Source organism: Myxocyprinus asiaticus, chromosome 14 (assembly GCF_019703515.2).
Source record: "Myxocyprinus asiaticus isolate MX2 ecotype Aquarium Trade chromosome 14, UBuf_Myxa_2, whole genome shotgun sequence".
NCBI lineage: Eukaryota > Metazoa > Chordata > Actinopteri > Cypriniformes > Catostomidae > Myxocyprinus > Myxocyprinus asiaticus.
This window is the reverse complement of record NC_059357.1, coordinates 20,222,077-20,362,221: the sequence shown is the minus strand read 5'-3', so window position 1 is coordinate 20,362,221 and position 140,145 is coordinate 20,222,077. Positions and strand designations below refer to the sequence as shown.

Genomic DNA, 140,145 nt, shown 5'->3' with positions numbered 1-140,145 from the left:
ACCCTCAGTTGAATCTGTGGGTGAAGAGGAAGACATAAGAATGATGTTGTTTTACAGTTAGTAATGTGGCTGTAGGGGGAGGAGGGCCGTGTCGAGGCACAGACGTGCGCGGAGTTGGGAGGATTTTTACCGGTGTGGGAGCAATTGGAACTGGAGGGAGGTCAGTTGGTGCGTAAGCCCCCGCTTAATACCGATGCAGCATCTAAAATTCAGGTGGTCCTTCCGAAATCTATGGTTACGTATGTTCTAAAAATTGTACATAATTCTTCAACAGGTGGCCATTTGGGTATCCAAAAATGCAGGTGAAGAATGGCCTGGTTGGTTTGGGGACATGAAAAAGTGGTTCAGGGAGTGCACATCTCGAAAATCCCTGAGTTAAGTCTTCGCGCCCGCTACAGCCCTCCATAGTTTCTCGCCCATTTGAGCATGTTGCGGTAGATATTCTGGTACCCCTCCCTTTAACCATAGGGAAAATAAGTATACTTTGGTAGTAGGGGACTATTTTTCAAAATGGACAGAGGCATTCCCTCTTCCAAACCAAGAAGCAGCATCTGTGGCTAGGGTTCTTGTGCAGGAATGGATATGTAGGTTTCAGGTCCCACGTAATATCAATTTGGATCAGGGCCGTAATTTTGAATCAATGCTATTTAAAGAGTTGTGTAGCTTACTCCAGATGCATAAAAGGAGAACTACACCGTATCATCCCCAATCTAATAGGCTGGTGAGCGTTTTAATCGCACCTTGCTTTCAATGCTTTCCTTGTTCGTGGATAAGAATCAACAGAATTGGGATACGCTCCTGCCATATGTAATGATGGCGTATAGTACTATACATGCTTCGACAGGGTTTTCCCCGTATAAGGTTTAGTTTGGGCAAGAAATAATTCTGCCTGTCGATGTTGTTTTGGGAGTGGGTGACGGGGAACATTTCACTTAAGTTAGTGATTATATAACAAAAGTAGCTGAGAGTCTGTCAACCATCAGGGAGGCAGTTAAAGTGCATCAGATTAGAGTGTCGGGAGGGCAGAAATAGTGCTTTGATTTAAATGTTTGCCATCAGTTTTATACCGAGGGGGAGTTGGTGTAGTTGAAAAGTACAGCGCGCAAGCGTGGGGTGTGCCCGAAATTACAAAGGCACTTAATTGGCTCATTTGTTGTCCTAGAGCAAATAACTGATATGTTGTATCAGAGAGCTCCTCAGGGGACAGGGTTTGAGTGAGTAGTGCATTTCAACCTTCTTAAGCCTTATGTTTCTAATTCATTTGTAGGAAATGCCTGGATTGCAGAGGGGTAGCAGGAGCTGGTCGTTTGCAATGGCGGCATCTGTGGTTTCTGCATCTGGCTGCTCCGCCCGCTGAATTTGTTGACACTGTTATGCCCCCTGCGCTGGACACTGCCCTGCCCTCTGCTTCTGTGCTGGATACTGCCTCGCCCTGTGCGCCCGTGTTGGACACTGCTGTGGGCCCTGTTTCTGCACCGAATACTACCATGCCCTCTGCATCTGTACTGGATACTGCTGTGGCCCCTGTCTCTGTGTTGGATACTGCCCTGCCTCTTTCTTCTGTGTTGCCGACGTGTGTGGCCGTATTCTGCTAATGAGAATGTTGGCGTGCACAGGTGCGGCTTGTTTTGGTGAACTAACTAAAGAGTTTGCTGGTAATGGATAGGGGCTCTCGTGTGAGGTTGATGTGGGGAAAAAAATCAACAAGTGTTTTACCCCCGCTCTCCCCCTTTACTGCTTGAATTGTGTGAAATCAAGCCATGTCACTTAAAAGGTATAACATTAATTGAAAAAAAAAATAATTCAGGTTGTGTAAGCGAACAGCAGTATCACTTTATCAAGCTATATCAATAGAAACAGTTTAGTAAAGTTTTATCAAATTCCAATGGTTGTGGATGATCCAGGTACAGTATATGGGGTGTGTTCACAAATATGGCAGAGAGAGCGGTCATAGATTAAAGTAGGGGTAGGCAATTATTTTGGTACAAGGGCCCCATCGGGCTTTAGGTAGCGCATGGGGGGGCTATATTGTACTCCTTTTGAGATACAATGTTCCACATTGATTTTGGTTATTGTATCTTTTAAGTCCAGAAATACTTGTGTACACAATTTTCTGAAGTATATGTCACTAATGGGATTATTCTGCAATTGCCTAAGTATTGTAATTCTCTACAAAGGTATATAACTTTCTACCAGGCATTAAAAAATTAAGAAAGGCTGAGCATAATTATAAATTATTTATTTACCATCTCTACTTCCCTGGTAATTTATTATTCAATTTAACACACTCTACATTAGGGGTCTGTTTTAATTTAAAAACTAAAAATTATAGAATTTTTATGTTTGTCGCAAAGCGGGCCAGATTACTTATTTTCCTCTCAAAACATTACCCGTTTACACACTGAAAGTGTCATGATGCAGGTGTCATCAATGGTTTGGCTTTCCATTCAGCACACAACTGAATAAAACAGGCTGCATGACTATGATAAATTATTATTTGGAGTTAGATTATCATACAGGTGCGAGGGATAAAAAAATACATATTTGTCTCTCGCTTTTGCTCACGTGTCAACAATGCTGAGATCTATGTTTGGATTTTATTAAAGTTCATCACTGAGAAGGTTTGCTCGCAAACTTAGTAGCACCAAACAGCACAAGCAGCCTCAAGAATGGACACGGAGCGGCTGTATCACGCTTTTCCTCAAGCAGAATATTGCACTAGAAATCGCTAAGTTTGTTCAAAGGGGAAAGCGAGAACTAGAAAGAGAACACACCCATGCATGGTTGTCAGATTGCACAAAATAAGTATAACATTAGGCGGAAAATCTTGGGGGTGGGGGGGGGGGGTTGAATCTCTTATCTGGCAACCCGGAGCATGTTAAATAAGTAAGTTGCCCATGTCTGGAGTAAAGTCATATGAAATAGATGAATAACTGGAAGGTCAGGCAGCACAGCATTCGGTTCAGGTAGGATCTAGCGGCTGCTGCAGCCCGGAGGTCCGGTGTCATTCTCCAGCTGCTCGGTACCTCACGCCAGTGGAGCTCGAGAATGGCAGCCGCATGCTTTCAGTCAGTGCCACGGATCGGTTCTGTTGATGGCATCGCGGTTACTGGCTCCCTTCATGGACACGTACCACTGTGCATGTTCGTTTGTGGAGAACCGCGCTTGGCATTTAACTGCAGCAGTGACAAGTGACGATTAACTTCTGATACGCTTCGTGTCCGGTTCTTTTTGGTTGGGCTTCAAAAAAGACTGTAAACCTCTTTCAATAGCCGTCCAATGACAGACCATCTTACATCTCCTTCGAGTGGGATGTGGGAGAGGGGGTGTGTCTTAAAATTGAGTAGAAAGTTAATTGGTTGCTTCCATGTGTCAACTGTCCAATGGCATTTTTATACTCGATTGTCAAATAAAGAAAAGCCAAAGTAAAATGAAAAAGAAAAGCCATTGGCAAATAGATGAAGAAAAGCAACCGGCAAATGCTTTTTTAAAATGCAATTTAAAAGGACTAATTAATGTGCAATTTTATTGTTACATTTAATTGCATTTTAAAGCTACACTACGTAACTTTTGGCCCTCTAGCGGTTAAAAAATAAAACTGCATGCGTCTTGCGGAAGAACATTATTTTGTTTGTGGTCTGGCTCTGCTCCTCTGCGCGGATGAATGTGGTACGAGGCACCAGTGTACACAATAATACAGGACATCTTATCAGAGAGAATGAACAAATAAATAACGAAAGAAAGGAAAAGATGGATATCTGAAAACATGTCATCTGAGCAGGTAAGTGCCATATCTTATGCTGTCATTTTGATTTATTAGAAACATTGATGTTTTGAAATAAATGACGTTACAAAAGTTAGGCAATGTTTGTTAACATTAGACATAATGATTGCTAGTCTGATAAGGTCAAACGTTGTAAAGTTTTTATAACTGCAGGATATTCTGGCCAAATAGACCACGGTACTAACTAATTTATAGATTGTCATTGTTACCAACCAGTGGTCAACATCATTTCAAGACTCACATGTCCTTGGCAAGCCTAGGACTAAAGGATTTATTTATATAAATTATTGCCATTATAAAGAAAATATATGTGCTAGCAAGTGAAAAGTTCTGCACTGATTACAGTATAATTATTGTATTTCACTACACACACACACAGACGTGTGTGTGATTACACAATTATACATAAACCATATCAATAAAATATCTTACCTTTTGAGTCGCTTTTAAATATTTTAAGATCTCAGAGTTGTCGACCACCTCTGAAAAGCCAAGCCGATTTTGATTCAGGTTTTATTACGGACTCTGTTGCTTTCACTTTTTGCTTGTATACTCTGCTCTATTTTGGGTTTCTTTGTTTTTACAAAGTGATTCCCTGGAGGTTTGCCGTTTTAAATGATCCATGGTCAATTTTTCTCATTCATTGTGACAACAAACTTTCAGCTTCAGCTGCTCTCACACACGTTACAGTAGCCAGTTTTATTTTCTTTGTGTATGGGTATGACGTCAACACGTATGGGCGAATGATGTATGTATGCAATTTCCCGCTAAATCCATCCTGACAGCTCTACAATATTTATAATATATAATATCATTATTATAGGTTTATCAAAGTGTATTTGGGTAAAGACATGGTTTGGAAGATGGATTTTTGTTGCACTCTCTCATTAATTACATTTTGTTATTTTTTAACATGTAATTTATTAATGCACAATTTTATTGTTAATATAATTACATTTTTAAACATTAAATAAACACATTCAAATGTGTCTGTTTATTTGTCCATTTATAAATTGGTTTATTCACATTTTTATTTTCAAATTAATTTATTGATCATTTATTTCTTCATTCTTCACTAAACTGCACTCCATGGCTTCCATACTGAAGAGCTTAGATAGTCATCTGGCCACAGTTAGACAAATTGTCTATAAATGGAGACAACTTAGTACTGTGGATACTCTCCCTAAAAGTGACCGTCCAGCCAAGATGACTTAAAGGTCACAGCAGAATGCTCAATGAGGTAAAAAAGAACCCTAGAATGACAGCTGAAGACTTGAAGGAATCACTGGAACTGGTTATCATCTCTATTCATGAGTCTGCTATACAGAATACATTAAACAGGCATGATGTCCATGGCAGGGCACCACAAAGGAAGCCGCTACTTTTCGACAAAAACATTGCTGCATGCCTTAAGTTTGCCAAAGACCATCTTGACACTCCACAGTGCAACTGGGAAAATGTTTTGTGGACTGATGAAACTAAGGTTGAATTGTTTGGGGAGACCACACGTCACTACATGTGGCATAAAAAAAGGGCACCGCATGAAATCATCATCCCAATGGTGAAGTTAGAGTGAGGGAGCATCATCAAGGGAAAAATTAATTCCCAAACTTATCAAGATATTCTAAAGGACAATGTCAGTGTGGCACAAGTTGGGTGATGCAGCAGGACAGTGACCCTAAACAATGGTGAAGAGGCCTTTCCAATAAACAAAAATTCCTTCTGAATGTTGTGCAGGTACAATCCACAGCTACCGGAAACACTAGGTTGAGCTTATTGCTGCCAAAGGAGGATCGACCAGTTATTAAATCCAAGGGTTCACTTACTTTTTCCACAGCACTGTTCGCTGATATTCCGTCTTGTACTAATGTCTTGTTTCATGACATTGAGATAGGTAGCTCTCCCCTTCGGGAAAGCAGTTGTAATGCATCTCGGAAGCAGGTTGGTCAAGTGTGTTGGGCCTCATGTATACAGATAGAAGACAAAGGCAGGCCTAACACAGTCGTAAAACCTAACTCAGCCCCCCACATAAGTCGTAAATCTTACTGATAAAAACCGCGCCAAAATCAAACAAAGGGAGTCCAAAACAGACTACAAATCCCATGAAGCCTTGCTCACTAAAGGATCGAACTCTCGTCTCCTATTGGATGAGGCACACAACAGAACGTCCCTCAACCATGACATCATCAGGAGTAGAAATACCTCTGAAATGCTTCCGGGATTTGCTTCCAGCAACTTTGCTCGCCGTGTATACACGCAGCTCATCGCCGCTCTCAGGTGCAGTTTCGTGGCACAAGGAAGTAACATCCGACTTGAAACTGTGGCCATACAATCTCCATCTCGCTGGACGAGTTGAGATTACTCTGTGTTCAGCCGGAACCGAAGGAGACCGCCGAGCAATCCGCATCTTCATCCGTTTGCCTGCAGAAGTGAAGAGATTAAAGATTTCTCTTCCATCTTCAATCAAGTCGACGTTTCTGATTTCTCCGCCAGCCCGCCAAGAATCAGCAGCCGTACCGCCCGCCGACAGAGCGAGGAAACGGCCTCCCGTCATCACCCAAGCCTCGAGGAACCAAGTCTGAGTTAAAGGACGGATGAACACACATTCCACCTGCATCCTCATGCGATTCAAGTAAGAGGTTTACGTCTGGGCAGAGATAGAATATTATAGTGTGTTATTCTTGTGTACCAAGGTTTTTCTTGTACAGTTTACGGACCACCATATCCGCTCATTATTAATACTCAGGGTATTTAATTATCACAAATTTGATTTGCTGTATTGCGGTCCAACCTCATTGGACTGTTGTGCATTTCCGCCATCGCGGGTGAGACCGGCAAACTGAGTTTATCCATTAAAGAATCAAAGAACGCGGGACTGTTTACGAGCCGTCCATTGCGTCTCTGAGTTATAAACTAACAGCTGCTTTCTCTCCCACGATCGCGAAATCGGCTTTGGGGCCGTCACTTAATTCTCTCTCTCTCTCTCTCTCTCTCATACTAACCACGCACGCGACCCCTCACAAACATTCTGGCACATATTTTTGGCTCATAGATAGCTTTGTGATAAAGCTCAGCTTTGTCCCTAAGCTATCGTACAAGCGGATACACGCGGTAACTGGTAGACGCCATTGACTGGTTTCTCTCCGCCCACATTCGCGGCCATATTCCCTGGCCGGAAGTCTCGCGTTGACATACTCTCCACGAGAGTCACGTCCGCCATTTTGTGCGCGTACCTCCTTACACACACACACACACACACACCCTCATGTATTATAGGATTATTTTGATTTCCATATCTAATCATATCATTGTTTAGTTTGTAGTTGTAATTCAGAAGTTTATTGACTACATTGTATTAATTATTAATTGATATTACTGCATAAATAAACTTTGTTTATATTACAAAGAGAAATGTTTTGGTTTGTTTTGCATACACCTGTGTCATGCTGATGGGATGTCAGTGCTCGGATTCAAGCCTTCATTCATTGTTTTTTTCCCCGAAAATCTATATTTTTTGGATGTCGATTTTCCTAAGAAAACAATCTAATATTGAGACTGTTATACTATCTGGTTATTAGTCCCTGATTCCAGGGTGGTGCCCCGTCAAAATTAATCCTTATTAATATTCTATTGATTTTTGATAATTGATAAGTATCTTTGATGATTGTTGAATTTGAATGATCAATAAGCCAGTGTTAATTTTAATTAATGTTTCATCGATGTTAATGATTGGTAATTATCTTTGATAATTGTTGATTTAAAGGATTAAAAAAGCTAACATTGATTCTCATCAATGTTCTATTGATTTTAATAATTAATAATTATCTTGATAATTATTAATTATTGCTAATAACCAAACCCGCTCCTAAACGTAGTGCACTACATTTACTGGAGCCCCATATGAGGTTTTAATGTGTTAGATTCAATTAATTAATTTAAATATGAATTAGTATCTAAAGAAATAATTATTAATTATTTCTGATAGTAACACTGATCTAAACAACCAGTAAAGCCCTACAAGTGCATCCTGTACAGGAGAAAGTGTCCACTATTTTGAGTTTTCCTGTCCCTTGTACCAAACGTGAGTTATGCCGGTTTTTAAGTATGGTTGGGTATTACCGTGGCTTTTGTAAACAATTTTCCGCCATTGTTTTGCCACAAATCAACCTCCTTAGTGCAAATACTAAATTCGTGTGTACCCGATTGTGCTGCTGCGTTTAGCGCAGCGAAAGATCTCCTCTGTAGAGCTCCTGTTTTGGTAACCCCAAATTTTGCCAAACCATTTAAGTTGGAGGTGGATGCATGTTCAACTGGTGTAGGAGCTGTTTGATTACAGCAGGATGAATTCGGCATTGATCATCCTGTTTCCTATTTTTCCAAGAAATATCTGCCCAGTCAAACGAATTACAGAATGATCAAAAAAGAGGCTTTGGATTTAGTACTGGCTTTAAAACAATTAGAAGTTTACCTCGGCTGTAGTTCCTTCGCAATCATGGTGTTTACGATCATAACCATTTGGTGTTTTTATCCAGGTTTGTTCATTCAAATCAGCGTTTAATGCACTGGTCTCTTGTTTTGCAAGAGTGCGTCCTGGACATCGAATACAAAAAATGATTGGACAGTATTGTTGTGGATGCGTTGTCTCGCATCCCCTAAACTCTCATTTGGGGCTTGCCTTTTAAGGATGGGGGTGTTACATTCTCGAACTTATAGGTCCCTCTACTAATTATGATTTTTTTTTTTTTTTTTTTTACTTGTATTATTGTTATTGACCCTCTTCTCCCCTCTAGTATTTGTTTGGTTCTTTTCCTCCTGTTTACAGATTGTCATATATGGTGATGTGCAAGCATGTGCCTGTAATTAGGAGGTAATTCGGAAATAGTGTGGCGGGACTGCCTGCAGATAAAAGAGCTCTGGGTGGTTTATTCGGAGAGTGCACAAGAGAGTGGAAACGAGAGTGAAAACCTTGATCTGGCACAGACTCCTGCCATCCCTCTCCATTCGTTTTGAATTGTTTTATTGTGTTTACTTCATTTTACCTTTGCCTTACTTTTTTGCCTAACCCTTAATCATACCCCTAACATCTTAAATAAAAATAATTCGAATTGGCAAACTGATACATTTGTCCCTGTCTGCGATTCTGAGCCAGTTGTAACAAGGTACTGCTGTCCATTATGCTGAGAGGGATGGCATGGATCTTGGGGCAGAGAGATCAGTGAATGACCATCTCATCTTCCTAAGATGTGCAAATTCAAAATATTAAAATATTGATTTGGGCTGCACCACCTCAGAGGTTGACCTTCTTGACTGTGTCCAACAATTAAAATCATACATGACATAATCTATTAACTTGACATCCAATTCACTGTATTAAGAATATTGTCATTTTAATTACCAAAAATGTAATAATTAGCTGTGTCCTACATTTTTTGTGCAACTATTACTGCATGATTTCCCCCCTTAAACAAAAAATGAACATTCCTTAAAACTGACACCTAAGAAGTAACATCATTTCAACTATTTCTACAGCATTGTGGGAAGACTATTAAATAATCTCATGACCAGGGCTTGACATTAACACCTGCCAAATGTGGCTAGAAATTGGCAGTGGTGGGTAACGCCATCACCTGTCACAAGCCACTTTGCTGGGTGTCATGAAACACAAGAGATCCAAATGCAGAGGAACAGTTCACAAAGTTTATTAGTAACAAGGATTAAGTATGGGGTGAAATAAACACTGGAATGGACCCGGCACCGACCGCAGCATGAAGATGAGTGAATTCGTGGAGATGTATGCGTCATGTTTGTGGAGATGCATGTAGTGTGAGAGGCACCCAAGCAGTCCGTCCAGAGGCAGGCAATGAGAAAGGAGATAGAGAGCCAGAATATCCAAAAGTCACTCTTCCTAGAGCTGGCCACCTGGCCAAACTGAGCAATCGGGAGAGAAGGGCCTTGGTAAGAGAGGTGACTAAGAACCCGATGGTCACTCTGGTTGAGCTCCAGAGATCATGTGTGGAGATGGGAGAAACTTGCAGAAGGACAACCATCACTGCAACACTCCACTGATCTGGGCTTTATGGCAGAGTGGCCAGACGGAAGCCTCTCCTCAGTGCAAGACACAAAATAAAGCACCTAAAGGACTCTCAGACTGTGAGAAACAAGATTCTCTGGTCTGATGAAATGAAGATTGAACTGTTTGGCCTCAATTCCAAGCATCATGTCTTGAGGAAACCAGGCACCGCTCATCACCTGCACAATACCATCTCAATGGTGAAGCATGGTGGTGGTAGCATCATGCTGTGGGGGTGTTTTTCAACAGCAGGGACTGGGAGACTGGTCAGGGTTGAAGGAAAGCTGAACGCAGTAAAATACAGAGATATCCTTAATAAAAACCTGTTCCAGAGCACTCAGGACCTCAGACTGGGCCAGAGGTTCACCTTCCAACAGGGCAATGACCCCAAGCACACAGCCAAGACAACGCAAGAGTGGCTTAGGAAAAACTCTGTGAATGTACTTGAGTGGCCCAGTCAGAGCCCAGACTTGAACCCAATCGAACATCTCTGGAGAGACCTGAAAACGGCTGTCCACCAATGGTCCCCATCCAACCTGACAGAGCTTGAAAGGATCTGCAGAGAATAATGGCAGAAAATCCCCAAATCCAGGTGTGCAAAGCTTGTTGCATCATACCCAAAAAGACTTGAGGCTGTAATCGCAGCCAAAGGTGCTTCAACTAAGAACTGAGTTAAGGGTCTGAATACTTATGTCCATGTGATATTTCAGTTTTTTCTATTTAATAAATTTGCAAAGTTATCAAAAATCTGTTTTTTGCTTTTACATTATGGGGTATGGAGTGTAGATTGATGTGGAAAAAAATAATTTAAAGCATTTTAGCATAAGCTTGCAACACAAAAAGTGAAAAAAACTAAGGGGTCTGAATACTTTCTGAATGCACTGTAGCTTCAGAAGACATTAATTAATCCACTAGAGTCGTATGGGTTAATTATGATGGCTATAAGTGCATTTTATGGACCTACAGAGCTGACATATTTTTTTAAAAATCTGTTTGATTTCTGCTGAAAAACAACAGTCATACACATCTGGGATGGCATGAGGGTGAGTAAATGATGAAAGAATTTTCATTTTTGGGTGAACTACTCCTTTAACGTGTATTACATGAATACAAAGTCAAGATTATAAGAGGAAATGTACATTTAAATGTAAATTCAAAAAATTGTAAACCTTATTAACCTTAACCGAATTAAAACACCTAAGATTTCAAACTAAATGCAAAACAAGCACAGACAACAAAACTTGTACACAGTTATTTAATGAATACAGAAAACTATGATTCTTTGCACTTCAGGTAATTTCATAATGTAAGTTATAAACTTTCGACTACTGTATAAAGACAACTCATTCAGCACTATATTGTAGCCAAGTACACCTTTATATTTAAAAGCTCTTTTGGCAGAATACATCTTTGAGTTTATCCAACAATATTTACTTTCCAACTGAACATGAATTATGCTCACTTTGATGACAATGCCTTTTTCTATGATATGACAGAAGTGTTCCTGAGGTAAAACTCAATCCACATGCAGGACAGCTATAGGGCTTTTCTCCAGTATGAAGTCTTTCATGTGTTTTAAGTGTTCCTCTGCGGGTGAAACTCTTTCCACACCGTGGGCACTTGTACGGCTTTTCTTCACTGTGGATTCTTTGGTGTTCTTTCAAGGCACGAGCAGTAGTAAAAGCCTTTCCACACTCAGAGCACACATGAGTTTTCACAGTCACATGTAATTTCTGGTGGCTTTGCAAAGAATCAAGCCGTGCAAAAATCTTTCCACAATCAGAACAGACATAAGACTTCTCATTTGTATGAATTTTCTGATGTCTCCTCAGATGGAACGGTGAAGTAAATGTTTTACCACACTGCTCACAGGTAAATTCCCTTACTCCAGAGTGAATGTGACGCAGATGTTTGTGAAGATTGCTTGACTGTGTGAAACTCTTCTCACACTGATGGCATGTAAAAGGCCTTTCTTGAGTGTGAATTCTCATGTGCTTTTTGACATGGCTCCTTTTTGTGAAACTCTTTCCGCACTGAGGGCAGGTGAAAGGTTTCTCTCCAAAGTGAATTCTCATGTGCTCTTTAACATTGCTCTTATTTGAGAAACTTTTTCCACACCCATGGCATGTAAAAGGCCTTTCTTTAGTGTGAATTCTCATGTGACTTTTAAAATTGCTCTTATATCTAAAACTCTTTCCACACTGAGGGCAGGTGAAAGGTCTCTCTCCAGTGTGAACTCTCATGTGATTATCAAGGGGTTCTCTACGTCTGAAACTCTTTCCACACTGAGGGCAGGTGAAAGGTCTCTCTTCAGTGTGAATTATCATGTGATCATTTAAATGTCCTTTACGTTTGAAACTTTTTCCACACTGAGGGCAGACAAAAGTTTTTTGGGTTGTTTTTTGAGTGCTGCTTTGTAATAAATTATCTTCAGTTTGTGAGTAACTCAAGGGGTTTTCTTCAGTTTTGACATTATGAACTTCCTGATACTGAAGAATCTCCTGAACATCATTCAGTGCTTCCTCTTTCACTTCCACCAGGCCTAAAATTAAAATATTAAAACATAATTCAAGAGGGACAAATGAAAATAATAGAGAAAAAACTGAAGGTCAATTTAATAGCAGACAGCAAAAACAGTCAAACATCTATTTTATTATGCTCTTTAATATGTGGTAGATTATTTTTATTAGTTCTTCATGCTCTTAACTAGTAGATAACTGAATTTTGAAGTAATTTTCTTTTCTTTTCGGGGTAAATCTATGTTATTTTATAGGTACTGATTCCTTTCAGGTACTGATATGTAGTGTTGGGTTGTAAGGTATTGTGGGGAGGGCATGGTTGAGTGGTAGGGATTGAGTGGAAGCGGTAAGGATTCATCCTTTGGTGACAATTAGCTCTAACAGCTGTTTCTTGTTGCAGTAATCCGGGAAAAGCGATAAGAGGAGCCCACGCCAGAGCCCAGGGAGAGAGAGAGTGATGCAAAGGAGTGCGCGCATTAGAGTATTGACCCCGACTTTGAGTGTTATTGTGTGAATAAAGAATTTAAAAGATACCTGAACCACGCTTCCTCATTCCCCATACCGACCAGTCCTGTTACAACCCGCGAAGATAATACGCCATCATGGAGTCCTCACCGCTGGCCAAAGTCATCAAGTCCCTCACCAGCATGCACCAGGCACAACACCATGCCCTTCTTGAGCTGCGTTGAGACCAAGACCAGTGTTTCCAGGCGATTCTCTGGGCTCAAGCAGAGGACCGGCAGGCGCTCCATACACCAGGAACCAGGCTCAGCCGCAACCCCAGACCCAACACCTTCCATGCCCCCACTCACCCCGATGAAAATGGGCCCGCACAATGAACCAGAGGCGTTGTTCGAGTGAACGGCGGAGCTGTGGAAATGGCCGAAATCACAGTGGGCCACCCGCCTCCTGCCGCTGTTGTCCGTGGAAGCCCAGCTCATTGCCCAACACCTGCCTGCCGCAAACCTCCTGGTGTATGAGGACTTAAAAAAGCCATCATGCAACAGGTCGGCCGCAGCTCCGAGCAACAACAACAGCAATCCTGCTCGCTGATGCCCGTTTTTTCTTGCCCAACAGCTCCGTGATGCCTGCTGGAAGTGCCTGCTGGCAGAGGAGTATGATGCCAAGGAAGTCAACGATCTGGTGGTGCTGGAGCAGTTCGTCCTTCATCTGCCGACCGGAACAGCAGAATGGGTCCAGTGCCACTGCCCGGCTTCACTAGAAGAGGCCATCCAGCTGGCTAATGAATATATGGCAGCGTACTTGGGGGCAGAGCAGCCCTCATTTTCTCTCTCACCTCACTCTCTCTTCACTCTCCCTCTCTCCCTCTCTCGCTCCCTTTCAACCCCCCCCCCGTATCTGGTCCCTGCCCCGCCCCACCCTGTTTCCTCAGAAATGGGGGACATTCCCAGGGGTTTGTCCAGCCGGTGGTTTCCCCCTTCTCTTCTCACTCTCTCCCCGCCCCCCCAGGTTGGTGAATCCGCTGTCGTGGGCATAGCATCTGGGCCGGCTTGCTGGAGTTGCAGGGAGCCGGGGCACTTCCAGGACCAATGCCCAGTGATGGAACTGGGAGTATTGGTCCGGGTCCCCGACACCCCACGGGCTGCCCTTGATCGAGCTGGAATGTACCGCATAACTGTGAGTATCAGGAGAAGTACATATCAAGCCTTGGTGGATACAGGTTGCAATCAAACCACTATCCACCAATGTTTGGTTCAAGCGAGGCTTTGGGCACGGTGCAGAGGGTGAAGGTGAGGAGTGTTCACAGGGATATTCAAAGTTACCCTATAGTGACCATCACTATTCAAGTTCGGCGACAAAATCATAGTATCTAGACTGTGATTAATTCCCACCACACTCATCCATTCATTTTGGGAATGAATTGGCCAGCATTAACTTCTTTATTAAGGGGCATGTGTGTGGATGTGTCCTGCGACAAAGTGTATCGGAGTGTGGTGTGTGACTCGCTGGCTGGGGATGCGGAGCCAGGGTCCTCTACATCAGCTCCACATCACGATGATGTAAGGGAGGGGGAAGACTCAGCTTCCCCAGCAGTCGCGAGACGAGACCATTAGGTATGCTCTTGATCAAGTGAAAGTGATTGATGAACAGTGTCTCCGGCCAGATGTTGCACTCATATATCCGTATTTTTCAATTGTTAAAGATAGGTTGTATCGAGTGACGCAGGACGCTCAGACAAAAGAAGATACAACCCAGTTGTTGATACCGAAGAGCCATCAGGAAATGCTATTCCAGACGGCTCATCATAATCCAATAGTGGGACACTAAACCGTCTAATGGCCCATTTCTATTGGCCGGGCATTCACCGGGATGTTCGCAGGTGGTGTGCGGCATGCCGTGAATGTTAGTTGGTGAATCCACCGGCCACCCCAAAAGCGCCATTGCGCCCTCTGACATTAATGAAGGTCCCCTTGAGAGAATTGGCATGGACCTCGTCGGGCCATTAGAAGGGACGGCACGCGGACATCGCTTTGTGTTAGTTCTGGTGGACTATGCAACACGATATCCGGAAGCAGTGCCTCTGCGCAACATCTCAGCATGTAGTGTTGTGGAGGCACTCTTCAGAATTATCTCCTGAGTGCTGATTCCGAAGGAAATCCTCACTGATCAAGGCACTACTTTTGTCACGTACACTACGTGAAGTGTATGAATTGTTGGGTATTAAATCGATTCGCACCAGTGTTTATCACCCACAAACAGATGGGTTGGTGGAACAATTTAATAAAACCCTGAAAAATATCATTCATAAGTTCATGCATGAGGATGCTAGAAATTGGATGAAGTGGCTCAAACCTCTGTTATTCACAGTCCGAGAGGTCCCCCAAGTCTCCACAGGGTTTTCCCCATTCGAGCTACTGTATTGGCGTTGGCCGCATGGTGTGCTCAACGTCATGCTGGAAGCTTGGGAGGAGGGACCGTCAAACAGTAAAAAAGAAATTCAGTACATTCTTGATCTTAGAGCAAAACTCCACACTTTGGGTCAACTAACACAGGAGAATTTGCTCCAAGCTCAAGAATGCCAAAGCCAAAGAATGTATGATAGGGGAGCTTGGCTATGGGAATTTGCACTGGGAGTTTAAGTGCTTGTATTACTCCAAACCTCGAGCTCCAAATTACTCGCCAAGTGGAAAGGGCCCTTTGAGGTCACACGACGAGTGGGAGTTCTCAATTATGAGGTAAAACGAACATATAGAGGTGACGCATGTCAAATATACCATCTCAACCTCCTGAAATTATGGAAATTATGTGACATTGGCGACGGTGGTTCTGGAGAGGGCGGAGCTCATGCCGGAGGTGAACTTAAAAGCCAATCATGTCACCCCGGTCTCTTGTGGAGATCACCTCTCACTGTCTCAACTCACAGACATTGCTAAATTGCAGAAAGAATTTGCAGATGTGTTCTCGCCTCGACCTGGTCATACAAACCTCATCCAGCACCACATCGAGACTACGCCCAGGGTAGTGGTACGTACTCGTCCCTTCTGACTTCCCGACCACTAGAAAAAAGTGGTATGAGAACAATTGGATGCAATGCTTGAGATGAGAGTAATAGAATAATATCACAGTGACTAGTCCCGCCCTATAGTGCTGGTTCCTAAGAGCGACAGGTCTGTCCGGTTCTGTGTGGATTATCAAAAGGTAAACGCAGTGTCTAAATTTGATGCATATCCAATGCCTCGTATAGATGAACTGCTCGATCAGTTAGGCACAGCACGTTTTTATTCGACACTGGATTTGACAAAGGGCTATTGGCATATCCCCTTAACCCAAATATTCTGTGAGAAAACGGCCTTCTCCACACTGTTTGGCTAACACCATTTCGTGATGCTTCCATTCAGTTTGTTTAGGGCTCTGGCTACATTCCAAAGTCTCATGGACCTAGTCCTCAGACCGCACGTTGCATATGCCGCATACGCAGATACCTGCAACATCTGAGGACTGTCCTGAGGTCATTGAGGCAAGCGGGCTCACGGCAAACCCAAAGAAGTGCGTGATTGGGCAAGTGGAAGAACGGTATCTGGGCTTCCACTTGGGCCACAGGCAGGTGCGGCCTCAAATTGATAAAACAGCATTGCCTGCAGCCTCCCCGAGACCTACGACCAAAAAGGTGGTAAGACAGTTCCTGGGGCTGGTTGGCTACTATCACAGGTTTGTACCTAATTATTTGGCTGTCACAAGCTCGCTGACTGATCTCACTAAAAAGGCAGCACCAGATCCGGTCCAGTGGATGGAGCAGTGTCAACAGGCATTTATGCAGGTGAAAGCTGTACTTTGTGGCGAGGCGCTTTTACATACACCTGACTTCTCTCTACCTTTCAGTTTACAGATTGAATGCTCTCGCAGGTGGTGGAGGGGGAGGAATGGCCAGTGCTGTACATTAGTCAGAAGCTCTCTTTGAGAGAGACTAAGTACAGCACCGTGGAGAAGGAATGCTTGGCCATCAAGTGGGCCATCCTCACTCTCCGTTACTACCTGTTGGGGCGGGCCTTCGCCCTCTGTTCAGATCACGCCCAACTCCAGTTGCTCCACCGAATGAAGGATACAGGTGGATCTCCTGTTGGTATCTGACGTTACAGCCTTTTAAGTTCGAGGTGGTCCACAGGCCAGGGGTGCAGATGGCTGTTTTGGATTTCCTCTTGAGAAATGGGGGGAGTGGTGGCTCCTTGGCCTGAGTCAAGCAGTGGGGGTGTGGTTGTGTCCATCCAGGGAGAGGGGAAGCGGTAAGGATTCATCCCTGGGTGAAAATTAGGTCTAACAGCTGTTTCTTGTTACAGTAATCCAGGAAGAGCGATAAGAAGAGCCCACGCCAGAGCCCAGGGAGAGAGAGTGATGCACAGGAGTGTGACGCATTAGAGTATTGACCCTGACTTTGAGTGTTATTGTGTGAATAAAGAGTTTAAAGATACTTGAACCACGCTTCCTCATTCCCCATACCAACCAGTCCTGTTGCACGTATTATATGTTATCTGGATTACGTAATCAGATTACAAAAATCAAGTACTTGATTTTACTTTTTATAGATTACAAGATGACATTAACAAGGCAGCGGCAGTAAATTCATAATTTATTGATCAATTTCATATCAATATAATCATATTCTTATACCGAAGCATAATAGTCTCACAGATTAACATTTTGAGCATGTGCTCCTTTTATGTTGCAACAGTAAGATACGCACCACAGGGAATAGGTGTTGGACTATTACTAAGTAGTAAGGGTTAAAAATAAGTATGTCAGAGTTTTGAGCTGTTAGCTTTGACCTAGCAATGTAATTGCTGTTAATTTCTGGTTCATTACTGTTTGTTCATGTAATGTATTATGCACTTAAAATGAACTAGATGTTTTTTAAAATATGTATTTAAGCGATATCACACGAGCAAGAGTGATCACTGCTGTGATTCGGCCGCAGGCCGAGTGCTGATTGTTAGTGTGATATTGCTTATATACAACATTTCAATGAAAGTACATTTTAAAAAATAAGGAAAAACTAAGTACGGTCATAAAAAACACATTTGTGCATGGAACTACTTTCTTACACGACGGATCAGAATCTGCCTTTGCTAGTTCAAACCAAATGATGCGTCCAAGCCTTTGTTAGTAATTCAAAAATGTCACTTTAGAACTAGTATCACAGCTTGGGCTGTTTCTAACAAGTTATTGGAGAAACAAGGATGTGTGTGTGTGAGTGTGAGAGAGAGAGAGAGAGATGGAGCATGTGCTATCACCTGTTGCCACTCCCAAGCAGAGATGCTGTCAGCTTTCTGAAGATCAGTTTTCTCAGTGGAAAAATAGCCATTCAAGCAGGGGTATTCCTCCCTAATTGGCGGTGCGCAAGAGTCTTTTACTATAGAAACCGCAATCTCCTCCAACATTTTGAACAGTACATCCTCTCCAAGAAACTCTGCTAAGATGCAAGCACCTTGAGTTTATGTAATTAATCAGTCTGTTGTGTCTCTCAGCTGTGATGAGCCTTAATGCTGAAGTTGTTAGTTTAAAGCTGTTTAAAGCTATTTCCTAGCTTTAGTAGTGTAGTAGCAATACGAGCGATCACGTAGTGCTGCTGAATAGAACACTGAGTGACACTGACTCACTTCACGTCACCTAAATGGCTTATAATACAAACAAAAATAGTCTTTTGCCTCCACCTGCTGGCTAAAATATTTAATGTCACAAAATTAAATGTAAAGAGACAGATGGCTCTTAACACATCTGCACTGCCCTTACACTTTAGTTTAGAACAACACGAACACATGCGGAGTGATACACACAGTGAAACGTCTCTCATCCAACCAGATTTGAGGACCGGAACTAACTGTTGTGTGTATATATATAAAAGTCAGAAGTTTACATACACCTTAGCCAAATACATTTAAACTCAGTTTTTCACAATTCCTGACATACTCGTAGAAAACATTCCCTCTCTTAGGTCAGTTAGGATCACTACTTTAAGAATGTGAAATGTCAGAATAATAGTAGAGAGAATTATTTATTTCAGCTTTTATTTCTTTCATCACATTCCCAGTGGGTCGGAAGTTTAGGTCAGGGCTTTGTGATGGCCACTCCAATACCTTGAATTTGTTGTCCTTATGCCATTTTGCCACAACTTTGGAGGTATGCTTGGGGTCATTGTCCATTTGGAAGACCCATTTGCGACCGAGCTTTAACTTCCTGGCTGATGTATTGAGATGTTGCTTCAATATATCCACATAATTTTCCTTCCTCATGATGCCATCTATTTTGTGAAGTGCACCAGTCCCTCCTGCAGCAAAGCATCCCCACAACCTGATGCTGCCACCCCCATGCTTCATAGTTGGGATGGTGTTTTTCGGCTTGCAAGCCTCACCCTTTTTCCTCTACACATAACAATGGTCATTATGGCCAAACAGTTCAAATTTTGTTTCATTAGACCAGAGGGCATTTCTCCAACAAGTAAGATCTTTGTCCCTATGTGCACTTGCAAACTGTAGTCTAGCTTTTTTTGGCAGTTCTGGAGCAGTGGCTTCTTCCTTGCTGAGCAGCCTTTTAGGTTATGTCGATATAGGACGTGTTTTACTGTGGATATAGATACTTGTCTACCTGTTTCCTCCAGCATCTTCACAAGGTCCTTTGCTGTTGTTCTGGGATTGATTTGCACTTTTCACACCAAACTACGTTCATCTCTAGGAAACAGAATGCATCTCCTTCCTGAGAGGTATGATGGCTGCGTAGTCCCATGGTGTTTATACTTGCGTACTATTGTTTGTACAGATGAACGTGGTACTTTCAGGCATTTGGAAATTGCTCCCAAGGATGAACCAGACTTGTGGAGGTCCAGACTTGAACCAGACTTGGCTGATTTCTCGTGATTTTCCCATGATGTCAAGCAAAGAGGCACTGAGTTTGATGGTAGGCCTTAAAATGCATCCACAGGTACACCTCCAAATCAGTACACCTCCTTTCAGAAGCTAATTGGCTAATTGTCTAAAGGCTTGACATCATTTTCTGGAATTTTCCATACTGCTAAAGGCACATTTAACTTAGTGTATTTAAACTTCTGACCCTACTGGAATTATGATATAGTCCATTAAAAGTGAAACAATTTGTCTGTAAAGAATTGTTGGAAAAATTACTCGTGTCATGCACAAAGTAGATGTCCTAAACAACTTTAACAACAATTTTAAATCTGTGAAGTGGTTAAAAAATTAGTTTTAATGACTTCAACCTAAGTGTATGTAAACTTCTGACTTCAACTAATATATATATATATATATATATATATATATATATATATATATATATATATATATATTATTTCTTACTAACTCACCAGTGGTGTGCAGCTCACATATTTAACTTAATTGCTTCAAAGGATCTAGTGGATGCCATCTCTAAGGGTCCTGCCCACAAGGTACACAATAGTTAAACTGCAAAATGTGCAACAATATGGATAAAAGCCCATCGCTCTGCTGTTGCTGCTGATGCAATGAGTCCACTGCATAAAACTTGACAAAACCTGACAATTGTTCCTTGTGTGACTCGGTGGAACTCTGCTATTTTAAAATTCTGCTCTTTTAGAATATTCTTGCTGTTCAAAAGTTAATATCTTGCACCTCAGCTTTGGAATAGGCGATGGACTATCAGTAAGCAGTAAGGGTTAAAAGTGTTTCAGTTGTTTTTAGATGAAAGCTTTGACCAAGGCAACCTCATTGAATTTATGGTCATTTATTTTCATTCATTTATGATCATTTTATGTTGCTTTTATGGTCATTAATGTTCAAAATGATGCTATTGTTTTATGCACTTAAAATGATATTGACATCTTATTGTTTTGAATTATAAACTTTGGCCATGCACTGTCATTACTGTACATGTGTTTAATGCACTTCTTAAAAATGTCATAAGGAGTTCTTTTTGTGAGGCTCTTTTTGTTAGTAATAAAGAATGGAATACATTTTCTTTATCTTTGTACTTTGTTAAAATAATTATCCTATTCAAATGCATGACACAATAAAATAGAATTAGTTTGAAAGTAATCCAAAAATAATCGGATTAGATTACCCAAAATGTGTAATCTGAGATTACGTTAATGATTGCATTTTTGTAACGTAATTTGTAATCAGTATCTGATTACTATTCACAAGTAATCTGCCCAGCACTGCTGATATCTCAATGTTCAATTTAAGTCATTAAAAAGGAAGCAAGAATGGAGACCAACCTCTTTGTTCTTCATTTTTCATTGTGAATGTCTCTGCATCACTCCTGTCCACACTCTCCTCTTTAACAAACATCTTTACAGCAGTCAGTTGTTATACATCGAGTTATTTCTGCTTGTCTGAAAACGTTTCAGTGTTACGTTTAGGATTATGTAAACATTACCGCAATGCACTCAGATAAAAACAGTGTCATTCTTCTGGTGAGGTTTAGTGGCATTAAATACGCTCATAGTGAATTAACGCCACCATTTGGACTGGAGGGATTGGACAACCTGACGTGAATCAACATCGACTCAACGTCACACGATATGTGGCTCTTTTTTTTTTTCTTTCTTTTTTTTTTTTTTGGCCAGGGTATTATCAAATAATAATAATAAAGAAAACATGAAAAAATGCAAGCGTACAGAAGTAAATTAAACATACATTAGTAAAGAAAAAAGAAAGGTCTTAAGAGCCTTAAGTGAAATGTTTTGGATTTCTTTTTCAAAAACAATGAATAAGGGCTTTTGATTACTGAATTTATTTCTGTAAATGTGACATTTGGCAAAGAGCGATAAAAGGTTAATTATAAAATACTCATTCTTTTTTTTTTTTTTTTTTTTTGTTTTTTGTTTTTTTTTGCTCATGCTATAAAAACCAAACAAATGTAAACTACTAAATTGTAATCCATGTTCTTGATGTTAATGAGGCAACAGTTGATCTATGTGTATTTTAACCAATCAGATGACATAATGAGATGTCTTTAAATGTAGGTACAATGTGCTTTGGGCAATGTGTATCTCTGGAGCATGTCTGTGCTGGTGTTTTATTAATGTTATTAAGGTCCAGCTGTCCATTATACTGAGAGGAATAGCATAGATCTTGGGGCAGAGAGATCAATGACTGACCATCTTCCACCAGAGGTGCAAATTCAATGTCTTTTCAATGCTTTTTAAAAATTAAAAATATTGATTTGGCCTGCACACTCTCAGAGATGACCTTCTTGACTGTGTCCAACAATTAAAATCATACAACATGACATAATCTATTTACTTGATGTCCAATTAATTGCAAGAACAACAATTGTTTAATTTTAATGACCAAAACACAATTATTAGTGGTCTCTACAATTCGCGTGCATCCCTATAACTCCATGGTTTTACACTTATAAACCCCCCCAAACTAGTAAATAATCTCCTAACACACAAAATGAAATATCTGCACCTTTAGAATCAAACCTCTGATTGTGTTGTCAAATAAATGGGCTTGGTTTGATCACCAAGAATCAGTGTGCTTTGATGCATTGGCCATATACACCTTACTGTATAAAATGTGAAAGTAGAATACACTTCGATGGAAGACTTTTTTGGATATTGCAAATTCCTGCATCTGTCATCAGAGATGACACAATAAAAATGAACATGAAAACTACAGCATGATATGTATTCCTCTCAGCTCTCCACTCTGATAATTGAGGTCAACAAAATCCTCATATACAGACCTTATGTGTTTGGCTGGTGATTGGTTCTCGTAGCAACATATAAGACTTCTCTGAAAGAATCAGTTACACATTGAGAGGGTAGTATAAAATTCAAGAAGAGCTCACATCATTGTCTCTACAGGCCCTGATCACACTTCAGCCTGCGCTTCAGATATTTATTTACGTTTGGTAATTTCATCAATTTAGAATTTGCTCTTTCTATTGATGGCACCACAGATTTCAAATGTACTACAATATGGGCAAACCAGACGTCTGTGCACTGCAAAAGTGATGCTGCATTGAGATTAACATCTGCTTATGTCTGTATAAAATAAAATAAATTTCTACTGCCAAAGGCAGTGATATGATTTCTGGATTCTTCAGTTTTTATTTCACTGATTGCATTTTGAACTAGTGTGTCATTTTGGAAGTGATTTGCTACTCTTCTCTGATAGGCGGGGTTGTAGATTACTAAGTACTTTTTAAAGCAAGTCCACTTGGCTCCCATCTTTGAAATGCTCCAGGGCAGCTACAGTTTTTTCTATGAATACAAGTGGCATTAAAGTACAGCTCCCATCCACTTGAACTGGGAAAGACTGAAATCTCCAAAACGGTTGGTCAAGATAACAATCAAAGAACATATTTTAAATCAGCAGTAAAATCTGATAACACTTAAAAAAAAAAAAGACATACACATTTCAGTTTCATAACAAAATTCCATCAAATATAATTGCATAATCTTTAATAATAATAATAAAAATAACAAATATTTTACGTTGTATTAATTTTGTTAAAGATTACGTAACTTAATTTGATGGGATGTTGTTATGAAATTGAAATGTGTAAATCTTAAAAACAGCACAAATATTTTTGACTGTACAATTGTATCATAAATTGTTCTTCTTTACCTCAGATAATGCAAAAAAATAAATAAAAAATAAAATAAAAAAAACACACTACTGTCCTGGCTGGTCTATCTAAAGCGCATGCACATTCTCGAGTTGATTGACAGGCGATGTCTGTACCTAAAAGGTGATTAGCTCTTTTATCTCTAAGGTGGGACTTCCAGTTCTACATCAGCCATATTGGGTGTTTCAACTTCTGCCATTCAATACAAGTGCTCCATCTCGGCCTAAATAGTCTCTGATCAGACTCAAAGGAATAGTTCACCCAAAAAAGAAAATTCTCTCATCATTTACTCACCCTCATGCCATCCCAGATGTGTCTGACTTTCTTTCTTACACAAAACACAAACTAAGATTTTTAGGAGAATATTTCAGCTCTGTAGGGTCCATACAATATAAGTGAATGTTGACCAGAACTCTCAAGGTCCAAAAAGCAGAAACTGCTCTTTTGGCAGAAAATACATCATCGGAGTTATCCAACACAGATACAGAGTTTAATTTCACCTCAGGCTGCGCGTGCTTCTTTCCTCTCTCACTCGCGGCGCGCGCAGGAAAATGTCCTCTCACTAGACAAGCAAACTCAGCAAAGTAGTTATGAAATCACTTCGGTGGTGGTGCGGGAATAGGCTTTCCAAATGTTTGAAAGTCCCTAAGGATGTTTTCACATTTGAGTCTTCTTTACATCTGTGCATGCTTGGATGATATTTTTCCACTGAGTGGGCTTTTTCAAGCGCAGGATAGCCGCCTCAGGTGAGTCAAGTCCCGTCTTTCACCAGACCATATCGACGTGTTCATTTTACTCATCAAAACATTTATGCTTTTGAGTAAGTAGCCTAGAAAATAACTGTTTTAGAGTAGGTATGCAATTTTTTTAATCTGCTGATTAAGAAGGCTATTTTCAATGAGGTGCCAACTGCTTAACGAGTTAAACTATCTTTTATTCTGGGTGCACATCATGTTTAGAGTACATTATTACAGGCTACATCACAGGCCTATTTTTTTCTGTCCTATAGCTACTTTTTTTTTTTTTTTTACACATCATAACTGCTATTGGTTAACGTTCTTTACCGAACAGCTGTCATATTAGATCAATGGCTAATGCACGACTGCACGTCGTGAAATACGCGCAACTTTTCAGCGCATTTTTTTCTCTCTCATAGATTTGACTTAGACTACCTGTTAATTGTTTTCAACAATGTCCTGACTGTTTTCATATGTTAATTAACTTTTACTTTGTGATTTCCGTTTAGAACAGGCTTTTAGGGTTGTTCCATTGATCCTGCACTATTCATTCAATTGTTTTCAATAAATAAACCTGTATTCGCTAAAGGTGAATGCGTGTCATGTTCTATATTTAATATACAGTGATCATAATTCAAGGCGAGGACATCGCAGATAAATGACCCTTTTCAGTGGAATTTAGCTTCGGATTTGGAATAGATTAAATATTTTAAATGGGTCGCATACATTTTTTTTTTTTTACTGTTTTCTGAAGGTTTGTTTCTCTTTAGACTAGTCGACTAGTCGGTTACAAAACATCCGTTTAAACGACAAATTAGTCGTAGCGCACATCCCTAGTAAATGGCATTATTTATTGTACTGAATTAGAGCTGGTGAACTACCCGTGAGCTACCTTCTGAATGCTGACCCCATTGACATTGATGACTGAAAGAAAGAAAGAAAGAAAGAAAGAAAGAAAGAAAGAAAGAAAGAAAGAAAGTTGTATGGATGACTATTCACTTAACTTAAAAAAAAAAAAAAAAAAAAAAAAAATCTAATTCCTGATTTAACTACAACTTCATATTAGGAATAACTTACATTTCTTTGAGAATTGGTTTAGAATTAATATTCTTATTGTTGACCAGTTATGTTCCCTTTCAGAATTTTCCCAAAATCTTCCCACTCCAATAAAGTTCAAAATTGTCGTAAATGCTATTTCTATTGGTATTAAAACTCAGAAATTCAATATACACATATTGTCCATTTGTTTTTTTTTATTTTTGGAAAAGTTTTCATTTATAATTGTACATTTCTAGGCAAAAATCCACTCCTCCCACACTATTAGGTTGATTTTAATTCTTATGATACATCTTAATGTGCATTAAGACTGCATTAATAACAAAAAAACAAACAAAAAACAAACAAAAAAAAAAAACTAAATGTCAACAAATATTGTTGATATATAACCACTTATAACTGTTTCCCTCTGGCTGTTGTATTGTATTTTATTGTATTTTTTGGTACATTATGCAACTGCTGTAAGTATTCAGATTGTTCTTGGCATTAATAAAAAAAAATACAAAAAAATAGATTTAGTAGGAACAACTGATTTGCCCAACATTAGGTAAGTAACATTACAGTATCTGATGTTATCAGACAACTATCTAGCTGGCTATATCAAACATAGATAAAATATTTCTAATATCTAACTCTTTACAATTTACAAGAACATTGTTCCATTACTGTGTAAGTGTATTTATATACATTTTAACATATTTGATTGAATAACGTTGATTATTTTCCCCAAAATAATGTCAACGTTCAAACCATAGCTTAAACTTATCAGGTTACATTGTAAACTGTTCATAATTAAGCGTAGAAGTCAGACATAAGGTCTCAATTTCACTGAACAGTGGATACTACTGGCCAGAACAGCTGACTCTCATTTATGTGCTGAACTGAATGAACGCAAGCGATAATCTACCATCACAATGCCCCTGCCCCAGTATGAAGTCTTTCATGTGTTTTAAGTGTTCCTCTGCGGGTGAAACTCTTTCCACACCGTGAGCACTTGTACGGCTTTTCTTCACTGTGGATTCTTTGGTGTTCTTTCAAGTATCGAGCAGTAGTAAAAGCCTTTCCACACTCAGAGCACACATGAGTTTTCATGGTCACATGTAATCTTTGGTGTCTTTGCAAAGAATCAAGCCACGCAAAACTCTTTCCACAATCAGAACAGACATAAGACTTCCCATGTGTATGAATTTTCTGATGTCTCCCCAGATTGAACGGTGAAGTAAATGTTTTACCACACTGCTCACAGGTAAATTCCCTTACTCCAGAGTGAATGTGACGTAGATGTTTGTAAAGACTGCTTGACTGTGTAAAACTCTTCTCACACTGATGGCATGTAAAGGGCCTTTCTTGTGTGTGAATTCTTATGTGCACTTCAACATTGCTCTTATTTGAGAAACTCTTTCCACACTCATGGCATGTAAAAGGCCTTTCTTTAGTGTGAATTCTCATGTGCACTTTAACATTGCTCTTATTTGAGAAACTCTTTCCACACTGAGGGCAGGTGAAAGGTCTCTCTCCAGTGTGAACTCTCATGTGATTATCAAGGAGTTCTCTACGGCTGAAACTCTTTCCACACTTATGGCATGTAAAAGGCCTTTCTTTAGTGTGAATTCTAATGTGACTTTTTAAATTGCACTTATATCTAAAACTCTTTCCACACTGAGGGCAGACAAAAGTTTTTTGGGTTGTTTTTTGAGTGCTGCTTTGTGATAAGTTATCTTCAGTTTGTGAGTAACTCAAGGGGTTTTCTTCAGTTTTGATATTAAGAACTTCCTGATACTGAAGAATCTCCTGAACATCATTCAGTTCTTCATCTTTCACTTCCATCAGACCTAAAATTAAAATATTAAAACATAATTCAAGAGAGACAAATGAAGCCCAATTTAATAGCAGACAGCAAAAACAAAGTATCTATTTTATTATGCTCTTTAATGTGTGATAGATGATTATTTCTATTATTCCTTCATGCTCTTAACTAGTACATAAAGGAAATTACTTCAAAATTCAGTTTCTTTTCGGGGTCTATCTACGCTAATTTATAAGTACTGATTCCTTTCATATCTTACGAAGGCGTTTTAGTGCCATGTAAAAAAAATAACAAATCAAAGATTTCGAAAATAAAGTCAAAATTACTAGATTAAAGTCATATTATTTTGAGAATAAAGCCAAAATTATGAGAATACAGTCATATCACTAAGAGATTAAAGTCTTAATATTTCGAGAATAAAGCCAAAATGACCAGAAACAGCGCGTCATTATCACAACGATAGAATGCCAAGCTAGCAGCTTCATCAATGCAAGAAATTGATGTAGATGATTTAGTTAAATTATACTTTAGTTTAGGATTTAGCAACAAAGAAAAAATATGTCATCTTTTGGCACATCAGCACGAAGTTATTATTGGGATCTGGACACTGCAGCGGTTATGAATTGAATTTATTCAAGAGAAAGAACCAGACAGAGGTTCGTGCAGTCCCGCTCAGCGTGGGTGATACTTGGGCTGGGTTCCCAGAAGAGGAGGAGGAGGAAGAGGGAGAATGAATCACTCATTGCACACTCTCACCCTCCTATGTTAACCATATTTTAATTATTTATTTTGGCCTATTTAAGTTTTAATCTGCAGGGTCACATTACTAACATATGTCTTCCAAGCAAATCTGTTCAATAAGAACATATCTTTCTGTTGATTTATGCTTATCAAAGGAGGCCAATAAAACGTGATCCATCTTTAGATCTAATTTACACCTATCACGTGGTGTGCACAAACTGCAGAGACTGCCTATTGATTTCAACACTTTTTTTATCCTCTGAAACGGTGTACAATGGATTCCAATGATCAAAATATATTAATATAATTTATTAAATGTCCCTTTGTATCTGATCAACTGTGCAAGATGCGAGAACAACACGTGTGTAATTTATGGACTTAAGAGCGGATCATAGCTCTAATTAATTTACAAGCATTTTTACTGCTACTTAGATAACGATGCTTTTGGGAAACGTGCTGTAGTAAGTACAATTTAAGTGCTACTAATGTTCAACTTAGAGCTTCTGGGAACCCAGCCCAAGTATCACCCACGCTGAGCGGGACTGCACGAACCTCTGTCTGGTTCTTTCTCCTGAATAAATTCAATTCATAACCGCTGCAGTGTCCAGATCCCAATAATAACTTCGTGCTAAAAGATGACATATTTTTTCTTTGTTGCTAAATCCTAAACTAAAGTATAATTTATCTAAATCATCTACATCAATTTCTTGCATTGATGAAGCTGCTAGCTTGGCATTCTATCGTTGTGATAATGACGCGCTGTTTCTGGTCATTTTGGCTTTATTCTCGAAATATTAAGACTTTAATCTCTTAGTGATATGACTGTATTCTCATAATTTTGGCTTTATTCTCAAAATATTACTACTTAAATCTCATAATGCTATGACTTTATTCTTGTAATTTTGGCTTTATTCTCACAATATCACGACTTTAATCTCTTAGTTATATGACTTTATTCTCATAATTTTGGCTTTATTCTCAAAATAATATGACTTTAATCTCGTAATTTTTACATTATTCTCAAAATATTACGACTTTAATCTCATAATGCTACGACTTTATTATCGTAATTTTGACTTTATTCTCGAAATCTTAGAATTCATTTATTTTCCTCATGGCACTAAAACGCCGACGTAATATCTCAATGTTCAACTTAAGTCATTAAAAAAGAAGCAAGAATGGAGACCAACCTCTTTGTTCTTCATTTTTCATTGTGAATGTCTCTGCATCACTCCTGTCCACACTCTCCTCTTTAACAAACATCTTTACAGCAGTCAGTTGTTATACATCGAGTTATTTCTGCTTGTCTGAAAACGTTTCAGTGTTACGTTTAGGATTATGTAAACATTACCGCAATGCACTCAAATAAAAACAGTCTCCTTCTTCTGGTGAGGTTTAGTGGCATTAAATACGCTCATAGTGAATTAGCGCCACCAAATTTACTGGCGGTATTTGACAACCTGATGTAAATGGGTTTTTTTTTGTTGTTGTTGTTGTTGTTGTTTTAAGCGTCCAATTTTAATCTAAAGTGGAAAGTGGTGATTTTTTGCAATATTTTCGTCTTTTAGGTTTAAAATCAACATCGAGTCAACGTCACACGTTATGTGGCGTTTTTTTGTTTGTTAGTTTTTTTGTTTTTGCCATGGTATTATCAAATAATAATAATAAAAATAAAAATAAAAAACATGAAAAAATGCAAGTGTACAGAAGTAAATTAAATGTACATTAGTAAAGAAAAAGAAAAAAGAAAGAAAGGTTTTAAGAGCCTTAGTGTTCTTCGAAAGTTAAATGTTTTGGATTTCTTTTTCAAAAACAATGAATAAGGGCTTTTGATTACTGAATTTATTTCTATAAATGTCACATTTGGCAAAGAGCAATAAAAGGTTAATTATAAAATACTCATTCTTTTTTTTTTGTTTTTTTGCTCATGCTATAAAAACCAAACAAATGTAAACTACTAAATTGTAATCCATGTTCTTGATGTTAATGAGGCAACAGTTGATCTATGTGTATTTTAACCAATCAGATGACATAATGAGATGTCTTTAAATGTAGGTACAATGTGCTTTGGGCAATGTGTATCTCTGGAGCATGTCTGTGCTGGTGTTTTATTAATGTTATTAAGGTCCAGCTGTCCATTATACTGAGAGGAATAGCATTGATCTTGGGGCAGAGAGATCAATGACTGACCATCTTCCACCAGAGGTGCAAATTCAATGTCTTTTCAATGCTTTTTGAAAACTAAAAATATTGATTTGGCCTGCACACTCTCAGAGGTGTTGACCTTCTTGACAGTGTCCAACTATTAAAATCATACATGACATAATCTATTAACTTGACATCCAATTAATTTTATTAAGAAGTCATTCAATACAGTCATATTAATGACCAAAAGCGTAATAATTAGCTGTGTCCTACATTTTTTGAGCAACAATTATTGCATGATTTTCCCCCTAATACAAAAAAATTAACCTAAATGAAAATTACACCTAAGAAGTAATGTGATTTCAACTATTTCTACAGCATTGTGGCAGATGCGAAGCCATGGGTGGGCCCTGGTGGGCATGGGCCTGCCCACTTGGAAGCCTTGCCCACCCGATCAGTTGTTGTAGATTTCCATACACTTGTATGAAATAATTAAATGTAATTATAATATTAATAATAATAAAACAAAATCTCATCACATTACTATGTTATTTTTTTAAATAAAAATAATGGTTAAAAGTAAGTTTTATATAATAATTAAATGTCAATTTCTGGGACAGTTTCTTATGTTTCCTTTTACTATAGGTGCTATTATACAGATTATAAAACATGCAGTCCTCTTCAATGTATTACTGCCTGTACTCGCTTTTGGCACCCCTCTGTGGACAGTACACCCAGAAAACAACATTTGGCTGCTTTGGCCACTGGGAGCAGTGTTTCAAAATTTTGTTTAGCACACACCGATTTTATCTTAAAAAAAAAAAAAAGTCAACCTTTTGTTTCCGAATTCATTCTGATCAGTCTGCGCATGCTGGATTCAACCAGGCTTCCCTCAATATTGTGGCTCAGATCACAGAACTTATGCAAACCATTAGAAATTTTACACAGATTGTTCTACATTACAGTGCTTTGAAGAATGTCATACATCTCAAACAGCTTGAAAGCCTCAACATTAAACTGCACTGATGAAAAAAAGGGGAAACAACACTGTGGCTATATCAGCATAAATGACAAGAATTTTCAATGTACACATCATCACTCTTACTAAAATTGTTTTAGGTTTTTACTGTAGAAATACCAACTGATATTATGACAGAAATGTTACATTTTCATATTAAGCCTATTAGGGCAAATCTATTTGATACTGAAAGTTAGTTGAAATGTCTAAATGTGTTTAGGCTATTAATTAGATTATCTACATTGACCTATCCACAGTAATGAGGAGCCACCAATGGTCTTACATGTGATATGGCCTTATTATTGCACACTGTTAAACAATTAAGAACATTAGTAAACTTTCATAAGGGCAAGTTCTGTACAATTTTGAATAAAGGGGTTTAAAGTCTGGACTTTTATGAATTATGGAAAAATGATTACGTTTTCCTCATATTCTACTCTTGTTCTGAATGGCCAGGTTTGCTTTCAAATATTTCAAGTGATGACTTAAATCATTAGGGCTGTATCCTGCTAAAATCATAACATTCTCGTTCAAATAAAATGTCTAAACAAATGCATGCAGTTAAAGTCTCCAGTTACCTTTATCACTTTTTGTGGGGTGGGGGATTTTGGCTAATGAAAATAATGAGTCGGTCTTGTCGGTCACCTCTGGAATGCTCCCGGGCAGCTACAGTATTTTCTATGGATACAAGCGGCATTAAAGTACAGCTCCCATCTATTTAAATGGGGAAAGACCAAAATCTCCAAAATGGTTGGTCAAGACAATGATCAAAGAAAATATTTCAAATCAGCAGTAAAATCTGACAACACTCACAAAAATAAATGTAAGATTAACACATTTCAATTTCATAACATTATTTAAAAACTGAAACAAAAAAAATTATTAAAATTAGAGAATTGTGAATTAGAAATGCAAATTTAATTAGATCTTTAATAACATAACTAAACATTTTTATGGTTTATTTAGTTTTAGATTACAAAATTCATTTTGTTATGAACCGAGATGTGTAAATCTTACCAACAGGCTAAAATACTTTGAGGGTACAATGGTATCATACATTGTGCTTCTTTTCCTCAGATAGCACTAAAAATGCTATTTTCCCAGCTGGTCTAGCTAAAGCGCATGCAGGACTTCAGTTTCTATATCCAGCATATTGGGTGTTTCAAATTTCTCCCATTAATTTTAATACAAGTGCTCTGTCTCTGACTAATTAGTCTCTGGTTAGATGCAACTTAAAGTGTGTATTACATGAATACAGAGTCAAGATTATGAGAAGAAATGTACAGTACATTTAAGTATAATTTTTTTTTTTTAAATGGTAAACTTAAAAAAATGGTTTCCTAACAGAACTGACACTTTCTGAATACAAAATAAAACTCTTAGATTTCAAACTAAATGCAAAACAAGCACAGACAACAAAACAAGTTGTACACAGTTATTTAATGAATACAGAAAAAGATTTGTCTCTTTGCCATTCAGGTAATTGCATAACGTAAGGTTTAAACTTTCTACTGCTATTTACATATAAAGACAACTCATTAACCACTACAGGTATTGTAGCAAAAAATGACCCTTTAGATGTAACTCCTTTTTTGGCAGAAAATACATCTTCGGGGTAATCCGACACTTTATTTTCCAGCTGAACATTAATTATGCTCACCTTGATGACAATGTCTTTTTCTATGATACGACAGAAGTGTTGCTGAGGTAAAACTCAATCCACATGCAGGACAGCTGTAGGGCTTTTCTCCAGTATGAAGTCTTTCATGTGTGTTCAGGTTTCCTCTCTGGGTGAAACTCTTTCCACACCGTGAGCACTTGTATGGTTTTTCTCCAGTATGGATTCTCAGGTGATATGTAAAATTGCTCTTATCTTTGAAACTCTTTTCACACTGAGGGCAGGTGAAAGGTTTTTCTCCTGTGTGAATTCTCATGTGACTTTTAAAATTGCTCTTATCTTTGAAACTCCTTCCACACTGAGGGCAGATAAAAGGTCTCTCTTCAGTGTGAATTGTCATGTGATTGTCAAGAAGTTCTTTACAACTGAAACTCTTTCCACGCCGAGGGCAGGTGAAATGCCTCTGTTCACTGTGAGTTTTCATGTGATTTTTAACATGGCTCTTTGCTTTGAAACTCTTTCCACACAAAGGGCAGGTGAAAGGTTTCTCTCCAGTGTGAATTCTCATGTGACCTTCAAAATTGCTCTTATATCTAAAAGTCTTTCCACACTGAGGGCAAGTGAAAGGTTTCTCTCCTGTGTGAATTCTCATGTGACTATCAAGGAGTTCTCTACGACTGAAACTCTTTCCACACTGAAGGCAGGTGAAAGGTCTCTGTTCACTGTGAGTTTTAATATGATTTTTAACATGGCCCTTTTCTTTGAAACTCTTTCCACACTGAGGGCAGGTGAAAGGTCTCTCTCCAGTGTGAACTCTCATGTGATTATCAAGGGGTTCTCTACGACTGAAAGTCTTTCCGCACTGAAGGCAGGTGAAAGGTCTCTCGCCAGTGTGAATTTTCATGTGATTTGTACAATTGCGCTTATCTTTGAAACTCTTTCCACATTGAGGGCAAATGAAAGGTGTCTCTCCAGTGTGAACTCTCATGTGATCATTTAAGTGCCCTTTACGTTTGAAACTTTTTCCACACTGAGGGCAGACAAACGATTTTTGGGTTGTTTTTTGAGTGCCTGCTTTGTGATAAATTATCTTCAGTTTGTGAGTAACTCAAGGGGGTTTCTTCAGTTTTGACATTATGAACTTCCTGATACTGAAGAATCTCCTGAACATCATTCAGTTCTTCATCTTTCACTTCCATCAGGGCTAAAATCAAAACATTAAATAGAATTTAACAGGGAAAATTGAAAAATATAAAAGAAAAAACTGAGCCCCAATTTAACAGCTGAAAGTACAAACGTCAAATATTTATTTTATTATGATCTTTAATATGTGATAGATTTTTCTGGCATGCTCTTATTAATCTAGTTGATAACTCCATTTTTAAGTAATTTCCTTTTCTTTTTAGGGGTCTCACTACGTTATTTTATAAATCCTAATTCATTTCACATCTTAATGTACAGCGTCAGTCATTAAAAAAGAAGCATGAATGGAGACCAACCTCTTTGTTCTTCAATTTTCATTGTGAATGTCTCTGCATCACTCCTGTCCACACTCTCCTCTTTAACAAACATCTTTACAGCAGTCAGTTGTTACACATCGAGTTATTTCTGCTTGTTTGGAAACGTTCCTTCGTCACGTTTAGGATCATGTAAACATTACAAAGACTTGCCTTCTTCTGGCGAGGTTTAGTCGCTGGTTTAATACGCTTATGGTGTATCAGCGCCAACAACTGACTGTGAGTTTTGAGACAAAATTTCAGGACTCACAGTCACATTTTCGATAAGTGGTTTCATTAACTCACGTAGACGAAGAAATGAGCTGATCCACTTATGGCGCTCTGCATGTATAGTTCTTCTTTTGTTTTTTGGCGAGTTGCATTCAACGTGGATATCGCCACCTACTGTGCTGTTGTACAATCATGGTTTATTTAGGATCATTTTCTTTCTATTATCCCTCTCTTCTCTTCTTCCTCTATTTCTCGACAGAAAAAAAGCAGGTATCGGCTGGCGCTGGGTCAGCTCCTCCAGCATCCACACAGAACCCCTCAAGATCCAGAGTGGAGCTGAGCATGATTACTATATTTTAAATGTGTACATTCATACATTTAATCCTGTACTATATATGTATTGTATAAGAATCATGTATCCTACTTAATCTCTATTAAACTCCCATCCCAATAAATACTCCAAATCCTTATCCTTTCTAACCTTTCAATTTAAATGTAGTATTAATTCCTTTCTCTCCTCAACATACCTTCTACAACCATATATTATGTGTTCTACTAGTTCTTTCTCGCCACAATACTCACATTGACCATTATCATGTACTCCGTACACTACAATAATCAGACATGGTCAGATTGTCTCCCCATTTTTAGTGTGCTCAGCAGTCTAACGTCAGTGTCATTTGAGATAGCCAATCAAATCGATGAAGGCGGGACTCAAGTGTCAGAACCTCGCAGATTATTCCAGCGCCATGCATCAGCAAGCAGTTCAGGTTAAGAGTGTTAGTGTTATGTAAATTAATATTTACCCACTGTTTTATGACTGAAATGTATCGTCTGCCAGTAATTTCCAAGGGTGCAAACTATTCACCATTTGGCGAATTTTTCTGTTTTGAATTGACAATATCATGTACAGTACATGATTGTGTGATTGTGTAAACATTAATGGAGTAGTATTCAGCATATCAGGCTTAAAGGAATAGTTCACCCAAAAATGAAAATTCATTTCAGAATTGCATACTACCATACTACTCTTACTACTACCTGACCCAGTTCACTGGACCTAACAGGGCCACACTGCGGGCAGATGAACGCTTTTACCACCATGAATTAATCTGTGTTCTTTAAGTTGTTCTTTACGTTTGAATCTCTTTCCACACTGAGGGCAGATTAAGGGCTTTTCTTCATTGTGAGTTACTAAGTGAGCAGTAAGGTGTCCTTTATGTGTAAAACTATTTCCACACTGAGAGCAGATGAAATGCTTTTGGTCTTCTGTTCTTTTAGTGCTTGGTGATACATTCTTTTCAGTCTGTGAGCAACTCAATTTTTTTCATCAGTTATGATATTGTGAGCTTTCTGATACTGATGTTTCTCCTGCACATTCAATTCTTCTCTTTCTTCTTTCAATTCCATCAGGCCTGAAATTAAAACACTAAATCAACAACAGGACAAATGGAAAGTAAAAAGAAATAAAACGGACCCCAGTTTAATGGCAGAAAGCAACAGATGTCAAACATTTATATTTATGTGATCTTTGATGTGTTACAAAATTAATTGTACAATGTATGTCACCAAATCCTAGATTCCATTGATCATTTAGATGCATTTTGAAAACATGTTTTCCTTATCTGTCTTTATTTGTTTGTCTTACTTTGTTATTTCACAGCTTCGATTATTTTGTTACAACATCCACCGAATCTGGTGAGCTGTCTAAAGCCTTTATTATTATCTTAATGTACCACAATGAATCAATAACAGACAAAAAAAAAAAAAAACTCTTTGTTCCTCAATTTTCATCCTGGATGATTCTGAATCACTCATTGTAAGGAACTTCACAGCAGAAGGTAAGGAGAACACAGGGAAGTGGGTGGTCATCTCCACACTCTTCTCTTTAACAAACATCTTTACAGCAGTATCTCACAGCATTCAGTTGTTTTGAGATCGTCATGTTTAAATGTGTTTTTGTTCATGTTTTGTGTTCATGTCTTTGCGTTCATGAAAGTTTAGTTGCCATGTTTCCTGTTCGTGTCATGTGATATCCTGTTTCCCTCCATGTTCATGTGTCTTGTTCTCATTGGTTTATTATCTTGTTAACTCATTATCAGCCTTGTCGTGTCATTGGTTCATGTTTTAGTATCTTGTTATCATGTTCATTAGTTTAGTCTCGTCATTGGTTGTCTATGTCATGTGGTTACCTATGTCCATGTATTAAAGCCCTCATGTTTGCCATTGTCTTCTGTCAAGTATTGTTTTGGTGTAATAAAGTCAAGTCAAGTCAAGTCAAGTCTTCACATGTTTGGATACCAGCACTTTGTAAATAAAACTGCACTTGGGTTCTCACATCATCATTGTCTTCGTCCTGCTCCTGTGTCCTGCCTTGCCTGACCGTTACAGAATACTTGACCCACAAAATGAACCCAGCAGTTCAGCTATTGTGTTTACGCCAGGGAAACCATTCCATAGAGGAATATGTGGAAGACATCTGCGCTCTGGCCAGCGAGGTGGATTTTAACGAGATCGCTCTGGAATGAGCCTGTCTACTCCATGATGCCTGGCAGTCGGATAACTTTCAATCTGGCTCAATTCATCAATTTTGCCCTGCAACTGAGTGGTTCATCTTTCACTGTAGGAGTGGCTGATGAGGAACTATGCACTCCTACAGTGGCTGCCATGTCAGAGCCATTCTCCGTCATGGCCGCCAAGCCAGAGTTCCCCGTCATGGCCGCCAAGCCAGCCATGTTCAATATGCCAGTTCTTGAAGCCTCGTCAGTCCCAGGGTCAGCGCCTGAAGCCTCATCCGCCTCGCCTGCCACATCATGCCATCCCTACCTCGTCATGCCATGTTGCCACATCTGCCACATCATGCCATGTTACCATGCCTGCCATGCCTAGTCAAGAGGCCCTGCCTTGCCATGTTGCCACGTCAACTACGTCATGCCATGTAGCCACGTCTGCCTCATCATGGCATGCTGTCCCACCTGCCATGCCAAGCCATGCCACTATGCCTGCCATGCCTAGTCAAGCAGCCCCGCCTTACCATGTCGCCACGTCTGCCCCGCCTTGTCAAGTTGGCAAACCTATCCTGTCTGGTTCAGTTTATGTCCGTCTCTTGCGAACACCGGTGTGGCTCGCGTTGCATGCCCGGGCCGCGAGCGTCTTGTGTTTCATGTCTAGAGCACGGTGTCTGGATCCTGACTTCCCTGTCTGGTTAAGTTTCGGTCTGTGTCGGGATCTGGACACTCATGCTCCATGTTCTGTGTCTGTGCCCTATCATGCCGAGTTGCCATGACCTCTGAGCCTGCCACGGCTCCATCCCCTGAGTCTCCCATGGCTCCGCCTTCTGATTCTCCCACAGCTGTGCTCAAGGCGGTCCGGAAGCGGAAGAGAAGGGCTCCTACTCCCCAGTTGCTGCCAGTGCTTACGACCACGGAGGCCATTTCCCTGTCACTGCTTGAGTCCACGACCACAGAGGTCGCTCCCTTGTCCCCTCCTGTATTCACAGCAACAAAGGCTGTTCCCTTGTTTCAGCCAATCCCTGAGACTTCTATGGCTCTGGCCCCTGAGCCTCACACTCCTGAACCCTGTCCAGTGGTCGCAGCCCAGAACTCTGTCTCCTCTACCCCGTGGTGGCCTCCCAGGCTTCCTGTCCCTGTGGTCACCCCTCAAACCACCAGACCCTGCTCCCTTCCTGGAGCTGCCATCCAAACCGCCAAACCCTGCTCTCTTCCTTGAGCCATTTCTCTGGCCACTGGCTCTGCCCTGGTCTCCTGCTCCCATCCCTGTCTCGCCAGGCCATGCTCCATGCCCTGTCTCGCCAGGCAATGCCTCAAGGAATGTGTTTTGTGTTCATGTCTTTTATTTTGAAAGGTTAGTTGCCATGTTTCCGGTTCCTGTCATGTGATATCCTGTTTCCCTCCATGTTCATGTGTCTTGTTCTCATTGGCTTATTGTCTTTAACTCGTTATCAGTTTAGTCATGTCATTGATTCATGTTTTAGTATCTTATGTTCATTAGATTAGTCTCGTCATTGGTTGTCTGTCATGTGGTCACCAATGTCCATGTATTTAAGCCCTCATGTTTGCCATTGTCTTTTGTCAAGTATTGTTTTGGTGTAACGTTGTCAAGTCATTTTTGTTTTGGATTCACGTGTTTGGATACCTGCACTATGTAAATAAAACTGCACTTGGGTTCTCACATCATCATCTTCATCCTGCTCCTGTGTCCTGCCTTGCCCGAACGTTACAGAGATTTTTCCTGTTTGTTCGGAAACTTTTCTTTGTCAGGTCAGGATGGTGAGAATAAAGGTCTCCCCTTCGTCTTCTTCTAGTGATGTCTAATGATGGTTGGCAAACCAATTTATGGTTACCGCCACCAAGTGGACTGGAGTTTGAAGCTGTTATATATGACCGTTTCGAAATAATTATAATGTAGCCTACTGTACACTTTTGCATTTTCTTCTGTTACTATGACGTATCAAACCAGAACCAGTTTGCTCTTTAATACTGAGTTCACCTTAATTTTCCTGTGCCATATTTCCTGCCTTCCATTTTATCTCTGCCTTTCTTAAAGGAATAGTTTACCCCAAAAGGATAAATCTCTATTTATTCACCCTTATGCCGTTTTAAACTGTCTTTCATCGGCGGAGCACAATGAAAGTGAGGTGTTTTTGTCCACACAATGTCACGTCACGAGTCAAAAAATAATGGTTTATTTAATACAAAAATAAATCACAAAATCCAACATAAAACTCCCACAAGGGTGAAAAAACAAACATAAACAAACCCGTAGGGGAAAACAGATATCCAGGCTGGGGGAGAGGAAAATGGGGAACAGGACCGACTGGACCGAACAGGGATGGTATGGTAATCCAAAACCAACAGGGAACAACAAACAAGACGACTGACAACACAAAACCGACTGGATCACACAAGACGAACTGGCACTGGACAGCACACATGAGGAGACTAAAATAGGGAGAGAAATCAACAGGTTAACAAGACAGGGCAGGTGTGACTAATAAACCAATAATGGGCAAACAAGGAGTCGGGGTATGACGTAAGACAGAGAGACACGCGGCGATACAAAACAAAGCCACGTGCTCTCACAAGACAACAAAACACCCGAATGGCATGAGCACACATTGTCAAGACAATAAGGCAATATACGCTCATGCCAACTGACAAACAAGACGAGAGAATGAGTAGCAACGCCAAACAAAGCGATGCTACGCATTCTTACACTAAACAAAACCTGAGCGTACGTCACGAGGCAAACGTCACGTGATGCACACATCAGGCAACAAAAACAAGACAGAACACCTGTGTGAGAGTTCGGCCACACACAAATCCGAAATCTCAGCCAGAAGTGACTGAACCTCAGCACAACATGAAGACAGCTCTCGACCCGGGCGCGCAGAGCAAAGCGAGTGCAATGCGCGTCCACGGTCATGAGAGACAGACACAGAACATGGAGCATGAGTGTCCAGATCCCGACACAGACCGAAACTGAACCAGACAGGGAAGTCAGGATCCAGACACCATGCTCCATGAACCTGACCTGACCTGATTCAATTGAAACCGTGCGCTCACACAAAGACAGACATGGGACGATGATGCCTCAGTTCTGACAAAAACCCAGACTGACAGAGTGACAGGACCGTGACACACAATGCAAGGCAATGGGATCCAACACTTTCAAGCTCCAAAAAGACATAAAGGCAGCATAAAGGTATTCCATAAGACTCCAGTGGTTTAATCCATGTCTTCTGAAGCAACATGATCAGTTTTGGGTGAGAAACAGAAAATAATTTAACTCCTTTTTCACTATAAATCATGCCATTTGCATTCTCCTTGGTGATCATGATTTGAAGCTCAATTACATCTTAATTTGTGTTCCGCAGAAGAAAGAAAGTCATACGAGTTTGAGACAGCATAAGCGTGAGTAAACAATGGGAATTATAATTTTTGGATGAACCATTCCTTTAAATGGACTTGTATATAATTATTTAGGTACTTTAGGGCCTTCTTAGCCATTTTGTCAGCTATTTAATTGCCCTTCATTCCTACATGGTCTGCTGCTCAAAGAAAAACAGGATTAGAACAAGATCAGAAAAATAGCTTATATAATATCTTGATTTGAAGACTGTCCACTTAAATTATCATGGAAAACTAAATTATGACTCTTGATTAATGTTATCTTTTATTCCTTTAAAAGAGTGATTATCAACGTTTTTATGTGGACATCAAATGGTGAGCCAACACAGCACCAACACTGTACAACAGTAAACACTGAAATGTAGTAATTGTATGGAGATGAGGGTTATGTCAAGCAACCTGTCCATGTTGACACCTGCCTTATTTGGCTGGCTTCTACCAAGTAACAGATGAATTTGCTAAAATACTGTAGAGTTTGATCAGCTACATGGCTTTTGATGTCAACAATAAAAGATCTGGGAAGCATTTTACCATCCCTTTCAAAAGATTTTCTTTTGGAGAGGTCAATGTATTTAGATCATGAAAAGCCACAGTTCCAATACAGAAATCCACTGACCTGCATACAAGGTTATTAAGTGTCCCATCTGTTGTTTAGGTCAATGGATGTTGTCTTAAAGGCAGTACAATTTATTGTAAAGTGCGTGGTAACTGATATCAACTTTGACAACCCAAAATTAGTGAATAATTGAATCTCTTTGTTTAAGAACTTTTGGTCTATTAAAATGCCCTGTGTCATAATACATATAAATTCCATTATTCAGAAGATCCTTTTACATTTGTAGTGTCTGTGGCTTGTATGAGCTGGGAAGACTGCTTCAGAATTGCACAGCTATGCACAGCCCTCAAATTGTCTCATTTTGTCTGTTTTGTATTTCACAGTGAGCTCTCTGCTGCTTATGCCTGGTCTCAACCAGAAAAGCATCATCACCAAATATGCTAGCAAGCCAAAGAGAGAGAGAGAGAGAGAGAGAGAGAGAGAGATCAACAAGCTTCACAAACAGAAGAACAAAAATGAGTAACAATAAAAAGTAAAGTGCTGGAGAGAAAAGTTGGCAGAATTAGAGAGTTAAACATGATGATCTCCCCCACTTATCAACAACCAACTTAAAGCTCTTGTAGAAACTGATGGCTGAAAATTAATATACAGAAACCAGCTTAAATGTATGCAGACTTGAGGTATCACTAGAGGTTCACGCATATTTATTTGCTTATTCGATTTCAGTTCAAATTATATATTTATTTGCTCTCACTAAAACCATGATTGGCAAAATATTTTTTTAACACTGATATATTAATTTCAGCTGTAACCATGTATTTGCATGTCATTGTACATTTAAAATACTGTAAAACTGAAGAGAAACTAGTTTGTGTAATTTAAACTTAACCCTCCTGTTATCTTTGGGGTCAAACTGACCACACAGCAACTTTGACATCTCTTAAAAGTATGCTCAACTTTTTAGAAAAACTTGAATCTTTCTGACTTTTCCTAAATTTATTAGAAGAACACATAAATATGTACTTCACATGTTTCAGAGTTTTCAAAATCTCTGTACACATTTTGACCACATTGATGATGTTTGGGGTCATTTTGACCCCAACCAATTTCATGGTAGGCAACCTGGAAAAATGTACAGCTTTATTTTACCATTTCTTGCTGACTCTCTTCTATGATATTGCCAACTTATTACAAAAGTATCCCATACCTTTATGCACTAACATGAGCTTTTTTCTATTAGAAAGCTTTTATGAGCTTTTGGTCACCTTTCAGTGTTTCACGCCTCTGAAAACCTCTTTTTGACTAATTGTGAATGCTTTACTGTATATCAACTGCTTTCCCTAAAATAATGGAAGAAAAATAGTATTTGTAAAAACAACATAATAATATGTTTATAAACACATTTCTCTATTTTTCTTGCAACCATGAATGAAAAGGCATCACTTTTAGATGCAATAAACATAATTTAACAAATTGTCTGTACATTGTAAACTTTGTGCAAGAGACTATTCTGAATTTGTGTTTGGCATGGAACACACTATCAATAGTGCCACCGAAAAAGGTATTCACATTTGAATTGATACAATGATCTCTGATGGGGGATGACGCCTGGCAGTAAATCGACAGAAAGGGGTTGCTGGAATATTTGGGAGCAACATGTTGACTTCCCGTATGATCATGTTAATTGGAAAGGGAGAGGTTTTCAATTGTTTTTATCAGTAAATAAATTCAGTGAATGTAAAATAAGCTCATTTGAAAATGTAACTCGGATTTATAGTTTATTATTATTATTATTATTATTATTATTATTATTATAGCTTTTTATTATAGTTTTTCCTAATGTGAAGGAAGAAGACTGGTTATGTAAAAATAACATAATCATGTGTTTACAAACACTATAGATCTACACTAATAAAAACTAATTTTACAACCATAATTCAAAGGGCATTGCTTTCAGATGCATTAAACATACATTTACAAATGTCCTGTACATTATGTGCACAGTAGCACAGAGGGGGACTGAACATTGGGTATCAATGATCACTGATTTATTGCTGAATGTTTCTTTTTGAGGATCTGGGGGTTTTTGCAAAAAAATATGTAAAACCTGTTTGCTTTGACTGGGGTCAAATTGACCCCAAACATAATTGTGACGAGGAGCAGGGTTTGGCCGGGCCGTAAGGATGGACGTATGGCACTGAGTTACCCCAATCAGACAGGAGAGGGATAAAGAGGAGCCGGAGATGCCAGTAAGAGAGAGAGAGAGAGAGAGAGAGAGAGAGAGAGAGAGAGAGAGAGAAAGATAGAGAGAGTTGCACACAGTTCGCAAACGTGTGCATTCTGCGTTGGGCTGGGAAAGTCAACAATGTGTGCGTCACACGAAGCTGTGTGTGTGTGTCTGCCGGCGCGTGTGTGCTAGATAGCACTTTGTATGTTGTGTCTGAGTGAACTGTTTGTAATTAAAAGTCTTCCATGAACTGTCCACCCGCCTCCCGCTTCCTCCTTGGTAGGGGAGACAGAGATCTTACACAATAATAAATGTCATAATTTTCCAAAATATACAGTGAATTAATTTGCCCTTTCTTACAAAAAGAAAAATATATAACTTAATGCCACAAACTGAGCCTTCAAAAGGCACAAAATATTGTTTGTTAACAAAATTTTGATTTTGCTGGTATAAAATTTTTTTCCCCATGCAAACAAGACGTAATTATAAATATAAAATAAACATATAAATATCAAATGCCATGTTTTATCCTAATACTTTGTATAAAAGATTGGTCAGAAGGGATACAGTCAGTAGGTATGACATAAAAGCAAATAACATTCTGAATTTGAATAGTTAATCTTATTTTAAAATGCTTTGGGTCATTTTGACCCCAAACATTAAAGTTGTCACCCAAATTTAAATGCAACAGGAGGGTTAAGTTGTCTCAGCTCATTAAATAGCTCAGATTTTGCTGGTAATTTAACAATGTACAAAAGCACACAATGGTCTACACATTTGTGGCCTTGTTTATAAGACTCAAAAGAGATTGGGATTCAATAAACAACATTAAAACGAATGTAGCCTACTCAAGACCACATGCCCAAATTACTGTTTTTTTTTATTTTTTTTATGCAAAATGCATAATAAGATGTTACAAAATGTGTGCTGTTTTTTTAAGGTAGATTAAAGAGCTGACACAGCTCACCCCACTATGCCCTACCCTGATTTTCTAAACTAATATGTTGCCATTCCCTACATTTATTTTGACAAGCAAGTACTGAAGGTTCTGAATTTCCTACTTCCATTTCCATAAAATGACAGATCATTCACAACTAATAGTACTGTAGCAAATTGACCTTTTAGATATAATTGCTCTTTTGGTAGAAACTACATCTTTGTGGTTATCCTACACCATTTACTTTTCACTTTTCATCTAGTCTTTCCACAATGTGAGCACTTGTAAGCTTTTTCTCTAGTGTGGATTATTTTGTGTTGTGTCAAGGAGCTGGTTGTTGTAAAGGCATTCCCACACTCAATGCACACATAAGTGTTCACACCCGTATGTCTTTTCTGGTGCACTTTAAAATGTAAACGCCATAAAAATCTCTTTCCACAAATAGAACACTAGTAAGGCCTCTCATTTGTATGAACTTTCTTGTGATGCTCCAGAGTGAGCACTGAGCTGATGAACTCTGAGACTGGCTGCCAGTGTGAAAGTCTTTCCACACGCATAACAAGTTAAAGGTTTCTCTCCAGTGTGAATGCTCATGTGTTCACAAAGGAGTTCTTTGTGAATGAAACTCTATCCACACTGATTGCAGGTGAAAAAGCCTTCTCCAGTGTGAATTCTTAAATGATTATTAAGGGTTACTTTACAGATGAAACTTTTTCCTCACACAAGGCATGTAAAAAGGTCCTTTGTGTGAATTCTTTTGTGATTTTTAAGGCTTTCTTTTTGGGTTTCTTTCCACACTGAAGGCACGTGAAAGGCTCACGCTTGTGTGAATAATTATGTGATCATCAAGGTGTTTCTAATGTGTGAATCACCTTTCACACTGAGGGCAGATGAAGGGCTTTTCTTTGCTGTGAATTACAAAGTCAACATTAAAGTTACTTTTGCATCTGAATCTCTTTCTACACTGAGGGCAGGTGAAAGGCTTTTCTCTGGTATGATTTTTTAGATGATCATTAAGGTGACCTTTATATCCAAAGGTCTTTCCACATTAAGGGCAGGTGAAATACTTCTCACTATTGTGACTTATTATGTGACACTTAAAGTGTCCCTCAAGTTTGAAACTCTTTCCACACTATGGCATTTATAAAGGCCCTTTCAAGTGTGACTCATTATGCGTCTCTTTAAGTGACCTTTATGACTGAAACTCTTTCCACACTGAGGGAAGGTTAAAGGCCTCGTTCCAGTGTGAATTCTTAAGTGAGCATTAAGGTGTCCTTTATATCCAAAGCTCTTTCCACAATGAGAGCAGGTGAAAGGCTTTTTGACTCCTGTTCTTTCAGTGCTTTTTTGTGATAAATTATTGTTGGTCTGTGTGTATCTTAAGGGGGTTTCTTCAGTTTGGATACTATGAGCTTTCTTTTTTTTCTTTCCTTTTTCTCCCCAATTTGAAATGCCCAATTCCCAGTGTGCACTAAGTCCTCGCGGTGGCGTAGTGATTTGCCTCAATCCGGGTGGCAGAGGACGAATCTCAGTTGCCTCTGTGCCTCTGTGTCTGAGACCGTCAATCCGCAAATCTTATCATGTGGCTTGTTGAGCGCGTTACTGCGAAGACATAGCGCGTGTGGAGGCTTCACGCTATTCTCCGTGGCATCCACGCACAACTCACCATGTGCCCCACTGAGAGCGAGACCACATTATAATGACCACAAGGAGGTTACCCCATGTGACTCTACCCTTCCTAGCAACCGGGCCAATTTGGTTGCTTAGGAGACCTGGCTGGAGTCACTCAGCGCGCCCTGGATTCGAACTTGCGACTCCAGGGGTGATAGTCATAGTCTTTACTCGCTGAGCTACCCAGGCCCCGATATTATGAGCTTTCTGATACTGAGGTTTCTCCTTCACTTCATTTAGATCTTCCTCTTTCACTTCCATCAGGCCTAAAATGAATATTTTAAATAAGATGAAATATAATACATTAGAACCCCAATTTAATGTCAGAAAACAACAGAGATCAAACATTTAATGTATTGATTGTGAGACAGAAAAATTAATGTAGTGCTCATTAATGTCATCACATCTAGTATTTAAATACTATACAATATTATAACCGCATCTGGAGGGGTGCAGATTCGTTACCTTATTATACCACATTAGTCTTTAAAGAAGAAGCAAGAATACTCACCAACCTCTTTGTTCCTAATCTTTGTTCCTCATTTTTCATTTTGAATGGATCTGGATTACTCATGTTCACACTCTGCTCTTCAATAAACAATTGTATTCTACAGAATTCAGTTGTTAATCCCAATTCGTCCAAATCCCTGTCACTACACTGCCATAGAATGAGTCGTCGTCATCTTCTTCAGTTGGCAAACCATCTTTTGGTGAATTACCGCCACCATAAAATGAGCTGAAGTGTGTAGCAGCTATTTAGAGTAAAGCAGAGGGTCGTGTCTAGAAGGTAACCATCCGGATGCCGAACGTCTCGCAAGAGTCGCATGCAATGTTCACACACTGTTTATTGTGTTTATTTGGAGTCCCACAGAAACCCTACACCTACCCCTACCCCTAAACCTAACCCTATTCTTAACCCTACCCCTAAATTTAGCCCTAATCCTAACCTTAGTAACAGCAAATTACAGCAAAGTCAGTTTCTAGACACAGCCGGAGAAGCAACGCGAAAGAACAGTACGAATGCGGAATTGCATACTACCATACTACCCTTACTATTTCGACTGGTTAAAGATGCACTCAGTAAAGTTTTTGTTTTTGTTTTTGTCATATTACAGTGACACCTAACGGAGTTGATGCAGCATCATTCAAAATCAATGCCATTGTAAAAATTCACTATTCGCAGTCAGCCATGATTAATTTAATCTATGAGTGAACGTGTCCAATAACAGGATGGTTACTGAGATTAAGCAAGCAGTAGTACTGATATGACTGGAGTCTTCATCTCATCTAAGTTGTCATGATTTTATGCATATGTTTCAAAATTACAATTAATTTCTTTAGGTACTATGCGATTCTGAATTGAGCATTTTTAACCCCAAACTGGCTGAAATTACGTTTTCTGAGAATCCAAATCGAAAGCTTTGTTTAATGCTTTAAAGGTGCTATATGTAATATTTTTACTGTACTAAATCATAAAATGACCATAATATGTCATTAGAGAATTAGGAAACATGTTATGTTGAAATACTGGCTTCTCCGATAACAATGCTACAGCCAGTATATTCAACTTTGAAGTTTCCATTCCGGGTGGGAATTTCTGTTTATGTTTTGGCCTGTGTGATCCCGCCCACTGCCCCCTCACCAAAAGTATTTTGACTCAGCCGGGTTGCCAGAATTGAACAAGTTTGCAGGCAAACAACGCTGCGTGCTGCAGCCATGGAAGCCAGCAAACGAACTGGATCAGAGATAACAGATTCCACCCAACCTAAAAAGTCTCGCCACAAGGATAAATGCCGGAGATGCCTTTGGAAGATGGAGACAGCTTAAAGCCCAGAAATCCTTTAAAACGGATGCTGAGTTGGCTAATTTGCGTGTCAACATTCTGGCAACCCGCATGAGCTTCGAGTCCGGGGCGGGGCAGACAACTCTCCAATATTTTGAATTTGGACTGTAGTGCCCATTTCAAACACTTGTTGTCAATCTTACATATAGCACCTTTAAAGGAATAGTTCACCCAAAAATGAAAATTTGCTGATAATTTACTCACCCTCAGGCCATCCAAGATGTATCTGAGTTTCTTTCTTCATCAAAACAGAATTTAAGATTTTTAGGATTTCATTTCAGGCCTCCTCCTTTAAACAATGCAAATGAATGTACTTAATTTTTTGATGGTCCAAAATGCATATTCAGGGTGCATAAAAATTGTCCACAAGTCTCCAGTCGACAAATAAAGTTCTTCTGAACGCAAACGATTGATTATTTTTAGAAACAAAACAATACTTATATACTTTTTAACTACAAATGTTCACTTCTGTACGTCTCTGTGACGCGCGCTCATGAGAGGGATGATGTAAGCTCGTTGGTAAGGTCACGCGTCACGTGGAGGAGGAGGCAGGAAGCGCGTCATTGTTTACAAGAGAAACTTGCACAGACCACCAAAACAGTCCAAAACTATTTCAAATCAATATAAAATAAAAATAAAAAACATTTCCAAATAATAATAAAAAATAAAAACCATTACTGCAGTAAATAACATCCTTTATTTCGGGGCAATGCCGTTGCGTTATCTACTTGTGTTTTTTCTTTAGCAGAAATATATAGGCTATATGACTGTCAGGAATTCAAGCCACACAAGTTGTAGTTAGTGAAACCAAGTGCGAGAGCGTTTACTGAGATTCACAGGATTTACACATTGAGATCAATGGTCCAGGTGATATCACACAGAAGAGAAGTTTCACAAACTTATTTATGCAGGCAGAGATGAGCGAGTGAACTGAGTGCAGGTGCGGTGAATTAGAAATCGAGTGATGAGGAATGGAGCGCTGAGGGAGGTGCAGAGCCCAAGGGAGGCATGACAACAACAAAGTTTTCACACATACATGAGTTTGCTGGAAAAACAGCATGGGCACAGCCGATGAATTCAGATATTGACCCTTTGTTTCTTTCAATGGTCTGAAATCCTCAGGGGTAAAATGTTCACTGTACACCCTCCAATATTTGAGAGAATGTAGGGGTGTACTGATATCCAGGTTCAGTGCGATAAGCCAGAGCTTCAATTGCTCATGATCATGTATAAGCAATCAATGAAAAATGTATATTTTCCCGGCGTGCATTTTCTTTGGGGTTTCTGAAGGTTGAAGCATCCAGGATACAAATGCCAAATGACCATTTTGAACAATACACTTTTACAAATACAAATCTATAGCAAAGACAATTCAACTTTTGTACAGCGCTCCTTTTGTAAACAATGACACGCTTCCTGCCTCCTCCTCCACGTGACGCGTGACCTTACCAACGAGCTTACATCATCCCTCTCATGAGCGAGTGTCACAGAGATGTACGGAAACGAACATTTGTAGTTAAAAAGTATATAAGTATTGTTTTGTTTCTAAAAATAATCAATCGTTTGGGTTCAGAAGAACTTTATTTATCGACTGGAGTCATGTGGATTATTTTAATGGAGTACATTCACTTGCATTGTTTCAAGGAGGAGGCCTGAAATGAAATCCTAAAAATCTTAAATTCTGTTTTAATGAAGAAAGAAACTCAGATACATCTTGGATGGCCTGAGGGTGAGTAAATTATCAGCAAATTTTCATTTTTGGGTGAACTATTACTTTAACACTTTCCAATATCAAATGTAAGAGAAAAACAAAGATCGGCTGAACTGACGTGAAATATCCGCTAGATGGCAGACATTGTGAACAATATGCTATAAAATCACACGAGAAGAAGAACAGCACCAGTAAATACAAGCAGTGTTTCTGTTGTCGTATGCAAATTGAGTGGTTGAACTGCATAGAAAAGTAACATTTTCATTTTGTTTCAACAATGCCTGTTTGTTCAGCTTATAACTGCAAGAAACGATCTGATGGGGCGTATAAAGAGGCATACAAAAGGGGCGAGTTTTCCTTTCATACGTAAGTTTTAGATGCATTCTCAATTCCTGCTTGTTATATGTGTTGTGAATCACACTTTCAGTAAGCAAGGGTATATACAAATATACAGTTATATAATACGTTTGTAAAATATTTTACAGCAGAAGATGAATGAAAGCAAATTGAAAGTATCGCTAATGGCAAATTTTAACAACATACATCAACTTTGACGTCAAAAAGTAAACCAGTGTTAAACAGATAGCTAGTTGCATTGTTGAGGGGCTGGGACCTAAATCCTTTCCCACACATGTAACATCTGAAATAAAAGCCCCTATAAATATAATTCAGTTTGAGGAAATAGAAAGGTGAACAAAATAGCTAAACGCAGAGCACCCAGCAGAGTAAGGAAAGAGGACTTGACAGCAATTCTTGAAATGTCCAGTAGGTGGCACAGGTAGGACTGTCAATCTTTTATCTGCCCAGTAAGGGTTCAGAGAAAAATCGGCAGCTGGAGGTCCACATAGACATATGTCTATGGAGGTCCCTGCCAAAATAACCAGAAGCCAATCACTCGCATGTTTGAGGGGAAGAAGTTTCTTCCTCCTCCATAATAAAAGCACTAATGTTATATTTGCTGAATAGCGGAAGCAAACGGTAAACTGAGCGTGTTTTAAAATAAAACCAAGCTTTTGGATGTCGTCTTTTGGTTTACTTCACTTCCTTTTATGAAATCATTGGGGATTGTCATATGACTGGCATAACAGCTTTAACCTCTTAAACTCTGGTGCATTTTTGGGATGCCGCCTGCAATTTTTCACACTCAAATATAAAAGCTCACCATTCACACATACTGTGGACTAATTGCAAAAAAAATTGGTCTAATTTTTAAGAGAACCGCCAAATAAAAAAAAGACTCCAATTATTCATAAATGTTATTGTATGCGTTTATAATCTTATGATGATAAGAATATTTTTTGGAAGAATTTTTTTTAATTTTTTTTATTTTAATTTTTTTTTTGTCCTAAATTTGTAACAACAAATGTAATTCTGGTCCTGTTCATTCAATCTCACTTTGAAAAATCTTATTTTATTCCATTTGGTGGCAGAAAGCATTAGAATTTTTTTTCTCTCTATCATATTCCATGTACAGATCTGAAATGTAGGTTGCGCTCTAACGCGTGTTAGCCCTGAAATATGTGCTCGTCCATAGACATTCAGTCTAATTTTCAGTTCAAGCACCACCCTTGTTGTTTCATTGAATATCTTAGCCTATGAGTGGACTAAAAGCTCATTCTAGAAGTCATTTGAAAGCTGAGATCCTCCCCTTTGCGATGATATAAAATGTTTTATCATCAGTAGTCAAAAACATATTTTCTGATGATTTGTTCTGGACAACTAAGATATAACATTAGATTATTCAGCCAAGCAAGCTCACAGACATGTAAACAATGGCAATTTTTTTTTTTTTAGAGAACTTCCTAAGGTAAAAGCAGATATAAAGTTTTTAGGTATTTGAAGCTTACTGCAGCAGTTATCGGAGCCTAAATGAGACGTTTATATTTGATGACTTACAGAAATCATATTTGACTTTGTGATTCTTTTGAAAATCTTTCGAACTGTGGTATTAGGGCAACACAGTTTACTGTAAAGTCTCATTCCTGAGAGTGAGAGTTTTCATTTGATATAAAGTTCAGATTCTAAGCTTTCCAATGATACCTCATATGCCTGACCTATGTATACAGAGACATTAACATTTTAAGCGTAAACTTTTTTCGCAATATAGCACCCTCCATAGAGTTTAAGGGGTTAATTGAGGGCTATAGTTTAACGCCACCGATTCAAAATGCAGTTATGGAATGTGTTGACAACATTTCTAAATGTATTTTGAATGATTTTTTTTTTCTTTGTTTTTTAGCCCATCACCTTGTTGACAGTTCTTAGCTACCCGCTATTAAACTTATAAATTCATTGTTTCATTGCATATGTGTCATTAATTAAGCAGATCTTGGTTGAGTTAAATGTCATCATGCATGCCATTAACAGCTTAGTTTTGGTGAATAATGTGATTACCCAAATTTGTTTTTAAGTTGCTGTAGTGTACTGTTTCAATCTTAATTGTGGTGTAATTTAAGGTTAGATGAAACTACAGAAACACAGTGAAGATGCTTTCTGGATGCATAGTTAATGATGTTGTCAAATAATATATGCGGATGCCACTCATTTGTGTAGTTTTCAATACAACTAAAATGCACAAATATGTTCTTCTGTTTTCAATTTCTGGTCTCCAGTGTTTTCACTCGTATAGGATTATATTCTTAGCGGGTAATGTAATGTTTAAGGTATTACATTTGTAAAAATTGTCAATTTTTGTATTTTTTTTTTTATATAGACAGTGCCTCACCTGAGTGTGTAGATGACATTAAGCGATGGTCAGAGATAAGTAACGTTGATATAATTAATTATTGTTATGAGTTGTTATGACAGCCAACAATGGCACAAGTTGAAACTGGAATTCATTTTTACACCATGTAACATTTAAATGGTTGTTGTTCTTCTCTGAATCACTCGTTTTGGCAGTTTTTACTTGCCGCCTCAAGAACAGAAATACAAAACAGGCAACTAGAATCATCATGGCGACGCCCAGTGGTTGATCAGGAAAACTGTGGATACTAGAATAAAAATTAACATTAAACACACCAATAATTTACCAGACCTCCCTACAAAGCCAAATGATAGACTAATACTTAAGTATTTACACTGGATTATAAAACAGTCTTCATTTTTCCTGAATCTGAGCATAGTTGAGCCAACACCGTCTTTTGACAACACAGATATAGACCCGTTGTTTTGTTATTTTGGTTATAACTTAAAATTGACAAAATAGTACTGCTTTTGCCTTTTGGAGGCAGTAAAATTAAGCATAAGTATACAGTGAACTAAACCTAAATCAAAAACAGTTATCAAAAACAATTTAATGACATTTGTCTTTCATCACCATTGCATGTCTTTCTCGTGCCATAACATATTAATATAGGGCATAAATGCTTCTATGTCGTTTATAGCATACAAAATAGGAATAGCCTACTATACCTGTTTTCTAAATGACTGATGACAGCATTATGTTGTCCATAGACATTTATTGAACCTTATAATATTTTACTGCTAAATGCGAACATTTCAATTTCAGTTTCATATTGTGTAGCGCAGTTGTAATTTCAAATTATGCCATTCAGAATACAAGACTTGTAATAATAATGACAATGCACAACAATATTAAGTCAAATCTTTATACATACGATAGGATAAATTATTATTATTTCTTTTTTTTATTATTATTAAACGAACTTGACCGCTAACACACAATCGTCTGTTTACCTTTGTCATTTGTTTCTCTTTGAGTTTAGTTATTGGCTGCTATCTCTGTTTGGATGCTAATGATTGGCAGCTGCCAGCAGCAGGTTCCTCCTACTCTTCCGACAGACATTGGAAGGCACTTCCTGCTGTCAGCTGCCGTTTTTTTCGCTGAACCCCCTCTCCATGAAATTCCGTGTGAAGAACGAGCTTCTGGGAAAACAAAATATGCTCTCTGATATCTATTGGTTTCTAATTTGATGTGTAAATTTGCTGAAAAAAGTTTAATAATTGCTGTGTGTTTAAACAATGCGTGCTTGTTCCACTTATAAGTGCAAGAAACGCTCAGATAGAGAGTATAAAGAGGCATACAACAGGGGTGAGTTTTCTTTTCACAAGTAAGTTTAATATTTGTTCTCAGTTCATGGTTGTTGTTGATAATTAAGCCTCAGAAAATCCTAAAAAAATAAACGTATATCAAATTATATATATACCAACTTTTTGTAACATTTTGTAGCTGCTTTCCAGCATTGCTACAGTGTGTCAAACATGCATTGACATGCTTGTGTTTTGTCTATACATGTGCAATACATAAAGATTTCCATTAGCTGATGGCTTGAGAGTGAGAGAGTGGCTCCGTCGGATGAGATGGCAGAACTGGTGGCCAACTGGAAACTCGGTCCTGTGCTCAGATCATTTTGAGAAGGACTGCTTTGAACAAATGGGAAGTCACAAGCGGTTGCGGAAGAACGCCGTCCCAACTATCTTTAATTTTCCTAAACATCTCCAGTCAAAGGCAAGTACTTGTGCTTTTGTATTATAAAGCAGGCCAGTGTTTCATTGCAAATAATTGGGTATATTATATAGTTTTGATTGTCGCATATGGAGTGTATGTATTTTTTGTTTTGCTGGTTCATAATGCTTGAACACCTAAAATGTATATCATATTTATGTGTTTAAGTACTATGAACCAGTACTATGTATTTTCTATTTTGCCATGTTGTTTTATTGACACTTATTTTCCCGTATGTCCACATCTAGGGACCTGCTGTCAAGAGACGATCTTTGGTACGTATTAGAGTTTTGTTTTTTTATATATCCCCTTTTCTCCCAATTTGGAATGCCCAATTCCCACTACTCAGTAGGTCCTCGTGGTGGCACGGTTACTCACCTCAATCCGGGTAGTGGAGGACAACTTACTACGTGCCCCATTGAGAGCGAGAACCACTAATCGCGACCATGAGGCGGTTACCCCATATGACTCTACCCTCCCTAGCAACCAGGCCATTTTGGTTGTTTAGGAGACCTGGCTGGAGTCACTCAGCACACCCTGGATTCGAACTCGCGACTCCTGGGGTGGTAGTCAGCGTCAATACTCGCTGAGCTACCTAGGCCCCCCAGTATTGGAGGTTTTTGAAGAATCACCCCATCAGGGTGGAATTATAGTTGACCAGTAGTGTCAGGAAAGATAAATGTGTATAAAAGCACTTTAGGAAATGTATTTCATAATTTATATTTACTTTAATACTAATATTTGTTTTTTTATTTTGTCTGTTTCAGAATCGTAAGCCAATAGAAGTCCCTATCAAACCAAAGCCAACACCAGTGCCAAAGCCAGCTTTACCACGGTAGTGTGCGTTTATTAGCCTTGCTTTACTTTTTTTTTTTTTTTTTTTGCTTTACAAAATTCCTGCGTCTAGTCATTTTATAGAGCTAATTACATCTCTCGTTCATTGGTTTGGCAGTCTTGAAGGGAACTTTGTTCGTGTGACTCTGGATTCTGATGGTTCCAGCCGTGGCCCCTTTCATGCTGGCAGCTTTCATGATGATTACTGCAAACCGCAGGTTCATAATTAATTTTTGTTTTAAGACTTTTGATTGTAGAGCATCTTAATCACTTGTACACCTTTTTTTTTTCCACAGAGCATTCACTGGATGAAGCTGGCGGAGGGCGATGATGAGGATGATGACACCAGTGTAGACCTTAATAGTCTTTCAGTAAGATACTTGAGCTAAAACTGTCTAAAAAAAGCCTGACCAATTTTTAAAGTCTCCTGAATGGTGTTTAGCACTGTTTGTAATTTTTACAGGATCCTGGAAATGATGTCACCAGTGATGATGCACCCGTTGAAAATTCCAGTGCTCAGTTTATCAGGGTATACTATTTACATGTTTTTATGCATATCCTGTGATACTGTAATTATATATTTTGTTAAGACTTCAAACTAGTCATAGTTATAGTAAAGTTTCATTCTTCCTTTCTGGATGTAAAAGAAGCCATTTGAAATGTGGTGTTTCACTTTTAACCATTTGCCTCCTTTTAACTCATCGTGTCCACTTTACAGGTGACTAAGAGATGGCAGTGGCTGAGTATAGATGTTACAGGGCCATTTCAAGAAAGCAAAGGCCCCTATAGCCACGTAGTGGTCATCTGTGACTATTACACCAAATGGATTGAAATCTTTCCATCAGAAAAGCCTAATTCTGATTCCATTGCCCTGCTCATGTGTGATGCCATTTCCCGGTATGGTTTTCCTTTAGGATTTCTCACACCGTGGGGTGCCAGAGGGATTCAGGTCAGAACAGTAAGTGCTGCATTATGCTTATTAGGATTATATATCAGATCAATTAGTGCAGGTTTATAATAATGACAAAAGATTTACTTTGTAATGTTTATGTGCTGAACATTTTCTTGTCTTAAAACAGTTTTAGGTTTAAGTTTTATGTATGATCTTTTCTCCTTTTGCTCTCTCATGTTGTCAGGTTAACAGAGCGCTCAGTAATATTCTGAAGATTAAAGACATTTCCCTGGTCTCTCGGCATCACCAGGCTTCACAGATTGAGCCTCACACACAATACCACATTTTCAAGTATGTATGTTTAAATCACAGTGCTAGAGAAGACCAGTTCTTCTATTTAAAATCACTCGAGCAGAGTAAAAACAATCAGCCCCCAAAGCATGAACTTCTATTAAAAGCATTTTTGCTTGTCTGCTCTTACAGCATGGTGGAAAATCTAGTCAAGAAGTATCCAGAAAGTTGGCATTCTCATTTACCTGTAAGTGTGCTGCGCTTCAACTGCAGTGTGCACCAAGAGACCAAACACAGACCTCTGTCCCTCCATCACTGTGAGGGAATAAAACCTTCTTCAACACCCAGAGATCAGCCGGTATGTATTGAAAAGGAAATACTGAAAGAAATAAAAAAATACAATGAAACTGTAATAACAACTAATAAAATTTTGGAGAAGCACTAAAGCTGTGCTCACTGACGGCCCACATCCAGTTGTTTTGCATGTTAGATTTAAATCAGATGCCAGCTTTGTGCACTGTTGTTTGTCATCTGTGTTGTGCAAATGCCTTTATCATACCAATATAGATAAGCCAAAAATGGTCAGATATTTTAATAATCCTACACCCTAGTATTTCAGAAGGTTTCTTTGATGGTTAGGATTATATCATGCATCAGAAACAGAATTGCTCTGTTATTAAAGGAATAGTTCACCCAAAAATGAAAATGCTCTCATCATTCACTCACCCCCATGCCATCCCAGATTTGTATGACTGTCTTTCTTCAGCAGAACACAAATGAAGATTTTTAGAAGAATATTTCAGCTCTGTAGGTCCTTAAAATGCAAGTGAATGGGTGCCAGATTTTTGAAGCACCAAAAAGAATGTATATCCATCATAAAGTAATCCATATGACTGCAGTGGATTAAATAATGTCTTCTGAAGTGAAATGCTAGGTGTAAGAAATTGATCAATATTTAAAACAATTTTTTTACTAAAAATGTTCGCTTCCAGCCAGCTGGTGACATAAGCACGTAAACCTCCTCTGCATAGATGTTCATACCTATATACCTTATTAGCATCTGTTTCTATGGACTGCGATACTGTTTCCACACACAAACAGTTTATGCAGTGGTCTGAGCTTGGAGCTCATCTGAGGCATCTCCTCCATTCACTTCCGTTCAAAATGATTCAAACAGCTCTCCTTGTTGAACGTTCCAAGATGGCACCGCAGTTGACGTTTTCAAACCAGCCGAATGAGGTATCTGTGTATGAATATCTATGCTCCTCTGTTGTAAACAACACTTGTGCTTCCGTATTTTTCTGAATTTCACACATCAGTTCTCGCTTGAACTTGACAATGTGCTTTGGTCATGCGAGAGGCTGCGTGACCGCTATCCTTGTGAATTTTTTGTAAAAAAAAAAAGTTTTAAATATTAATCTATTCCTTACACACACCTAGCATTTCGCTTTAGGTTCAGAAGACATTAATTTATCCACTGGAGTTGTACAGATTACTTTTATGATGGCTATACGTTCTTTTTGGAGCTTCAAAAAATCTCTTATGTTCTGATGAAGAAAGAGAGTCATACACATCTGGGATGGCGTGATGGTGAGTAAATGATTTTCGTTTTTGGGTGAATTGTCCCTTTAATAACTTTGTGTAGATATGAACAAATGAAGTAGTTAGTAAAGTGTAGTTTATTGATTCTAAATATAAATGTTCATAATAATTTTCCTCTAACTCCGTAATCTGAGCTTTTGAGTTGTCTGTTTTAATTATTTAATCTATATTATTTTATTGTTTTTTGTCCAATCAAGCTCAGTGAAGATGACCTCGCAAAGTACACTTTCAAAATCGAGAAACCAAACCCTTTAAAAGGAATTCAGGCACTAAAAAGATTATTCCGTGAGTATGATCAATTCATATACAAATCTCAATCAATTTACCTATCTGTCTACTTTTCTTCAAGTGTTGTCATTATCAAACAAGTTAGATTCACTTTTGTTAATACAGGAGAATCGGCGGACTGCATTGTTGTATCGTAAAGCTGAAAAACTGGTAATTGTTTTTCCACCTCTTTGTTTCCATCTTATTTACTTACTTTAACATTTTGTAAATGAGAACATGATACTACTAAATATGCAAATAACTTCCTTGTTTCAATTCTAGTGTGCCGGAGGACTGTAACTGGTGCTTTCTTTAAACTAAAGGGACAAATGAGGAACAAGCTCAGTACAGAACACAAACTCAAAATGATGGACAACAGTGACCAGTTAAAGTCCATAGAGACCTAAACTGAGGTGTTATATGTGATTTTCATATTGAAATGTTATGGAGCATGGTGATATAAAATTTGCCTATTAATGGCTTACTTGGATACCATTAAAGGTATTGAAGTGTAATGTCAAATATAAATGTAAAATAAACCCAACTGCTGGAAGGGAGGAGGAAAAGACATGGTTTCCTGAACATCTGTAGTGTTTGTACACTGATTCAGACAGGTTAAAGGGATAGTTCACCCAAAATAAAAATTATTTCATCACTTACTCACCCTTATGTTGTTCCAAACATGCATGACTTCTTTCTTACATGGAAAATAAAAGGAGATCAGCTTCAGTCACTGTTCACTTTCATTGCACCTTTTTTTTTTTTTTTTTTTTTTCCCTCTCCATACAGTGAAAATGAATGGTAACCGAACATCCTAACGTTCTGCCTGACATCTTCCTTTGTGTCCCACGGAAGAAGAAAAAAGTCATACAGGTTTGGAACAACATAAATGGCAGAATTTTCATTTTCAAGGCAGCTGAATATGATTCCAAAAGAATTGAATTTTTTTTTTAATGGGAATAACTTACAACAATGTTGTCAAAATGAACTGATGATCCTGTTTCTGATGATGATCTCTCAAATTCTCCTGTAGTTGCAAGCAATCCTGAAGGATATTGTGGGGGTCTGGAATGGTCTGTGTGTGATTACATATAGCAAAGATCCCAGTCAAGTTTTTCAAATAAATCTTAACATTAAGCTTTTATATTGAGTTCAGTTCTCATTGCCCACAGACAGTACTCTAAATGTTTCAAACAAGGTCTTTTTTTTAGAATAAAATGTTTATACTTCTTCTTTTTGACTCAGAATAGAGCTGTTCAGGTTGTAATCCAAACACCCGGAAGAAAATTCGCCATGGATTCCCTCTGGATTTTCCTATGGGTTTTTATAATGGCAATTTTGTATTTACAATTAAAGGTCTAAGTAGTAAACATTACTTGAGGATATCAGGATATTTTGCTCTACATTATAAATTGCATATTTTCATACCTCAGACTTGAATTAAGCCGTATTGAATTGCATACTTTTTTTTTTTTTTTTAAACACACGGTGGCTTTAAAATTCACGTTTGAGATATGAAAGTGTTTATGTTGTAGAACAAAACGTCCAGGTATCTATCTAAATGTTTAACACAGACCTACTCAAGTTGAAAACCCCCATTATAAAAAGCCATAGGAAAATCCAGAAGGAACCTATGGCGAATTAGCCTTCCGGGTTCACCTACAAATTGACGTCACTGCTCCACAGTTTTCCTGAGCAACTACTGGATGGTGCCATGATGATTCTAATTGCCTGTTTTCTGTTTCTGGTATCGAGATGGCAATGTAAAACTAACCGAAACGGGCGATATAGATGGAGAAAAACAACAACAAGTGTAATTTGGAGTAAAAATGAATTGCTCAACTTGTGCAGTTGTTGGCTGTCAAAACAACTCAAAGTAGTTAATGATATCTACAAAACTAACCTCGGACCATTGTTTCATGTCATCCACATACTAATGTGAGGCAATGTAAAAAAAAAAAAAAAACAAACAAACAAAAAAAAAATATTAATAAAACGGTCATCTCGAATTTGAAGTATGGGCACCATAGAGCCATTTTTATTTATTTATTTATTTTTTTGACAATTTCTACAAATGTAATACACAGAATATACGCCGATGTGGTTGAAAACACTGGAGACCAGATATTGAAAACAGGCGAACCGTGGAACGCTTCCACATTCAAGAAAATGGTGGATGCTTCACGTCTTCGTCTGTTCTATATTCATGTGTATTCTTTCAGCAGTGCAGTCAGTGATACCATACAAAAAAAAAAAAAAAAAAAAAAAATTAAGCTGAAGTATGTAATTTTGACACTAGTGCCACCTGCCAAGGAATGGAATTGCAAAAATAAACAGCGTTTACGAATACACGCTTTGTCTTCAGGTGCCGGTTGCACCAGCTATACGTACGTTAAAACTTAGCCTAGTTGTGGCGTAAATGGGCACAAAGTTACAATTTACGCACTACTAAATATTTGAGCGTTGCACCATTAAATTTAGGTAGAACGTAACCCTACGTATAAACTAAATATTTACGGAAGACTCCGACCAGGAGTAACGGTTGGAATAAAAAAGCAGACTCATTTAATGACAGCAATGAGCTCATGTTTTGCGTGACAGGCATCAATCATTTCAACACACACTACCGTTCAAAAGTTTGGGGTCACTTGCCTGAAAAGTTTCTCGTGATCTTAAAAACCTTTTGATCTCAAGGCGTATGCTTAAATGTTTGAAATTAGTTTTGTAGACAAAAATATAATTGTGCCAACATATTAATTTATTTAATTACAAAACTAAAATTTTATTTTACTTTCTTTCTTTTTTTTCTTTTTTTTTTTTTAATTGATGACTTGGACCGAATAATTAAGAAAAGCAGCCACTATGTGCCCAACATAGATGGAAACTCCTTCAATACTGTTTAAAAAGTAGTTGGTTGAGAAACTGCCAAGAGTACATTTCTGCAAAATCTAGGCAAAGTATGGCCACTTTGAAGATGCTAAAATATAACACAGTTTTGATTTATTTTGGATTTTTTTAGTCACAACATAATTCTCATATTTCCATTTCTATTATTCCATAGTTGTGATGACTTTACTATTATTCTAAAATGTGAAGAAAAAAATAAATAAAGAATGAGTAAGTGACCCTAAACTTTTGAACGGTAGTGTACATTATGATGGTGACATTTACACTCGTTTACATTTACGAGAGAGAAAACATTATATATATATAAACTTACTGCTTCAGCATGAAACCGATCTAATGGTGCACTTTCCTGTGTACTCCACCCGGTGTCAAGATTCAACATACGATATATATAAAATATTAAAATGAATAAATGTCTATTTTTACAGCCTGTTGTATAAGTAATTATTTATTGTCCCTTATTCGTTTTAGGTAGTTATTGAATATTGTTATTTACATAGGCTAAAAATGCCATTAATGAAATCTTGGTTTATTACGTATCATTTTTCAATGGAGATATAATTTATTACAGCTGACAGTTACATGAACAAACAAGGTTTGAACATCAACCATAATAAGATCAAACTGAAATGCACAGCTTTTTAATACTTCTTTGTACAAATCTGAAGTCTGCTTATTGGATAAATACAGGTAAACGTCATGTTATGTGACTACGCATTACTTTACGGATAGCTTACGACCTACTAGTTAAGTCTTGCCTTAAGAACAGGTGGTGCAACCACCAATTTAAGCACTGAATTAGTTACAAACTAACTAGTAGTTACTAAGCCCTTAGTGTGAACTTTACATCCCAACTTAAGTGGGACCTTACACACAGCTGGTGCAACCATACCCAGTTTTAAAAACAGTCATATAGTCCCGCCCCCAACTCACGCCATTGGTTGAGTAACGTTGTTGGGGCGAGTCTAGGCAGGTTTCGAAAAACGAACACAGGAATTTTTCTAGCGCCACAGAAATACAGTGATACCATAATTTTTTTTTTAGAGAACATTAGCCAAGTAATGGCTTACTTGTAGTTGTCTCTGTATATTAAGCTGGGGTAGAAGAAAGTTACACACATCAGCTTTAAGTACACGTCTGAAAGCAGCAAGTTATGAACTCTGCGGGGCCAGTAGGGGGCGAACACCGGCATAGTGAAGAGTTCCGGCTGCTCCCGCAAAGACATCTGGGCTTTTGGAGGACTCGCTTGAGCGCTTTGATTTCTGCAGTGCAGCGTGGGATACTGGAAGGAGTCAGCGCAACAGACCGAGAGAAATGGTGAGTTGGGAAGGAAAGGAATCCTATTTATAGTTTATTTGTTCTATTTCTAGTTTGTAATTTCAACAGTGAGTGGATCTTAACCAAACCAGCTCATGGTTGAAGTAGCTATCGAGTGTAAATGCAGGCGTTACACAAAGCTCTTTGTTTCGCAATATTTTTAGCAGCCTGGCTAACATTCCCTGCTAAATCCGTCCAACTTACTGTTACTAATTAGATTGACAGCGCTCCACGGCAGACCTGGTTAGCCAAAATAGGAAGAACCGTTTTACAGTTGTGTTGTTTATGTTTGGGCTACTCTTCTCCTGAAGCCGAAATGGGACTATAAATCGCGGTGTTGTTTTCATGACAGCTCTATGATGTAGGAGCGGGCTGGTCTTGTCATTGATAATTTTGTGCTGTACCTTTCAAATGGACGTCCAGTGAATTAATCTAACGCGTAATAAATGTAATGTATATAAATGCATATGCAGAGCCTCAGTTGAACTGCAATGCTACATTCGGCTGCATAAAGCTGTTGCAACCTCCAGTTTGCTGGACCATTATTTGCAGAAAATGGTTTGACTTGACTTCGGCTTTTAGGCTTCTTGGAAGCGCATGTAGTTATAGTTCTCCTTTTCTAGTCGCATTTAATGATATAAATAGTAGCACTGAACAGTCGGCCCTCAGTCGTGCTGTTGGCGTTATACAAACAGCAGTACAGTAACCCGTTGTATTGGGTGTAGACGTGCTGTCGTTTACTAAGTCATAAACTCCACACAACTGCAGCTGTCAGCGTTTTGTTTGTGTATTGGCATTCATGACCGTTATCTTCACGGTTTCAGCTGTTTACCATATACTTTTCTCCTTGTTATTTAAAGGGTTAGCTCCCCCTAAAATGAAAATTCTCATCATTTACTCGCACTCATGCCAGTACAGATTTCTGTGACTTTCTTCTGCTGAACACAAAGATTTTAGAAGAATATCTCAGCTCTGTAGGTCCATTGTTGGTGGCCAGACCTTTGAAGGTCCATAAAGCAAATAAAGGCAGCATAAAAGTAATCAAGACAACCCAAGTGGTTAGCATCAATTCTGAAAATATGGATTTATCACTTTGGGTGAGAAATGGATCAATATTTAAGTCCATTTTTTACAATAAATCTTCACTTTCAGAATGTTCTTCACCCTCACTTATTATATACAGTGTTGGGTGTAATGCATTACTAAGTAATTACTGTAAGTTACTTTTTCATTGGAAAAAAGTCAAGTAAGGGATTACTCTTAATTTTTCAGTAATTTAATTAGTTACTTCTGATGTAATTGCGTTAAATAATGTATAGACTCTAGAACAATTCTATATAAAATAATAGTGAATTTAAAATCGAAATGTAACATCTAATGTTAAAATATATGTTTTATAATTTAACGCTGCCCCCTTAAATTCTTTGGCCAGGTCATGAATAATTAGATTTTATATAATTTATTTGAAAGAATTAAAAGATCAGTTTCATGTCTATCCTTGTATTTTTCATCTGGTTGAGGTTGATAAGGGTTTAAGAAAGTAATTGGTAATAAATAATGCAATAACTTTTCAGACAGAGTAGTTAGTACATTAATCTAATTACACTGTGGAAGATGTAGTTAGTAATTAACTACTTTTTTAGAGTATCTTACCCAACACTAATTATATAGCTTCTAAAGATATGGATTTAACCACTTGGAGTCGTCCGGATTACTTTTATGCTGCCTTTATAGGCTTTTTGGAAAAGAAAGGTTATTTCTTCTTGAGTTGAAGGTGATGAGACCTCATTGAACGATGAGTAATTGTCTCCTTCTTTTTCCTTAGGATGTCTTTTTGATGATCAGACGTCACAAGACGACCATCTTTACAGATGCTAAGGAGTCCACCACAGTGTATGAACTGAAGCGGATTGTGGAGGGCATCCTAAAGCGCGCACCTGAGGATCAGAGGCTTTATAAGGTCAGCAAAGTAACGTTTGTGGAAAAAAAAATCTCAATTTTATTAATTGAGAAGTGTGAATTGTATTGTGGACAGTAATTCAATTGAAATTTAAAGGATGCATTTACAGTTGAAGACAGAAGTTTACATACACTTAGGTTGAAGTCATTAAACCTAATTTTTTAACCACTCCACAGATTTAATATTAGCAAACTGTAGTTTTGACAAGACGTTTAGGACATCTACTTTGTGCATGACACAAGTAATTTTTCCAACAATTATTTACAGACAGATTGTTTAACTTTTAATTGACTAAATCACAATTCCAGTGGGTCAGAAGTTTACATACACTAAGTTAACTGTGCCTTTAAGCAGCTTGGAAAATTTCAGAAAATGATGTGAAGCCTTTAGGCAGTTAGCCAATTAGCTTCTGATAGGCTAATTGGAATCAATTGGAGGTGCACCTGTGGACTTATTTTAAGGCCTACCTTCAGACATCATGGGAAAATCAAGAGAAATCAGCCAAGACCTCAGAAAAAGAATTGTGGACCTCCACAAGTCCGGTTCATCCATGGGAGCAATTTCCAAACACCTGAAGGCACCATGTTCATCTGTACAAACAATAGTACACAAATATAAACACCATGGGACCATGCAGCCATCATACCGCTCAGGAAGGAGATGCATTCTGTCTCCTAGAGATGAATATAGTTTGGTGCAAAAAGTGCAGATCAATCCCAGAACAACAGCAAAGGACCTTGTGAAGATGCTGGAGGAAACAGATAGACAAGTATCTATATCCACAGTAAAACAAGTCCTATATCAACATAACCTGAAAGGCTGCTTGGCAAGGAAGAAGTCACTGCTCCAAAACTGCCATAAAATAACCAGACTACAGTTTGCAAGTGCACATGGGGACAAAGATCTTACTTTTTGGAGAAATGTCCTCTGGCCTGATGAAACAAAAATTGAACTGTTTGGCCATAATTACCATCGTTATATTTTGAGGAAAAAGGGTGAGGCTTGCAAGCCGAAGAACACCATCCCAACCGTGAAGCATGGGAGTGGCAGTATCATGTTGTGGGGGTGCTTTGCTGCAGGAGGGACTGGTGCACTTCACAAAATAAATGGCATCATGAGAAAATTATGTGGATATATTGAAGCAACATCTCAAGACATAAGCCAGGAAGTTAAAGCTTGGTCGCAAATGGGTCTTCCAAATGGACAATGAACCCAAGCATACATCCAAAGGTGTGGAAAAATGGCTTAAGGACAACAAAGTTAAGGTATTGGAGTGGCCATCATAAAGCCCTGACCTCAATCTGATAGAAAATTTGTGGGCAGAACTGAAAAAATGTGTGCGAGCAAGGAGGCCTACAAACCTGACTCCGTTACACCAGTTCTGTCTGGAGGAATGGGCCCAAGTTAAACAATTTAAATGTAATGCTACCAAATACTAACAAAGTGTATGTAAACTTCTGACCCACTGGGAATGTGATGAAAGAAATAAGTTTAAATAATGACATTTCACATTCTTAAAATAGTGATCCTAACTAACCTAAGACAGGGAATGTTTTCAACGATTAAATGTCAGTAATTGTGATAACTGAGTTTAAATGTATTTGGCTACGGTGTATGTAAACTTCTGACTTCAACTGTATGTGATGTAAGCATTTTTATTTTATTTATGAAATGACATACAGAAAACGTCCCTATACCTGTTGGAAATCACTGAATTGAGTGCCATGAAATATTCCCTGTCTCTATGTGACAGCCCTAGGCTCTGTAAAAGTGTGAAAAATTGATGCAGGCTATAGTCTGAGGCCGGATTCATGAAAATGTTAAGAAAAATATTAAGAAAGTTCTTAGGATAAATTATAAGAAGTTCCTAAGTGCAATTCTTGAAAAATGATGTCATTGATGTCATAAAATATCAGTCTGCTTTTTTTATTCCAACAGTTACTCCTGGTCAGAGTCTTCCGTAAATATTTAGTTTACATGTAGGGTTACGTCCTACCTAAATTTAATGGTGCAATACTCAAATATTTAATAGTGCATAAATTGTAACTTGAAACAGTTCTCAAATATTTTCTTAAGAACATCTTAATTTTTTTCTTAAGAATAAAATGACAGACATTGTCTGGTCATTTTAGCCTGCTCATGAAGTTTCCTTGTCTTATAGCGTACAACAAATACAATACTATTATCTATGTAAACCTATTAATCTTTTTTTTTTTTTGTAGCAAGCACCTTGCAATAATTTTTTTTAAATGTAAAGTGCGTGAGATGTGTTAGTTTTACGACATTAACCATCACTGGTCATTACTGCAAGGAAAAGTTCTCCTTGGGAAGCTTGATAATTAGATCATGTAGGAAAGTAAAAGGCAGGCATGGGAAAGGGGACGGACGCTGTTTCCGCTTTTGCCAACTCCATTAGGGATGTGGATGGGGTGAAAAAGAATTGGGTGTACATTAATTTGGCAAATAAATAGATAGCAGCATAAAGGTCAGGGGCCCAAAGAAGGAAAGGACCATCGTCTATAATGTGTTTGAGGAGAGGATTCTGTCTGTCGTCAGAGATACAGCAGTCATAGGCACATTTGAAACAACTCAGAATAATTCATACATCTTACCTTTTAAGAATTAAAGCAACTGTGAGGTTATCCTAACTTAAAGATGTTATTTGCGATGATTTTTAAAAATTGTAATTCTTGTTTTTTCCTTAAGTTAGAAATTAAGAAGAAATTGATAGTTAAGAAGAATTTCCTTCTTTAGAATGTTTTGTGAATCCGGCCCATTTCTTAAAGTAGAGACTCTGATGATACTTGTTGTTCTTGTTGTTGTGCATCTGGGCTGTCCACTTCTCTCTCTGTCCTCATCAGATCCAGTTAGCTTTTTTCTTTCAAGTCAGTAGTGCAAAGAATAGCCTTCATCTCTTAAAAGAACAATAGACTTTTTTTTTTTTTTTTTTTTTGAGAGTGAGTTATTTATTTTTGGCCAGTTTAAAACCAAAATTTAACAGAAGTTTAAAGTGACTTGAAGGAAATGCAAGTGCACTCAATACTTCAGCAACTCAAAAAAAACAAAAAGATACTGTATGGCGATGTTCCAATATCATTAAATAACACAACCATTTTCAACTGTTCTAATAATTAGAAAAGTTTCTTGAATACCAAATTAGCACATTACAATGATTTCTTAAGGTTAAGGTGACACTGTATTTTCTTAGTAGACTGCAGTAATGACTGATAAAAATAGGGCTTTGCCATCATGGGCAAAAAAATTAATTTAAATTGGATAAAATTAAAATAAAAGCAGCTATTTCAAACATTTGTAATAACTGGAATAATTGGTGAAGAGAAGCATGAATTTTGTTTTAAGAACAAAAATGTCTAAGTGATTCCAAACTATGGAATAGTAGTATGTGTGTATGTACAGACAGTGGCACCCCTTCCCCTGTCCTAGTTTGAGACTCAAAGAACCTGCTCACCCTAACTATAACAAAGTGAATGACATGAGAAAATGGCCAGATGAGTAGTACAGAGATATTTTTTATTACAATGTGTTGTCTCTTGGAGTTTCATTAGCACGGATCCATATCAGTGCATCCACAGAGTGAAGGTAGATCCTTTTGGATTTATGAATGAAGTACACTTGTTTCAAAATCTACCCCCTCTGCTTCCAGTTGTTAGGACATTCCCTGAACCCATGATAACTCTTGCAGCTTGCCAACCTGTAAATTCACTTCACAAGCTAATAATGCTTTAATATCGACACCATAGATATCTATAAACTAACTCAAATGTATACAGTAATCTATAATCTCTTCATATCCTCCAGGATGACATGTTGCTAGAAGATAATAAGACTCTTGGAGACTGTGGATTCACAAACCAGACAGCCAGGCCTCAGGCTCCGGCCACAGTAGGACTGGCTTTTCGCATCAGTGGTGAGTCCTTGTTCTTTCACTTGCCTTGCCTCTCACTATGTGGTGTTTTCTTATTTTAATTTACTTAATATGTTTGTTTTCATCACAGATGATGCTTTTGAGCCTCTAAGAGTAGAGCCCTTCTCCAGCCCCCCTGAGCTTCCTGATGTGATGAAGCCTCAAGACTCAGGCAGCACTGCCAACGAACAAGCCGTGCAGTGAAGGAGGAATGGACGATAAAGGGGGGGGCGGGGGGGGTGTAAGGCGGCAGGGGTGAAACATTTCCAGAAGAGAAAGAAAAATGTGTGTTTTAAAATGGTGGTGTGTATTGAGTTGCAAAAGTTGGGGGAGGGGGGGGGGGGGGCACATGAGTGAGAGTGATTTGTGTGATATTGTAACTTTTCAAAGAATTTGAATCGCTCTCCCTGTTACTCCTTACTTCCCATCAAGCACTAGCAGCTTACTCTTACATTATTGTTGCGAACCCTCCCAGAATTCAGTCTCTGCTCATCTACACTTAAGCTGCCAATCACAATGCCCCTTTTGGTGTAGGGACATTTTGATTTGTTAATGTGTTCCCCTCATTTCTGAATAAATTACTCATTAGTCAGACAGCTGTTAGTCACCTGTCAGAAGTGGTTGGATATCAGAATATTTAAACATGTGCTTCGTATTTAATTAATGCAAATGTTATTTTTGGAGAGTTAAATGTTTTTTGCGTTTTGTGTGATTAGATCTGTTGGGGCTGGGGTGGGCTTGTGTTAGTGGCTGTAAGGTTTTACAAATGCCCACTTTACTGATTGCTTTTACAGTATGCTGTGTGTTAATGACTATTGATATTATAATTTTTCTTATTTAGATCCGTCATGATTTTATCAGGGTGCAAAGGCCAGATGGGCTGAACAGTTTTATGTAACCGATTTACTATAGTGTAAATGGACGTGGAACTTACTGAAAATCAGAATGGGCATGGATGCAGTCAGGTTATACCTGCATAATAGTGCACAGCACATGATTTAAGATGAATTCTGAGAAACTGGTTTCATTGTAAATACATTTTTCCACTTGCATTGTTTCTTGAAGTGTGTTTTGCTTTTCTTTACAGTTTTGTGTTGGAGTTTGTGTTCGCCTGTTTCTTTTTTGAAATTTTGTTTTTTGTTTGTTTTTGTTGAAGCTAAAGTATTGACGTTTGGTTAATTCCTTGATTTTCCATTTAAATCAGAGCAATGTGTAAGTGCTATTCAGGGTTTTGTTTTTGTTTTTTGTTTTTTCTGTGTGTGTGCCATTTCATAATGGTGGAAAGACTCACTTAAAAATTGAAAGATCAATATGAATGAAGCCTTTGGGCATAGTTGCTTTAACAAGTGAATGTTTAACTTTAACACAAACGCTGACAGTGTGCATCCCCAAAAATCTCAAAACCATGTTTTTGAGAATTCAGCCTTTTTCCTCAGAGATTGCAGTATTCCTTGACAGTACTCTTGCAAAAATAAAATAAGTTACAAATAAACTGAAAAGAAAATCATGTTGCAGTATCTGTAACTGCGTTCAAATCGAAATTAAAATCTGCCCTTTTACACTCCTTGTTTCATGTTCAACGTCTGTTTATTTTTGATTGTCCTTACCAAATGCCGAGTTGTAGTGTAGTTTCTAAAACTTTCTTGCACCGGAGAGCGGACCAATCATAATTGTTGGCAACGCGCATGCGCAGTCGACCCTTCTTTCTCCGCATGATAGATTCCTACAGTCAAGTCCAGTCCACTCGGCGGCCATCTTTGGAACACTCTCGGGCAGGCTGGGCAGCTATTTTTCTATGCAAACAAGCGGCATACAAGTGCAGCTCATATCTACTTGAATGGGAAAAGACCGAAATCTCCAAAAAGGTTGGTCGAGATTACGATCAAACATCATATTTGAAATCAGCAGTAAAATCTGACATCACTAGGTTTCATAAAGTGTCCTTCTTTACCTCAGATTACTCTTAAAAAAAAAACGCAATTTTCCCTGCCTGTATAGCTAATGCGCATGCGCGTTCTCGAGTTGATTAACAGGCGATGTCTATATCTAAAAGGTGATTGGCTGTTTTACCTCTAAGGCGGGACTTTCTTTTTTACATCCGTTAGACGTTCCAGTTTCTCCGATTCATTGTGGCCAGTCTCTGCTAAATAGTCTCTGATGCTAATGACGAAAAGGATAATGTGTGTTAAAAGTCGGTCGATGTAAATCTGCGTGTTTTGGCTTCTGATTGTGGTCAGTACACCCGTTTCAGTAAGTATTTGAGGTTAAAAGATCTGATTAAAATTTTTTAAATAACTTTTCAGTAGTTACATCTGCGAACTGAATCACGCTAGCCTTGTTGGTTATTATTGCAGTAAACCTGCACAGTCAAGTTATTGTGCTATATAACTGAAATACTTGATAGATTTTACATGCTTTATTGCTCCAACTAAAAATATTATTCCCGTTATTTTAGTGAATCTATTATAATAGCAGCATTAGTAACTTTTATCCTATGTTATTGAGAGACACATTTATTTGGCTTGCTGTTTGGAGCTGGGCTCTCATTTAAATAAGATTTAAAAATAATATCTAGATGGAAGTCCGTAAAAAGTATGTGGCGGCCGCAGGACGGATGATAATGGACATCATTCAGTCTGAATGGGAGCCGCTGTCTCACTGGGAACTTGATCAGCGTCTGGATCGAGCTCTAGAAGAAATCTTAGAGGCTGACCTGATGACCCTAGCGCAAGGACAGTCCTCATCTGTGTTCATGCAAGTGTCTCAACAGGAGGATTCAATTAATTTAACACAAGATCAGACGCAAACAGCGAGCCTTCAGCTGTCAGAGTCTGCCTTCGTGAAGGGTGCCTGTGTTACCGATGATGTTATTGAAGGAAACCCTGCCGTTCAGGTAGGCTACATTTCATACACTATTGGAGTAAAATACACTTCACATAAAGCTGAAGTGTGTAACATTTACGGTGTTAATATAATTTCTCCCATCCCAGCTTAATATGCAGAAACAACTATAAGTAAAACATTTGTAGGTTAATTTTCTCAAAAACTGTTAACACCATGTCTTTGTGGCTCTGTAAAAATCCTCTGTTTATTTTGAGCAACCCGTTCAGCCGGACACAACAATGACCAATCCTTTTGTGTTGGCACATGCGCAGTACATGGTGGCAGAAAGCCGATAGACTGTTGTGTTAGATTTGACAGATTAGATGATTAAATGAAAGTAAAACACAAAACCATCATAAATTCACAAATATTCTTAGCTATACAATTATTATAATGATACGAGTTAATAACATACCTGTAACAATGTTTGCTTTATATGTTGAGTTGAAATGATCTCCTCAGTCCAGTCAGCTCTGTTAACGGATTGAAGCCACAGCCATCTACGAGAACCCTCAAAATAATTTTTCAACAACGTAATTCGATAAAAGTTTACTGTTTGCAGTTGATTTCTGCCATCACTCCCGTGTGTGATGTAAGCGTGACTTTGTCAAAGGATTGGTCTGTAGAGCGCAACAGTGCCCGCCCACTTTTTTTGGCAGTCTGGGTTCTGTACGTATTTTCCCCATTCATTTGTTCCATAGAATTTTCATAAAATCCTACATAAATGAGTTGTAAGCCATGAACCAAACCAACCAGCTCCGAGGTGAATCACAATATTACAGACTTGGTTTTAAGGCAAAAAAGACAAAGTACAAGGTTGCGTACTTACCGTCTTTTATGATGGCACAAACTACAATCCCATGAAGCATTGCGAATAATGTCATTGAAAAAAAAACAGTGGGAATGTATAAAGCTTTTGATTTTAGGTTGTTGATTAGAAGAACTGAAAGAATCTATTTTACGTTTATTGCTAAATATTCCGATATGTACAAATATATTATAAGCAGTTTAAGGGTAAAGGGTGACCGACTCGATTACGTCATTCACAGTGCGTCATGAGAGTGAACAGTCGCTCCAAGGCACGTTTCGTGGGTTTCTTTGGCCGCGGTTCTCTGATTGGTGGATCTTTCTCTGCTGTACCATGGGTAATGTAATTGTTTACCATTAATTCCGCTATCAAACACGGTTTTTAAACAATGAAGTTGAAATAACGCAGGTGGATGACTTAAACAGAAGCATACCATCGATGAACAACCTCTGAGCTCACGGTAGGTCCGTCTTTAAAAGTTTATAAGTTATCGTTGAAAATCAATTCGTCTATGGGGTAAATGAATGGGATTTTTACTTCCAGAACCAGACTGTTGCGCTCTATAGGCCAATCCTTTGGCAACGTCACTGCTTACATCACACACAGAAGTGGTGGCAGAAACCGTCCGCAAACAGTAAACATTTATTGGATTCCATGGTTGAAAATTTATTTGGAGGGTTCTCGTAGACGGCTGTGGCTTAAAGCCATCAACAGATCATTTCAACTCACGGCATTGCAGCAAACATATAAAGTGAACATTATTACAGGTATGTTATTAACTCGTATCATTATAATAATTGTATAGCTAAGAATATTTGTGTATTTATGATGGTTTTGTGTCGTACTGTCGTTTAATTGTCTAATTTGTCAAATCTAACACAACAGTCTATCGGCTTTCTGCCACCATGTACTGCGCATGCGCCGACATTTAAAAAAAATAAAATAAAATTGGTCTATAGTATATATAGATACGGACTCAACCAGTGGCGTGAGTTGGAGGCGTTTGTTTGATCAATGCCAGGCGGCTGTTCGGAAGGCTGTTTGAAAACAATGTTTATTTTTGCAATTCTATTCGGTGGTGCAGAAATTACACGGTGGCATAGAAAATTAACTTTGGGATTCATTTTATTAACATGTTGTGCTTTATTCCTTAACTTCTTCACATTTCTTACAGCATGTAACCAGTCTTCTGCAAAGCGCCGACACAAACTACAACAAGAACCGATTGTCTGGAAGAGCTCGACTGTCCTTGTCTCACACTGTCCTCCTGTCTCTCACCCTCCTGTCCAAACGCATCAGCTATCGCAGTGTCTCCTCTAGTTTCCATCTGGAGAAGGGAAACATTCATAGGATCTTCTTTTCTTTCTGTGAACGAGTAAACGCACTTCAGGAAAAATGCATTAAATGGCCTACTGGTATGAACCAGTAATTAATTAATAGTTAATAAGTTACTGTTGTCTTTCTTATACAGTGGCTTTTTATATCAAATTGTCAGCAGTCAATGAAAATGAGTTAAATAATGCAGTCTCAGAGTCCCAGAATGCATTATATAATTCATCCTAGTTATCATGTACATATAATATATAAAATATACTGTGGCTTCTAAAATTATTTTTGCCACTTCTGGCGTTTTTCACACTTAAAGGAATATTCCAGGTTCAATACAAGTTAAGCTCAATCGACAGCATTTGTGGCATAATGTTGATAACCATAAAATTTATTTTGATGTGTCACTCCTTTTCTTTAAAAAAGCAATTACCTGTGTTACAGTGATGCACTTACAATGGAAGTGAATGGGGCCAATGTATAGACATTAAAATACACACTGTTTCAAAAGTATAGCCACAAGATGTAAACAATATGTGTGTTAACATGATTTTAGTGTGATGAAATCGTTTTCTAACCTTTACTGTGAAAAGTTATATACAGTTTTACAACTTCGTTGCCGTGATGGCTTAAACCCTGTAATCTCAGTAAATGCAAACAGCTCAAATAATACACTAGTATTAGCATAAAAATTAATGTAAGTGCTTTTATAAAATGATAAGCTTCACATTAGCCCTTAAACCCTCTGAAATTTGTCCCATTCACTTCCATTGTAAGTGCCTCATTGTAACCTTGATTTTTGCTTTTTTTTTTTTTATAAAGAAAAGTAGGGACGAGTTGAAATTATTTTTTTGAGGTAATCAACATTATGCCACAAATTATGTTAATTGAGCTTTTGTTGAATCCAGAATATTCCTTTAAAATGTCTGTAAGCCATTGCATTAGAAACAACTTGTCAAATCAAGTAGTATTTGCAAACAAATGATGCTAGATATTTTCTAAGAACTAACTTCACTTTTCTTAGTCATTTTTTCCTCCCAATTATTTTTAACTAACTGGTCTCAAGGTCATTTTAGTGCACATATGAATTCAGTTCCCCTCAAGTTTTCAGTGCCCTTGCAGAGAAACCACTGTTGTTGTTCACCAACATATTAACTATGGACATATTCCATTAAGTTTGACAACTTGAAAGTGTCTTAATACTTTTTTGTCTTCATTTTGAAAATTATGTGGTCTTGAAACCAAACAAGCTTCTTTTTTTAATGTTTTGCTTGAGAAGTGTGTTTGTGAGATATTTCTTTAAAATAAGTGCCATTGGAAATTTTGTGACGGACAAAAAAAAAAAGTGCACTTAAGTGTACAAATACTTTTAGGGCCACATGTATGTATGTTAGCTTTATTGTTTGACCTGAGTAGACATGCGGAATAGCAGCTCACTGCATCAATTTGCAAGTTTACTCACATTCACAGCTGTTGTCTGTGTTCCCCCTATAGGACCGGAGGCTTTACAACATCTGCTTCCTTTCTCCAGCTGGCTGGGTCGCAGTGAGGGCCTGGAAGAGAGAGGTCTTCCTAAAGTGTTTGGGGTGTTGGGTGACACACGCATACCCATCCGCCTTCCCACTGGGAAACAGGACTGTGAAAGCGATGCTCCTGAAGCAAAGAGACTTAAGGATGAGCCACATCCAGATTCATGGCTGAACTTGGAACTGGTCTGCAATGCTGAGGGCCGGTTTATTTACTGCTACATCAGCAGAGGCTCAGAAAGAGACAGAGGAAATGCATTAGCTGAAAGGCTCCAGCAACACCCTGAGATGCTGCCTCCAGGGACCTGCCTGATTGCAAAAGTTGGATACCCACTAACAAGTCAAATGCTCACTCCATTTTCTCCGGGTCGAAGCCCTCAGGAGAATCTCTACAACAGATCAGTGGCGACCCATTTAGGCCGATTTGACCAGACTGTGGCAGACCTAAAAGAGCGATTCCAGAAATTGAGATATCTGGATATGGGGAACTACGACAGGGCAAGAGCAGTGGTTCTGACTGCTTGTATATTAAACAATGTGTTTGTGGACATGGGGGATGTCACAAAGGGACTTGTAGAGAGAAACACAAAAGAAGATGAGGAGGAGGCAAAAGAAGATGCAGCTGGGGTAAAAATGAGGGACACTGTAGTGAATCTTCTTTACAGCGCTTTGGAAGCAGAAACACATTAATCATTTGACACAGATTATTAAACTGTTCATGTAGAAAATCTCTTGATTTGTATCCAGCATTGTATGACTAAATTTAAGTTTCTTGAAATACTTCAACCTGGATTATATCTGTATTTCGTTAGTATTTAGTGGCATGAAAAAGATTAAAAAGATATTTTGTATAACTTTTTAATTCAAACACAAATACCATGTACAACACGTCCTTTACATGAGAAGGCAAACTGCTCAGTAATGTCAACTAATATTTGCTATTAGTAATGGAGTAAAGAAAAACAGAGACTATTCTTTAATGATTTACAGTTAGCATCAATATAACACAACTTTGTTACTTTTGTTATGTCAATTAGAACAGTTCTCTTAAGTGGGTTTAACATATTTGTTATCTCTCTAAAAATACAAATTCATTCCCTTATCGGATAGGACTATATCAAGTACATGACTAATTCCTATTGTTGGGATGAAGGGGTGTCTGGCACAACACACTCTTTAGGCATTTGCATGGCAAGGTCCTGGGACATACAAGTAATGGCACGTGCCAAATTATTGATGGCCTCAATCTTCCTCTCCTCCAGAGCTTTCTGCTGAGCCCACATGTTCAATTTCCTCTCCTGCAGCTCCAGGTACAACTGCAGCAAATCCTGAGGGGGCCTGGCGCTGAGTAACTGTGTAGCTGTAGCTCCTGTGGGTGTGGGCCGTATTGGGGTAAATCGTTTACTGGCTATTGCCCTGCCTAGCTTTGTGCCGTTGAGCTTTGCTTTGCGCTGAGCATCCATTTCCTCATAGCTCCTGCTCAGCACCTCATGCATCTCCTTGAAGAACTCCCAGTGTACACTATGGTTTCCCAGTCTTTTGGCTCGTTCAGCATTTTTGCGGTATGTGGCTAACATGTTTCTCCACTTCAGGTCGCACTCAAAGGCTTTGACTGGAACATCTGTGCAGCCATCCTCCCTTAACTTTGCAGTGACTCTCTCAGCCACAGTCTCCCACAGCTTCTTCTTTTTGCAGACAGGCTGGTCAAACTCTTGGTCCATGTCTAGACGAACATGAACGAGATGCCATGTTGCTTGTAGTGTCCAGACAAACTCTGGGAAAAAAAAGAAAAAAAAAAGGTTATAACAGTTATTGCAAAAAACAAGACAGGGCCAAATGTTTTAATGGGATAGTTTACCCAAAAAATTACAATTCTCTCATCATTTACTCACCCTCATGCCATCCCAGATGTGTATGACTTTCTTCTGCTGAACACAAAGATTTTTAGAAGAATATCTCAGCTCTGTAGGTCCATGCAATGCAAGTGAATAGTGGCCAGATTTTTCAGACTTTCAATTTCAGAATTTGAAAGTGGAGATTTATAGTAAAAAAAACCGACTTAAATATTTACCTGTTTTACACCCACATCCATCATATCACTTCTGAAGACATAGATTTAATCACTGGAGTCATGTGGATTATTAAAAATATACGTTTGTGTTCTGCAGAAGAAAGTAAGTCACATCTGGGATGGCATGAGGGTGACAAATTATGAGAGAATTTTCATTTTTGGGTGAACTATCCCTTTAAGCTGTACAAATAAGATGGTTACGAGTTATTAAATTACGAGGAGAAATATGTAATATTTTCTTATTACAGGGATGCAAACTACTCACTTTTAGCTATGTTTTTATTGTTTAGTAAAATTTTCTATATCTTCCTTATTAACACCTCTTGAAAACTTTAAGAGCTGTAAATGCAACAAAAAAGCTTTAAATACAAACCAATCAACTTAATATATATATATATATATATATATAGAACACTTGCTATAACTTTCTCATCTCTGGTATTAAATGTGTCACGTTAATTTTCCTTGATTTTAAAAACACACTTTACAATTATTCTGAAACTTAACACAGTTTACTTAAACTTTGTTAAAAAAAAATAATAATGTTATGCCTTTGAAAATCTAAAATGCTAATTTATTAAAGAATTTAATTTATTAACATATTTAATGCTGGGTATTTTTCCAAATCAAAGTCGACCAGAATATATCGATTATATTTGAAGTGTGTGATGGGATGGCCAGTCTGTACAATCAAGCTCATCGTGTTCTCCGCGCTTGATATGACCAATGCACACAATGCTGCATCGACTCACAAACATATCTCACCTGTTTTGGACTTTTCAGGCTCCAAAGTCGAAACCGTAGTTGTTGATTCCTCCACCTCAAAAGGTTCTGTGACAACTGTCTCAATAACCTCCATGTTGCACTTATTTTCTGTTTCTGATTTTAACAACTCCACCGATGACTGCTTTTCGAGCGTCAACAACAGCGATGAAAATAACAACGACCTGGTTCGCACCAACCCAGAACTGACAGGGGAATTGGGGGTTTTCCGGAAATGGACAATGTGTGTGAGGGAGGATTGTGGGAAATGTATTCCATTGTTTTGTTTTCTTACAGGCGATTCTTGTATATGGTAGAATATCTAAACTCTGTAGTTTCTTTCTGTGGAGAAAATAACTACATTCACTCTTGAATTTCTAGGTGTTTTGGTTCAGTTATCCCAACCATTATATGAAAGCAGCGATTGATTTACGCTAAAACTACAACTCCCATGTGCTTTAAGATGCCGGGTCTGCATATGCCCCTCCCTTTCTGACAAACTCTTCTGTTTGTCTTTCTGCTAAAGATGGCGCCAGTGCAAATCTGAGGCGATTGCGCTTTTTAGTGCTTAGGAAATTTGACGTGAGTAAGATGAAAGGTTAATAAAGCCTTCATACTCTTCATCGAAACATAAAAATACACCCAAATAGATTAGTTTACGACAGTACCGTCAATGTTTTATTTTTTTCGCGGCCTACCTCCCTCAGTAGACCGTAAGGAAATATGTCGCACGGTTAAAAGACTCGGTTTCCCAGAAGCCATTGCTATGGGGTTTCGCTTACTTTGAATGGTTGATGTGGTAGATGTAGTTCTTCAGGTGTTTATTTCTCTGTCGGCTGGAATGTGCCAGTCATAGGAAAAGCGAATTGCAAATTGTATTAGAAAAATATTTTTGCTGTGTGTTTTACAAAACTAAGACTAACATAAAAATATTTGTATTCTTTATTTATTTTTATTATTAACTGAGAAATAACAATGGTTGGTGTTGAAACTAAATTGTAATCTCATTTAATTGCTGACATTTTGATTTGCGTTTTAAAGATATAGAAGGTACATTAATTACGTTTCAGGGGAGGGGGGTGGCAGGACGGGGGATCTGGACTCAAGATTTATCATGTCTTCACCTTTAGAAGAAGGAATTAAAAAAATTTCAAAAGTTTCAACCAATACCCGGGAGGGGTCATCTGCTTTTCCAGAATCCTCCCTTACCTGGTGTTTAACTCAGCTGTCCAAAACAAGTACATTGGTGGATGCTCACGATTGTGGACTGGCAGGAACTGACAATAAACCCATCACTGGAGGAGAGAAAGCCAGAGATGCAGACAAGAGACTCCGAGCTGGCCAATGGAGGGCGCTAGTGGCCATTCGAACCCAGCACATCAAGGGAGATGGTAGTAGGATAACCCGGTTCCAAGCACGGGGAGGACTGCCTCCTTTGCTGGATCTCCTAAGACAACCAGAAAGCTCCAGAAAGGTTTTGGACCTGGCACTTAGCATCCTGGCCAATTGCTGCACTCAAAAAGGGACAAGGCTAGAAGTAAGGATGATACAGACAGCATTTATAATAGCTTGTCAAGCTTACAATGGTGTGATTTGCAAGTTTTTTGTTGTTTGTTTGTTTGTTTATGATTATTATTATTATTATTATTTTTCTCCATAGGTAAGGAAGCTTGATGGTGTATCTGTTGTTGGTAAGGCATTTAGAGACTATCAGACATGTTAACAATTGGTGGCTACATTTTCAATTTCTTAGTCATTGCCAAGTCATAATTCATAATTTTTTTGTGGTCTGCTCATGCATTGATAAACATAAATTTTGTAGTTGATGTCCTCAAGAGGAATGTCTCGGTGGAGACAGTGCAAAATCGAGCTGTACGAGCTCTGGGAAATCTCGCCATGGACCCGGAGGGTTCTGCTGAGGTCCACTCTGCTGGTAAGTCCCCGGAATTCCTGTGTTTAGAATTATTAGATATCTTCTAAAAATTTAAAAAATTCGAAAGGAGAAATTATTATGACTGTCCCAACCGTCTTTTCAATACAATGGCAGTGGATAGTGATTTACTTTCAAGCTTAAAAAAGGATGCAATGCTATCTTAAAAGAATTGAGGCAACTCGTGCGTCAAATTCCAAGTTGTCAGAAGGAATACAAAGTTGTGTGAAGGTCTTAGTGAGAAACAAGCCATGCGCGAACTTGCATTACTGTACGTGAGCCATTGTGAATGAGCTTGACTCATAGTGCACATAAATGCGCATTGGATGCCAACATTTTTAAATGACTTGGAATATGATGTATGAATCGCATGGAATAATTTTGTAATACTTTTGCATTCTTTTTGAAGCTTTAGATGCAATCACAGTTCACAATGTGTTTATTAGAACGCAATCATGTAATGTTATCGCCTTCCTATTGCAAATCACTCTATGCAGTAAAATTAATATATTTCTGTCTCTCTCACACAGGTGTTGTTCCACTTCTCCTCCTTTGCCTATCTCTCTCTCCACCTCCATCCTCTCCCTCTTCCCTGACTCCAACACCTGAACTCTGCACTCTGAAGCTGGAATGTGCCCAGTCTGCTGCCAGGGCTCTAGTCTACCTTTCAGACACGCCTACCAACCGACTTCTTCTGATTTCACACGGGAGTCTACCAGCTCTCACTTTGTTCATTGCTCCAGAGTACCCATTAGGTCTGAGACGGGCATCTCTTCGGGCCCTTCATGAGCTTACCAGAGGTTGCAGTGCTGAGTGTGCCAGGGAAGTGTCCAGGTCTGGGGTGTTGACTCATCTGGGGGCCCTTGCCTCAGGAGAAGGTGACCGGTCTCTGGTGGAGCTGGCTTTGAAAACTCTGGCTAACTTGTGCTCTCAAGGCTGCCTGAGACCACTGGTCGGTTCATTGGGTGTCATTCAGAAGTTTGCAGAGGAGGTGAAGAAGGATCCTCTGAAGTCGGGTGTGTTTTTCAAGGCCTTGTGCCTGTGCTGCAGAGAAGCTGTGAACAGGGCAAAAGTTAAAGAGAGTGGGGGACTAGAGGTGCTGATTGGCTTTTTATCTGCCCATCAAAACCATACACTCACACGATTTGCCATTCTAGCTTGTGTTGACTTTGTCTATGATGAATCAGCTCTTGAACAGCTGCAAGAGCTTGGGTTGGTGCCACTTCTTATGAAGCGTTTAGTGGAGCTCGCAAAAGGAGAGGAACTGACCACAGGAAAGATTGATGCCAGACTGATATCTAGTTCTCCATGCTCTGAACTGATGACTTCATGTTTTGACTCATTTGATTTGACTCCCCTTGAAAGCAAGAGGGAGGATATGAGCAAAGAACAGACATCGGGATCCTCCAGCTTCCTCAGTCTCCGGTTTGTTCCTCATAGTCATTCAGCACGTTTCTACGTGCAGTTATAATCAAGCTACAGCATAGTCAAGCTACAGTCTTCTGTCTGACCAAGTATGAAATTGAATAATTTCAGTCGAACTAAAGCATCTACATGACATTGTGAAAAGACGAATAATTGTTTTAGTCTGACTGAAATGAAACTTTTAAAGTGCACGTAAACGTACTAATTGTGTGCTGAGTTAACTTTACCAAAAACAGAAAGCATTTGAAAGCGATAATGATCGTAATTTTGTGAATATTTGTACTTTTTAGCCCACTATCTGAACATACCCTTTAAACCATAATTTCACACCTTCCTGTTTGATTGAGCACAAACTAATGGTGTTCATCTTCAGTAATATAGTATGAGCTTAACATGTCTTTGTTTAAATTGCAAAGTATGTTAATGATATTATATGGAGAAAAAAACTGTTCATCTTTGTGTTTTTCTTCCAGGTCTTGGCTGGTATCAGAGGGTCTAATCTCTTCTGAGGGGGAGCTGACTGAATCCCCAAGTGGAACTGATGTAGTCTGTGGCAGCCCACAATCCTCCCTCTCACCCTCACTACTTACGCCTTGCTCTGAGCTTTTCCAAACAGCAACCTTGCATCAGCCCCACTCTTCTCCATCCACCCGCTCTAAACCTTGCCGTCTCTCTTCGTCTACTCCATTATCTGCTCAAGTTGTGCAACTGAAAATCTTACCAGCGTCACCTTCCTCTTCACATCCCTCTTGTACCTCCACCCCTCAATCTGAGAAACTGCCTTCAATGGCAAAACCTTCCATTTCCCCCTCATCTCCAATCCAGATCTCCTCTCCACCCAGAAAGAGACTACGTGTATCTTCATCCACCACCACGTCTACTCACTATAGTGTGGTCACCTTGGATAACCCCTCTGTGATGTCAAAAACCCCAACCTATCATCACCCCTATCACCCTGAGCCCTGGGCCCCAGAATCCCCCATTCTTCTGCTTCTGTCTCGTTTTTCCCATGCCTCAGACCCTAGCACATCACTCATCAACACAAATGTTTTCTCTGGGCTGTTGTACTACCTCACCCAGCACCATGACCCCAGTGGGCGGTGCTTTCGGATGCTAGGCAGGCTCAGCTGTAACCCAAACTGCCTGCAGGCTCTGGTTAGAACTGGAGCTGTGGCTCTAATTAGACAGAGACTGTGTGTGAGAGGAGAAGAGATTGGAAATGACAAAGGAAGAAATGGAGGAACAGAGAGACAATCAGAAAAAGTAAAAGCCAAAATTGCACAACTAGGTATGTTACGGGTCATCTTAACATTTAACATTGGTACATATTTCCAGATTTGTAAAGCAAGCTGTGTATACAAAGCTAATGTGTGTTTTCTGACTCGTTAGGTCTGGGTCTGCTCAGTAATTTGAGGGTTCAGAGTGAGTCTGGATTTGGCTCTGGAGTTCTTACACATATCATGCTGTCAGGTTCAGAAACTGACAAGCTGTACTGTGTCCTGTCTCTACCGCTGATTAACAGGTATGCTCTATTGCCTGACTAAAATTTTACTATTTTGAGGTGAAATGTTTGGTATGTAACTATTTGATCACATTCTTTCTCGTTTTGTTCTGCAGCAACAGAGTTCTTTTGAAGAAGCTTCTGTTTGATAGTGGAGGATTGGTGGCAGCTCTTGAACTGATTGGGTGTCAAAGTGACAATGACAACGATGATGATGAAGATGGACAGTCTGATAAGTGTAGAACACTTCTGGCTAGTTGGTTACATCCTCTTGAACAAGTGTCCCCTTACAAACTTAATTTCCTGTACCTTTCCCTTCTGATTGGCTGCCTCTCCAGTCTTTTGGCAAATTCCAAGGTGGACAGAAAGAATTGTGGAATAGATTGTGGGACCAGAATGGAGACAGCCTCAAACCCCTTGAAAACAACCCAACCACAAAAGAAGCAATCCATATGTCCATACAAGGAGGCAACTTATGATCTAACATTCCTCCTTGATGATGGAACCCTCCTTCTAGCCAATCAAAAGGCTGTCGCTGGGGAAAATGGAGAAAAAGATGTCGGGTCTGAGTATTTCAGAGCCCTGCTGATGGGAGGATTTGGTGAGGCCCAAAGAGCTGAAGGCGAGGCCATCCGCATTAAGGATGTAAACAGTGGGATGCTGTTACCAGTTCTTCACTACCTGCATGGATGTCGTTTGGTTAAAGGAAATGAGAATGAAGACCAAAGGAAAGAGTCCAAGCAAGATGCGAATTGTCTTGTGTTGGCCTCCCTGGTCTCTGGTGGGTTGGGCAGACCACAGGATGAGACGGACCCATGCTGCGCAGAAGAGAGGGAATTTCAGAAAACCCCACTGGCCAATGTGATGATTGGGGCTTGTAGGTTTTTAGTGCCTGGTTTACAAAGGGCAGCTGAGGACCTATGTGTAGACCTTCTCTTCTCAGCAGTTTCATCTGTCCTAAGGACTCGGGCCAAACCTTGCTGTTCAGATGATGCTACTACGAAAACAAGCAGAATGGATGTGGATTTGGTCTGCAAGGATCCCACACACTCAGGTCCTCAAGGATCACCCCAAGTGTCTAAAAGTAAAATTACAGTGGGCCAATCAACAGGACCAAACATGATGTCAAAGTGTTCCAAACAACAGTCCAAACTCCAGAACTCTCAGAATTTTAAACAGGATCCAAAAGTTGTTCCCACCACCTCCTCATCTTCGGAAAATGGCACTGAGGGAGTTTGGCTGAGGTCTCTCTTGCCACAATTGTACTGGTTTTCACAACGCTTCTCTTATCTGCAACTGGGCCAAGCCTGCCTCTCTATAATGCTGCGGCCTCAGGGGTTTCAGCCTTTTCCCCTTCACCCCTCCCTTTCCGTTGAGTGCTTCCTGCGTTTAGTGCAAGAGGCCGACTGCACTGAGGGGCTGAGACAGGACATCTTAAACCTGGTCAAAACAGCCCTCAGCTAGAAAGCACAAACATTAATGGATGGGGAAATGAAATGTGTAATGAATGTAAGTAAGGTTTGGTGTAAATGATTAAGTTAGAAGCTGCTGGAATGTACATTTGAAAAAAGTGAAAGGAAATTACTGGAGTCTAATTGTGATTGTATTTTGGGATGTTTGGGGCAAGAAAGAATAGGGGGAAAAAATCCTTATTACATTTCATTTAGCAAGTAACTATATTATTATTAATTATTTTGAAGAAATATTTTAACCTTGTAATCCCTACTATTTCATGCTAATATTTCTTTGCAATAAATTATTCCTTAAGTAAATGGCGAAGAATGGCCAACTGTTTGTTTTTATTTTTATTTATTTTTTTTTATTTTTTATTTATCAAACATTTATTCTTTCACCTTATTTTGCCAAATAAAGGGATTAATGTTAATGCTATGGCACATTCTTCATGGAGCATCCACACATAGTATGTTATTTTGTACAGTATATTATGTAAAAATGATTATTTCATGGAGAAAGAGCTATTTATGTTGGTTATATTTTTATTTTTGTAAATGGCGTAATACACTTCAATAATAGTAATGTGGATTAACTGATGTATGGCATGTTGTTCTGTATATACTAGAAATGTAAACATTTAACTGGTCAAATTTTGGAGGAAAGCAGAGGATGGTTCTCAATAAATGAGCTCTGCATTAATGATGTCTATAAGTTGCCTTCTTCAAGAATTTAAATGGATAGTTCGCTCAAAATGAACATTCTGCCATCATTTACTCAACCTCATGTTACAAACCTGTATGACTGTCTTTCCTCTGCAGAAACCAAATAATTGATAACAGAATTTTCGATTTTGGGTGAACTATTCCTTGAAATGTTATGCTACATTTGTATTTCTTTATTTGTATTATGTACTGTATGTATGTTTATGAGGTTTAGGTTATTTTTCTGTTCTTGTTTGTTGAACACTGCCACAGAGTTATGTATTCAGCAATGCCAGCCTTGCTTCTTGACCACCATTGTGCCCATTAGCAAGGCACTGAAACCCAGGCTGCTTTGTTCTATGGAGTCTGGAAACGAATTGCATGAAGGTAGTCTGACCAGATTTTTTTGTTTATTCAGGTACACAAACAAAATTCTCTTTACAGTGAAAACAGCATTTTATTTCTTTTAAAAGCGTTCAAAAAATTTGTCTGTCGGTTGCAGCAGAATGGGGACCCTGTTGATTGGCATCTGAGGAGACAGACGTTAAGGCGCTCAATGTAGCACAGATGGCAGGGGGCATCCTGCTTAGTGGTGAGGTCCCTCATAACCGGTGGGCAGAGCGTTCGCATGAGGGTTGTGGAAGAGGGAGTGGTTTCCATCACCCCAGGGCCATGGCTAAGAGAGAAAGACAGCTTCAAAAAAACTAATTCATGTTTCTGTTAGTCAACATACAGCAGCTAACTCACAGGGGGGTATATAAATAATTACCATTGTAATTAGCAAAAATGTAACCATTATCAAACTGAATAAAATCTATAATCAATATATCATGCAATATTAATCAAAGAATGCAAGCAGATGCAGTCTTCAGTTTAGCTAGATGGTTATGTTATGGCTGTAAAATAATGGCTAGATGTAACTATTATTTCACAATTATTGTGATTAGTTTGCACAAAATTTTTTTTTTCTAGGTAATCATGTGTGTCTTATTTCAGCATTTATGTGGTCATCTTTAACCAACAAAAGTCTACAGGACTTACTTTGGTTCGAATGCGCAAGTGTGGGTATGGAATAAACTCGGGGGGGTCATGGGAATGGGCCTGCATCTTCAAGAAAGCATTAGCCATGCAGACACCTACTCCCGGCAGGGCTAATATGAAGGAGAGGATCTTCCATGTCCTTGCTGTATATGAATAAAAAAACAGACATAAGATACCCTTATTTAATGTTAAATAATATAATGTATTACAAAATTAAGCATTTGTTTTATAAGTGTACTTCATTATAGTGGCTGACCAATAAGGGCTTTTCAAAGGCTGATGCTAATATCTAAAGTGCAGGGAGGCTGATATAATGCTGACATAATGCCATTTAATGATGGCAAAAGAAACTAAAAGACACTAAATTGCAAAAATGAAATAAACTTATTTTGCACAAAAGGGGAATAACCACCTCTGTTGTCAGGCAGGATACTGGACAATATTCTCAAAATGGCCAAATATCGGCTGATTAACCAGTTCATTACCACTTAATAGTTTACAGTATATGTTTAGTATTGTTTATTCATTAATGTTCATTTGGAAGTATTAATGTTGTAGAACATTTATGGAAAGATATGCAAACTGATAAAAGTGAACTGATTTGTTTCAGTATTTCTGTCTTGCTGTTTGGAATGTACATTTCTTAAGCTTCACATGAAAAGGTTTTAATTATAATAACAGTAATTATTTTGAGATTCACTGTGAAGTCACAATAGTTTTGATCACCAAAACTATAAGATTATATGGCAACAAACTAGTTTTAAACTTCTTCCTACTATAAACACCATGCAAATCATCAGTTTAAAAACGATGGCTAAAACCAACATGTAAAACTTGATGCAATGAACATTTTATTACTCACTCATCCCTACATACTTCACAACATTAAGTTTTTTTTAGTTTTTTTTACCAATCTCTAAATGCATAACCCAGTGCCATAAACTGAGGGTGAGTCCTATCTAGCCCAAAAAACTCTTACAAATTAAATGACAATACAGGGAATGTCATACCTCCTCCCTCATGGCTCCCATGCGATGCAGCAGCAAGAGCCCGGCGGGCCACCATAGCAGTGGGAGACATTGCCATTTCTGAAGCAGAGAGAGTAAACAATGCCTAAGATTATTATCCTTTCTATATTTACAGAGAAGATTATAACATCTGTCTTATCGTCTGTGTATAATCAATAACATGTCTTGAAAGTGGTGATATGACACTATAGGCTACAGTATATATGTAAATGTTAACCTCTGCGAACTGATAAATTATAAAATCCATTCCACTGAAATAGAAGTTACTTTTCATGTATAGTACAAAGAATTCATAATATTAAAGAGGAAGGTCTGTAAAGAGATCATCAAATGTAAAATTACTTTGTGCATACATTTATTATCTAAGCAAGAGTTCACAAGAAATTTCACATGAATAGGACAATGTGCAAGTCTTAGTGTTATAGGTAAACACAAACATGTAAATAGTGGCTTTAACAGGGGTTAAATGTGGTGAAAATGGAAGCATGTCAGTTAGAAGAGTTATACTGTGGTATTAAACATACATGCACGTGTACCTCAATATGAAGGTGATGCTAGAGGCTAAGGTCAAATTTCTTTGCATGGCCTCCTTCATAACTTTACAGTTAAAGAAAGATCTGGCTGTTCTAAAAAATAACCAAAAGCTCAAATGTGCTTTTTTTCTTTGATATTTTTATATGATTTGATATAAGCTTATGCATGTCCTTCAACACATAATGCTATTTGATATCTCCCTTTAAACTAAGCAATTACATGCAGTAATAGAACATGTTTAATTCCAAACATTTAGATGAGAGTCTCATTTTGATCCATTCAATGGGCCTACAATGGTAAAAGAAAAAGAAAAAGAAAAAAGCTTTCCATTGTGTTGCATTAATGTTGTTAAAAGAAGGAAATACTCAATGCTCTTAATTTTGAACAACTATTATTCTAAAGCAAAACTATACATCTAAAGCATCGTACACTTACATGCTTTGCTTCTAAAAAAAAGGACGATCAGGTTATTTGATTCTTTGTTCTTCAGTTATCATCCACTTTCTCTTTCTACACTTCTGTCTGTTTGTCCTTTGGTCTGTCCTGGCCTAAAGCATAAGACTCCTCCCTACTGAAATTTGTCTTTCTGCCAAGAATCATGAAGTTTATATTTGGTCAAGTGCATGGGCAGAACTGTGATGGTGAAAATAGAGGAAGGCAGTGCAGAATTCAACTTGCTCATATTGTACTATAACCACATATAGGCTTACGTTAAAAGAGGATAAAGAAAAAACACAACGAGTTGTTAACACATGGTTATTAGGTTGTAGCCGGTAAAATCTCTCTGCAGGCGTTCAGTCCACATTTGCAGAAGGATTTATACACACGGGTTGGGTTTCTACGTGTTTGTGTGTACGTGACTGTGTGACCGTATGTGACCTAAAGTCACATCCGTGTTGGCTTTATATTGAATATGTTTGTCTGTGTTCGGTACCTCACATGTATTTTGTTTTTGTTTTTGACAAACGTTGTTACTTCTGCAGCTTTGCCACCTTCATCAAAGCGCCATTCGGGCGCGAATTTACGAATGATAGTACTATGGGGACGGACTAAACGCTGGAGCAAGGCTGCAAAGCAAGACCTTATTAATATTAAAAAGCTAAGCCTTTCCGGTAGTAAAAACATTTTTTTTTTTTCTAAAATCGCCACACCAAATTAAAGTGGTAGTTCAATAAATAAATAAATAATTTAAAAAAAAATATATATATATATATATATATATATATATATATATATATATATATATATATATATATATATATATAATAATTCACATTCACTTGCATTGTATGGACCCACAGCACTGAGATATTCTTCTAAAAATCTTCATTTGTGTTCAGCAGAAGAAAGAAAGTCATACACATCTGGGATAGTATGGAAGTGAGTAAATGATGAGAGAATGTTCATTTTTGGGTGAACTATCCCTTTAAGGATTGATAAGTCCACAAGTTGCCTATTTGTGTTTGGTTAAAACGGTAATTTATAAAATAGCGTGGAAAACTTTTTCCAATTAGCTATATAAGGTAAATTATTATTATTATTATTTTTTTCTTCCTTGAAGAAGCGTTAAAATGCCGGATATTTAATTTACTTGTCACTTTTAAGAATTACACAGTGTGGCATAATACATTTAATCTAAAATAGATTATATATTTATGTTATATAAATATGCATATTATTTATGTATTTATTTTTTTCTAGTTTTATTTGTAACTTCAGCGTTGTAACTTTAGCTTCTGCTGTAATCACATTTTCATCATGTGAATAATAAATCGTTCTCGGTGGATCAGTCAGGTTGACATTTTTCTGTTTTCATGGTTCAGACTATTTTGTGTTTCTTGCATTAAACACAAGAGACACTTGAGAGTTTGTGTGTAGTATTCTTACATGTCACAAGGTGGAGCACCGAGTCTTGCATTGCTGGCAGATGTACAATGAAAAACATCTTTAAATTGTGTTAGGATAGATGTATGTCAGATGTGTATTTTCTTATATCTGCTATCACCAAACAGGTTACACCAGAAAAGGAAATGCTTGTTCTAGCAGTCTACCATAGTTTATCTGTAGTATTAGGGATTGATTGGGTTGACAAATTCTTGTGCTAAAATATATTCATTTGGAAACTGGTGCTCTCACTGAATGTATATTCGTGAGTAGCCTTATATCATTTCTATTTACATTTGATGTCATTTTGTAATAAAAACAAATTCTTTACATTAGTTATGTGAATCATATTCTGCCACTTGATAAGGACAATTGTGGTCTAAAATTTGAATCCTCTTGCAATCTAAACGATCTAAATGGCAGAATTCAATCATCCATGAGCATGCTTGTACCTCAACGAAAAGGACAAAGCAGCAGAAAATTACTTCTGTTGTTCTAAACATAGTTATGCTTATTATAGCACAGGGCATTATATAATTATTAATTTTTTTTCAATGTCTCCCTCTTGAATAAATTGACCTTGCTGAGTCAAAAGTATATATTATTTTCAATCTGTGTGTATGCACTTTCAAAGTGTGTGTGCATTTTAATCATGTCCTCTTTTCCCGATCATACAACGGCCTAGCCTAGTGGTAAAGCTCTGGGCTGGTAAATGAAAGACTGTAGGTTCACACCCTGCAAGAGATGATTCATAGACCATCACCATTGTGCCTTTGAGTGAAACACTTAACTCCAGGGGTAGGATACAATCTCTTTGCATAACAGCATTAACTAAATGACAAATAAGTAATCTAAATGACTAACTAACAAATGCCTGTTTTGTGATGGATACAAGCTGTGATCTTTCTGCGACTCAGGATGGGATTTAAAGAAATGCATTTATACAGGCCAATGTATTTGGGTTGGTATGTTACTGTATGTTTGTGCACAAGTGCTTGAGCATGTGTGAACAATACATTTGTGTACATATTTATTTTCACACTCATTTCTGGTTAAAGTTTGTATATGTGAAAGTTTTAGTGTGTGCAACCCAATGTGTTAATCTCTTGTGCATTCTGTAAGAGTATTTACCACCACTGTCTGTACAACTTCCCATTCCAGTGCAAACAGACATTTAGAATCAGGCATGAAGTCAGCCTGCAGTAAACAGAAACAGAGAGAAGGTTGTAAAAACCTGGTTTGTCTGAGAGACAGTATGCACAGGGTCTGGGGCAGTGTGAGGCTCTGGCCTATTGGATATTTATGTAAGCTTGTCTATGGAAAGTCAATTGACAATACAGCTCTCACTCATTTTTATCTCTTTATATTGCACTGTAAAAAGTGGTGACATGTATTTGTTAGATTAAGCTGTTTCTATACCTAATCTGACCCTTAAATGTAACCACATGAAGCACATTTGTTAGGTTACCTGACAATACTGCGTTCTCTCCATTAATCTTGCATACACCTGTTTTTGTAAACTTGGCATGTTTCTTGGTCTCAGGAGACATGTAGACTCAACAAAGTCGAATGTGTGTATAAACAGTGTAGTAAAGATTTCTTTGGTTTTGTCTGGATTCACAGTAAAAACTAAAGAAATCTTTAACCATGAAAATGGTCAGAAACATTATCATATATCCCATACTATGTCAAAATTGGTACAGTAGCAACTGTCCGGCATGAGGTTAGATGAAGCCATGCCAGAAAAAAAGTTGGGGTCTATGTCTTCATGGGATGAATGTAACTACAGTGATAATTGCACTGGAATGTATTACCCTGCTATACCTCTTTCTTTCTCACCTTGTCACTCTCCTTCCTTCCTCTTTCATTTATCAAACAGTCAAATATCAATTCCCTTACGACTCAGTACACTTGACAATGCGTTTGCTAATGCATATGGGGAGTGTCCTTCCACACGACCTAGCTGAAACCTCTCTACAATAATGGCAATATTCTAATATTCGCTATGGTGTTTGAGTCCCGCCCTTTTAGGCATGAAGCTGTTCTCTATAAAAGCAGGTACGCAAACACCATTCCTCAGAATTTTCTTCCTTCAAGACAGTGATTCATCTCCCGTCTAGAAGCCCTCTACTGCTTCGCCGTCGACTACACGAGTCAGTGGGCGGGATCTTCACAGCAACGAGAAGACTCTCCGCTCCTCTGCAGTGCTCCAGCGAACTTCACTACACCTCGTCGCTTGACGCTTCACTGGTGAACGGGCCGCTTCAGCATCCTGATTTGGCAGAAGTTGTATATCCTTATAATCAATTGTATATTGTTATAAAGAGTGTATATATATATTATATATTATTATCTATATATATAGTTTTGAGGGATGATTCAGCCTCCCGCGCCCTCCTGAGGGATCACACGAGGAGGGAAGGCAGGGCCGCGATGTCGAGCAGGATGAATTTGAGGTGGTTCTCGTGCCGACATGCCCCGCGAGCCCCTCAATCTCCATGTAACACGTCTATGCCGATACATTATGTGCGTGACAAGCTCCGGCCCTCCACAGGAGCGCACGGCCTCGACTTGTTCGGCGGTTCTGACGCTGGGGATGATGACAATGTCATGTCTCTCGCTGCATCAGGCAAGTGGTCAGTGGATGACGTACCACCCCTTCCCCCAGCAAGGGCAAGAGCATGTACGCACCACTGACAAAGAGATGCTTCACGTCCTTTCAAGGGCTTGAAGAGCTCGATATCGAGTGGTTTACACAATCTCTTTGATGAATGGTTGCTGTAGTCCGGACGCCATCAAACGGCCGCATCCCATAGATCTGCCCCGTTCTTCCCTGAAGTTCATAACGAACTGTCAGAATCCTGGCGCGCACCCTATTCAGCTCGCCCGCGCAGCGATTACATCCTCTCTAATGTGGATCACGGGGAAGAAAATGGTTATGCCCAACTACCCCCCCCCCCCGCCAAAAGAGGCGGTAGCGGCACATCTCTGCTCAGCGCCCCATTCATCTTTCTAAGCCGTGTCGATGAACGTCCACACTGACTGGAAGAGCATACTCAGCGGTGGGCCAAACTGGTTCAGCACTCCATGCGATGACGGTGCTCCAAGTTTTCCAAGCTAAGCTCCTCAAACAAATGAATAAGAAAGACTACGATCCAGAGATGTTCAAAGAGCTCCACACCACTACAGACTTAGCACTGTGAGCCACGAAAGTCACTGCACAGGCTATTGGCAAGTCAATGAGAAACCTAGTGTTTTTGGATTGTCACATCTGGCTGACCCTCACGGAAATACGTGACGTTTGATGCTCTGGTGTCTCCAGCAGGCCTTTTTGGAGGCTCTGTGAATAGAATTGCTGTGTGCTACGTCACGACTCAGCAACACTCACAGGCTATGAGACATTTTATGCCAAAACGGAGCAGTACTGCATCACAACCAGCTCACTTCCACTCTGTCTCGGTCCAGCGCCTGGCTAAAAACCCCACACCATCTGCTTCAGCACCGCCAAATATCGGCACCGAGCCGCTGGTAAAGCCACGCAAGCCGTGGCCCAAACGAAGCACAAGCCCTGCACCGATGGGAAATCCCCCCCTGCGCAGCAAAGCCCTCCTGACACACAATAATGTTCCCCTGTTCCCCACTGCTGTTTGTCGGGAAAGGAATATTGTTGTTCAAAATGTTGTTCAATATGTTGTTTTCGGTGTCTCACATTAATCACAGGCAATAAAGTATGCACATTATATCATGTATGAACAAACAAAGGTTGCAAAAAGAGTACAGTGCTTGCACGAGTCTCTCACACTTTTTCAATAACGGCTTTCCCACTCCCAAGCCCACACATTGTGCAAAACCACTTCCCAGTGGTGAGCGGCACATTATATCATGCATGAACACACAAAGATTGTAAAAAGAGTACAGCGCTCGAACGAGACGCTCACACTTTTTTAATAAAGGGCTTTCCTACTTCAAGCCCACATATTTGCACAACCGCTTCCCAATGGTGAGCGGCGCATTATATCTTGTAATGAATTACGAAGATTGCAAAAAGATTATGTCGCTCATTGCACATGCACAAGACGCTCACGCTTTTTCAGTAAAGAGCTTTCCCTCTTCAAATCCTCACATTTTGTGCAACCGCTTCCCAATGGTGAGCGGCGCATTATATCATGTTATGAGCATACCAAATTTCCCTCTGTCCCGTTACGCGGACGCGTGGCGAGCTCTACGATCCAATTTGCACGTCGAATGCCCCATTTCAAAGGTGTTCTGTCTTCCACGGTTTCGTCAGGTGTTACGAGCCGAAATACACAATCTTCTCACAAAGAACGCGATAGAGGTTGTTTCATATGAATTAATAAGCCTGCTGTACTGCTGCACGAATGCTTGGCATGTCTTCACGGGCGTGTCAGAGCTGGTGTTTTCAATGATCGAGCTCAATCCGACCACGCGATATGCCGGTGTTGCGTGCACAGACTGCGACACACACAGCAGGATTTACAGCCATTATTTCCTTGTTCTGGAGAAGGACGGCGGGCTTCGGCCCATTCTAGTTCTGAGACGATTGAATCGCATGCTCGCAACACGACCATTCAAAATGTTAACTCAGAAACAGATCTTATCGTACATCTGTCCTCGGGACTGATTAGTGTCTTTTACATGGCAAAGACCCAGTAAACTGCCCCATACATGAAATTCTCATATTTCTTCAAAAGCGATTAGACGCAGGACTCACTCCATCAATGCTCAAAGTTTATGTGGAAACTATATCTGTGTATCACGCACCTGAAGCCGGCACCACAATAGGCAAACATGATTTAATCATAAAGTTCCTTAGAGGAGTAAAATGATTAAATCCACCTCGGCCGGCTACAGTCCCGACTTGGAACCTAACTTTGGCCCTAATAACACTCGCATGGCCACCCTTCGAGCCTTTGGACTCTGTTGATTTGCACATGCTCTCCATTAAGACCACACTACTGCTGGCTCTGGCCTCAGTAAAAGGGTTGGTGACTTACATGCACTATCATTTGACAATTCATGTCTGGAGTTTGGCCCAAGTCTTTCAAAGCCACTGTCAAACCCAGAAAAGGCTATGTGCCTAAGGTTCTAACCACGCCCTTTAGAGCGCAGGTGGTTCACCTTCAAGCCTTCTTCCCTCCTCCATTTAATTAGGATGAGGAACAATCTTTGCATTTGTTATGCCCTGTTCGGGTGCTACACGCATACTTTTTTGTGCATACTTCATTGTGTGCTATGAAGGATGCACAAAAGGAATGTCTCCAAGCAAAGACTTTCTCACTGGATCGTTGATGCAATTGCCCTGGCTTACAAGTCGCAGGGTAAGATTTGCCCAGTTGGTGTTAAAGCATGCTCAACTAAAGGCATGGCCTCCTCATGGGCATGGATGAATGGTGTTTCTTTACAAGACATATGTTTTGCAGCAGCATGGTATTCTCAAAACACATTCTCAAGGTTTTACAACCTAGACGTAACGTCTCTCTCTTCACAAGTCCTCTCTGTTAAGAGCGCTTGCTATTTCGTTTGCCAAACATATACTTATGCCCCTCCCTTTAAGTACGGGCTCCCCATCATTTTATACAACCAACTGCATTTGTGGATTCGTGAAGGGGTTAATTCATATTATATGACTATTGTTCATATATTCATTCTGAGTGCTCCCCTCCTGGCCCAACTCAAACACCATAGCCAATATTAGAATATTGGCATTATTGTAGAGAGGTTTCAACTAGGTCGTGTGGAAGGACACTCCCCACATGTGTTAGTAAACACAATGTCTCGTTCCCTTCGTCTCAGGGAACCAAGGTTATGTACGTATCCTAGACGTTTTTCACCTACTGGCTGCACGTGCTGTGATAAAGAAAATCTAAATTGTTACATGGTCAGTATTTGTAAAGTGGGATGAAGGATTCCTGAGTAAAATGGGCACTGCTGTAGGTCTGTCTGGCACACAGACTGGCAGGGGAAAGGAAATGGTGATAAACTGATCAAAAAGAGCACTTCAACACAGGCAGGACCTTGCATTAGAGGTGGTGGGATGGGAAGTTTGTGGCATTGAGACATGTTAATATACAGTGGGATTCAAAAGTCTTGATTACATTAGAAAAATGCTAAATAGAAGGAACCTAACTTTTGAACCCCACTCTATGAAATGGCATGAGTTCAAATAAAAAACAATTACAATTTTAAGCTGTACAATATACAACTATATTCCATAAACATTCTTTCAAATAAGCCAAACATGTAAAGGAAAGAAGTCTTGAGAGGGCAAAAAGACAAATGTAAACAGCTGGATACAATTAACATGTGTTTATGTCTGTGATGAACAGAGAGAAACTGTGTCCTCTATAATGGGTCTCTTTTAATGACCACAAAATATACATCTATAACAGGATCCAAGACATATTTCAAATATGTTCAAAATGACTGAATGCTCTCTTTAAATTTGTTTTAAAATTATCATTAGCTTTCTGTCTCTGTGTACTCTCCATCCCTTTCTTGCTGTCTTAGCTCTCTGTATGTCTTGGATTTGGACAGGGGTGTGCTTGTTTGTTTTTAGTAAAAGCCTGTGGTTGTAGACACTTGAACAAATCTATGACATGGAAGAATCCACCACTAATATTGTCTCTGTCTGAATGTGTCAGCAGGATACTGGATAGAAGGACAATGACTGGATGGAGAAAACCTCTATATATACCTCTCACATACTAATCCACAAAAGATAGATTAATGTGTGCATAAGAAATCCACATTTTATAGACTATCTATCTATCTATCTATCTATCTATCATCTATAAACTGTCTGTCTGTCTGTCTCTTTGTCTGTATGTCTATCTGTCTGTCTGCCTGTTTGTCAGTCTGTCTGTTGGTGTGTCTATCTGTCTGTCTGTCTGTCAGTCTGTCTTTTGGTATGTCTGTCTGTCTGTCTATCAGTCTGTCTGTCTGTCTCTCTCTCGGTCTGTCTGTCAGGGTGTCTATCTGTCTGTTTGTCTCTCTGTCTGTCTGTCTCTCTGTCTATCGATGTGTCTGTCTGTCGGTGTGTCTGTCTGTCTGTCCGTCCGTCCGTCTGTACGTCTGTCTATCCGTCCGTCTGTACATCCGTCCATCCGTCCGTCTGTACGTCCGTCCATCCGTCCGTCCATCCGAAGGTGTCTATCTATCTATCTATCTATCTATCTATCTATCTATCTATCTATCTATCTGTCTGTCTGTCTGTCTGTCTGTCTGTTTTTCTGTCTGTCTGTCTCTCTGTCTCTCTGTCTTTCTGTCTGTCTGTCTCTCAGGCGGTCGGTGTGTCTGTCTGTCTGTCTCTCAGTATGTTTGTGTCTCTATCTGTCAGTGTCTGTCTGTCTGTCTATCTATCTGTCTGTCTGTCTGTCTGTCTGTCTATCTATCTATCTATCTTTTCCACTATTTCATGTCCACTGTTATATTTGGTACCATCCCACTACTCAAAGATAACATTTATCTTTTTGCTTTGGCCATTACACTGCATAAAACTGTAACTGAAATATACATGAAGGAACTAGCTCCACCGGGCCCTTGACTTGACTCACATTTACAAAATAATTTGACAAATATAAAAAATATAAAAATTATTTTATAAAGTGGATATGAGATACAAAGTGTATGAAGAACTGTCATGTTTCTGTGGTTCAGTGTGTCTTCCCACAGTTTATGACACACTCTGTGAAGCGGAACGCTAACACAGCACCAACACAGGTGCAAGCAGAGTGACTGCCATACCTGTACATGGGCTAAAAACAGAAACAGTAGGCTATGTGTTTTGCTGATAAACTGAGATGGCTAACACTTAAAAGTTTATTATGTAGAGAGCACAGAAGGCTTCAATAAATGTGTTTAACTTATAAACACTCGTAAGTTTTGTCATTTAATGTGGATAAACACCAAAACACACACACTGTCTCACACATCCGTGTAAAAGCTCTCACAGGGTGTGAATCTGTCTCTGATTATTTATCTTCACCTATTCTGTGGTGGTGGCACACAGTCAAACTCCCTCGGGCCTCCCTCATACTGTGTGTGAGGTATATTTAGGAATAGTAAATTTGCTTATTAATGGATCTGACAGCAGCTACCATGCATTATCCTGTGGTACAGTATGTGTTCTCTTCTGGTCCAAACTTCTGGGTGGCTTGCGGTTAGTATCTGGGTGTCCATTTAAGTGGACAATGGAGCCCAAAGATTCCCCAGTAACAACAAGCCTGTCAGTACATACATTTGTTATTCTCTCTACATCTGTATTTCTATATTTGTGACTGAAGAGGTTTTTGTATACATAATTTCAATGAGTTAGAACCTCTGAATCATCCTATATTCGAACTTTCATAACATACTGTGCACATGAAAAAAAATCGTAATCAGTATTTTTGATTTGTTTTCTGAGAATAAATTGAATTAAGTTTGAAAGTCTTAAATTTAAAACTTGAATTAAGTTTATTTTTCTTACCCCATTCAAGAAATATTCTCTGAAAACAAGTTTTAATATCTTACACAATTTTGGTTCTCAAGAAAATGTATTTTGATTTAAGGATGTTTATATATTTCTAGTGGGGAAAAAAGACAAATATACTGATTTAGGTTTTTTTGTTTTTGATTTTTTACACTGTACACTGATGTTAAGCAAACTAGAAGGTTTTTATTTATTTTATTTTTTTGGTTTGTGCACTGTGCTCAACAAAATCATTTAAACCTTTAATGCATACCTTGGTTCTATATTAACCGGGACCTCATTTCACCTCCTGTACCTCATAAATTTTTTGGAGTTATGCCCCAACTTCTTTAGTATTCCTCAACCGTTCTCTTATGAATAGTCTAAGAATAAAACAATGCCAAAATTGCAGAAAAATATTTTTTTCTAATTGTTTAATTACCAAAAGTGTATAGGGTCTTTAGTGGCCCGAGATTTGTAATAGTGTCACAATATATATTTCCACCTTACAAATCATATTTTTAGAATTATTTCATATCTAATTAGCAGGGACTAAAAATGAAAATAAAAAAATAAAAAAATCATTTCAGTTCATTCTGAGCAAAAACGGTATTTTATTCGTTCCGGTTCAGAAGTTCCTCATCCTCCTTTCCAAATGGTTACTGGTTAGAACAAAATAAAAGTGCGGTTAATAACGTTCTATTTAAAATGATATACTCTGTGCTGAGGGGTGGGTGAAATATACGTTGCCATGTTGTCAGATCTCGCAACAGAAACAAGCTAGAAATGGTCTGGAAAAACAAGCCCAAAATAAGCCACTTGTCTCACCAAAATAAGCAAAAATAGGCCAAAAAAAATAAATAAAAATTGTGGTGGATTTACCTGCAGAGAAATCGTAACAAGCATACAGTTAATTAACAGTTAAGTATCATTTTAATTACAGATCTGCTTCTCAATCAAAACTCAGCTGCATCAAATCTGCATCAATGCATCATATCTAACAACAATTCACTGAAGACTTGGTAAGGTAATTTTACCTCTATATTTTTCCGTATATCTGGATTAACTGTGCATGTATATATAGTAATTATACATAGTTTTTAAAAAGGTTTTCATTCACAGAATGCAACATCCACAACAGTCAGTTATGCAAAGAAATGTGTGATGATGCAGCAGTTTCCTTCAAGATCAAAGCACGTTTCATTTTTTCGGGCAATATGAAGTCGTATAGTTCCAAAAATGTACTGTGATAAACACTTTGGCCTTTGGTTTCATGAAAAAATGATTGGAATGAAATTAACTGGTTATAAGTGGTTACTAGCATTTAGAAATGAAGTTTTCACTCTGGAACAATTTAAAATCACATTGTTCCCATTTTTGGTTACATTCTGCAAAAAAATAAAATAAAATAAAAACTTTTTTCTTAAACCGTTTTTAGTCCCTGTAATTAAGTTTACTATCACATGATATCTATTTCTTTGTTTATTACATTTGTATAAGACAAATGAGTGCCATATTTATACAAATTACTACTACATCATGACAATTTACATTGAATGATCAGTATCCTTTATGTGTTTCAGTGATTAACTTGATTTACATTTGACATTGCTATTCGACAAAGATGCCACATGGAAGTAAACTATAGCAAGTACAACACATGAACATTATGATATGTCTGTTGACATTTGGGCGTACTGCTGAAAAGTTGTGTGTCTATTTAGACTTATATAACTTGTGTGTAACTTATGTGTTAAGTGTGGCTCAATTTGCTTTGACTGCCAGTCAGTCTGGAAGTAATGAATCCCATCCTATCATTTGTTGCATCATCTCTTTGATATACTAAAAATTAAACACCAAAATATAACAGAAAATATTTTATTCTATTATTTTCTAATTGTCTTAAAAATGCTTTGAAAAGTTTATACTATCTAGGCATTTTGTAGATCCATTTGTGATACAAGAGCCGGGTCACTAATGACCCAAGGTATGTAATAATGTTTGGCAAACGCCTTTTAAGGGTTAAACAAATAAGCAAGATGGCTGGAGTTGTGGCACAGCTAAACAAAATAAATGTCAGTTGCTATTAAGGTAAAGGATAGTTATATTACTGTACAAAGAACCTGGGTGAAGTCATTTCTAGAGGGGGAAACAAAGTTAATTTGTCCAAACAAACATATTGAGAGTTTGTGAGCATGTTCATTATTCATCTCACTCCTTGTATAAGTTAGCACAAACACCCATTTCAGAGAATGGATACAGAACAAGGTGTAAAATTGGAAATGGATGGATGGTAAAGAGTTGTTGCCATCCATTCATCTACAGTTTCACACCTGTTTATGTGTGTATTTTGTTTGATGGGGTTCTACAATATATGTCTGTATTGCTAATATGAACTTTTGTGAATATATTGTCCAGAGATGGAGGAAGATGTTGAGAGGAAATTTTGTAACCTGGCTACTGGGATCCAAATACAAGCTCTTGTCCTTTGTGTTTACTCAGTGTTTCGTTTTGCAAGGTGTTCCTTCATGCCTTTTGAAAATAAAAAGGCAGAAAAGAATGAATGCAAGCAAACAGAAAATGTCAAAAATTGACATAAACTGCTGATGAGGTGGTGATGGCGGCTCTAAATTGCTGTTCAAATATGACTTCACTGGACTCTCTGCCAGTGACTGTCTTCATGTGAAAAACAAAGTTTTATAAATGCTTAATGTGGAACTTTGCATGTCTACATCCTACACTGGTTTGTAATGTTCCCCTTTTATATTTACAAATCCTCGCTGGCAGGATATTTCCATGGTGTGTAAATGGGACATTGTCACAGAAGTTTACAGTAAGCTAATAGGCAGACCTGTCAGGACTTTGCACACTCCAGGTAATAACTTCTTAACTTTATCCACAACAGAGTGTGACTGTTCTATCTCCAAAGGTTTCATTTCTCCACAGGAGACGCATTGTCTGTTCTAAGTTCTCAACTCTAAATAATCTAACCCATTAGAGAAATGCCTACACAGTGTTTGCCATTATAGACTGTAGAAATATTTTTCACAAAACATTTCATTAAGAGGACACTTCACTTCAGTATTTCAGCTGTATGAAAGTAATTTAAACACTGAAATAAATGTAACATCTCTTAAAGGCATTCCTTTTTCTTAACGGTGAAGTGTACCATTTTTGCACCACTAGTGTCACCAAACAGAGTTGGATAAAAGCTGTTTTTAAACAGGTTTCCCGAACACTATGCCCGCGTCTGCTGTTGGCTGGATAAACAGATAGTTCGGCCTCAAACTCATGCCATTGGACGATCCAATGCTGTGCTAGTCGCAATGCTCAAGCAAACAGAGCAATATTATGAAAGTGCCACAGTGTTTACACTTTTTTGGGGAGAAATAAACCCACAATTTGCTCATTGAATGGCTGTCAATGAATATTAAAGGGATATTCAGGGTTCAAAGCAAGTTAAGCTCAATTGACAGCATTTGTGGCATAATGTTGACTATCACAAAAATGTATTTCATCTTCTCCCATTTAAAAAAAAAAAAAAAAAGAATCTGGGTAACAGTGTGGCACTAACATTGGAAGTAAATGGAGCCAATCCTTAAACGTTAAAATACTCAGTGTATCAAAAGTGTAGTCACAAGACATACTGTAAACAGTATAAACATTAACATGAATCTAGTGTGATTAAATCGCTTACTAATCCTTTCTGTGTAAAGTTATATCCAATTTTTCAACTTCATTGCCATGACAACGCAATGCCACAAACCCTAAAAACAGAGATTTAAAAAGCTTGAAGAATGAATGTAAGTGCTTTTATAAAATTACAAGGTTTACATTTCTGCCTTTAAACCTTCCAGATTTTTGCCCCATTCACTTCCATTGTAGGTGCCTCAATATACATTTGATTAGTGCCTTTTTTTAAACAAAAGGAGGGACGAGTCAAAATTATTTTTTTGAAGCAATCAACATTATGCCACAAATGCTGTTGATTGAGCTTAATTTGTAATGAACCTGGAATTATCCTGTAAAATGGGATATGAGAAAGTATTAAAGAAAGTTGCGCACTTCACCTTCAACAAACCAGTGTTAATGTTGTCAATATTACGATTTTTTTTTTTCTCATGCATTTTCTGGTCTTCTTATTGTCATATACTCAAATTAATGTACATGAAAAAAGGAATACTTGTTTAAACTCTTAAGGGGTATCTGAAGAATTAATCTGCTGGAAGCAATGGAACATCTGATGAAGTTAATGAAAACAAAAATAAATCCTGTAAACTTGTAAATGTTCATTTCTGAATCATTGCAAACAAAATCCAGTGCAGTGACTCATATGGATTTTTTACTGCTGTTTCCTGAATGACACTTGGTTCTCAGTGTGAGTTGGAGCCCTGTCTTGAGTGTCAGGCCATGTGTGTCAGAGCAAGCAGTTGTGCACCACTGAGCTTAACTGATCTTTGGGCATACGCTCTGCCCAATTACAGACATCAATAAATGACTTAATAGCACTCTTTAGAGGAAACTAATTATGTGTGAACGTGTTTATGTGTTTAAAAGATGATTCACTGTGTTCTGGTTACATTAGGACAGCAATGCCTTATTAAAATGATGGTATTATCTATAATTAAGTGATGTCTTTTTGCTTTAAGCATGTTGCTTTTATCCAACAGAAACAGGAATTTCATATCGAGTAACTTGCATTTTAGACACCACAGTTTTGCTCCACAAATGAAAATAGTTCCAAATGAAGCCAAAGCAGGATCACCTCTTGCTTGTCACAGTGCAACGCATACAAGCGGAGGGACACAAACAGCGACGCGTCCCAGTGCTGTCATGCTAAGTATCAACACTCTTGGAGCAGCGCGTGTCCAATCGATTTGAAGACCTGAACTAATTGTTGTATAATACAAAATCAGAGTATCCCAAATGGAATGATCTTAACAATTCCACCTGATCTGAAATCAATGGTTCATATATATTGTATAGATAATATATTGTTTCCCTCATTGCCATAGACCTCTCCCATCTTTATGTTCCTACTCCATTGCAATTTTCATGGCTTCAGTCCTGGCTTGCCCTTATGATATCTCGTTCTCTCACGTTGACCTGTTAACATACTTGACCGCTTGGAATGTGCATGATGTTTCTGCATGGATCTGACTGTCTTCTTCAGGCTTGGTAGAGCATGAGGAAAGGAGGTGGTAGAGTGGGATGAGGACAGAGAGAAAGGGCAGGTGCTTGGTCAGGGGGTGCCCAATAGCACTGAAGAGGGCAGGGCTGATCTGGGGGAAAACATTGGCATCCAGTGAATATTTAAAGGCAAGATGGGCAGACTGGCCAGTGGTACTGCTTTCAACTGAGGCCACTTGACTCTCACTTTGCCATTCTGTCTGTTTGTCTGTCTGCATTTCTGGCTGTTTGCTGTAAGTCTGTCTGTCTGTCGGCTTGTCTGTTCCTCTGCTAACATGCTGGTACGGGCCCTTCTGCAGACCTCACTGGTCCTGTGGCTGGTACAGAACACCATACAAGGAGGTAAGTTAGATATGTCTTCTGAAGTGCTTGATGGAGAGGTTTGAGGGCGGATGGACAGACAGAGAGAGAGAGATGAGAAAGAGAATTAGAATTTGAGTGCACTCACAAGAATGCAGTAAAATTTGCATGAGGGAAGGGAATAGGAATAGTGGTCTGTTGTGATATTTGACCACATGTATAGGGTCACATAATGGAAATTATGACTTATTATATGAATAATTTACTTTATATGGAGAGTTTATCAGGTAACCCAAAGGTTACAGGTTTGATCCCGGGGAGGATTGACCCATGAAATGGAAAGTTACTGAGATCTCACTCGAGCCCTATAATAATTGTTTGCTTTTGATTTTGAATGCTGAGAAAATAAACTGTTTTATTTGAACTGGCACTGTGAAGAACAGCTGTGAGCATCTGAGTGAATATTTGCACCATAAGGTGTTGAGACCATCTAATACGTTTGTTTTCAAAACATCTTTTTGAATGGCCAACAATCTAGTCTTACTGCCAGTATTTAGATAATTAAAGTTTATGCATGAAAATATACAATACAATCTTAGAAAAATATATGACAATTACTGTATTTTTATATATATATATATATATATATATATATATATATATATATATATATATATATATATATATATATATATATTTCTGTAAAATGTATTCTAGGCTAAACATTGAATCGATTATATGATATATGTGATAGATAATATATTGTATAAAATGTTAAAAAGACATTTATTTATTTATTACACCATATTACAGTATGCATGCCATGTATTTTGTTAGGGTAATTTTCCAGGGGAAAAGGGTAAATACTTTATAATATGCACACAAACACACACACATATATAATATGCACACACACAGACAAATAACAGATTTCTGTGATGCTGAATCCATGCCGCTAGCAGATGTTGGTGCAACATAAACACAAAAATGACTGATTGCATCTAACATGGCTGGGCCTAAAGGGGCTAGGGGGTGCATAGCCCCCCTTGATTTGCCTCGAGTTCCCCCAGAAACTTCTGATGCTCCCTCCCCAGTGGTGTAGTAGTGTCTGAAGAGGTGGGCATACTGTGAATATATGAAGGACCCCATTAAAACATGCACCCGGTCTCTAAAATTAATATATTTATATGTATATGTAAAATGTTTAAGAAATATTTTTGTTCCATAAAATAAAATAAAATAATATTGGCTGTTGTAATTATAGTCCCACATGAACATGAAAATGTATATCAGTGTAAGTTTCTTGCTGGCATTGTGTACAGTACACTGCTAAGAACCATGTGGTAACTTGATGTTAAATATGTATTTAAATGAATAGGTGTCATTAATGTTCCTTTCATTAGGCTACTATGAAAATTGTTAATACTTTATAATTACTCTAAGAATACATACATAAAACATTAGCATTGTAACTAATATGAGTGTAGTAATGTTCACGTTAACATGTTTTCTTGTATTACCATATATAGCCTACATAAGAATGAATGGTTATTTGTTTTATTTGTGTACTGTTATGTGCTTTTCTGTGTATAGTGAAATTGTTTTCCTACTTAGAAATAAAAATTTTAATGATTTGATATCACGAGAAAAAAGCACCACTGACAGCAGTAAAAGGCAAAAAAAAGAAAAGAAAAAAAAGGCATCAAAAACTAGCACTTGTGTAAAAACATGCAGTATTTTCACAAAGTTTAATTGGATAAGCTACATTTAAATGTATATATTCCCTGTTTTGCAGGGAAATAAATTTACAGTGCAAATTATGGTTACTCCAGGGATGCTTGTGCATCAACATTAGACACTGGAAATGTCCCGCCCCTTACTGAAATGGAAAATATTATTGTTAGCAAATATCCAATCACGTCTGAAATGAACGTTCTGATTGGTGGATCAGATTAGTTGGACTGTCTGTCTTGCCCGTGCCATCAGCTGCGCTCCCACCTCCCTCAGCTCTGCGCGTTTAGAGAGAATCTCTGTACACTTTTTAAAGTAAAAAACAACAACAAAAACAACTACAACAACAATTCACTCAACTGTGCTGTGGCATCGCGTTAGTAGATTAAAAAGTTTCCGGGTCAAAAGTCTATACTCGTTCTGGTGGCCATACATATTATCACTTATTTTAGGTGGGCATACGCAAAATCCTGAGAAAGATAGGTCGGCCTGCGTATGCCCTAGACTACACTACTGCCCCTCAGAATGACGGCAGACGATCAACGTTGTCCCCTCTAAACATACAAGTGCCCCACCAAAGATCGCATCCTAGTACCGGCCCTGGCAACTAAACTGAAAAATTTGAATTCATTTAGATTTTACCGTATTTAGAGTTTATTACTTTGAATCCTAAACCGAGGTGTGATGACAGGGCTCCTGGTGAACCTAGCATGAAAGTGCGGTGTCATCTCCGTCAGCTTGACACTCCACTTTTGTTCTGGTAATGGTGATGGTACTACATTTTATATTCGGCCAACCGTCAAGGATGATTGTATTAAAGGTGTCTAGTCTAACATGTGTCTAGAAAACAAATATCATTAATATAATGTAGAAGGTTTCTGGATTCTGCCAAATGATTTTTTGATGTCTGTGCACATAGCGACTCTATGTTAAATTTCTGACAGCTTCGATAAACGGAGAATAAAAACCTCTGGAATTGAGGCTTGACATGTTTCCGTTTGCCTAGATCCTCTCCAGCCTCCGTAACCCTGACCGCAGTTCAAACACTCGTATTTCATTTCTAAAGATCAAATCCTGGGGCATGAAGGTGGCGGGGAAGGTCAAAATTTCTCAACCTTCCGTCAGTGCCGACTTTTATGACGAACACACAGTGCGTGTCTTTTGTCCTACTGTGTTTGGGCATCAATGGAAGCCTGTTCGTAATGCTGAGACAGCGGCAAATTCGATGAGATTGGCGCTGTTAATCGCTTATTGCGTCAGCTGTCACAGATTCTCAACCTTGAAAGTTTTGTAAGGCAAATTCTAAGAACTGAAACAGAGAGGCTTTAGACAGTGAAAAACATCAAGCAAATACTATTTCTTGGCCAAAATCTATTTGACGACTCTATGTTAAAGTATTTTTTTGACATTCCTTTAATAAGGCCCCTTATGACCCTTGCTAAACAAAAACATACTTTGTAGATACAGTAATGGTATCAGATGGTAATGCCTTGATAATTTGATATAGTGTAAGGGTACTGAATAATTAGGCTCAGAAAGCCCCAAAAAATTCAACTATATTAGGAGATTTTTAAAATGTTGAGAATATCAATTGGTCAAACCAGAATATCGAATAAATGTTAAAGGGATAGTTCACCCAAAAATGAAAATTCTCTTCATTTACACTACCGTTCAAAAGTTTGGGGTCACTTACCTGAAATGTTTCTCATGACCTTAAAAACCTTTTGATCTGAAGGCGTATGCTTAAAAGTTTGAAATTAGTTTTGTAGACAAAAATATAATTGTGCCACCATATTAATTTATTTCATTACAAAACAAAAATTGTATATAAAAAAAAAAAATGTTTTTGAAATGGATGACTTAAGAAAAGCAGCCAATAAGTGCCCAACATAGATGGGAACTCGTTCAATACTATTTAAAAAGCACCCCAGGGTGATTCCTCAAGAAGTTGGTTGAGAAAATGTCAAGAGTACATGTCTGCAGATTCTAGGCACAGGGTGACTACTTTGAAGATGCTAAAATATAACACAGTTTTGATTTATTTTGGATTTTGTTTAGTCACAACATAATTCCCATAGTTCCATTTATGTTATTCCATAGTTGTGATGACTTTACTATTATTCTAAAATGTGAAAAAAAAAGAAAAAAAAAGAAAGTAAGAATGAGTAAGTGACCCTAAACTTTTGCACGGTAGTGTACTTACCCTCATGCCATCCCAGATGTGTATGAATTTCTTTCTTCTGCTGAACACACATGAAGATTTTTAGAATTTTTAGATTTCATCTCTGTAGGTCCATACAATGCAAGTGAATGAAGACCAAAATTTTAATGCTCCAAAGTGCACAGAAAGGCAGCATAAAAATAATCCATAAGACTCCAGTGGTTAAATCCATATCTTCAGAAGTGGTATGATAAGTGTGGGTGAGAAACAGATCAATATTTAAGTCAGTTTTTACCATAAATTCTCCTCCCTGCCCAGAAGGTGGCGATATGCACAAAGAATGTGAATCACCAAAAACCTTTATGTCCCCTTGGAGCTTCAAAATGTTGGTACTCATTCACTTACATTGTGTGGACCTTCAGAGCTGAAATATTCTTCTAAAAATCTTTGTGTTCTGGAGAAGAAAGAAAGTCATACACATATGGAATGGCATTAGGGTGAGTAAATGACAAGAACATTTTCATTTTTGTGTGAACTTACCTTAACTTGCTGTTCTTGTTTTCTTGTAAGCTAAGTTTGAAGAAATTTGCTTAAAATAAGTCCCTTATTGTCCAATAGGAGTCAGACCACAGACTGGAGCCCTGGGAAGAATGGCGCCAAGTCGAGGTATATTGCACTAATATTCTTTGTATTGGTGGTGCATCTATGAGATATAGGATTAGTGATCATCACATTACTTTTCTCTCAGGTTCCGATCTGGGTGGTATGATAGAAGGCATGAATCTTATAACAGATACTGAATACAATTATCTATTTACACATGTGTCTAAAGCAGTAATTACTATCTTTTAAATTGTTGTATTTTCTCATGTCCAGGAGCTGGTATTCTTGGAGCCCGAGGTTATGGAGTGGGCAAGTCGGGAAATACAGGTGGTGAGTATAATTAACCTCTGATGGTGCTGAGATGAAAATAAGAAGTAGAATAAATAAAGCTTTATAAACTTTGAATAAAAAAATGGCACAATGCACAGAATTGACTTTGAAAAAGGGTGTCTTTGTCAGCAAGACCATTTGCAAGGGTATTTATTTCTATACAGTCGAGTGATATTATTTAATGCAGAACAAGAAATTATTATATTTTTATGTCCCAGGAGGCCGTTATCTTGGAGGTAAGTTTATCTGTTTCATCTTTTTGTGATTGGTGAAAATGCATGTGAGAAATTTCATTGCATTATGATATGTGCAGATGGGCTCACTGTGCATGAAATATGTGTAATGAGTATGAAATCTCTTAGGGGCAGCTTTTAGACCCACTGGGATCAGAGGACCTTTGAAACAAGGATATGGAACACTCGGCTATGGAGGTAAAACAGTCAGACATTTCTAAACAAATGCAGATGGCAGTTTTTTCTTTCTTTCTTTTTTTTTTTTCCCATGTTCTCTGTTAGATTTATTCTCGTATTTATCACCGTGGCCTTGCTATTTTGGTTCTAGCAGCCAACCTTGGGACTGGCCTTGGAGCAAGCCTTGGGGCCAATGGACTGGGAACTGGAACAGGGTATGGCCTAGGCAATGGGCTGGGAGCAGCTTTGGGTTATCAAGGAGGAAAGCTTGGAGGAAGAGGTGAGAACCCCCAATTTGCTTTATATTCAGCATACTTAACCACTCTTGCAACAGACTTGGCAAAATTATTCAATTAATGTCTGATTTTTTTATTTTTCCAGGATACACCAGTAATGGCTTTGGGGCTCAGCAAGGTGAATATATGTGCACTATAAAAACCTGAATTCTTTATGGGTGTATCCCAATCAGTAAGCATCATATGACACATTCCACTTAAAAGCCATCTCTGTCCGATCTGAAGGTTGTGTAGCAGATTGAATCTTATCTAACCAATCAGAAATTGACCTTGTGCCATGATAAAAATCTTTCACACATAGTGATATATGCTCTCCATTTGCCATGATTAGGTGTCATATTTTTGATTAAGTTGTGTGAGAGTGAGAGTTTATGTGCCTACTTTGAGAGTGTGTGCATGTAGGCTACTGTGTGTGTCTGGCTAAATAGTTGTTTTTTTCTTCCTCTAACCTTGACATCTCTCTTGTCTTGTTGCCAGGTTACGCTGCAGGAGGATACCCTGGCGCTGGACGCGGTATGTAACCTCTCCTTGTGTTAACATTAAAAATGGTTCCCTTCTCATTTATGTAAGTTTAAACTCAGGGGTCTGACCAATGTTTCATCTTTTACTCAGGTTGCTATAGCAACCACAACTGACAAACTAACCATCCACGTTTCCACTTTCAATTTCAAGAAGGGGGAAATGCTGCATCCTTTTGTTCCAATGATCTCTTTTTTATTTCAGATTGCAGAGGTTAACGGAATTCATTGTTCAAATTAATTTTGAACAATGAATTGTATTCTATGTCCTTGTCACACATTTAATGATGAGAATGATTTTTCAGTCTCTATGATGTTGTTTTAGAAGATGTAGGAACTGTTCAACTGACAGGGTTCAAAACCAGAAGTCTGCATCTCCACAAAGGTTTTTAGTATCCTCAGGTTCAAGGTTTTAAGTTAAAAGTTCAAGTCCAATTGCCCAGACAACTAACAGAGGAAGTATGACTTTTCTCATGCAGAAAACATTGGGGTACGTTTAGAATCAAAGATGCTTGATTCATCTGGTAGTGCAGGCCTCAACCAAAAGGTCTTCTAATAACATTTTGGACAAGCTTTTAAGGGTTCATCAACAAAAAGTGTAGGTCCCATTGTTCCACCCACTGGTTGAACTGTTTCAAATAGGTCTAATGTCAGTAATCCTGTAGCTCTAACGGCTTTAGGCACTAATAGCTTAGATTTTTTGATGTCACAAAGACAAAGAGGCACATTTTGTTTTTGAATTTATTGAACAACCAAATTTGGATGGAAAAAGTGTAGCTGTACCTGTGCCAGAGGTCAAGTCTTGCTAGTTTTGTGAAAATCTATATGTAATAATTTGCCTCCTTTGGAAAGCAGTTCCAGTTGCAGATGTATTAGGAGTTATCCACTAATGTGAAAATATATTCCTACTCTCTCAAAACATGAGAACTTTGTAGAACTTTTTTTTCCTCAAAACTTTGTATAGGCATGTGTTGGTTTGAATAATCAAACTGCACGCTGCTTGGTCAGAACACTTGCTCCTGGTCAAGTTAACTCCGATAGTTATATGGCAGAGGCTATTTGCACTAAGTGTAAATAGCAACAAAAAGCATCTTCTTTGCACTAAGTGCAAATAGCGTAAGATGCTGTTTGCATTCCTAATATAATGAAAATACTAACATACAGTATCACTGCAGTTTGTTTATTGTGTTTATTTAGAGTCTCACAGACACCCTATACCAACCCTTTCCCCTAAACCTAACCCTGACCTTCCCTTACAAAAATGTACCATAATTTTTCTACAGTAACCATAGTATCACCATGGTCTTTTGTAGTAAAATCATAGTAACCACAAATTTAAACATGGTTACTGTAGTAACATCATGGTTAATTGCATTAAAACTATGGCTTCCGCTGAAAACATGGTTAGCCTACTGCACGTGGCGAAACTCAGATCTTACGGGGGCTACAGATCCAGCAGCGCTGTATGGGCAGGTACTATTTACACCTAGTGTAAATATATATTTCATAATAATATAGTTTGAGGTAACACCAATTTGCAAATGTGAAATATGTTTCTGTTTGATCTTTCTCACCATTGAAATCTTTGTTTCCAGCTGATATGTCTATGTTTCCAGGTGTTGTGCCAAGAGGTGGCCAACCCATGTCACAGGGAGAGAGGGGCAATGGTAATACCTCTATGTGTGCATCACTGTGTGGCTTTCTCTTTTTCAAGCTTTTTCAATCTGCACTATTGAATGTTTGTTTACAATATTTAAGCTGTTGATACTGCATGATGCACTGATGACCTAAGTGTCACAAAACCAATCAATCCCATGAAAAGAAGCACAAATAGCTTCTCAGCCCTGCTTAAAAAATGGCTAAACCAGCCTAAGGTAGTTTGCTGGTCTTAGCTGGTTTATTCTGGCCTCCCAGCCTGGCCTAGCTGGTTTAGCTTAGCAGCCAACTGGTCTCCCAACCTGACCATCTGAAAAGTCATCAAAATCCCTCTGAAACCAGCCATCTGTCCAGCCTGACCAGGCTGGTAGACCAGCTAAGGCCAGCAAACCACCTTAGGCTGGTTTAAGCTGATTTCTTTAACAGGGAGGTGGCATATTGTTCTCGGTTACCTGGCTACACATGCCTATCCTGAAATGTGTTGAATTTCTCCAACAGAGTACCATCTTTTTTACCCCTGCATCATTGACTGCTGTTATGTTGAAAGTATTATCTTATTGAATGTTAATTTGTATTGTGGTGTTTAGGTTACGGTCGTAGAGGAGTCCCCAATGGACAGGGTGCAATAACCAATGGTAAACTTCCTCCCAAATGTATGTGTGATTTGTTTGTTTTGTTTTTTATTTGGTTTAGATTAATTTATGTTACTTCTCTATTTTAATATGTAGTATATAATCAAATATATATAATAAGTACACAATTGTGTCCAGTGTCCTCTAATGGCAAAGACCATGATAAATTATGGTGGTTTATTAGTTTTAAATAATGTGGCCTAGTATGTCTGTGGAACTAGTACATAGTAACTATAGCTGCGGTTCTTAGGTTATCATTTAGGACCAGAAGTGACCAATGGAGTGAGGGCTCAAATTAAGGGTAAACACACTCCACCAGCTCATAGACCCTTTTGATTCACCTATATACTAATTAGAAAGCAATTCATGTATCATACCTATAGGTAACTACTGTAATGCTCTGTAGGCTATGGTCCAGGAGCAGGCATGGTTAATGGACAAGGAGCTATAAGAAATGGTAAAGCCTTTCCTGTATCTGTCAAACAAAGCTGAAGTTTACATAATCTCAGTAGCAATTTTTTAGAATTGATGTGGTCTGTGGTATACACACCAAAAGTAGAGTATCTGTGAGTAAACTATAAAAAAGGAGTATTGTTGTTTTACTCAACAACAAAAAAAAAAAAAAGGAACTCTTGTGTCTGTGTTCAAGTGTCTTTGAAGTTAAGATCTACTAAGAAACTGTACAGGACAGGTGGAGGGAACTATGTTGGACTTTCAGTATTGAGATAAACAACTGTTGTGATACAATGCAGGAGGAATCTTGCCCAGTGGACAGGGCACCAATCCTTCCAAGTCGGGTAAACTTCTTCCAGATTAAAATGTCACATTTGTATGCCCAAATGCATGTCACAAAGTGGTGTTTTTTCCCAGTCTAAAATCAACACTGTGATCCAAGCAATATCACATGAAATGGATATGTGGCATTAGATTGTTTAGTGTTTGTTGACTGGAAAAATCCACTCCTCATCATGGGCTCATTGCAGCTGCTGAAGACTTTCTTGTCTATGAATGAGTGCTTCTTTCTACCACAGCTGTTCACAAGGTTGTTTGTTTACTTGTTATTTTTGTGTCATGCTAATGCTTCAAAATCTATTTCTTGGTGCTCTTCTCTTGTTCACTTTTCTTTGTTTATTGCTTCACTGGGCTTTTCTCTCTTTGGACCTTAAAGTCAGGATAGACACCATATTTCATTTGATGTGAATGAACCTGAGGCTGTGAGGTATAAAAGCACATTTTGTTAATTGTATTGTACTGTCTTATAGAGATAGTTCATCCAAAATAATGTTCCAAACCCATATGACTTTCTTTCTTCCGTGGAAAACAAAAGGAAATGGTAGGGAAAATGCTAGCCTCACCGTTCACTTTCATTGCATCCTTTTTTCCATTCAGTGACAGTGGAACAACATGAAGGTGAGTAAATTGTGACACCGTTTTCAATTTTGGTTGAACTATCCCTTTAAGGTCCTAGGTTAGGTTTATTTTTACAACACATTTTTTTTATCCACTAGAATTGTGGAGAGGTGTGTTTTTTTTTGTTTTGTTAACTTAATGACCAAGCTACACAACAATGCAACCAATTGAATGGACTGTACTTCACACTGACTCATACCCTCATTTTCTTTCATGCCAAATTAAATATGGCGAATAAGGTACATAGCCACCTCTATGCTGATGTATGTCCAACGCATGCTGGATTATTTTTCTCCCACAGGCCACATGAAGCAGTCACACTGTGAAATGACTTGCATGATCACTCTGTCCTACAGGTCCTTGACCAATCACGTCATTTTGTGCCGAGCAGGCTTTTTATGTACCAAAAACTAGTGGCCAGAGTTTGACAATTAACATGCTTGTTTTCCACAGGGTACGGCCTTGGTGCTGCTGGCTATCTTGGTGCTGGTCTTGCTGATGGTTATGGAGCAGGTATGTAGAAATTGCAAAATATTGTCTCTTTACTAGAAAGTAAAAAACATTAATTTGCAAGTATACTATACTGCCCTACAAAGTCTAAATGCATAACTGAGCCATCACTTAAATGTTTTTTGATTGTCCAGTCAAAATTGTTGTACATACACACATGGTAATGCACTTATTAGATATGTACATGAATTTGCGTATAGTTAAAGAAATAGTCAGGGTTTAATACAAGTTAAGATAAATTGACAGCATTTGTGGCATACTGTTGATTACAGCCGTGGCCCGTGCATTTTAAGTCTAGGCCTTCAGTGCGATTCATGCCATTAAGAAAACACAGTTTCACAATGAATAAGACACCGCATGCCTATTTTACATTACACGGCAGTCAACTAATGATATCAATTTACATTTTAAAAACATGTCCACAAACGAAAGCCAGAACCAAGGAGGTCTAATACCAAGGAAAAGCTCTCTAATAATATTTGCGATTTAAATTTTGCTTGCAATAAATTTTGTGTCGTCAGGATACATGGTTACTTTTCAAAAGTTGATCTAACACTGAATGCTCCAGCAGCTTAATTTACACTTAGAAAACTCCTGATGTTGCTATAACAATGCAAAAGCACTTACCAATTTGCTTGAAGTGAAAATTAGTCCTACTGTCCTGTTTAATTAATCAAACACACGATCATGCAGAACATCTCAGGTTTTTAAATCCATAAGGATCTCTTTTTCAATGGTGATGTGGTAGTGACAGCCGACTCATCAGAAAGATCTCGCGCTCTTCGCTTTCAAATTACATCTCTTAAAGCATGATTGCGTCACTCAAGGCCAGCTAGAAGGCCTGGACTGGGACGTATCCTAAAGACCATACCCACAAGAACAAATAAATTAATCTGATTGGTTGATGAATATGTTAATCTGACTTTAGACGCCTATTCACTGCAGTGTTGTGGGATTCTGTGAAAATTCTGAAGGCCTGACGGGGTGGAGCTCAGACACACATGCTGCTTCGGCTAGAGCATGGCTTCGGGCATGCGATTTGTGAAACAGTTGGCACACTTCGTTTGTAAGCATAGAGGAATAAATTCTGATTGGATAAATTTTTTTGTTTTTTGCTATTCGTTTGTAGATTAATTAGGTGTTGAAAGCGATTGAAAATTGAAAAGGTCAATAAGAATGAAAGGATGAAAAAATATTTATTTATCAGGCATGTTACACCAGCAGAGAAGGCTTTGAAATCGCCACTGAGAAATCTGAGAAATCGCCACTGGTTTTGACCTGGTCATTCCTTTTCTTTACAAAAGCAAAAATCTGGGTTGCAGTGAGGCACTCACAATGGAAGTGAATGGGGTCAATTCATAAATGTTAAAATACTCACTGTTTCAAAAGCATAGCCACAAGGTGTAAACAATATTTGTGTTAACATGATTTTAGTGTGATAAAATCACTTACTATCCTTTTCTGTGTAAAGTTATATACAACTTGCCATGACGATGAAACATTGTAAACCATAAAACCCTAAAAAAATGACAGTTTAAACAGCTTTACAGCTCAAATTATACATGTTTTTACAGAAGAATTAATGTTAATACTTTTATAAAATTATAAGCTTCACATTTCTGCCTTTAAACCCTCCAAAAATTGGCCCCATTCACTTCCATTGTAAGTGCCTTATTGTAACCTCCATTTTTGCTTTTTTAAAGAAATGGACAGACGAATCAAAATTATTTTGTGTGGTAATCAACATTAGTCCACAAATGCTGTCGATTGAGCTTAACTTGCATTGAACCCAGAATATTCCTTTAAAGTCTAAAAGACCCGATTTCAGTGAACTGGATAATTCATTTCAATTAACTTGAACAAAATGTGTAGTTACTGTGCATTTGCACTGCAGTAGAGTATAGGCATATTTAATTGGAGATGCCTTATTTACTTGATTGTTGACGCAGGTCTTGGGGCAGGTGGATATCCACAGGGAGTTCGAGGTGGAAAGCAGAATGGTAAAGTCAATTTTCATATATATTTATTGAAATCTTGAAAAATGAAGCTTTTAGGGTTAGGGTTAGGTTAGAGTTAGAACATAATGCTAAAACATTTATCCACTGTCCTAAAATAAGGATCTGCTTATGGCCTTGATCAGCCCTCCAGTGGATTTTGTTATATTGTGTGAGGTGTAGATTTTTGATATTGCGTGCAATATTAATGACGTGTTATGGTAATGACATTTAAAAAGTCTGGGTGGGGGACAAAATTGACCTTTCAACACTTTTAAATATTAGGAAAAAGTAATTGATTAAAATTTCCATAAACAATGAATCAACACATTTCCAAGTGTTTCTTTAAGTCATTTTTTCTGTTAGTATTGAAGTGAAACCTTTGGTAATATTGAGGCAGGGTTTTCAAGTGATGCATTGAGCGCATAGTCGAAGTGTGGCAAGTTCAGCAGCCTGCTGGTTCAGCACAAAGGCAAGAGCAGCACTAGAGGCAAAGCTCTTCTCTGAGACCTGTCTTTCAGATATTCTGATATCAGCATGCATATTCCTGCAAGAATCACACACAGTTTCACACTCTATGTTTAGCTTTTTTTTTCACCAAATCATGTCGGTTGCAAAGTGGCCGACCTTTACTGAGAAAGTCATTTCTTGTTTACTTTTATGTACACGTCACCATTGTTTTCCAGCTTTCAGTCTTCAAACAAAGCTTTTTTCAACAAGGTTGAATATTCTCTTTTCAATAGGCTACAGTAATGGATATGGCACTGACATTTATGGTACTGCAGACGGTTATGGGGCAGGTGAGTCAGACTGGGCTTTTATGATGGAGCATTGTCCTTACAACACACTAACATATAGACATAATTATAATTGAGTGACAATTATAATTATGTTACAGGGCCTGCCTTCCCAGCAGTGTTAGCTGATAACATTGGTCTGAATGGCATAGCTGGTAAGGCTGAAAGTTATCAGTTACCAACACATCAAACAATGAATTAACATTAAAGAGAGAAGTCCATCAATGTAAACATTCTAACAATGCAAACACCTGTAACAATGTAAATATATCCCCCAGTGTTTAAACTGACATGCTCATGCTTAAGTACTTACTATGAAATTGCATAAGATTCTTTGCAATCAAACCTTAAAGCATGCATTGAGAGTTGAAAATGATGCACAAAGCTTAATCTGGGATATTTAAGTGCAATATCTAACCACTGGAGAGAGCAGCCCTTCCCTGTGCAAATGCTTTTTTTTTAACAACTTGAACAAAAATAATTTGACTGCAGTTTACAGCTAGTGAAAGTACTACTAGAGTGAATGGTAAGCCAAGTGTTTTTGCACACCTTAAAGGGATAATTCTGTTATTATTTACTCACTCTCATGTCATTTCAAACCTGAATGACTTACTCTATGAAACATAAAAGATGAGTTTTTGAAGTATATTCAGGCCACTTATTTTCAAGTAGGTTTAGCTGCAGGCCGGAGATCTCCAAATGGGGGCGTAATCACCAAAAGAGGGTGTGGTTACTCCAGTAGGGGGCAGGGTTACTCCAAAAGGGGGTTGCGCCAACTCCAAAAGGGGTGTCACTTCCACTCACATTTAGGGTTAGGCATAGGGTTAGGTAAGGGGCTCCCTACATCTTGGCTGGCGGTTTGGAGCTCCCGCCCTTTTTTTGAGCTCTGCCTGCAGCAATATCCTTCGCTTTATTTTCTATTTGATGTAAGTTCATTGTGGACTAGGACTATTAAGCTTCAAAATGACATAAAAAGAAAAGAAAAAGCAGTCCATATGACTTTTGCACTATATTAAAAAGTGTGCTACATTAAAGTCTTCTGAAGCCATAAAGATTTGTAAGGGGAACAGAGAGACTGAAGATATTTTAGTTGTAATTCACTTAAAAAAGTGGCCTGGATATTGTTCAGAAATTCACCTTTTGTGTTGTAATGAAGACAGAAAGTCATAATGGTTTTAAAAGACATAAGGGGGACAAATGATGACAGAATTTTCTTATTTGGATTAAAAACTAATCATTTAACTAGAGGCACCATTGTCTCCATGACAAGTGAAATCACAAAGGTCAACTGTTCCTATTGCAGGTCTTGGAGCTGGAGGCCTTGGAGGTCCAGGGCTGGTAGTTGGCACTGGTATGGGTACTGATGCCAAGTCTAGAAAATATGGTAAGAATAGGACAATTGACAGTTTATTCACTCTTTTGGGATGAACCTTGCCAACCAATATGATCTCTGTGCAGCCATGCTGATGCCTGTTCTACCCTATCTAGATCTGCCCTAAATGTCACATTTATATTGCACTTGTGTTGTTGTGGTTGCTTGAGACCTCTGTAATACATAACATTTGTCTAAAGCAGCTGGTGGTGTACTCGGTGCTGCCGGGTCATTGCCCTACGGTGGCCAGCCTGTGGTCTCAGCCGGACTTGGACCTCAAGGGAAGACTGGTAGCTATGGTGGAACTACATACGAAGGTATACCAACTCTTGGGCCTGACACTGGCCTGGATATGTGCAGTGCATATGTTTGTTATTCAAATGCAACATGCAAATCTCAGTTTTCTGGCTTTCCTGATGCTTTGCCTGAGGATTTGACTTGAATATCTCGCACCTGTAAGAAAAAGAGAAAGAGAGAGAGGAAGATTTTTTTTTTTTTAAAGTATGGAAATTAACAAAAATAATTTCAAAAGACTAAGTTCCTGGAGCTCAACTGTAAAGCAGGGCTCTAGCAATGCCAAGATCATGTGTTCAAATCCCAGGTAAAACACAAGCTGATAAAACTTCTACCTTAAATGTATTTTAAGTTGCCTTTCCAAATGCAAAAAAAAAAAAAAAAAAAAAAAAAGTGTAAATGTAATGTAAATGATAAGATCAGATAACTACGGTATATGACAGTCATTAAAAATTCTCTGTCTTTTTTTTAGCTGGTACTGGTGGAGCCTTGGAACCTTTATCAGGTAAATGCAGCTAATAATGTGGGTAACAGAGTTTTAGTTAATATATTAATATTATCTCTTAAGAGACCCAGTCACATTTTGTGATAATCTCATGTGACCCTCTTTATCAAATACAGTAGGTGGAGGTGTAGGTCAGTTTCCTTACAATGCACCAATCATTGCAGGTGGAATTAATGGTAAGTTGATACAGTATAAAAAGAGAGAGACAGAAAGAGAGAAAGTAATAGATTCCCTGATTGTGAGACAGCTGTAAATGTGTATATCCACAGGTGATGCTGGCTTTCCCTATGGTGCTGAGCAACTCAGTCTTGGAGCTGATGCTACACAGAAATCTGCCAAATATGGTGAGAATACATACTGTATGTACATGCACCAGTATGTTTGTTTTGATAGTCTGAACCGCATGTTGAGACCACTTGTCTGAACCTTCTCAATACAAAAATTATTCTTTTGTACATATGTGTCTGTTATTATCTGACCATCTGTTCTGACCTGATTAGCAACACGTACAGTCAGTCATTGTAAAATTACTATAAACAGACTATTTAGCAGAGAAAGGACACTTCTATTAAAATGAATGGGAGAAATTTGAGGAGATTAGAAAGGAAGTCAAACCTTACAGGTAAAAGAGCCAATCACCTTTTAGATACAGACATTACCTTACAATCAACTCAAGAATGTGCATGCACATTAGCTATACAATATTATTAATACAATATATATATATTATAATTATATATTATCTATTATATATATATATATATATATATAATTATTTTTTTTTTATTTTTATTTTTTTTTGCATAATTTGAGGTAAAGAAGCACATTTTATGATTCCAGTGTTGTTCAATTTTACTACTGATTTGAAATGTTTTCTTTGATCGTAATCTTGACCAACTGTTTTGGAGATTTTGGTCCTTTCCCATTCAAGTAGATAGGAGCTGCTCTTGTATGCCATCTTGATAGAAAGACTTTGCTATAAACACACACCTTTGATCAGTGTTGGGTGTAATGCATTACTAAGTAATTAATTACTGTAGTTAAATTAATTTTTCATTGAAAAAAGTAAAGGGATTACTCTTAATTTTTCAGTAATTTAATTACAGTTACTTCTGATGTAATTGTGTTAAATACTATATAGACTATACAACAATTCTATATAAAACAATAGTGAATTTAAAATCGAAATTTAACATCTAATGTTAATGTTTTCTGGGGGCCTGGGTAGCTCAGCGAGTATTGACGCTGACTACCACCCCTGGAGTTGCAAGTTCGAATCCAGGGTGTGCTGAGTGACTCCAGCCAGGTCTCCTAAGCAACCAAATTGGCCCGGTTGCTAGGGAGGGTAGAGTCACATGGGGTAACCTCCTCGTGGTTGTGATTAGGGGTTCTCACTCTCAATGGGGCGCGTGGTAAGTTGTGAGAGTAGCATGAGCCTCCACATGCTGGGAGTCTCCGCGGTGTCATGCACAGTGAGCCACGTGATAAGATGCGTGGATTGACGGTCTCAGAAGTAGGGGCAACTGAGACTTGTCCTCCACCACCTGGATTGAGGTGAGTAACCACGCCCCCACGAGGACCTACTAAGTAGTGGGAGCTGGACATTCCAAATTGGGAGAAAAGGAGATAATATATATATATATATATATATATATATATATATATATATATATATATATTTATATATATATATGTTTTCTAATTTAATGCTTCCCCCTTAAATTCTTTGGCCAGTTCATGAATAATTTATTTGATTTTCTATGATTTATTTGAAAGAATTAAAAGAACCGTTTCATGTCTATCCTTGTATTTTCATCTGGTCGAGGTTGATAAGGGTAATGCAATTAATTTTCAGACAGAGTATTTAGTACAGTAATCTAATTACACTGTAGAAGATGTAATTAGTAGTTAGTAATTCCTTACTTTTTTAGAGTAACGTACCCAATACTGCCTGTGATTACACTTTCTGTTTTAGAATGCCAAATTGCATAGTTACATTACTTAAGAAAATAATTGTTTATTATTGTTTATTTAGTGTGATAAAATCACTAACTAACCTTAACTGTGTAAAGTTATATCCAATACGATTAAAGGGTTTCTTTACAGATGACAAGGGTCATCTTTGTCCAATATTTGTAATTTTACATAGTAAGGTTAGTAAGCCCTATTCCATTGTTAGTGCCTTACTGCAACAGCAAATTTTTTTTTTTATTTTTTTTTTGTCTTTTTTCATATTTTAAAGGGGTTACATGATCACTGTAACACATGGCCTCTCATGACTTATTGCTTTAAAGGGCTCATGACATGAAGAATAATATTTTCCTTGATCTTTTGACATATAAGAGGTCATTGTACTATAAAAACATACTGTAAGTTTCAGAACTCAAAACTTCCTCCTCACTGCAAAAAGACCATTTGTTGAAACCAAGTTGCCAAAATGACTCCTTCTCTACTTCCTCCACATTGTGATGTCATACTGTGGTAGACATTTGCATCTGACTGCCTCCAGAACAACATATCAAAGCCTAATTTACCTTATCACTTCCGTAGCCTGCCCAGTAAAGCAGTGAGATGGTAAGGAGAGAGCAGGTCAGTCAAGAGCAGAGAGCCAATCACAACACTGGGCATTTCTTAAAGGAGAGGCAGCACCAAAACCAAAACCAAGCATTTCTGACAGAGGGTCAGAATGAGGGTGGAAAATGATATATATATATATATATATATATATATATATATATATATATATATATATATATATATATATATATTATTATTATTATTATTTATTTATTATTTTTTTTTTTACAAATATATAGCTCTTTTTTGTGCAAAAAAACTTTACTAATATTATAAGTGAACCTCATGGAACATATTAAAATAATAAAAAAAAGGCATGTCATGACCCCATTAGTAAGTAGTAGACATCAATGACTAGAACCCTCACACACAAAGAATGTTGAGAAAACGTTACCACAATATAAATGACTTATAACTAGACAAATAACTAGTGTCCTAACTGATCATATCTAGGTGCAGGCTATGGAGCAGCACTGAGTACTGGCGGCCATGCTCCCTATACTGGTGAGCACTGAAGCATCTCTAATTACACAAGCTGACAGGTGTTGAGATGTCTAATGTGTGATTAGTGACCATGTTCAATTCTTCTTTTACAGGACAGAAGGATGGAAGCAAATCAGGCCTTAGTGGCATTTATGGGAATGGATACAAAGGTAGCTGAAATATTAGAAGATCTGAATTCTTAAAGGAATTCTGTCTTAATTTACTCATCCTCATGTTGTTTCTTTTGTGAAACATAAAAGGAGATGTTAGGCAGAATGTAAGCCTTAGTCACTATTCAGTTTCATTGTATCGAAAAAGATGCAATGGAAGTGAATAGTGACTGAATTTAAATTTGTGGTTGTACTATACCTTTAACTCAGCATTTTGTGTCTTATATTTATTTAAATTCATGCTGTTTCTTCTCTTTCTCATTTACCTTTCTCATCCATCTTTTCTAATCCTCTCCAGGTTGATTTCTGAAGCCTTGATGTTAACTCCTTCAGTGTTTTTGGCCCCTTTCTATCTAGTGTTTCTCACCATTGTGCAATTGTTTTTTTTTTTTTGTCTTGCAAATTGTTTTGGCTTTACTTGTGCCCATTTGTGTGGGTAAGTGCGGTTTTTTTTTTTTTTTTTTTTTTTTTTTTTTGGTCTATGTATATGTGTGGTTTTAAAGTTGATGGTTATGTTCCTGATTGTGTTGTTTGTGACTGTTTCCCCAGTCTTGTTCAGTGGAGAGTGTTTCATGCCCCTTGTGTGTCTCTGTATTTTACTAAAACATGTTAAGCATTTTATTGGCTGTTATTTTACTTCTTATGAAAAACTAAACATTCCCCCTTTCTATCTGACTCCTTAGTGTTTGTTTGTGAAAAACAAATGCTGTAAATGATCAATGTCTCAAGACAGAGTCTTACTTAATCTCTTACTTAATGGGTTAGATGACCCAGAAATAAAATGTCTGTTGTCTTGTCATTTACTCACACTCATATTGTTACAAACCTGTAAGACTTTCTTCCGTGGAACACAAGAGAATATATTTGAAAGAATGTTGATGCTGCTCTGTTTTCCATACAGTGAAAGTGAATGGGGACTGAGGCTAACATAAAAACGGATTTGGAAGAACATGAGTAAATGATGACAGAATTTTCATTCTGGGTGAACTCTCTTATATCTTATATATAAATCCTTGTGAGTTAAATTATTTTAGTATCTTCTTTTTATTTTGACCTTTAATGAAAAAAATACTGACCTAAACCAATCAGCTGAGATGTATTGTCATATTTTGAGGATGCTTTTTAGCTTTAAGATGAATTTCGAAAGACTCAAACAACAAGATGGTTTCCTGCTTAATGTCACTGAGTTGGTTTGATTATCATTGGTCAGAAAAAAGATCATAATCAGAGCTGTGCCTGAATAAGATTTATTTTATTTTTTACTTTTAACATGCTAATAAAAACTGTGGTCTACAAATCATTTGGGAAAAGTTAAAAAGTTTTAAGCACAATGATGATAGGCACTGGACGTGCACTGGCATCAAAACACATTTCAGTTAGTTTACCAAAACCCAAAAGATGTTTTGATTTCTAGTGTAAAGACATTTTTGACACTTTTGATCTTATCAAATTTAAGTTATTAAGTAATGTCTCAGAGAGAGGCACTGACTAAATGAGTATAACAACACACTTGATTTATCACATGGGTGTGCATACTGCTCTCAGTTCTCATCCGTTTACAGGAAAACCACACGACAAGCATCCTGTTTCACAGCAGATCAGAGCCATTCTTATTTCAGCAAAGCAGATGGGTGACAACAAAACAAAACAAAACAAAACAAAACAAAACACAAATTACTCCAAGCTGACAAGCATTTGAGCTTTTAATGTTTACATAACAGTGCTGCAGATTAATTTTGAGTCATAAAATACTTGTGTACACTTATGAACTTATAAATAGAATACAAATAATTATCATCATATAACTCTAAGAAAACTAGTTATGGCAGTTATGAAATTATGCTAATTACAAAAAAAATAAATAAAAAAATAAAGAAAATAAGCATAGTAAATAATTTGGTGTGCAGATTGAAAGAGTGAAATAAGACAATACAATTACATTGTGTATGGAGTGTTTTTTGAAAAATTGCATATCTCATGCCAATGCTTTCTAATTCTTTTTGCATAAACATCCTGCGATAAAGACAGCAAACAATAAATACTTATTGAACATGGCATTTAAAGTTAACAAATGATAAGACTGAATTGATTAAATAGGACCTCTTAAGGTGATAAATACATGCAAGAGTCTGGGGCTGAATTCATGAAAATTTTCTTAAGAAAACAATTCAGAAATTTCTAAGGATTAATTATAAGTACAAAGATTGTTGGAACATTCTTACGAACTTTTTTCTTAAGGTAGAAAACAAATTCTGGTTGCATTATCATATACTAACCAAAGCACCCAGACTTAACCAAAACTTTATTTACTACAAAATAGATTTAGCACTGTAATTTGTCTTCTGATATAGGTACAATTTATCTAAAAGCACTCCTTTGTTCAATAGCATCTCTGCTGGCACAGGACGGGCATTTCGTGACACATAAACCTTTTCCAAGTGGAAGTTCATGGGAGAACCCACATACTTTGCACAATAGGGGCCAGACAAACTTGGGCCACATGTCACTTCAGTTTTGTAGAACAGCACACCATGATTCAAATTGCAGAAATTCTCAGTCTGACCTGCTGTCATTGGTACTTCACAGCTTCCCAGCAGGTCATCATCCCATTTACTATCTTCATCCCACACCTCCAGTCTCAGTTTGTCATTTTCAGCCAGCACAACATCACCCAGATCAAAGGTTTCCACCCAGCGGGGTGAGTTGTTGTTCTGGATCACGTCAGTGCGTCCGACCTCATGATTGTTTTTGTCAAACACTTTGACGTACGCATCGGTTGCTGAGGTGTGGTCACCCCACAAACCTTCTGCACTCACAATTGTGACCCTGACCTGGGCAAGTCCACGCTTAGATGGACAGCAATCTGGTGTAATCTCAGGTTTGTTGTGACAAATGCAGACACAAGGGTCTTTTAGGTTGGTTTTAACGCCGGCCTTGCAAGGTTCAGAGCAGTTCCTCCATAGTGACTTTTCCAGAATATAGTCGTGAATGGCTTTCCGCAAGTGCTTGCGCAGTGGATTTTTGGTCGGGATTAACTCATGCAGAGAATCCAGAGAATAAGAAATCACATCTGGGTAACGTGGCAGAGAATCGAGCCATTCTTTGTAGGCTGATGGGTCTTTACCTCCGGAGAAAAGAAGCTCAGGCTCTGTAGTATGACCACCAGTGACCTCTGTCAGCCTTTTGAAATTCAAATACAAAGTTAATTTTGGACTTGCTAAAATACAGTTGCTTGTTTTAAGATAGCGTGGCAATCAATGTGAGCAAGAACAATATCATGAACTGTAGAACTGGCCATGAATTACAACATAATCATAATTTAAACCCACCTGTCATTAAAACGGCTAGAGAAACTGCTCTTGCTCTCTGTTTTGTCCTTGTCTTCATTACAATGCTTAATTTCTGCTTTCATATCAGCTTTGCCAAGAACACTGGCATTTGCCTCCACATCCAAGCATATCTTCACCTCATCTGCACTTAAGCCCTGTAGAGTGGTCTCACACTGTTTGATACTGGTCACAGAGTGTACACTTCCTCCAAGTGTTACCTAGAAAAAGAAAAAAGTTACACTGTAAAAAGTGAATTTGTTATTTTAGGGATCTGACCCTTAAAATTACTTTCATTGGTGTATCTTAAAGGGATAGTTCACAGAAAAATGAAAATTATCTCATCATTTACTCACCTTCATGCTATCCCAGATGTGCATGACTTTCTTTCTTCTACTCAACACTAATGAAGGTTTTTAGAAGAATATTTCAGCTCTGTAGGTCCTCACAATACAAGTGAATGGTGGCCAGAACTTTGAAGCTCCTAAAAGCAAATAAAGGCAGCATAAAAGTAATCCATAAGACTCAAGTGGTTAAACCTATATTTTCAGAAGCGATACGAAAAGTGTGGGTAAGAAACAGATCAATATTTAAGTCTTTTTTACTATAAATTCTCCTCCCTGCCCAGCAGGTGGCGATATGCACAAAGAATGCAAATCGCCAAAAACAAAAGAAGAATGCGAAAGTGAAAGTTGAGATTTACTGTAGAAAAGGACTTAAGTATTGATCTGTTTCTTACCAACACCTCTCATATTGCTTCTGAAGACATGGCTTTAACCAATGAATTACTTTTATGCTGCCACTGGGATTAGCATTTAGCGATATTCTCAACTCTGTTGGGGTCAGGATCAACTCATCGCCATAATCATACGCTAGATTTAAATCTTTCATTTGGAATTGATGTTGATAATAAAGCAATTCTGCCGCAGAACGATGACATCTCAGATCATTACCTTGTCTCTTGTATGCTGCGCTAAGCAAAGGTCACTCAATCTACGCCATGTTATCGATCAGGTAGAACAATTCTTTCGACCACTAAAGATAGCTTCATTAATAACCTTCCAGATTTGTCTCAAGAGAGCAGCTCGAAAAATGGAGCGCAAGTAGAAGAGTACAAATTTAGAGGTCTTTCGTGGTGCATGGAATAATAGTGTCTCTCGCTACAGAAAGGCTCTGAAATCTGCCAAGTCTGCATATTTGAGCAAACTCATACCACAGTAACCACAATAATCCTAGTTGTTTATTCAGTACTGTGGATAAATTAGTTAGGAATAAAGCTTTGACTGAACCAGACATTCCATTACTGCACAGTAGTAATGACTTTATGAATTTCTTTACTGATAAAATTGAAATCATCAGAAACAAATTTGGAAATATGCAACCATCTGCAATAGCACCTCTGAAGACAGTGTCTCATATTATTCCCCAAGAGCAACTTCAATCCTTTGCTGTCATAGGACAGGAAGAGCTAAACAAACTTATCAAAACATCAAAATCAACAAAAAGTATGTTAGATTCAATACCGTCCAAGCTATTAAAAGAAGTGTTTCCTGTAATCTCAGAACCTCTTCTTAATAATATGAACTCCTCATTATCCTTAGAGCATGTCCCAAGAAAATTTAAGATAGCAGTTATTAAACCGCTTATCAAAAAAAACACAGCTTGATCCTGGAGAGTTGGCTAATTATAGATTGATCTCAAATCTCCCATTTATGTTGAAATACTAGAAAAGATAGTGTCCTCCCAACTATGTTCATAAAAAATTAAAAAAAATTTAAAAATTATATATATATGAAGTATTTCAGTCAGGATTTATGCACCATCATAGTACAGAGACTGCACTTATCAGAGTTACAAATGACTTGCTCTTATCCTCTGATTGCAGCTCCATTTCTCTTCTAGTGCTTTTAGATCTTAGTGCTGCCTTCGACACCACAGACCACGAAATTCTCTTGGATAGGCTTGAGAATTATGTTGGAATTTGTGGACAGGCATTAGCTCGGTTTAGGTCATTTAGGTTATGTTCAGTGAGCCTGGTTTCCCCCAAGGTTATTTTTCTCCTTTAACCAACATCTTATGGAGTTCTGTGTTCCTTGCCACAGTCGCCTTAAGCTTGCTCACTGGGGGTCTAAATATAAATATAATTGTTTTCTATTATTTATTTTAAGGCACAATTTACAATCATGTCTTCTTTTTTTTAAACCTCACTATAATTACTTGAAGACATTACTATATTACAGCCTTTTCTGTTGAAGCATAATTTTCTGTAAAGCTGATGTGTGTTGTGAAAAGCACTATACAAATAAAAATGATTTGACTTGACTTTTATGTGATTTATGAAGATTCAAATTTCAGGTCACCATTCACTTGCATTGTATGGCCTTACAGGGCTGAGATATTCTTCAAAATCTTTGTTTGTGTTCAGGAGAACAAAGAAAGTCAAACACATCTGGAATGGTATGAGGGTGAATAAATGATGAGATAATTTTCATTTTGGGTGAACTATCCCTTGAATGTATTTAGGTTAATTAAGTTATGTAATATAATGTTTTTGATTTAAATAAAACCAGTTCATTTAAATGATAGCCGATTTTTTTCAAAAGGAGATTGTTGAAGACAGGCAGTATGGGTCATTATTGTCCAGTCACAACATATATTACAACACAAGTGGTTTTAAATACCACTCAACATGGCATAAATTATAAAGGATGTAAAAATCAGAATTACCTTAGTGATATAATGGGTTCCATAGGTGTTAATGAACTTGTAGAAGCGCTGTTTGAAATCAGTATTGTATTCCTTCGGAAGCTCCTTCACAGAGCGCTTAAACTCAGGATGGAGCATGGGCTTGTGAGAGACCCTGTAGCTATAGGCAGACATGGAAAACATGTTAGACAAGGTAGGACAAGATAACATAATGACAAATGTGTTCCTTTTATAATCAAGAAAAAAGTAAAGGAAGGGATGAATCAGTGGAAACAGTGGTCTATTGTACCTGTAAAATGCACAAGAAATACTCTGACTGGCAAAACTGAACTTGTCCTTTTTGGTCTTTTCCATTGAGTACTCCGCAAGCTTGGAGTTAGTCCCAGCCATAATGAACGAGCCTTCATTTTGATGAACATTTATCCCCAAGTTTAAACCCCAGTTGTTCTCAATAGAGGACATGCTCGAGCTGACCAGTTCCTCGCTGGACTGGTAAAGGGAACTTGATATTTTAATGCTGCACTTTTGACTGGGTCTCCAGTCCACCACTGATATCGGAAGCTTTTGCTTTTCCCCATCCATGTAGGGATTCTTGCAAATAGTGCACGATTTGTCCTTTTGCCTCCAGATTTCAGTGTTTATAACGAAGGCTCCTTTGCGCTGCATCTTGGTCACATCATATCCCTCACCAGCAAGGTTGGATCCGGGGGCAAAGTTTGCATTTAAGCATTCATTCGGTTTACCTTTACTGCATGACTGCACAATGGGCAGAAAGAGGTAAAAAACAAGCCTAGCCCACATTACTGAAACAGGTATTGTGAGATGCAATGAGTCAAAGATGTATGGATGCTCCTCTTTCCTTTGGAAATCACATAAAATAGTAAACAAATATATAAATAAATCATACACCATAAAACAATAAGTGCTTTTTTTTTTCAAAAGTGTAAAATGTCTGTCTTTGATTATATCAATGATTTATTGATCAGAAACACTGAGTTCCAATGTGAAATCACAATAATAATTATATTTGACATAATGGTATAGAATGACAGCATTATAACAATGATAATGTAAAGATGAATATTGTTATAATACTGCTGAAATGATGGTTACTTTTCATTACCAAATTAAGTTTTGCTCTCATTTCCGAAACAAGAAAAGCAAGCTTTTTATAATACATTATAGCTCTGGTCTAAAATGTTACTTATTCTGAAATATTACCAGGACTGTCATGACAGGAGGCATGCCCTGATGTTCTGTTAGACTGTTACTAATGGCGTGTTGTGCATGACCATGATGGGAAAATGGTTAGGATGCATTATACAATTTGCGAGACAATTTATGGAGAACTGTAAAAAGTTTTCAGAATTTCAGTTGTATATTTCCACAGCATTGTATCATAGGTAAAACAAGCATAACAAACATATCATACATTAAAAACACTACAAAGAAGGCACCCTATGTTCTCTTAATGGTGATGTAAAATTCTCATCTTACCTGAAGCTACTTTGTTGTGTCTAAGTGTCGATTGTGAGTGTGAAAGGGTGTTTGTGAGAAGTAAACTTAAGCTTGTGGGTGGGCTTTACCGTCATGTTCTACCAATAAAACAATACACGCATGCACACATTCCCATACAAAGCGGGGTAAGAGTATGGTTTCAGTTCAGAGGAATTACGTTGTCTTAACTGGCCACTTCTGTGGTGAAGCAAGCGGAATAAGCTGCATGTCAGTGGAACATGTGAGAGTTCATTCACACATTTACCTGCATTGTCAAAACACTTCACAGCATGTGTGATAGGGGAGTTTTTTTTAACCCTGACTCTATAGTGTTGAACCAGTCATATCAAAACTAAACTAAATGTTAAATGTTCCTTAGATTTGCTGTTATTCACATGGGGCTGCATAGTTTCTATTGAGGTATTATACAAATCCAGCCTCCTACGCAATTTTCACAGTTTGGCAACATAACAAGCAAGAATGACATATGAAATCCCTTAAACTGAGATTAACTCTTTTATTAACCCCATAAAAGCGCATTTTGTTACTGCAGAGATTATTGCAAATGCACACAAAAAGAGATACAAATAAAGAGAAAAAATAAAACAAGGAACAAAAAGTAAATTAAAGCCGAAGTGCGCCAATTTTTAATGTTAAAATGCATTCTCCTATCCCAGCTGACTAGTAGTAAGACATTTGTAGGCTGATTTCCCCAAAAAGTGTAACAACTGTGTCTCTGTGGTGATTTCGAAACATTCCTGTTTGTTTGATCACCCTGACCGCCCAACACAGCAACACTGACTAACTGTACCAAATGGTATGATTTTGTGGTATTGCAATCTGTTTGTCCAGCCAATGGTGTGAATGTTTGAAAATCTGTTTGAAAACATTCATTATTTTTACAATCCTGTTTGGTGACACTAGTCGCGCAGATATTACACACTTCAGCTTTAATGGCAATTAGAAAATGCAAATGATCAGATGTAAAATGCAGTAAGATCTTCTTTAATTATTTATATATTTTTGCTTGAGTAGCTATGCATTATTTGAAGCTTTCACAAAGCATTTGCTTTTTTTTTTTTTAAAGCGTTCACAAAATTGATGCTTTACTTTTAGCATCTTGGGTCTGACTAAACAGGAAGTGGCGCTCACTTAAAAGCACCCCCTTTTTCACCAGCATATCTTTTGGGACAGGCCGGGCATGTCGTGACACATACATCTTCTCTAGATGAGATAACATTGGAGATCCCACATACTCAGAGCATAAAGGGCCTGCTAAGCCAGGAGCACAAGTTACAGCTGTCTTATAGTACAGTGTACCATGGTTGAGTCCACAAAAGTCCTTTTTTACACCAGATTTCAGTTGCATGCTGCATGCTCCCAGTAGGTCGTCATCCCATTTGTTGTCCCTATCCCATACCTCTAATTTCAGACCACCAAACGTAGAGAGAACATAGTTGCCAAGATTAAAAGACCAGTTCCAGGTTGGTGAGTTTTGGTTCCAAATCACTGATGTCTGCCCTAAAAAGACCTTGTGATTTCTATAGACTCTGACATATCCATCAGTCTGTGAGAAGTAATCTCCCCATAGACCTGTTGCCTTCTCTACAATTACAATAATCTGAGCAAGCCCAATTTGTGCAGGACAGCAGTTAGCTTTTATACCAGGGTTGTTATGACACCTGCACACACAAGGTTCCTTGGAGTTAGTTGCAACACCAGTCTTGCATGGTTTAGAGCAGTTCCTCACAAGGGCTCTCTGCAATATGTAGTCATGAATGGCTCTGAGTAATTGTTGACTTTTAGGGTTTTTGACTGGCAGCAACTTATGAAGGGGCTTTAATGAAAAGGAAATCACATCTGGTTTTTCTGGCACAGAGGACAGCCACTGTTTGAAGGCACCAGGGTCATTGCTGGCTGAGAAGAGAAGCGCAGTGTCTTGAGTATGGCCACCAGTGACTTCAGTTAACCTTTAAAGAAAAACACTGTTTCAAAGAACTGACTGGATAACTAGATCTACATTGGAATCTATTATTTGAAGTTTAATGCTTTAATTTTATATTGCTCCAGATTTGGTTAAATGTGGATTCTACCATGAAACAAAATTCAAAGAAAGATATTTTTTATAAATACATCTATCAAATATCTATCTATCTATCTATCTATCTATCTATCTATCTATCTATCTATCTATCTATATATATATAAAACTACTTTATTTTATCTATAATATTAGTCTATAATGTCTATAGTGTATATTCAGGGTCTGTTTAACATCAGGGGCTGTCAAACTGGGGTCCAGAGACCCCCAGGGGGAGCAACGGGTTGAGATGTTGTCTGCAGAACATTTCAGAGAAAAAAATAGTGTAAAAAAAAGTTTAACATTTTATTAAAAAACATACATTTTTGTTATTACTTTCAAGTTTCATTCTGCTTTTAAAGACTGGATTAATCACAATCATCCTATTCTATTGACAGAAATTCTGTGATTTCTCTTCACCACTGTCATCTTCAGCTTGCTCACTGGGGGTTTCAAGACAATATTTCCTGTATGCTTCTTTGGAAAACAATTGTGTGAAAAGCACTTTACAAATGAATTTTGCTAATAGTGGGTAGAAAAAAAGATAAACTGTCAACTTAATATAATGGAAAAACGTACGTGATTAAGATTTTTATAATTTCTTTTAATTTAGCATTATATAATTTTTGTCACGCTTACTGTATAAATGGGTCCCTCGCAAGAGAATCATATTTGGGGGTTCTTGGCATCAAAAGGTTTTTAAACCCCTCTTGTAAATCACATTTTGACATAGCACAAACCTGTCACTGAAACTGTGAGCAAAACTGTCCTTGTTCAGTTTCTTGTCTTTGGTCTGTTTACAGTGTTGGAATGCTGTGTCAACACTCTTTCCTCCTACACTTGCAGATGCCTCTACGTCAAGACACGCTTTGACCTCATCTACACTAAGGTCCTTTAGAGTAGCCATGCATTGTTTGACACTGGTCACAGATTGCACAACTCCACCTAGTTTCACCTAAAAACAAAAGGTTTCGGACAACAGCAACATACAATACATGAGACACATTAGAGACATTAGAAACACATAAGATAGACAATTAATAGACATATATAGAGTCATGTTGCACAAAAACTGTGATGCAAAAAATATATATATACAGTTTATTATTTATTTATTTATTTATTTATTTTGGGGGGACATTTTTTTCTTGATTACCTTGGTAATGTAATGTGTGCCAAACCTTTCAACAAGTGACAAGTAACTTTCCTTTGTTTGGTTGTCATATACCTCTGGAAGGTTTGAGAATTCATGACTCAATTCATGATGAACTGGAGAGCGGCTGGAAATCCTGTAGCTAAAGACAGTAGTCTTAGTGCTGAGCACATAAAACCCACTAACAATCTAATATGTCAACAATGACCATAATTCAATGACCATAACTCATCAAAGCCATTGACAAGATATATAATATTAGAAGATCTTATGTTTCTTAGAAGATATACAGTATGATCTTCATACAGTATGAAGATATACAGTATATATATATATATATATATATATATATATATATATATATATATATATATATATATCTCTCTCTCTCTCTCTATATATATATATAGACATTTAGATAGATAGATAGATAGATAGATAGATAGATAGATAGATAGATAGATAGATAGATAGATAGATAGTCCTACCTGTAGTATGCACAGGACACAGACTGCTTGACGAAGCTGAACTTGTCCTTTTTGGTCTTTGCCATGGAATACTCAGCCAGTCTGGAGTTAGTTCCAGCCAACATCAGGGACACCTTATTAAACATTTTACCTATTCCCAGGCCGATCTTCCAGTTGTTCTCTACAGAGGAGGCACTGGAACTGACCAGAGACTCACTGGACTCATAAACAGAGCTGGACAATGACAGGCTGCACTTTTGGGCTGCTCTCCAGTCAACCACTGACATTGGGAGCTTCTGCTTTTTGCCCTGCATAAACGGGTTTTTGCACAGGTTACATGTGTTGTTCGTGAGCTCCCATTTACTCATGTCAATGACAAAAGCCCCCAGGCGTTGCATCTTAGTTATGTCAAAGCCCTCCCCAGCCAAATCAGATCCTGGTGCAAACTCAGCATCGTGACAGTCTGCTTCTTTGCCCAGAAAACATGCTGGGCTGGTAAGAAGAGGAAAGGACAGAAGAAGCCCAGCCCACAGGATAACTGCAGGGACCATTGTGAGATTGGATAATTGGCTGTGTAATACAGAAATAATAAAAAGATGAAAAATAACCTAAATGTTGTAAATTGCATACATTAAACTTTATTGTTCTCTGCTAATATTGGTTTTAATCCAAATGCAGGCTTTAATTAGTGTATCCTTGACCAGTAACTACTGTAGAAACTTACCAGGTGAAAAAAAAAAAAAAGTTTACAGTATACAATTTAATGTTTTATATAGTTATACAAACATTGACAAACATTTTAGTATTGCTTTCAATATTACTGATTGCTCAGCAATTAAGCCTTCACTATGATATTGTTACTTTGCATAATTACAGAAATGCTACCTACGCAGTTAGTGCTCAGAATTATCAAAAATATTTACTATAAAAATAGCTATAATATATAATATTATAACATATTTCTAATTAGTAATATATAGTTAATTAGTAATATATATTAATAAATACTTTATGTATTCATAAATAGTAAATTTGTATATGCTTTTATCAGGCATTAAACATTGATTCACAATGTAGTCCGTTTTTTACTTACCTAGAATTTTTTTTTCAGTATGTCTAAAATCAAAGAACCTCATACATCATGCAGACTGAGAGAGTATCTAATCTGTGCTCATATTTATATATATATGCTGTACAGTCTATATGTCCCAGTGCCATTGACAAGGTAAAGAACATTACCACTTGGTCATCACTGACTCATCAGTGTAAAAGTTGAAAAAAAGGTGTAAAAGTTTGAATGTGGTTGAAACGTGTTGCTTGACATTGAAAGGATGTAATGTGCAATCAAATTAAATAAAGATTAAAAGAAAGGAAATCAAATTCAACAATTACTACAAAAACTGGTACTCACAACAATGGCATTATCTTTTCTTTTTTCTTTTTATGTTAAGTGCATGTAACAGAATAAGACAAACACTTGAAAGCAATTACATTATAAATTACATGCAAAAAATTTGCCTCTTAAGTTGATCGTGGAGAGACTGCATTTTATGCTTCTTACATTTGGAACACTGTTTAAATAACAAACCTCCATGTAGCTTGCGTTAAAATAGAACTTTGTATTTACCTGTCTATTTCGTTTTTTCATTGTATTACAACTTTCTCATTCTATTATTCTAGGTAACACTTTATTTTGATGGTCCCAAATAGATATTTAACTGACGATAAGTGACTTATCAACTGGCTTGCTATAGCTAGTAAACAGTGTTTCAACAAACATTCAGTAGACTTTCAGTAGCCTGTATATGAATAACGAATATTCAGACGTTTTGCTAGACATTTTAGTTTGAGGTGCAGCTCTGCTGTTCAAGAGACGCAGGTGAGGGAGACGAGCCGGTCGGCGCGGATTTCGAACAGCGCTGCCGAGTATTCACTTAGCGAATCTCCGCTCTCTTCCTAACAAAACGGACTACATCTCCTCACCCGCACAAACAAGGACTTTTCAACCTCTGCTGCCTTGTGCTTCACAGAAACATGGCTGAGTGAAGCCATTCCGGACAGCGCGTTACATTTGCCGGGCTTTCAGCTGTTCAGAGCGGATCGCATCGCGGAGTTAACGGAGAAGACGAGAGGCGGTGGAACATGCTTTTACATCAATACAATTTGGTGTACAGATGTAACAACGTTAAAGAGTATGTGATGTCCTAATTTGGAAGTGCTCTTTATTAACTGTAAGCCTTTCTACTCGCCGCGGGAGTTTCCTCGTTTATTCTGGTGAGTGTGTATATCTGGCCAAACGCGTGTTTGAACACAGCGCTGCAACAGCTGGCTGATCAAATCACAGACATGGAACAACAATACCCGGACTCAGTTATTATTATTCTTGGGGATTTGAACAAAGCAAATCTCACAACTGAACTGCCCAAATACAAACAGCACATCACATGCCCAACCAGAGACAGGAACATACTGGATCATTGTTAGACAACAATAAAGGATGCATATCGCTCTGTCCCTAGAGCAGCTTTGGGACTCTCTGATCACTGTCTGGTTCAACTTCTTCCAACCTACAGGCAGAAATTAAAATCAACCAAGCCAGTAGTAAGACTGTAAAGAGATGGACCAATGAAGCAGAGCAGGAACTACAAGCCTGCTTTAACTGCACTGATTGGAGTGTTTTTGAGGCTGCAGCCACAGACCTGGACGTGCTCACAGATACTGTTACTTCATATATCAGTTTCTGTGAGGATATGTGCATTCCTACTAGGACTTATTTAAAGTTCAACAATGACAAACCGTGGTTTACAGCAGAGCTCAGGCAGCTTCGTCAGGCCAAAGAGGATACTTACAGGGGTGGGGATAAAGTCTTGTACAATCAGGCCAGGAACACACTGAACAGGGAAATCAGAGTGGCTAAAAGAAGATACTCTGAGCAGCTGAAAAACAAATTTTAAGCTAACGACTCTGCATCAGTGTGGAGTGGCATGAAACAACTCACAAATTACAGGACTCCTACCCCCAACCCTGTAGGGAACCAACAACTGGCTGATGACCTGAATGTGTTCTACTGCAGATTTGAAAGGCCCAATCTCACACCCCACACCCACTTTGACCTTCACTTCACACAAACACCAACACCTCCTGCAACCCCTTCTCCTCCCCCCTCCTGCTACTCAACCTGCACTTAAGATCTGTGAAGATGATATGAGCCACGTTTTTCGGAAACAAAAGACGAGGAAGGCTTCAGGCCCAGATGGCATCTCACCAGCGTGTCTTCGATCCTGTGCTAACCAGCTGGCCCCCATCTTCACCCAGATCTTCAATAGATCACTGGAGCAGTGTGAAGTCCCATGCTGCTTAAAATGCTCAATCATTATTCCTGTCCCAAAGAAACCAAGGATTTAATGACTACAGACCTGTCGCCCTGGCATTTGTGGTCATGAAATCATTTGAGAGACTGGCGTTGGCCCATCTGAAGAACATCACTGGACCCTTTCTTGATCCCCTTCAATTTGCTTATCGAGCAAACAGGTCTGTGGATGATGCAGTCAACATAGGATTGCATCATATCCTGCAACATCTGGACAGACCAGGGACATATGCAAGGATCCTTTTTGTGGACTTCAGTTCAGCTTTCAACACCATCATCCCAGCTATACTCCAGATTAAATTACACCAACTCTGTTCCCATGTCTATCTGTCAGTGGATTACCAGCTTTCTGACGGACAGGCAGCAGCTTGTGAGACAGGGGAAACTCACTTCTAGCACCTGTACAATCAGCACTGGTGCCCCCCAGGGATGTGTGCTCTCCCCACTACTCTTCTCCCTCTACACAAATGACTGCATCACCAAGGACCCTTCTGTCAAGCTCCTAAAGTTTGCAGACGACACCACTGTCATCGGCTTCATCAGAGATGACGATGAGTCTGCATACAGAAGGGAGGTTGAACAGCTGGCTGTCTGGTGCAGTCAAAACATCCTTGAGCTGAACATGCTCAAAACGGTGGAGATAATTGTGGACTTGCAATTGTGGACGTGGCGGGTTAGCAACTGAGGAGGAGGGCCTCTTGGGCCGTCCTCGAGACTCGTCACAGGTGTGGCGCGGCCGGGCGCGCGAAGGCGGGGGGGTGCGTTCTCGGGGCCCTGGCTGCAAATGCTCGGTGTCTGGTGGCCGTGAACACCGATTATGTGACCCAAGGAGTGAGGAAACCGCTCTTTATATTGACAATTTGGGTACCGCAGCCCGTTCGGGGTAAAAAGGAAACAAAGGATTTACTCCCGGCCCTCCAGCGGGGGATGGAGTGGTCTGGATACCAGCTCTGTAGCAGATGTCTCGCTCCCTGGATCATCCGTCTCAGGGGCGCTTAGAAGCCTTCCCGGTCCTTGTGCCAGCCCGAGAGACGGGGGGCATCAGCTTCCTGCGGGGGGCTCTATGCTGAGGCCGAGAACTAGGCTTGGGCTGAGACGGAGCCGCCTGGGCTTTCGCCGCCGCAGGGGGATGCCCCTCGGCGAGCAGATGGGGTATGGCCATGGACAGCGCCCCGAACACAGGAACCAATCATCAAGCCGCGAGCGCTCAGGGGAGGCTGGAGGGTTCCAGTCCAACCCGATACTCACGGCGTCCCGGGTAAGCATGGTGGTCAGCCCTGCGTCGGCCTCAGACTGGGCGGGCAGACCCGAAGGTGGCAGCCCAGTTGAGTCCTCAGCATCCGACATCGCCAGTGCGCTCTCCGATGCAGCAATAGAAGACTCATCCTGCTCGCGGGCCCCGAAAGAGACGTCAAGCCGGCCTTGAGGCGGGCTGGTCTCATTTCGGAACCGGATGGGAGCAAATGAGCATGCTGGGGAACGGGAAGTCCGTGGGGAATTACCCGGCGAGACCACACCCATTGAACGCCACAAATTGCCTCCAGCGCCAGCCAGGCCGGCCTCACACCCGTGGGTAGAAGGCACAGCGCGGGGGGCGGCTAGAGTGGCTTTCCCTTGGAAGAAAAGCCACGACCGCAATGTTGCCATGGCCATATCCTCGCAATGAGAACGTGAACCATCCACAAACGCTGCCTCAGTGTGATCGCTACCCAGACACTTGAGGCAGCGCCCGTGGCCATTGGAAGCGGAGAGATAACGACCACATCCAGGAATCACACAAAGACGGAAAGGCATCTTTAAAAAGACGTTCAGCATCAATGTGTGTGCTCTAATAGAGAAAATATACTCTGTAGCAGGAATATACACTCTTTTAGTGCTGTTGATGCACCCAGGGGCGAAATCTGCACTCGTCGTGCAGAAAGAGAGAAAGCCGCTGGAAATGCACCGTATATCCAACAACATACGCTTCTTAAGAGGTAAATGGAACAGCAATAGTATTCAGCTCGCTGATAGTACAACTGCTCGGCTCCGAAGAAAAAATCTGAATGAATCCTGCATTCCAGCTCTCTTTTATACCCATATGTCCGGAGGAGTGGCATGCAAATTCCACTCGCCAATTCTCATTGGCCTTTTCTCAAAGATCTGAGGTGATCGGGGCTCTCAAGAGCGACCCCTAGTGTCACTACATCGACACAACTTCGAGTGAGTGACAGAGGGGGAACAGTTGTTTCCCTCAGGCTATCCATCTCATGAACAGTTAAATTGCCCAATTGAGCAATAACTATGTGCAATACACAGTTTAGTCTTTCTTATATGTATCCAACACAACCAACCTCTTCTGCCATTTCATTCCTCTGAAAGACATTTGCACTATACATAACAGATAACAGATTTGTATTAGATTGCACTACGTATGTGTATGTGTGTATGTATGTATGTGTGTGTCTGTACGTATGTATATAATTATTTTTTATTTTTTATTATTATCTATGTCTTGCTGCTGTTTTTGTATTGTTTTTTTATTGTTGTACACTGGAAGCTCCTGTCACCAAGATAAATTCCTTGTATGTGTAAGCATACTTGGCAATAAAGCTGATTCTGATAATTATTCTATATAGATCTTTATTAATGACCTTTTAATGAACTGATCTTCTCAACAATAATGTAAGTAGTTAATTAATAGAGATCTATATACAGGCTACTGAAAGTCTACTATTTGGGACCATCAAAATAAAGTGTTACCTTATTCTGTTGTAAGCAAATCTTATTATTATTATTACAATAATATTATTATAACCTCAATACACTGATTCCAGTTCAATTAAGGTGAAAAGTCCTGGTTGTTCGCAGATTTCCTACAAAAAGGCCCTGAACAGAGGCCCAGATGAATCAACTGCCCCCTACTCTTATTTATTTGTGCCTTTTGCCAGATAGCTGCTCCAATCTCATGAAATTACTGTGGTTCGCAAGAGGGTGTGGTAAAAGTGTGTGACTCATGAAAAAAAAATAAAAAACCTTTTAACCTTTAAGTGGTTGGAAAGTTTTGGCTGAGTCTTGTGGTGTACATTTACACACATTTTTAAAATGGGCAGATATGAGAGAGAAGTACGGCGCTAATCTGTAGCAGTTAGATTTGGCTGCATTAGTCACATGGAATTTAAAATGCTACAAAATTAGTTTAAAGCTGCATACGTACATTCTCTCTGTCATAGAAGCATGTACTGTTGCAGGGTCTGGTCACTAGAAAATAAATGAGTGAAAAAATAAAAAATAAAGGTCACAAGCAAGCAAATACTCAAAGTGTGCCTCTCTAAAGATGAGTAATACATACAACTTATTGTATCTTTGCACCACTATAAAGAATCAGTCTGAATCATTGCATGTCGACATGCCATCTGCTCACCCCTATTTAGTGTTAGTGTGGTCCAGTTCTGAAACGATACCAGTCATTCTCTATTGGTTGAGCCATGGCGTGGTCATCTAAAAAAAGATGCGATTGGTTTGCGGTGTGCAGGACAAATACCGACGGCCAATCAGCTGGATTTGCAGTTACAATACTTACTGATAAATGTGTGCTCTTTAATTTTCATAATCAAGCTTTTACGTGAAATAATCAGTAAAAATGGGCATGTGAACCAACACGACATATATTGCAGTAGGCTACATTTAGCTTCGATACTAGGCCTACTAATATAGACAATCATGATTAATCATAAGCTCTACATTGACTTCCTCCTGATGTATCATTATACCATAAACGCAAAATAAACAATCATTATAAGTCATCTTGCTATTATATTTTAGATTTTTTTTTTAAATACATACAATTTATATTAAAAAATAACATTACTATTTATATTGAACATATATATATATATATATATATATATATATATATATATATATATATATATATATATATATATACAGAAGAAGACAAAAAAATAAAAAAATAAAAAAATAAATAAAAAAGAATTAGCCGTTTTTGGGTCACAAATTCAATTTCTCTTGTCCTCTCACCACCCCCTGCTCGTCCCCCGTTGGTCCAGACTGGATTAGAGCGCTGCAGCATCAGCGGATGACAAGGAGCAAAGGCCGGGCCGCTGCGCCCCTCAACCAGCCGCGTGTTCCCGCACACCGGTATGACAGTGCCTAGAAGAAATGTACGGGATATTAACCTTTCTTTTTTTATTATTATTATTTTATTTTTTTTGGGCATAGCTGCTTATCGGAAACGGATGTGCTCCTCAAAGCTTTCGTTTAAATCTCTGCTGGTCTGCTGAAATCACTGCAAGCTAGCAGCAACATCACTTGGCAACACAGGGAGACGTGTTCATGTGAGCTGACCACCACGTACTCTGTGTGCTGGATGACAAATGCCAAGCCTACGGATATAGATGCATTAGTTGATGTAGGAGGACATACAGGAATGCAAGTGCCACTGTTTGGGATAACCGGTTGTGTATGCTCTGATAAAACGGTGACTGTGGAGCTCATGTGTTTTTGCAGTCAGCACAATCAAGGTGAAGGCAGCTAGCCCGTTAGCTCTTGAGCTATCCGGGTAGTATGAGAAAGCACTGAATGTGGTTGATATTTAAATATCTTCTTTGGAGAAAAAAG

At 38.3% G+C, this 140,145-nt stretch overlaps 11 protein-coding genes across 28 annotated transcripts; 5 read left to right on the top strand and 6 right to left on the bottom strand.

Annotated features, from left to right (window-relative positions):
* Window positions 1-11,103: 11,103 nt before the first annotated feature.
* Window positions 11,104-29,205, bottom strand: LOC127451359 (gastrula zinc finger protein XlCGF7.1-like). 3 transcript variants are annotated; one of them, XM_051716005.1, is made up of 2 exons: window positions 28,987-29,201; window positions 11,104-12,396 (listed from the first exon to the last, which is right to left on the bottom strand). In XM_051716005.1, exons 1-2 carry the CDS (start codon window positions 29,057-29,059, stop codon window positions 11,285-11,287), a joined length of 1,185 nt encoding a protein of 394 aa, XP_051571965.1. In that variant the 5' UTR covers window positions 29,060-29,201; the 3' UTR covers window positions 11,104-11,284. The 3 variants fall into 3 exon arrangements, with proteins under 3 accessions (XP_051571965.1, XP_051571964.1, XP_051571966.1); XM_051716004.1 differs by lacking the exon at window positions 28,987-29,201 and adding an exon at window positions 21,090-21,290; XM_051716006.1 differs by lacking the exon at window positions 11,104-12,396 and adding an exon at window positions 25,436-27,080 and having other exon boundaries at window positions 28,987-29,205.
* A 1,459-nt stretch (window positions 29,206-30,664) lies between these two features.
* On the bottom strand, window positions 30,665-34,412 carry LOC127451360 (gastrula zinc finger protein XlCGF8.2DB-like). The gene is made up of 3 exons (XM_051716008.1): window positions 34,077-34,412; window positions 32,620-33,781; window positions 30,665-31,637 (listed from the first exon to the last, which is right to left on the bottom strand). The coding sequence occupies exons 2-3, from the start codon at window positions 33,563-33,565 to the stop codon at window positions 31,543-31,545; spliced, it is 1,041 nt and encodes a 346-aa protein (XP_051571968.1). The 5' UTR covers window positions 33,566-33,781; window positions 34,077-34,412; the 3' UTR covers window positions 30,665-31,542.
* Window positions 34,413-49,343: 14,931 nt separating this feature from the next.
* On the top strand, window positions 49,344-58,675 carry zgc:153292 (uncharacterized protein LOC100003014 homolog). Of its 4 annotated transcripts, XM_051716002.1 has the most exons (14): window positions 49,381-49,545; window positions 51,893-53,233; window positions 53,452-53,650; window positions 53,896-53,922; window positions 54,415-54,482; window positions 54,600-54,699; window positions 54,778-54,852; window positions 54,945-55,010; window positions 55,200-55,439; window positions 55,618-55,724; window positions 55,857-56,022; window positions 57,464-57,551; window positions 57,660-57,704; window positions 57,816-58,675. In XM_051716002.1, the coding sequence occupies exons 3-13, from the start codon at window positions 53,498-53,500 to the stop codon at window positions 57,689-57,691; spliced, it is 1,122 nt and encodes a 373-aa protein (XP_051571962.1). In that variant the 5' UTR covers window positions 49,381-49,545; window positions 51,893-53,233; window positions 53,452-53,497; the 3' UTR covers window positions 57,692-57,704; window positions 57,816-58,675. The 4 variants fall into 4 exon arrangements, with proteins under 4 accessions (XP_051571960.1, XP_051571962.1, XP_051571961.1 ...); XM_051716000.1 differs by lacking the exon at window positions 51,893-53,233 and having other exon boundaries at window positions 49,344-49,545; XM_051716001.1 differs by having other exon boundaries at window positions 51,893-53,650.
* Window positions 58,676-61,615: 2,940 nt separating this feature from the next.
* On the top strand, window positions 61,616-69,206 carry elob (elongin B). Its single transcript, XM_051716022.1, has 4 exons — window positions 61,616-61,757; window positions 63,583-63,717; window positions 67,537-67,645; window positions 67,734-69,206. The coding sequence occupies exons 1-4, from the start codon at window positions 61,755-61,757 to the stop codon at window positions 67,844-67,846; spliced, it is 360 nt and encodes a 119-aa protein (XP_051571982.1). The 5' UTR covers window positions 61,616-61,754; the 3' UTR covers window positions 67,847-69,206.
* A 180-nt stretch (window positions 69,207-69,386) lies between these two features.
* LOC127451559 (uncharacterized) lies at window positions 69,387-75,287 on the top strand. Its single transcript, XM_051716304.1, has 4 exons — window positions 69,387-69,507; window positions 70,218-70,535; window positions 72,508-72,748; window positions 74,154-75,287. Exons 2-4 carry the CDS (start codon window positions 70,218-70,220, stop codon window positions 74,873-74,875), a joined length of 1,281 nt encoding a protein of 426 aa, XP_051572264.1. The 5' UTR covers window positions 69,387-69,507; the 3' UTR covers window positions 74,876-75,287.
* Window positions 75,288-75,321: 34 nt separating this feature from the next.
* LOC127451560 (uncharacterized) lies at window positions 75,322-77,236 on the bottom strand. The gene is made up of 2 exons (XM_051716305.1): window positions 77,022-77,236; window positions 75,322-75,959 (listed from the first exon to the last, which is right to left on the bottom strand). Exons 1-2 carry the CDS (start codon window positions 77,113-77,115, stop codon window positions 75,322-75,324), a joined length of 732 nt encoding a protein of 243 aa, XP_051572265.1. The 5' UTR covers window positions 77,116-77,236.
* A 96-nt stretch (window positions 77,237-77,332) lies between these two features.
* On the top strand, window positions 77,333-84,028 carry LOC127451558 (armadillo repeat-containing protein 5-like). Its single transcript, XM_051716303.1, has 7 exons — window positions 77,333-78,555; window positions 78,679-78,709; window positions 78,841-78,951; window positions 79,479-80,373; window positions 80,847-81,661; window positions 81,763-81,895; window positions 81,991-84,028. Exons 1-7 carry the CDS (start codon window positions 78,133-78,135, stop codon window positions 83,336-83,338), a joined length of 3,756 nt encoding a protein of 1,251 aa, XP_051572263.1. The 5' UTR covers window positions 77,333-78,132; the 3' UTR covers window positions 83,339-84,028.
* A 390-nt stretch (window positions 84,029-84,418) lies between these two features.
* LOC127451561 (cytochrome c oxidase subunit 6A, mitochondrial) lies at window positions 84,419-87,212 on the bottom strand. Of its 2 annotated transcripts, none has more exons than XM_051716306.1 (4): window positions 87,069-87,212; window positions 86,082-86,159; window positions 85,072-85,214; window positions 84,419-84,706 (listed from the first exon to the last, which is right to left on the bottom strand). In XM_051716306.1, the coding sequence occupies exons 2-4, from the start codon at window positions 86,155-86,157 to the stop codon at window positions 84,617-84,619; spliced, it is 309 nt and encodes a 102-aa protein (XP_051572266.1). In that variant the 5' UTR covers window positions 86,158-86,159; window positions 87,069-87,212; the 3' UTR covers window positions 84,419-84,616. The 2 variants fall into 2 exon arrangements, with proteins under 2 accessions (XP_051572266.1, XP_051572267.1); XM_051716307.1 differs by lacking the exon at window positions 87,069-87,212 and adding an exon at window positions 86,636-86,797.
* Window positions 87,213-102,313: 15,101 nt separating this feature from the next.
* On the top strand, window positions 102,314-121,729 carry LOC127451620 (uncharacterized). 12 transcript variants are annotated; one of them, XM_051716428.1, is made up of 25 exons: window positions 102,314-102,519; window positions 106,988-107,035; window positions 107,246-107,302; window positions 107,521-107,538; window positions 107,665-107,733; window positions 107,867-107,992; window positions 108,094-108,126; window positions 108,486-108,521; window positions 110,122-110,193; window positions 110,770-110,835; window positions 111,065-111,115; window positions 111,221-111,271; window positions 111,567-111,611; window positions 112,678-112,737; window positions 114,684-114,734; window positions 115,472-115,528; window positions 115,627-115,680; window positions 116,829-116,909; window positions 117,098-117,214; window positions 117,664-117,696; window positions 117,813-117,872; window positions 117,966-118,040; window positions 120,727-120,777; window positions 120,870-120,926; window positions 121,225-121,729. In XM_051716428.1, exons 1-25 carry the CDS (start codon window positions 102,453-102,455, stop codon window positions 121,227-121,229), a joined length of 1,440 nt encoding a protein of 479 aa, XP_051572388.1. In that variant the 5' UTR covers window positions 102,314-102,452; the 3' UTR covers window positions 121,230-121,729. The 12 variants fall into 12 exon arrangements, with proteins under 12 accessions (XP_051572388.1, XP_051572393.1, XP_051572391.1 ...); XM_051716433.1 differs by having other exon boundaries at window positions 107,864-107,992; window positions 110,143-110,193; window positions 110,770-110,817; XM_051716431.1 differs by having other exon boundaries at window positions 107,864-107,992; window positions 110,143-110,193.
* LOC127451619 (perforin-1-like) lies at window positions 121,304-128,591 on the bottom strand. The gene is made up of 5 exons (XM_051716424.1): window positions 128,456-128,591; window positions 127,248-127,817; window positions 126,980-127,118; window positions 124,256-124,473; window positions 121,304-124,106 (listed from the first exon to the last, which is right to left on the bottom strand). The coding sequence occupies exons 2-5, from the start codon at window positions 127,757-127,759 to the stop codon at window positions 123,236-123,238; spliced, it is 1,740 nt and encodes a 579-aa protein (XP_051572384.1). The 5' UTR covers window positions 127,760-127,817; window positions 128,456-128,591; the 3' UTR covers window positions 121,304-123,235.
* Window positions 128,592-129,540: 949 nt separating this feature from the next.
* Window positions 129,541-133,356, bottom strand: prf1.9 (perforin 1.9). The gene is made up of 5 exons (XM_051716423.1): window positions 133,249-133,356; window positions 132,177-132,725; window positions 131,692-131,830; window positions 131,276-131,490; window positions 129,541-130,425 (listed from the first exon to the last, which is right to left on the bottom strand). The coding sequence occupies exons 2-5, from the start codon at window positions 132,704-132,706 to the stop codon at window positions 129,546-129,548; spliced, it is 1,764 nt and encodes a 587-aa protein (XP_051572383.1). The 5' UTR covers window positions 132,707-132,725; window positions 133,249-133,356; the 3' UTR covers window positions 129,541-129,545.
* Window positions 133,357-140,145: the final 6,789 nt, after the last annotated feature.

What these genes read in the sequence shown, in the direction of transcription:
- LOC127451359 (XM_051716005.1), bottom strand. Translation starts at nt 29,059, where the DNA reads ATGTTTGTTAAAGAGGAGAGTGTGGACAGGAGTGATGCAGAGACATTC. An exon ending in GAAAAATGAAGAACAAAGAG is followed by an intron (nt 12,397 to 28,986) that starts GTTGGTCTCCAT and finishes TTTTAATTTTAG; the next exon opens with GCCTGGTGGAAGTGAAAGAG.
- LOC127451360 (XM_051716008.1), bottom strand. Translation starts at nt 33,565, where the DNA reads ATGAGAGTTCACACTGGAGAGACACCTTTCATTTGCCCTCAATGTGGA. An exon ending in AAAAAGACATTGTCATCAAG is followed by an intron (nt 31,638 to 32,619) that starts GTGAGCATAATT and finishes TTGTATCCATAG; the next exon opens with AAAATACTGTAGCTGCCCGG.
- zgc:153292 (XM_051716000.1), top strand. Translation starts at nt 49,457, where the DNA reads ATGCCTGTTTGTTCAGCTTATAACTGCAAGAAACGATCTGATGGGGCG. An exon ending in GGCGAGTTTTCCTTTCATAC is followed by an intron (nt 49,546 to 53,451) that starts GTAAGTTTTAGA and finishes CAATACATAAAG; the next exon opens with ATTTCCATTAGCTGATGGCT. An exon ending in GGCACTAAAAAGATTATTCC is followed by an intron (nt 57,552 to 57,659) that starts GTGAGTATGATC and finishes TTGTTAATACAG; the next exon opens with GAGAATCGGCGGACTGCATT.
- elob (XM_051716022.1), top strand. An exon ending in AGGATCAGAGGCTTTATAAG is followed by an intron (nt 63,718 to 67,536) that starts GTCAGCAAAGTA and finishes CATATCCTCCAG; the next exon opens with GATGACATGTTGCTAGAAGA. An exon ending in ACTGGCTTTTCGCATCAGTG is followed by an intron (nt 67,646 to 67,733) that starts GTGAGTCCTTGT and finishes TTTTCATCACAG; the next exon opens with ATGATGCTTTTGAGCCTCTA.
- LOC127451559 (XM_051716304.1), top strand. Translation starts at nt 70,218, where the DNA reads ATGGAAGTCCGTAAAAAGTATGTGGCGGCCGCAGGACGGATGATAATG. An exon ending in AAGGAAACCCTGCCGTTCAG is followed by an intron (nt 70,536 to 72,507) that starts GTAGGCTACATT and finishes CATTTCTTACAG; the next exon opens with CATGTAACCAGTCTTCTGCA. An exon ending in ATGCATTAAATGGCCTACTG is followed by an intron (nt 72,749 to 74,153) that starts GTATGAACCAGT and finishes TTCCCCCTATAG; the next exon opens with GACCGGAGGCTTTACAACAT.
- LOC127451560 (XM_051716305.1), bottom strand. Translation starts at nt 77,115, where the DNA reads ATGGAGGTTATTGAGACAGTTGTCACAGAACCTTTTGAGGTGGAGGAA. An exon ending in GCCTGAAAAGTCCAAAACAG is followed by an intron (nt 75,960 to 77,021) that starts GTGAGATATGTT and finishes TTTTTTTCCCAG; the next exon opens with AGTTTGTCTGGACACTACAA.
- LOC127451558 (XM_051716303.1), top strand. Translation starts at nt 78,133, where the DNA reads ATGTCTTCACCTTTAGAAGAAGGAATTAAAAAAATTTCAAAAGTTTCA. An exon ending in AAAAAGGGACAAGGCTAGAA is followed by an intron (nt 78,556 to 78,678) that starts GTAAGGATGATA and finishes TTTTCTCCATAG; the next exon opens with GTAAGGAAGCTTGATGGTGT. An exon ending in TCCAGCTTCCTCAGTCTCCG is followed by an intron (nt 80,374 to 80,846) that starts GTTTGTTCCTCA and finishes TTTTTCTTCCAG; the next exon opens with GTCTTGGCTGGTATCAGAGG.
- LOC127451561 (XM_051716306.1), bottom strand. Translation starts at nt 86,157, where the DNA reads ATGGCAATGTCTCCCACTGCTATGGTGGCCCGCCGGGCTCTTGCTGCT. An exon ending in TGGGAGCCATGAGGGAGGAG is followed by an intron (nt 85,215 to 86,081) that starts GTATGACATTCC and finishes ATTCATATACAG; the next exon opens with CAAGGACATGGAAGATCCTC. An exon ending in ACTTGCGCATTCGAACCAAA is followed by an intron (nt 84,707 to 85,071) that starts GTAAGTCCTGTA and finishes TTTCTCTCTTAG; the next exon opens with CCATGGCCCTGGGGTGATGG.
- LOC127451620 (XM_051716426.1), top strand. Translation starts at nt 102,453, where the DNA reads ATGCTGGTACGGGCCCTTCTGCAGACCTCACTGGTCCTGTGGCTGGTA. An exon ending in CACCAATCCTTCCAAGTCGG is followed by an intron (nt 111,612 to 112,677) that starts GTAAACTTCTTC and finishes TGTTTTCCACAG; the next exon opens with GGTACGGCCTTGGTGCTGCT. An exon ending in CGGCCATGCTCCCTATACTG is followed by an intron (nt 120,778 to 120,869) that starts GTGAGCACTGAA and finishes CTTCTTTTACAG; the next exon opens with GACAGAAGGATGGAAGCAAA.
- LOC127451619 (XM_051716424.1), bottom strand. Translation starts at nt 127,759, where the DNA reads ATGTGGGCTAGGCTTGTTTTTTACCTCTTTCTGCCCATTGTGCAGTCA. An exon ending in ATTTCTTGTGCATTTTACAG is followed by an intron (nt 127,119 to 127,247) that starts GTACAATAGACC and finishes GTCTGCCTATAG; the next exon opens with CTACAGGGTCTCTCACAAGC. An exon ending in TCTAGCCGTTTTAATGACAG is followed by an intron (nt 124,107 to 124,255) that starts GTGGGTTTAAAT and finishes GAATTTCAAAAG; the next exon opens with GCTGACAGAGGTCACTGGTG.
- prf1.9 (XM_051716423.1), bottom strand. Translation starts at nt 132,706, where the DNA reads ATGGTCCCTGCAGTTATCCTGTGGGCTGGGCTTCTTCTGTCCTTTCCT. An exon ending in GTGTCCTGTGCATACTACAG is followed by an intron (nt 131,831 to 132,176) that starts GTAGGACTATCT and finishes TACTGTCTTTAG; the next exon opens with CTACAGGATTTCCAGCCGCT. An exon ending in GCTCACAGTTTCAGTGACAG is followed by an intron (nt 130,426 to 131,275) that starts GTTTGTGCTATG and finishes TTTTCTTTAAAG; the next exon opens with GTTAACTGAAGTCACTGGTG.